The sequence below is a fragment of the Heloderma suspectum genome, chromosome 7 (assembly GCF_057233095.1).
Source record: "Heloderma suspectum isolate Gila_16-S chromosome 7, 16-S_ref, whole genome shotgun sequence".
Lineage (NCBI taxonomy): Eukaryota > Metazoa > Chordata > Lepidosauria > Squamata > Helodermatidae > Heloderma > Heloderma suspectum.
Window position 1 is genome coordinate 71,403,783 of NC_139464.1, and position 121,896 is coordinate 71,525,678.

The 121,896-nt window shown below is 42.7% G+C and overlaps 4 protein-coding genes, 1 long non-coding RNA gene and 1 other non-coding gene across 9 annotated transcripts; 3 read left to right on the top strand and 3 right to left on the bottom strand.

The window, feature by feature from the left end:
- Positions 1-7,312: 7,312 nt before the first annotated feature.
- On the bottom strand, positions 7,313-47,631 carry TBK1 (TANK binding kinase 1). 4 transcript variants are annotated; one of them, XR_014784409.1, is made up of 21 exons: positions 47,014-47,144; positions 39,030-39,148; positions 38,048-38,188; positions 36,577-36,706; positions 31,702-31,883; positions 30,493-30,653; positions 28,196-28,306; positions 26,209-26,388; positions 25,661-25,857; positions 24,078-24,136; positions 23,404-23,495; positions 18,287-18,388; positions 17,276-17,354; positions 16,480-16,601; positions 16,297-16,373; positions 16,021-16,060; positions 14,440-14,626; positions 14,248-14,344; positions 12,119-12,225; positions 10,869-10,940; positions 7,313-9,505 (listed from the first exon to the last, which is right to left on the bottom strand). XR_014784409.1 is itself a non-coding variant. In XM_084810595.1 (21 exons), the coding sequence occupies exons 2-21, from the start codon at positions 39,114-39,116 to the stop codon at positions 9,454-9,456; spliced, it is 2,190 nt and encodes a 729-aa protein (XP_084666721.1). In that variant the 5' UTR covers positions 39,117-39,148; positions 47,503-47,631; the 3' UTR covers positions 7,313-9,453. The 4 variants fall into 4 exon arrangements, 3 of the variants coding, with proteins under 3 accessions (XP_084666721.1, XP_084666720.1, XP_084666722.1); XM_084810595.1 differs by lacking the exon at positions 47,014-47,144 and adding an exon at positions 47,503-47,631 and having other exon boundaries at positions 14,440-14,541; XM_084810594.1 differs by having other exon boundaries at positions 14,440-14,541.
- Positions 47,632-54,415: 6,784 nt separating this feature from the next.
- Positions 54,416-96,951, bottom strand: XPOT (exportin for tRNA). The gene is made up of 25 exons (XM_084810592.1): positions 96,593-96,951; positions 84,723-84,856; positions 83,808-83,890; positions 81,567-81,623; positions 80,450-80,519; positions 80,051-80,269; positions 78,749-78,933; positions 78,005-78,173; positions 71,090-71,326; positions 70,834-70,872; positions 69,781-69,843; positions 67,858-67,982; positions 66,628-66,769; positions 66,418-66,537; positions 66,107-66,201; positions 65,291-65,360; positions 63,612-63,850; positions 62,690-62,975; positions 60,757-60,946; positions 60,238-60,354; positions 59,905-60,020; positions 58,836-58,883; positions 57,433-57,504; positions 56,488-56,544; positions 54,416-55,026 (listed from the first exon to the last, which is right to left on the bottom strand). Exons 2-25 carry the CDS (start codon positions 84,780-84,782, stop codon positions 55,000-55,002), a joined length of 2,886 nt encoding a protein of 961 aa, XP_084666718.1. The 5' UTR covers positions 84,783-84,856; positions 96,593-96,951; the 3' UTR covers positions 54,416-54,999.
- A 5,561-nt stretch (positions 96,952-102,512) lies between these two features.
- On the top strand, positions 102,513-109,805 carry RPL18A (ribosomal protein L18a). Its single transcript, XM_084810599.1, has 5 exons — positions 102,513-102,563; positions 103,895-104,074; positions 106,010-106,139; positions 108,064-108,173; positions 109,597-109,805. The coding sequence occupies exons 1-5, from the start codon at positions 102,546-102,548 to the stop codon at positions 109,687-109,689; spliced, it is 531 nt and encodes a 176-aa protein (XP_084666725.1). The 5' UTR covers positions 102,513-102,545; the 3' UTR covers positions 109,690-109,805.
- On the bottom strand, positions 105,840-112,523 carry LOC146339941 (uncharacterized). The gene is made up of 3 exons (XR_014784410.1): positions 112,080-112,523; positions 110,516-110,618; positions 105,840-108,208 (listed from the first exon to the last, which is right to left on the bottom strand). It is a non-coding gene; the product is annotated as an uncharacterized LOC146339941 (long non-coding RNA).
- LOC146339942 (small nucleolar RNA SNORA68) lies at positions 107,826-107,954 on the top strand. Its single transcript, XR_014784595.1, has one exon. It is a non-coding gene; the product is annotated as a small nucleolar RNA SNORA68 (small nucleolar RNA).
- A 95-nt stretch (positions 112,524-112,618) lies between the features above and the next one.
- KICS2 (KICSTOR subunit 2) lies at positions 112,619-121,541 on the top strand. Its single transcript, XM_084810598.1, has 3 exons — positions 112,619-112,918; positions 115,259-115,547; positions 120,248-121,541. Exons 1-3 carry the CDS (start codon positions 112,684-112,686, stop codon positions 121,062-121,064), a joined length of 1,341 nt encoding a protein of 446 aa, XP_084666724.1. The 5' UTR covers positions 112,619-112,683; the 3' UTR covers positions 121,065-121,541.
- The last annotated feature ends 355 nt before the right edge of the window (positions 121,542-121,896 follow it).

Below are 121,896 nucleotides of genomic sequence, written 5' to 3' on the forward strand. Positions count from 1 at the left end.
ATTAAACATAGCCCTAAAACAAAGAGCTTCTACAAGAGAAAGGCAGAAGCAGAATAAATAGTAGAATACATAGAATGAAGAAGAACGAAGAAAGAAAAGAGTAATGGTAGTCAAGCTAGAAAAGAACTGGGGGGAGGGGAAGAGGAATATGGTTGCACTTTGCAGATCACTCAGTACAAAGTAGGTGCCCCGTTACAGCATTTCAGACACACGATAAAGATGGCTAAAAAGTGGAGATAAGATAGATTCCCCCCGTCCCCATCTTGCTTAGGGTAGATTCCCCCCCTCCCCAGGTTCCTTATGCTGGTGGATTTAGAGATCCCAATACTTACTTCGGCTGCAACCCTACACCTACTTACTTGGAAGGAAGTCCCATTGAACTGAATGGGACTTAGAGGCTCGCAGTTACTTGATTTATGGACATCCTGCTCTATCCCATCATAGGCTTAGAGTTTACAAAAGTTTGTCTAAAAGTTAATATATGGTGGATTCGTTCATACGCCACGCATGTAGCAGAGGGCCAGGAAAAGCGCAAAGGGCGGCGGTGGGCAGAGCTAAGGGGAACAGAGGCAGGCCTGGAGGAAAAAAAGGGGGCGGGCGAGAGGGCTGGATGGCTCACCCAGGCAGCGTTGGCTCGCCGAGAAGATGTAATGGCAGCAGAGGTCGCACCACGTCCTCGCCCCTTCTGCAGGCCTGAAACGGTGCGGCTTCCTCAGCTGGGGCGGCTGCACTTGCGGCTGGGTTTCGAAGATGGTCCTAACATGGCGCGGCCGCTGCAGTCCCTGCCGCCGCCGACCGAGCACGGGGCAGGCCGCCGCCGCCGCCGGCTCTCCATCCTTTCCCTCAGGCAGCGGCGGCGACTCCTTATGCTGAGGCGGGAAGAGCTCCCTCGCCTGGGGCGCGGGAGCCCGGGTGGCCCGCGGCGCCTTCACCGCCGGCACCCGCCTCCTCCTGTCTTTGAGGCTCGGGGACCCTCTCAGGACAGGGGAGGTCTTCAGCGAGGCAGTCTCAGCCATGCCGGATGCCGGCCGAGCGTTTTCGGGAGCTGCCTCAGAAGGGACAGGCTCGCCCTTGCCCCCCCTCCCGGGGCAGCAAGCGACGCCGCTTGGAGCCGCGCGGGAGGGCTCCCGCCATCTGCCAGCCGACGAGCCGCCTCACGGCGCCCTGCGGCAGCAGCGCCTGCCTGCCTCCCCGGGGCGGCCGCCCGCCGAGGACGCCTTGCCCGCGAGGGCGGGTCAGGCAAGAGACGGAGCCCTGGCCACGGCCCCGCTCGGGAAGAAATCTCAGGCTGGGGAGGGCGGCTCAGATGGCATCACCTCTGAGCACATACCATTTAAATGACGTTCCTCAGGTTGCTGCTTGCTTCCCGAATGCGCGGCAAGGTCTCGGCGCACTTAAATGTGCATCTAAAAATGTAGCCTGGCAGTGCAGGGTCATCACCTATTCAGAGTGCTCCTGGCTCAGTCAGAATTTCATCCTCAGAGAATGTAATTTGACAACTTCAGCCTCGACTGGCAGGATGGGCACAGAGGACCAGCCCCTTTACCCTTAGCAACTGGTTGTCGAAGTCTACAGTGGGCATGATTTGGCTAAAATTGGTGTGTGTGTGTGTGTGTGTGTGTGTGTGTGGGCGGGCGGGGGGGCACTACTGCTTCTCTTACCATTCAAATTCTGTATGGGGAGGAGTGAAAGTATTTTTAAAGGTATTTGCTACATTCGATATGCATGCCATTAAATATTGCCTTTCCGCTCAGCATTAATTGATTTTAAGCACACATGCCGAAATCCCACGTTTTCAATTGTATGTTTCACAGTCACCCAAACCACAAGGACTCTTAGTGGATTGCCATGTGGTTATAGGTTAGGGCACCTGGCATACCTCTGTGGCTGAAGTAGAAATGTTAATTTCTGGAAATTTTGAGGCCATGGAAATAAAGCATTTTTTCCTGAAAAAAAAAATGGAAAAATTGGGAAAAATTTAAAAATAAGCAATACTTTTTTAGCACTCTTTACAGATCTAGTCACTTTGCTGCTTTAATACAGTCTTCTCCATCCTGGTGCCCTCCAGATATTTTGGACTTCTGCTCCCATTAGCCTCAGGCAACATGGCCAATGGTCAAGAATGCTGGACACTGTAGTCCACAACATCCAGAGGGCACCAGGTGGGGGGAGGCTGCTTTAGGAACATAAAGCAGCCTTTCTGTTCCTAAACTTATTTTATGTATAACTTAGTTTGCTTATAACATTGTCATTATATTTTAAAACTTTTAAAAGTAAGCTCAGTAAATTTGTAATTATTGTTTGAATAGGCTAGAATTACATTAAATGACTACTTGTTATTTATTCGGTCAGTCGCTTCCGACTTTTCGTGACTTCATGGACCAGCCCACGCCAGAGCTTCCTGTCAGCCGTCGCCACCCCCAGCTCCCCCAAGGTCGAGCCCATCACCTCCAGAATATCATCCATCCACCTTGCCCTTGGTCGGCCCCTCTTCCTTTTGCCTTCCACTTTCCCTAGCATCAGCATCTTCTCCAGGGTATCCTGTCTTCTCATTATGTGGCCAAAGTACTTCAGTTTTGCCTTTAATATCCTTCCCTCAAGTGAGCAGTCTGGCTTTATTTCCTGGAGGATGGACTGGTTTGATCTTCTTGCAGTCCAAGGCACTCTCAGAATTTTCCTCCAGCACCACAGTTCAAAAGCGTCTATCTTCCTTCGTTCAGCCTTCCTTATGGTCCAGCTTTCGCAGCCATAGGTTACTACGTAGAATACCATTGCTTTAACTATGCAGACCTTTGTTGTCAGTGTGATGTCTCTGCTCTTCACTATTTTATCAAGATTTGTCATTGCTGTCCTCCCAAGAAGTAAACGTCTTCTGATTTCCTGGCTGCAGTCAGCGTCTGCAGTAATCTTTGCGCCTAGAAAGACAAAGTCTGTCACTGCCTCCACGTTCTCTCCCTCTAGTTGCCAGTTATCAATCAAGCTGGTTGCCATAATCTTGGTTTTTTTGAGGTTTAACTGCAACCCAGCTTTTGCACTTTCTTCTTTCACCTTCGTCATGAGGTTCCTCAGCTCCTCCTCGCTTTCAGCCATCAAAGTGGTATCATCTGCATATCTGAGACTGTTAATGTTTCTTCCAGCGATTTTAACTCCAGCCTTGGCTTCATCAGGCCCAGCATGTCACATGATGTGTTCTGCGTACAGGTTGAATAGGTAAGGTGAGAATATACAACCCTGCCGTACTCCTTTCCCAATCTTAAACCAGTCCGTTGTTCCATGGTCTGTTCTTACCGTTGCTACTTGGTCGTTATACAGATTCCTCAGGAGGCAGACAAGATGACTTGGTATCCCCATACGCCCAAGAACTTGCCACAATTTGTGATGATCCACACAGTCAAAGGCTTTAGAATAGTCAATAAAACAGAAATAGATGTTTTTCTGAAACTCCCTGGCTTTCTCCATTATCCAGCAGATATTGGCAATTTGGTCTCTAGTTCCTCTGCCTTTTCTAAACCCAGCTTGTACATCTGGCAATTCTCATTCCATGAATTGCTGGAGTCTACCTTGCAAGATATTGAGCATTACCTTACTGGCATGTGAAATAAGTGCCACTGTTCGATAGTTTGAACATTCTTTGGTGCTTCCCTTTTTTGGTATGGGGATACAAGTTGATTTTTTCCAATCTGTTGGCCATTCTTGTGTTTTCCAAATTTGCTGGCATATGGCATGCATCACCTTGACAGCATCATCTTGCAAGAGTTTAAACAGTTCAGCTGCGATACCGTCATCTCCTGCTACCTTGTTATTAGCAATGCTTCTTAAGGCCCATTCAACCTCACTCTTCAGGATGTCTGGCTCTAGCTCACTGACCACACCGTCAAATCTATCCGCGATATTATCCTTCCTATACAGATCTTCCGTATATTCTTGCCACCTTTTCTTGATCTCTTCTGCTTCTGTTAGGTCCTTGCCATCGTTGTTTTTGATCATACCCATTTTGCCTGGAATTTACCTCTGATGTTTCTAATTTTCTGGAAGAGGTCTCTTGTCCTTCCTATTCTATTATCTTCTTCCGCTTCTGCGCATTGCTTGTTGAAAAATAATTCCTTATCTCTTCTGGCTAACCTCTGGAATTTTGCATTTAATTGGGCATATCTCCCCCTATCACTGTTGCCCTTTGCTTTCCTTCTTTCTTGGGCTGCTTCCAGTGTCTCAGCAGACAGCCATCTTGCCTTCTTGGTTTTCTTTTTCTTTGGGACGTTTTTTGTTGCCGCCTCCTGAACAATGCTGCAAACTTCTGTCCATAGTTCTTCCAGGACCCTATCTACTAAATCTAGTCCCTTAAATCTATTCTTCACCTCCACTGCATATTCATTAGGAATATTAGTGAGCTCATATCTAACTGATCTGTGGGTCTTCCCTACTCTCTTTAGTCTGATTCTAAATTGTGCGATAAGAAGTTCGTGATCTGAACTACAATCAGCTCCAGGTCTTGTTTTTACCGACTGCATAGATGTCCGCCACCTTTGGCTACAAAGGATGTAGTCAATCTGATTTCGGTGTCAACCGTCTGGTGAAGTCCATGTATAAAGTCGTCTTTTAGGTTGTTGGAAGAGAGTGTTTGTTATGCACAGTGAGTTGTCTTGGCAAAATTCTACTAGCCTATGCCCTGCTTCATTTTGTTCTCCCAGACCATGCTTGCCTGTAATTCCAGGTGTCGTTTAACTACCCACCTTAGCATTCCAGTCTCCTGTAATGAAAATAACATTTTTTTGGCGTACTATCCAGTAGGTGCTGCAGATCCTCATAGAATCTGATCTGATCTACTTCTGCTTCTTCAGCATCTGTGGTTGGGGCGTATATTTGGATCACTGTGATGTTAAACGGCTTACCCTGAATTCAAATTGAGATCATTCTGTCATTTTTTGGATTGTATCCAAGCACTGCTTTAGCCACTTTATTATTAATTATGAAGGCTACTCTAGTTCTTCCGTGGTCCTCTTGTCCACAGTAGTAGATCTGGTGGTCATTTGATGTGAAGTGGCCCATTCCAGTCCATTTCAGTTCACTGACACCCAAAATATCTATATCTTGACATCTCCCCAATAGCCACATCCAATTTGCCCTGGCTCATAGATCTTACATTCCAGGTTAGTGTGTTGATCTTTAGAACATCGGATTTGTTGTTCACCACCAACACCATCGGCTGCTAGCCGTCCTTTCGGCTTTGAGCTAGCTGCGTCATCACATCTGGGGCTAGTTGAACTTATCCTCTGTTCTTCCCCAGTAGCTTTTTGACCATCTTCCGACCTAGGAATCCCATCTTCCGATGGTATACCGACATATCTCTGGTTATACTGATCCATTTAGTTTTCATGGCAAGAATACTGGGGTGGGTTGCCGTTTCCTTCCCCAGGGATCGTATTTAGTCTGACCTCTCTGCCATGACCTTCCCGTATTGGGTGTCCCTTCACGGTTTAGCTCACGACGTCATTGAGGTGCTCAAGCTCCAGCACCACGACAAGATAACAATCTCCTTTGCTGAAGAATTTTTAAGAAACGACTACTACAGCATCAGAAATGCAGGACTCTATAGAACAAAACCCAAACTGTCAAGAATGCACAATGGTGACTCTACTCACATGGTACACTGTGCATAAATGTCTATCAGTAAAATATACTTTAGATCAATAATTTTAATAAGGAATAAAAGAAATAACTATGCTGGGAATCTTACGGAGAAGATTAAAAAGATTTCCCTCCATTGTGTCATTATTTCCAGACATTTTACATCTCTATTCTTTGTAGAAATCATTTTGGGGGAGTAAAGACTAGGTAACAATATATAAGTGCTTTGTCTTAAATTCTAAAGAAAATATTTCATAATCCAAAACTGTTCAATTTTTCCAGTTTTTTAGGGAAAAAACAAAAGCAGTCCTTGGGAAAAAGGACTTCTTTCCCCCAAGTTTTTTTCTGATCCTTCATATCTCTAGGCTGAAGCAGATCTGAATCCCACAATCCTATGCATGTTTACTTAGAAGCAGGTCCCACCTTGTTCAACGGGGCATACACCCAGCCAGTTATCTGTAGGTCAAGATTGCAGCCTATGGGTTAGATCCAATGGTGTCATTCCACCAGTGGAAGGGAAAGCACTGGCAGAACAAATTTCCCCTTCCCTTGAAGCCCCCCAAATCTGCTCCTGAGGGTTGGGGGACCCTCCAGAACACATTTGCAGGGCTGCAGGGGGAGAGAAGACGACACTGAATCCAACCCTAAGTCTTGGGAGGGGGAGGATGAAATTGCCTCACTACTAAACATTGTTTAACACAAAGCAGAATATTCATAAATGTATGAAAACATTCTATGAGCACTGCAAAATCACCATATATGGTGAGATCTGTGAACACAAGCACTTTATAAAAAGCTTTGGGGAGTAGTGGTGTAGCAGGTACTCATCATGACAGTTCCCATAGGTACACCCCAAAGGAGAGTCCAAAATTGCAGGTGTTGATCCATATCAACAAACCATTTCTAGCAGTTTTCATCTCCATCAGGAACAGTTCTGTTATAAAGCTAAAGGGTCTTTATTCCCCATTCAAGACCAAGCTGGCCAAATAATATTTTACTTTGCAACAAGGAACAACATATTATTGCTGGAGAAATTAACCCCCACCCCCAGCCACTGTGATGATTGCTGCTAATCTCAGAGCAAAGAATTCTGGGGTGGGTGTTGGGTGGCAGATGGCATCAGTGTCCTTGCTAATTAAAAAGTGCTGTGTTCCTGCTAGTCCTGACTCCACACAACTGGTTGGGAATCAACTGCAAGTGGTGTTCAACAGCAAAACTAAGAAGAATTTTAAAAGCACTTGTGGGGGTGGAGGAATTGGGATTTCTAACCACAGGAACTGCTGAACAAAATGTTGACCCATCCACAGATCTGGCATATGTGCTTTTCTGTGCTGCAGTGTGTGTCTACAAAAATTGCTACTGCAGTGTAATTGTACACATGCAGTGTCTATTCTTTGTATTTTATGACAAATGTTAATTTAATGTTGATGAGTTCATTAAAGTGCCTTTTGTAGGAATATCTTTAAAAATTCACACCACAGATTAAGCTGTATATACTGTATTTGTGCAAAGAAACCATTCGCTCGTGCTTTTCTACATATACTAAGTGGTTAGGTTTGTTAAATGTTAGTACTGCAATGTACTACTTTATCAGAATTCAGCTCCCATTTTAAAATTACATTTCAACCCCATCATCTTACATAGCAAGACCACCAATTCATCTTTTTCAATGAAAAGGAATCAGAAATATGAAGAGAGATTTATTTTTGACCCTGCTGCCTAATTTGTAGTACACTCAAATGATTTTAACGAGCTCCATAGCCACAGCTGATGGAATTAACTAAGAACAGTGGGGTTCCCCCTACAAATCCATTAAAGTACAAAACAAAACATTATACATTATATAAGCAGCAAGCTGTTATGCATTATTGTATGCCAATTATGTTAAAGAATAATTTATACTATTCATTGAGACTAGTTCAGTATAAAGACAATAAAACCCATCATCTCATTTCCCTCCAGCCCCTCAACAATCATGTTACTGAGAAAAAGCAGTTATGCAAAATGATAATTATGTAAAATAAAGAGTACAAAATGATTCTTTAAAATAAGTACATTGCAGAAATATAATCTCAACATTTCTAAGTAGGAATTTATATACAATAAGGCAGCAAGATTCCACACAGATTTACTACCTATGATTTGAGTGATTCTTCTAAGCCAAGATCTGATCTTTCCCCTACCCCCTTCTAAGTTCAATGTATTAATAAATGGGATTTAAGCACTACTGTGCAGGACTGTAGCCTTGCCCATTATAGATTGCCTGTTATTTGTCTGTGCTCTTCACAATGGGTGGGTTTTAGAAAAAAAAAAAGCAGCAACAAGACAGGGAACCCTTACTGCATCTCTATTCTTTGCATTCCACTCAAAATGGAAGAACTAGAATCAGACATGTCATTATTGGCTATAAAAGTGATGAACACTGAGCTATAATAGTCAAATAAGGATATTTATTTTTTCCATGGCAAAATGGAGACGACAGTAGCAGTAGTCCATTGGAAATTTGACCTACACAGCCCCTTTGAAAGGAATTGGGGCATGTGGATGAAGGCCTCAGGTCCCTTACTGCTAGAATAGTCTCAGATCAACTGGTCTCTCCCAGGACTGATCCAGAATAGGACAGCTGAGAACTGCAGTCTTACTTCCCTTACATATAGGAAAACAGGTTCAACTGAAGTCAATAGGACGAGATTAGTTTGTTCTGTATGTACATATCAAAGCACTGGAAATAAAGAATAAAATATTTACTATGGCTTAGATACAGATGGGTCATATTTATAGTAGACCCATTAAATGAATGTGTCTACTCAAATTAGTCATGACTAACTTATGTTTTATTGATCTCAATGGATCTCTATGTCTGGAGCCAACGCTGGTTGTCCAGGAATTGCATAAACACATTTGTGCAAATTTCTGTAGTTATGTTTTACTTAACATGGTCAAATATTTTAATTGCTTTAATAAAAAAAGGAAACAGTTTTTCTAGTACTTTATTAGAATTTATGGAAGATGAAATTAAGTATATGGTCCATGCCAACCTTATTCTCTAAGATGGATATGCATGTCTCAGTGAAAGATAATACTACTTTTTAAATTATATTAAAAACATTTTTACAAAAAGAATAACAAGATTCACTGAATGTGGGACACACTGTGTACTATTAAAGAAAATCCTTTAAAAATATTTCAGCTTTGTATTTTACCTATGATTTAGCAAATGGAAGGCTGAATTTCTACTTATTTCTAAGTCCCAAATCATAGTTTTGGTAAAATATAGACACACCTAAAATGGACATGATTAAAAATCCAAGAGTATTTCTTTCACGCTCAGAGTTTAAGAGATACCTTTAAAGATATTATAGGGACCAAGTATCTCTTTTTGACGTTTGGCAGCAGACAACTATTCAGATAAAGAAACAAAGCAGGGACAATTCCAGATTATAATAACTGAGATATTTCAGCATTCAGATTGCTTAACAGGAAGCCTAACTGCCCTTTAAACAGCAGGGAGTTGAAGACCACAAGTTCTTCAGCAACGTTCACAAGAGAATAAACAAGGACAGCATTTTAAGTAAATGCATTATATCAGTGTGCTCACCACAATATGCAGCCATAATAGTTTTTACAGGGAAAATTGTCATAGTTACTTAAAATGCTAAGACCACGTTTAACATTACCAAAAGAGAAAGACTTTCTATATTTACAATATATACATATTTACATGCTCTTGTTAAATACTGGGGGGAAAGCCAAGTGCAGAATATTCTATCTGCATATAAACACTCTATCTGTGCAAAGTCAACAAACTATGTCATGGCAAATATACAACTAGATACAATCTACATTCCGTGGGCCAGCATCCATAGTCAAAGCACCAAACCTAAACAAAAAAGATAATCCAGTTTAGTCATAGCATTTAAAAAGATTTGCAATATTTAGTGTTGATAATGCAATGCAATAGTATTTCTGAGGGATGATTTACACAGTACTTTTCATCCACAAATAGTTTGACTTCTACCTATGTGAGGAAACACTGGGTTGGATCCAATGAGCCTCTACTCCCCACCACAAGCCACTTCCACTCGGATCTCTGCCAATTCTTTCCTCGGCTATTGCTCCCTTTTGCTGCTTTGCATCATATCAAAAAAACTCAGAATTCAATAACCCAAACCATGGGTTAGCATTATGTGCGAACCAGGTCTGTGTGTTGAGGTGGCAGGATAGTGCCATTGTTCAACTTGCAATTCTCTGGATGCAAGCCATAGTGTGGACTGGCTAACTGCAGATATAGCTAGTAATAACGTCCACAATTGTGGCAGCAATTTTTCCATCAGTTGTATTCACAGAAATCACTGCTGGCTTTACATTTCTCCATGTGAATGTGTTTCCAGGGATGGTTGGGGCTGCTCATGTCTAGAAAAAAAACACTCTGTGAAACAGCCCTGACTTTATTAATAATATGGAAAACACCACATCAATTCCTATACACTGCAAGTTCCACAAGCTATATCTAAAAAAGAGAGAACGTTAACAAGCCAACGGTAGCTATCTTAAAAAACCAAGTTTATATGGAGATGTGGGAATGAAACCTTATCTTTGCTTTGAATCCATCTGGCATTTTAGTCCTTCAAACTGTGACCAGTACCCTTTGCTGGGAGCCCAGTAACAACCAGAAGGCTTCTTTGTCCCACTAGTTAAGGTTTTGGATTTTTTTGCCATTCTAAAGATCCACAGAAAATAGCTCCAGTCAGGTATTTATCACCAATCATGAAATTAATTTCTACAGAGTGATTTTTTAAAAATCTGTATCACAATCGGATTTCTAAAAAGTAATCTAAGGACTGGCACCCTTTCCAAATAATAAATCAAAGCAGGCCCCCTGACACGTGCAGCCAGCAGCATGGGAACCACTTCCATGTGGTGTGATCCCATCCTGGAAAAGTATGCATGTAAGTGACAGGACTATCTTGGAAGGACCCACTATGTAGGACTTTTCTACCTGACTGGCACCCTCCTTCCTGTTGGGGTGCAAATTACATCAGCCCAGTAGTTGCAAACATTCACAACCATGCCCATGCAGTGTGGGACTACACCATGTGGAAATGGTTCCCACACTGTTGGTTGTGCATGAGAAACACTGCACATACACATGAAATTCTTAAAAGCTGTTGCACAGCTACTTCCTCACTGAATCTATTTTATATGCCAGATTCCAAATAAAGTTCATTAAAATGCCCACTTACCTTTCTAAAAGGTGATTATTCTCAGCTAATTCTTTAACAACACCCTCCATTTCTTCTTTTAGTTTCTTCATACTGTAAGTAAAAAATGGAAGGAATCATTTCATGCTAGCTTTGAGTTAAAACCCTTTATGAAACTTCGGAGGCTCTTCTCTGCGTGCTTTTCTTTCCATCTGTGGAATGCCCTTCACAGGGACATCCACCTGATGTCTTCATTGTATATATATGTTTAGATGCCAGTTAAGATCTTTCTTTTTAAAAAGGTATTTAATCTTTAACCGGTTGCTTGATTATTAATTTTACTGCTGGGCCCTTCATGTATTTAATATTTTAAAATGTTTAATGCTGTATTATTTTGATACTTTTATTGTACCTTTTTTGGTTACTTTGTTATTGTTGTTTGGTTTAATGCTTGTAAACCTCCCCAACAGCATTTACCAGTTGGGTGGTATACAAATCTAATGAATGAATGAATAACATAACATAACATAACATAATGAAACTGGAAGGGAAACAGATTTCTAAAAGATGCCCAAATAAGAGAATATCTTCTTATGATGACTATTCAAAGAGCGAGTCCAGTTCCACTAGCACAGCAATTTCTTCTGCTAACGCTACATTGGATTTAGGCCCATGATATGAACAGCTGATGTGAGAGTAAAGATCGACATATGGCATGATGATGCCTTTTCTGGCACCATACAAGCCTGGGCCATCGTCCTCATTCAGCTGAATGGAACGGTTAAAAAAAATAAAGCTTGATGTTGCTACTCATTAAATGTGGCTGTGGTCTAGTGCTATGTAGTCATTCAGAAACCCTGTTCTCCTGCAAGATGGCAGAACTGAACATGGAGGGTATTCAACCCCTCTATTGATTAGACACAACTATTTCATTGGTCCTGGCATTTGGCCAAGATTAATTAGTTCTTTCCTGCCTGTAGAAAGTAACAGAACTTCAAAGTCCAACTTCCCCATCAGCAATACAAGTTGATATAATAAATTATTTCAGTGTGCTACTTTGTTTCTCACTATTAGGCTGTTTCTGCAAGAAAAGATAACAGGTCACAAATTAGGTTGGTGAACACCCTGTCTCCTGATACACAGGAATACCTCCCCCATTTGTTTTCTTAACAGCCAAAATAAGCCTTCAGCTTAACTGAAAAGCAACACCAACCAATTAAAGTTTGAACACAACAGCAATGATGTGGAAAGCAAGTAAAGGTATCATGTTCACTCAGGTGAAAAACTCTTACCCAAGGGTCATTTCCACTAAAGTGTTTGAACTTGGATAAACTGGATTGATTGTATGTTTGATCCCACTGGATGCTGCAATCATCTTATGGGGCAATGTTTCTTGTAGCTGCAATAAATACATGAAGTCATGTAAATTACAAAATCAGAGACACAGCCATCATGAATTTCCAATTAATACATCCATTCTCACTAGATTTAAGGGATAAAACTTGGTACCCAAGAGTTTAAAGAGAGTGATGACATCACTGGACCCTCATTAGGCAATTCCTGAAGTCCTTAGATGCATAATGATATTTAGGGAGCAATCCTATGGCCAGTAGATGCTGTCTAGAGGGCCCCAGGATTTTTCGGTTCCCAACAATGGCACTCACCACCCATCATAGCCGCTGCATTTCTTTCTGCACCAGCTACGTCTCCACGCTTGGAAACAGAGTGTGGAGATGGGGAAAAGGGGCAAACCTGCGGGAGGGGAGGGGAGGAGACCGCGGAAGCTGTGTTATGCCTCCAGCTCCAAGGCTTCCTGCAACGGATAGTCATCAGCCTCCGAGTTCAGAGCCTGATGACTATCTCCATAGGATTGTGCCCCTAGTCAATGTTAACAAATAATTTATGCAGTTTTGAAGACTGAAGTAAAATATGTTATAACTCAGCAATGTATTCAGGCATGTATCTAACACTATTTAATGTGGACAATCCAGACAATGTTAACTTTCATCTTCTTCTTAATGTCAATTATCACAGAATCACAGAATGAGCAAGCCTTGGGTATGTTTGTTCTCAAAGTGAATGTCTTCCCAGGATCTTGTTTTATGACCGGAAATGTATTAATTCTGATTTCGTTGGCAATCAATCCTGTCTAGCTTTTTATGGCTGGAGGTGCTCAGCCAAATGCAGATGCTCCCCCCCGCCCCCAATTTGGTGGATTTATCTGAACACAATTACTTTTCTTGAAAACTATATTGTATTTTATCAAGATTATAACTGGATATGCTGTGTCTTTTTTATTGGGTTATATGGATGGTTTTTTGCCTGTGAAGAATCATGAATTGATCTGGTTTTTATTAACAGCCTCCAAGATTCTTGTAATTAATAACTGGCTAAGTAAGGGGATTTCTGAAATAACCAACCAATGTTTTAAAATTCGGAAAACTGGGAAGATGACTAAAATAATGGAATATACACATTTAGAGTAAAGAAAGAAGTTGAAACTTTAATAGATGCTTGCATTCCCTGTACTGAAATCATTAGAGAAGAATATATAACATGGATTAAAAATATATATAAATAATTTATTCTAACTTAAGTTAACAAGTTGTGTGTCAAGTATATTGTATTTTATCTTGCTTTTATGGTAGTTAGTATTGTCATATTGCAATTTTTAATGTTTTGTTATTAGTATTGTATTGTGTTCTGTATGTTTGTAAACTAAATGAAGAGTATTCACTATATTAAGCACAGAAATTTCCTAGCTGAATTCTCAGGATGGTGCAACAGATTTCTGCTTTTTGTTATTATATCATTTTGGGTTTTTTTTTAATAGTGTATGCAAATTCAGCTGGTAATTGAGGCTATTTTTAAAACAAACCGGAGTAAGTTGTATGTTAAATTGCAGTACTAAACATCTGACAGTCTGCTAAGGAAAAACCATGGCCCTGATTCAACAAGGGCAATCAATCAATCAATCAATCAATCAATCAAGGGCTGTGCAAAAAAATAGTAACTAGTGATGCACTGCACTTGCCAAAGAGGTGATCAGCATTGTCAGCTTTATTATTTATATAGTACCATCAATGTGAGTGATGGGCTCAATCACCTGTCAAGGGAAGGAGGGACCAACTCCAAGCAACCTTTTCCCAAGACAGATAATGAAAATGGACTGCAGTAATTGCTTGGTACGTCTGGAATGGGGCCCATCTTTTCTGAATTAAAATGTTTCAAGTTGATTGTTCCTTTGCTTAAACATCTCTCACAACAGTAAGATGACCCCTGAGCTTCAATAATGGTAATGGAGCAGTGTTGGAGCCTCCTATGTATACAATAAACTTCAAGATGCACTGGAGAGGCATGAGACAGCAATGAATTGCTACCAAATTTTGGAAAACCTGGACAGGCTAGGGAGAACTTTTACCTCATTTACGTAGTCCTGGTATTTGGACACCTCTTCTTCGATATCAAAGCAGAGTTTTCTGAGAGCCAGTAGCTGTTTTCTTAAATGGAGCATCTTCCTGGAAAGAAATAAAATCTATTTTTAAAACACTGTTTTTGTTAATATATGCTGCTCCTATTGTGTTAAATGCTGCATAAAAGAAAAGACTCTTGCCTCATCCAATCCTCTGCCTTGTCTAAGAAAGTTTCATACTTGCTGACACATTCTTCCTTGAACTGAGTCATGGCTTTTGTGGCATGCATAAAAAGCTTCTGCCTGTAGCACAGAAATAAGAATCAGTGTATTGTCATATCACTTCCAGATAGTCTATTCCCCAAACATACCTGGAATTGGATACTTTCTGTAAAATACAGAGAAAGAGAGACAAGACAGACAGTGGGAGAATCAGTGGACTGTAGCCAAGTCACATATTTTAGTACATTATACCAGTGCTCCTTTATTTTGAACTGGCTCCCTATTATTTATTTGTTGAGATTATAAGGTACTGGATTATAAGGTACTGTGATCTTCTTGAAAGATCAGCTGAGGGCACCCTACTGATGGTACATGGATATAAAGCTAAACACCAAATACAAAGAAAGGAGGTCTCGGTGGCTGCTCCGGAATTTTTATTTACATAAGCGATTCCCCCCCAAAAGTGCCTCATAGCCTAGGAATCTACAGAAATCCATGCCTGATTATTTCTGAAAACAAAACACCTTCTTGCTTGGGTTAGTGTCTAATGATTGGGACTATGGTAGAATGGGATGATAGTAATTTATTTTCCTATACAGAGCTTTATATATTTTATATAGTATTTTCATTTTCCAGGATTATTGGGTGTTTTCAGTGTTAGGCACCCATAGCCCACAGGTTAGAAACCTAATGAATAGAACATTATACTATTCTTCAAATAGTGTTCTCAAGTTCTTAAACCTAATTCAGCATTTGAAAAGTCTTGGTGTATGTGGAGATTTAGAGAGCTTGAGAGTTGCAAACAATGAATTTGGGCTTCAAGTATTATCTTGTAGCAATTTTTGCCATTGCTTTTTCTAAAAGTCTCTGCAGAGATGAGACTGGGCAAAATCCATTCCATGCTCTGCACGCAGCAATCCATATGCACGATACTTAGAAGAGCACAGTTCTCTGCACACTGGAGGGGGCCAAAGAGTCCACAGTAGAGGAATCCCACAGTAGCACATGCGAGATGGAAGGATGTGGTAAGGCATGGGCAAAGCAATCTTGTGAAGGGAGCTGTCAGGAGCGGCAAGGTGGATCTACCAATCCGCAGCTCTTCCAGCTCGTGCCAGCCAGGGCAGAATGTGGGGAGATGGTTTCACCAGGCTGTTTAGCCTGGCAGATCTGTCTATTCACAGTTCATGTTGTACAACTGATGTGCTAGATTCTTTTCAGCTTGTACATCTTGAGGATGTGGACAGGGTACTGGCAGAGGTGAGGGCCACCACCTGTGTACTTGACCTTTGCCCTTATTAGCTGATTAAATTGGCCAATGAGGGACTGTTGCCATGGCTAAGGGAAGGGATTAATGCCTTCTTTGCAGGAGGTTCCCCCTGCCCCCTCTTGCTTAAAAGAGGCTATAATGAGACCTTTACTAAAGAAATCTTCCCTTGACCCAAGCTGCACAAAAACCCTTGGAATGTATGTACCCCACTTATGTTGCAGAAGGTTTGAAACAAAGAAAGATCAGAACTGCGCACAGCAGTTATAAACATTTATAAAATGTTTAAATCTTACTTGTCAAATTTGTGAATCTGTTCCTCATTATAAGGAAGTCCTAAAGGAAAAAGAAATCAAATGAAATTGGATAACAAAGTAATGGCTTACTATTTCTCATGCTATAAACATTCTCCTGGTTGATACATTAGAACTGCTTCCTCTCTTTTCACTATTTGAAAAACACATACTAGTTGTTTTTATAAGTCATGCCCATAGATTCAAACACACACAGATTTAACAATGCTTTCTTCATGATAATTTGAGGCTAATCCAGAAATAGATTAAAATACTTACTTCGTTCTGCTTTGTCTTTTTTGAACTGATAATAAATTTCTGTTATAGAATTCAGTAGTACTTGTAACCTTTCTGGGCTAGAAGGGAGAGAGAACAGTAAATATATCAACACCAAGACATGCATACAGGATATATGAGCTTTACTAAAAGCACAATAAACACTCATCATGAAATGTCACTTACTTTCTGTCTTTTGGATGGGTGCCTTCCTGGCTGCTCCAGCCATCAGATAGCAGGCCACTAGGAGAGAGTTTGTTTTTGATATCCTGAAGACTGGTCTCTATGGTTCCCCGTGAACTGGAAAGCTGTAGGAATGTGACAAATTCAGCTTTACACAGCAAAAATGACAGTCAGTTTCACTATGAACAATCCATCCAAAAAAGGAATATCAAATATGTTATGGCACTTCTGTGACATAATTTCAGAAAGCTGAAATTTGGAACATACAAGAAATCCTGATCAAAAGAAAAAGCTGAAAATGGGACACTGTACATAATTTGCCAGAAACCAGCAATATTAAGACCCGCTTTGGATGATTAAACAACCCACAGTTACTTAGCTGTGGGTTGTTTGTGAGAGGTGAGAAGTGAATGAACTTGCTGGCTCCAGACCACTTGCCCAGTTTTGCTTTGCAAAGCAACCTACGAAAGCCCTGTTCTTGGTTTGTTTGCTCTGATGTTTGGACCCGTTGTTGAGGGAGAAACAAACCATGGTCTGTTGATGGGTTAAAACTCTTGAGTTGTTTCTCCCTCAACAACCCAGAATTCTGGGTTCAGATGTCATGGCGAACCACTCAGGAATGGGGAACAGTACACTTTCCTCCATATACATATAGGAGAGCTACCATGTGAAATGAACAGGCTTAAACCTGCTAAAAAGATAATGTTCTTTTACAGGAAAACACTAAGTACATCTGGAATTTGGAAGAAAGGCCTTTATTATTCTGTGTGCTACAATGTTGTAATGTTAAGGTATTTACCCGTAACAGCTTTGAGTGTATGTCTGAGATTTCATCCACTTCTGATGGTGCCAGGTTGATTTGCAGCAAATTTTGATATCTGCTCATAAGAAAATAAGACAAACTCAAAGTAAACTAACAATGGCCAGAGTTCTTTTTACTATGATAATTTTTTTTTTTAAGTTTGGTGATATTCTTGAGTAATTAAAACTCAGAATAAAAATATTACTCGGGACATAATGGGACACTTACTATTATCTATAGTGCATTCGTGAACCCTGGAAGGCAAGGGCATACAAAGTACGTCTCCCCCAAAGCCTTAATTGCATGAGTACTCCAATGCCCGCCCCTCAGTACCTAACTCTGTCCCACAGTGAGCTTGATACAGATTACTCTTTTCCTACCACTGCTATCGGCAAGGAAAGAGCAATATGTATCAGGGCCACTCTGTGTGTGTGTGTGTGTGTGTGTGTGTGTGTGTGTGTTCATGTCTGTGTGCATATGCATATGGGTACCATACCCAAGGGCATCATGGCGATGTCAAAACTGAAAAAAATCCTTCTCCACTGCCATTTTATATTCAAAAACACCATCTAGCAGAGCTGCTTCAGATTATCTGGGCTGCAACTAACAGCAGAGCAAGACAGATCTGCCAAGCAGGGATTATTGCAGTAATTTGCCTCATCACAGCTATGCATACACTCTACAAGCCCTTGGGTAGAGATGTGTTTGCTTTTAGTACAGTGCCAAATATTATGGAATTGTGGCCTGCGGCTTCAACTGCCAAGCATCATCACAATAAATAGCAATAATATTCACTAATAATATCTGAACAGCAGAGTTCACAAGCAATATATCCTGATTTTTCAGGAATACTATGTCCAAGCTTCTATTTACAATGTTCGTTAAACAATCATTTAATTATCCTTAACCAGTGAAATTTTATTTTTAAAACTACAGGTGTCATTGCCTTGAAAAGCACAGACCTTCCTACAGTACAGACTTTATTCTAAAAAGAACACTCATACTCACATTTCCCCAGCTTTTTCTATATTTTTATTGCAAAAATCCAGTTTGATAACAACCTCTGTCTTTTTGTGAAATGTTTCACTGTAATCTTCCTTGATGATTTCACTAGAATATACACCAAATGAATTAGTACACATATTTAACATACTACATACACACTACAGCTGAAAACTTCTTGAAGGCTTTGTATAGCCTTATGCAAAAACTGGCACATTTATAGCAGTTCTCACCAGTCTACTCAAAATGAGCATGGATCGTTCAAACCATTACTGAGGTGTAAAAGCCATTAACTTGTTCCTGAAAAGGCAACAGTTCTAAAACAAACAAAGGCTGCAATTCTAAGCACTTTTAACTTTTAAAAATTACTGTTTAATTTTTTTTAACTCTTGAATTTAGTAAGACTTACTTCTGAGAAAACATGCTTTGGATTGCACCATCCTACATGCAAGCATCGTAAGTGTAGATGGGATTTGACTACACTGGGTTGTATCCAGACTTAATCATACTTAGAATAGACCCACTGAAATCAATGGGACTTAAATCAGTCATGACTAACATGGATTTCAACATGTCTATTCCAGGAATGGGCAACTTGTGGTCCTCCAGATGTTTTGGCCTACAACTCCCATCAGCCCTAGCCAGCATAAGGGCCGTAGCTCAGTGGGAGAGGGACATACTTTGCATGCAGAAGGTCCTAGGTTTGATCCCTGGTATCTCAAGACAGGGCTAGAAAAGTCCTGCCTGAAACCCTGGAGAGTGGTTTCTAGTCAGTGCCTACAATACTGAGCTAGATGGACCCATGGTCTGACTCAGCATAAGGCATCTTCCTCTGTTTCCCACCCCAGTCTATTCCAAATATAGTTAAATCTGGATCCAACCTATATTTAAAAAAGACTTGGTTCTATAGTTTCCTTTGATGAATAGGAAAATGTTGATACATTGTAAACACCACCTATATTGTGTGAACTGGTATCTATTTATTGCATAGGTTTGTCTACATCTGGATGGGTATGCCTACTCACTGGATCGTCACCTTGCTGTGGTGAGTGGGCTTGTATGTTCCAATGAACCCTGTGAGCGAAGCCCTCAGGAGTTATGTACTCCCAGCAGGGTCACCCATGGCAGCAAGGTCAAGGGGGAGGAACCAGACAAAGAACGATCCAAGAAAGTCCTCAACGGCAGAACAGGCAGATGATAACAAGGGATATGTTACAACGGCTGAGAAGGCGGATGAAGGCTGCAGCAGATAAAGGACCACCAATTGTCGTGATATTCATGCCATTGGATTAGAGCCTTTTCTGCGAAGACTGTGTGTTGATCACTGTGCACTGATCTCCACACATAAAACAAATTCACGCACAGGCATCTTCCAATCTAAACCCAACCACCCAAAAGTCCCATGGCGATCGGTGAATGGCAATGGAGGCAGGATGTGAAATCCGGAAGCCCCTAGTCATGGACCGGCACATAGGCAGTGGATACAGAGTCAGTCATCCTGACTCAAAGACTGAGGCAGTTGAGTAGTTCGGCAGCTGTATCCACGACTGAGCAGTCCTATTCAGGATCCACTCTGCTCACCCCATATGGGGAGGGGGCTAGAAAAGGTGCCCTAAACATAGTCTGCCCCATCTTCTCCCTGACTGGATTACCGCGTCCAGTGGGGTCACCATTTAGCAGTCGCAAAAGACAAATGAACTTTGGAACATGGAACATATGGACACTGCTGGACAATACAGATAGTGAACGCCCTGAACGCAGGACTGCCATCATTGCAAGGGAGCTGAGACATTTTAACATGGACATAGCAGCACTCCAAGAAACTTGAAAAGCAGGAGAGGGACAACTGAAGGAAGAAAAAGGAGGTTACACCTTCTTCTGGAAAGGACTGCCTGAACGAGAATGACGAATACATGGAGTAGGCTTTGCTATTAAAAATGATCTTATGAAGCTCTTGTCAGAAGTTCCTACTGGCATTAACAAACGACTCTCAACCCTCCAAATAAAACTCGCCAAAAACCAGCAGGCAACTATTCTAAGTGCCTATGCACCAACATTAGATGCTGATGAAGACATCAAAGAAATTTTTTACTCCCAACTGGACACCATCTTATCAGAGATACCTAAGGAGGATAAAATCATCCTCCTGGGCGATTTCAATGCAAGAGTTAGGCGTGATTTTGATTTGTGGCCAGGGACCACTGGGAAAGAAGGAGTCGGCAACAGCAACCAGAATGGAATTCAACTTCTGACTAAATGTGTAGAGCATAATCTTGTCATTACCAACACACTTTTTCTTCAGAAAAATAAATTTAAAACATCATGGAAGCACCCTTGGTCGAAGCACTGGCATTTTCTAGATTAGGTAATTGTCCATGCCAGATATCGCTGCAATGTACTCCTCTCTAGAGCCATGATGAGTGCTGATGACTGCTGGACAGACCACCGATTAATGCGTTTCATAATGGCCATTAAGATTGTCCCTCAACGTAGGCTCCAAGGAAGAAAACCAAGGCGTAAAATGAAAACCCAAGCCCTTCAAGACCCTATTAAGCAAGCCTGCTTTCAAACAGCCCTCAAGGAACATCTATGTTCCTATGGAAACCCCTGAAAATGTCGAGGAACACTGGAATAAACTGAAGACTTCCATTATCGCAGCCTGTGAACAAACTATTGGATACCAATCCAAGAAACATCAGGACTGGTTTGATAAGAATGATAGGGAGATTGAACATATTATTGATAAGAAAAAGAAGGCTTTCCAAATATGGCAAAAAGACATCAATTGTGCTGCTAAGAAAAAATCTACACCAGCGCAAAGGCTGAGGTCCAAAGAAGAACTAGAGAACTTAAGAACACCTGGTGGATAAAGAAAGCTCAAGAAATCTAGCATTTTGCAGATGCCCATGACGCACGGGGCTTTTTTAATGCCACAAAGGCCATCTACGGACCAACAAACCATGGTACAAACCCCTTACGCTCAATAGATGGTGCCGAACTTCTAAAGGACAAAGAGTCTATTGCACTGCATTGGAAAGAGCATTACCACAACCTCCTTAACCGTAGCTCTATTGTGGCTGATGAGGTTTTCTCGCAAATCCCACAAAAACAAACCAGAGATGAGTTTGCAGTATCCCCTAGTTTGGAGGAAGTCAGTAAAGCCATTAACCAAATGAAAAATAATAAAGCTAGTGGACCCAATGGGATCCCTGTTGAAGTCTTAAAAGAAGGTGGGCCTGAAGCTACACAACAGCTTCACAAGCTCATCGAAAAATCTGGATGAAAGAGGAGATCCAAGCAGACTTCAGGGATGCCATAATTATTACTCTCTTTAAAAAGGATGATATAACAGATTGTGGAAACTATCAAGGCATCTCCCTTCTAGCTACGGCAGGCAAAATCCTGGCAAGGATCCTCGCAAACTGCCTTCTACCTATCTCAGAAGACATCCTCCCTGAATCCCAAAATGGCTTCCACCCTTCCAGGGGGACAGTGGATATGATCTTCACCACACGACAGCTCCAAGAAAAATGCAGAGAGCAAAACCAACCCCTGTACATGGTGTTTATTGATCTGACTAAGGCCTTCGACACTGTAAATCATACTGCTCTCTGGACCATCCTTCTGAAAACCGGATGCCCTAATAAATTTGTGAACGTCTTGCGGCTCCTCCATGACGACAACAACCTTGGATAACAATGGCTCTCAAAGTGATCCATTCAAAGTGGGATCAGGCGTTAAACAGGGATGCGTCATTGCTCCAACCTTATTCGCTATCTTCATCGCTATGATTCTACACGTTGTTGAAGGGGAACTTCCCACTGGTGTAGAAATCATATATCGAACAGATGGAAAACTTTTTAATCTCAGTAGGGTAAAAGCAAAAACTAAGGTAATTACATCCTCTGTCATAGAACTTCAATATGCTGATGATAATGTAATCTGCGCACATTCAGAGGAAAATCTCCAAACTATCCTAAACATCTTTGCAGAAGCATATGAAAAGCTCGGCCTCTCGCTTGATATCAAAAAAAACCAAAGTGCTTTACCAGTAAGCACAAACCAATCCCTCTGTAGCGCCATCAATCCAGCTTAACGGTGTGATGCTGGAAAACGTCAATCACTTTTCTTATCTTGGCAGCCATCTCTCCACAAAAGCCGACATTGACGCTGAAATTCAGCATCGCCTGAGCTCTGCGACTGTAGCATTCTCCTAAATGAAGCGCAGAGTGTTCGAGGATCGGGACATTTGCAGGGAGACCAAAATGCTTGTTTACAAAGCCATTGTACTACCAGCCTTACTGTACACCTGTGAAACATGGGCCATCTATAAACGCCACTCCCAACTTCTTGAAAAATTCCACCAACGCTGCCTCCGAAAAATTCTGCAAATTTCTTGGGAAGACAGACAGACTAATGTGAGCGTACTGGAAGAAGCAAAGACCACCAGCATTGAAACAATGATTCTCCAACATCAACTTTGCTGGATCGGCCATGTTGTTCGAATGCCTGATTATCGTCTTCCAAAGCAGTTACTCTATTCCCAACTTATGAATGGAAAACGGAATATTGGTGGACAGCAAAAGAGATTTAAAAATGTTCTTAAAGCTAATCTAAAAAAAATGTAACATAAGCATTGAGAACTGGGAAGCTCTAACTCATCAGCGTTCCAACTGGAGGTCAGCCTATATTAAAGGCGCTATGGACTTTGAAGAAGCATGAGCACAGAGCGAAAGGGAGAAACGAGCTCAGCGGAAGGCACGTCAAGCAAACCCTCACTGTGACCGCCTTCCACCTGGAAACCTATGTCTTCGCTGTGGGAGGCTGTGTAGATCCAGAATCGGCCTTTACGGCCACCTGCAGACCCACTGCTAGAGATTAATGTGTTGATTGACCTATCTTCTATGAATCTGTCTAATCCTTTTAAAGAGTTATCTATACAGACTCTATCTTTGGAAGACAATCTTACTCGGTCACGAGTGATCGCCATGATGATGATGGGAATGGTACATATGGGGTAAATAACTCTTTAGGGCTTTTTAATTGACACTTTGATTATCCAGGGTCAGTACTCATGCCTGAGAAATGACATTCAGCAGGATTCAAGCAATGGAACCACTCACATTAGCCATCTGATTCCCTTTCGCATTAGTTCTTGGTAAAGCAGTAACGCACGGGCAACTCTACAGGCATAACATACAACCCCTGTCACTGCCTGAAAGACAAGTAAAAGGCATCAGTACCATACGTTACAGTTTGCTACAAGCAAATAGATAGCAATAAAGGTCTTTGTAACAGAAGATGAACATTTTAGATTACGACAACAACATGAAAACGTAATTTGTCGAAGCAGGTGGGAATAACGGCCAACACATCAAGGCAAAATTAAAGAACTGCGTTTTCTAAACTTTAGATAAGAGTTTTACAATGTGGGCTCCCACCATCTGTGAGGCAAAAAGGAGCAGACACACACTGGAGATGTTAATCCCAGCTATATAATGCAACAACACAGGAGGCAAGGAACTCAAATCCTAGCTGGTGACCACAGTACATTGACGCTTAACTCATGGTTTGTTGTTGGGTTATTTCTCTGGCTTGTCAGGAGAGAGACAAGGCAGATTTCCTGGTTTGCACCTAACACTAACCCAAACATGGACGGAAGGTCTGTGGTTTGTTTAACCACAGCATGCATGAGCACACTGCTAAGTCTACTGTGACGTGTGAACCGGGTAAATACCACACATGCATTTCACTTCTAGACAATAGCTCCATTACACAGTTATAATTAAATACTCACTTTAGCCATACTTGCATCAGTATCCAAATCATAGCGTTGATGGACCTTAGGAAGCAGAACTGGAACAGATTTTTAAAAAACATAAACAAAGTTATCCACATTCAGAATATAATGACAAATTAAAACAAAGTATAATATAAGAAACCAATGCTTTCCTCTCAAGAAGCCAAAAATAAAGACAAAAGGTCAATGTGCACTTGATAAGATGTCAGGAAACATACACAGAAAAGGTATCACGGGCATCACTTTCAAGTATGTACATTAAATGAAAAGAGTTTTATAGATTGAGAGGCAATTTCATGGGATCTTTTTGTGAACTGGCTAGAAGGGTCAAGTAAGAAGGAATTTATTATAAGCAGAATTTGCTTTTCCAGCCAATATTATTTAAGCTGATGTATACTTTTTCAGTGTTAGGAATGCTTAGGATTCCTATGCCATAACACTGAATACCCTTTTTTCATGATCCATTTCTTTGCTAGAAGATTTTTAGCTGCACCCACCAAGGAAAACATTACTGCCCTTAGAATGGAATAATTTTTATTTTACTTTCATAATAAGTAACAAAACTTGTAGTGCTATTGAAATAACTGTTCTCTGTTTAAAACTAAATCACCTCAAAGAAGAAAGAAATACAATTCTGAAGGGATTTCTAATGCACAAAACCTGCAACGCAATCCTTCATGAGCTACTCAGAAGTTCTATAGAGTTCAATGGGACTTACTCTCAGGTAAGCATGTACAGCATACCAGTGTAATCCTATACATGTCTACTCAGAAACCTGTTCCACTGAGGCCAATGGAGGTTACTCTTGTGAAAGTGGGAATGGGATTGCAATTTAAATCACACATCCAGGTTCTACCTTAAATGAGAATATTAGGTGCATTCTATCAGGCAATACTGTTGCAGGTACCTTTCTGAAACAAATGGATATTTCACAACAGTGCATGGCAAATTGCACCAACACCTTTCAGAAGTAAACGTGGACTGAAACAATTGTTAAGCAGAAATAAGAAGGCAAGCTAATCAATAGCTATTTATAAAATAACATTCTGTCTAAAACTCTCCTTCCCCATCAAGTTTTAGTTATGAATAGAATACTATTTTTAAAATAAACCTTTTGAGTCAAGTATGCACTCGAAAAAGAGTTTAACGTTTCAAAATGTGCACAACTAAAATGCTGTGAATGGTATCCCCCCGCCCGCTCCCCATTACATCTATTTAAAAGCACTATTTGTTTCAATAGGACATGCATAAACCATAATTGCACCTAGGGTTACAGCAAATTTCCCTAGGGGAAACCACTTATTTGGTGGTCAGATGAGATGGGGGATAACATCTGAAAAAACACCACCAAGTTTCGAAGGTTGATCGTTACATGAGAATGTAACAAAAAATTAATATCATTTAAAATAATAATAATAATTACTCTATCACTAATAATTACTAGTAATAGTACTACTACTAACTTGAAGAAGTTAGCATTGTACTATAACGTTTGAAGAAAATATAAACTAAATGCCATTTTAAAATATATTTATAACACTTAAGATTTAAGTGGGAAAACAGAAGTGACTCCACCATACTTTCTTCATAGAGCAATCCCACGATGTTTACAGCCTCCCTGCTTACTACAATTATGGGACACTCTTCAGTGGTTCTGGGGAAAGCTTGTGCCAATCTGCTAGGCTCTAGTACTAAACGCCGGCCTTCATATATCAGTTCTTGGTTGTGTGACGGTATTTTTGTCTGTTTGTAGACCAGTTCATGAAATACAGCAGCACTGTTGGAACAAAACACTACACATTTAGGAAATGACTCATAATGCAGTTAACTATCAAGTGATCACAGGAAAAAAAAAGACAGAATTACTGAGGAAAGCTATTCTTCATGACCTCCCTCATGAAGGGAGGCTGTACAGAGGGAGATGAGAGGGAGAGCAGAGCCATTCCTCCAGCCCTGCCAAAACATATATACTGATTATATGTATGCTGGTTTGGGAGCTTTTTTGGCTAAGGAGCGAGATAAAAATGCTTAAATAAATAAATATTCTGTTCATAGGCACCCTGATCCTATCAGAGATCATAGTTCTAGTGGTCAGGTGATTAAGATGTGAAACTACAGGAACACTTACTTATTATGGTTGTGAATATAAATTTTGTGTGCTGTCATTTGTTGCAAAGAGAAGACATGAATAATTATTCGGTGGAGTATATCACTTGTCTCCCCAAAAAACTGATCAAATCCCCAGCATTTCTCTTGATCTGCTTCAAGAATATTTGCAAGGACAGGTGTGAGTAGTACCTGCAGGCCCCTAAAAGATACATGGAAAACAAATATATATTAAATTTAAGTATGACATTGTTTCTTTTCCCTCAGCCCAAATTTGAAGATACCAATTTTTATGTGTAACAGCACTGTCAACAGCATAAAGATATTGGAGCTGCCTTCCAGTTAGAAAAAAAGTGAAGGATCCAACTCATCAAAGGTTACACATATCTACATATTGAGGCTGCCTTCTCCTAGTAGCAGGACAGCTGTTGGCAGTGACACAGAGATGAATTCTAAAGACATTGCTACTTTTTGCAACAGGATTAGTTTAGGAAGTGCTCTTGAGTAAGTACTGCTACAAAGTACTCTCCACAGCAGTTTACATGATTGCTGGACTTTCCCACAGTAGTTTAGAAACTCCAGGAGAATTATATATTGCAGAACATGTGCTGACATCCCAAAGAAGGCAAAAGGAAAGAAAATCCTGTAGTGGGTTTGAATGTGAACACACCATATAATTAATTCTAGGGTTGCAAACTTAAGGGAATTTACCTGAGAGTAAATTCTACTTACATCCATAGGACTAGTCTTCAAATAATAGTAACTTGTGGTAGCCACAAATGGTAACTCTATGTGGATACCATGGTTTGCTTTCCTGGTTAAGTATTACATCTGAACACCTAAACCATGGTTTAAGATTGAATGGAAGCCAGGATGTGCAACTATGGGTTGTGTTGATTAAGTACTGTACTATGCTGTACCATACAATCCAGAGTTGGTAGTTTCCCAGTTCTCCAACCTCTCTGCTTGTCTCCCAACAGATACTCTCCAAGGGCAGATCTGAGCTCTACAAGCTGAACCACGGTTTCATTGTTAGAGAACTTACCCAGGATCAAGGCAATAAACCATGGTTCATGTGAACCATATATAGATCAGGTTTAAATATGCTTCAAATTCAGCTATACCCTGTTACTGATATATTACTGTCAACTGAAGCATAATTGCCAGGTTCTCACGTAAATGTAAGCCAGAATTCTGGAGAATCCTGGCTCGTTAATCACAAGCAGCATGCTACTGCATGCTGCCCAATCGCTCCCATATAGCTCCTCCTGCCAGCAAGAGCAGACAAAGTAACCAGAAACTAGTAAGGAAGCAAAAGCCTAGCACTGCATCTGAACCAAGACTTCTGGTTTATTGCTCCACTAACAAGCCAGAATCTGAAGCCAGGGTTTGTAGATGGTTTCCAATTCCTGGCTTGTTTGGGAGCAATAAGACAGGAGTCTTGGTTCAGACACAACACTAAGCTTTTGTCTCCTATTTTGTTTCTGGTTACTTTAACCACTGATTCTGGTGGGAGAAGCCAAGTGGGAACAGTAAGGTGCAAATGCGCACAAGCACTCTGCTCATGAACAATAAACCAGGAATCTCCAGAATTCTAGCTTATCGTTATGTGTGAACATGACTGAGATGTAAAAACCCACATTAAAAAACCCTGGGTTCTCAAGGAGAAATTCTTCACGTTGACATTCTAGCAGCTACAATCCAGATGGACTGGGTTATATAAACCAGCATAGTCCTCTTTTCTACTCAGTAGTTACCTACACAGATTAGAAATAATATTCAAATTCTGGTAGTACCACTCTTCATAGAAACAACCTTTATATTTCTGGATAAATTAATATTAAAAGTATGACTGGGCAAAAGAAACATTAAGCACAAAGCAAATCACCAATACAAAACACAAATGGAGCTAAAAATGATTGATCCCTGTAAACCTCCAACTAAGGAGAGCAGTAACATTCACTCAGAACCAAGTTATTTGAACAAATCAACACTTCAACAGAGCTTACTTAGAAAGACTGCAGGAAACAGGCATATCACGACTCCATTCAATGGGGCCATTTTCTGCTTTTTGTACTCCAGATATCGCACCAGAAGGCTTTCCAGTTATAATTTTATACCTTTGAGATAAAAACAAGTAAGTGCACAATCATCTGAAAACACAAGACTCAGTGAAACCTCCACTAGCTGCCTTGAGTGCCATTTTTGGGTAGAAAGTCAGTATACAAATATAATAAATAAAGATTTGTAATGTTAATATGAATTCCCTGAGACAGTTGACCAGAATGTTGCTCAGGGAAAAAGCAACGTTTTGTTAATAAGCAGCTTTCCAGTAGGCTCACTAGTCTTAAATTACATAACAGTGTGTTCTCAGGAATATGAAATGTCTTTCTGATGTTGTATAAAGAGCCTAATTCCAGCGAAATCAATATTTAAATACACATTACAGTATGCCTTCAAAACCACAGAATATTCAGCTATCTTAGAATCAATTACCAATAGTTAATTTAAAAGATACTATGGCTACTGGGTCCAGAATTATAGGGTTCCACCCTTAAAGATGGCCTAAACGTAGTTTTAAATAAATAATACATTATAGTATCTGGGTAAATAAACAGCATGAGATCAAAACTGTGAATGAAGAAAGCTTATTTCTTGAAAAATATACAATTCATTTTCAGCAGATTTCACCAAAATGTGAAATACGTACATATATTAAAATAAGTTCTATACAGAATATTGAACCAGAAGGCTCTCTTTCCAGTTATAATTTGATACCTTTATACCTTGACTTAGTGGCAAAACTGCTTTCGTTTGAAATATGATACATCAGTAATAATGCTTATATTGGGGTGGATCCAGAGTGCTCCTTCTGTTCACAGAACGGACTTGTGATCCAGCGGAGGTGCCCGGTGGATTAGAGGATTGCGATTTTCATTGATTCCTCCTCCAGCTCCCCATGTCACTTCCCACACTGCTCCAGAGGAACCCCCACCCCACACACAACCCTCTGGAGCAGCTTTCCGGTGGGCACAGAGGGCTGCAGAAGGAAAGAGAAATGGGTGAAAATTAACTCCCCATCCCCACCCATGCTAGTGCCTGGTGAGTAGATTTCTGCTCATGGGAACTCCAGATCCAACTCAGTGATCTACTCTGTTCAACTTGTTAAAGCAAACCATTTTATAAACACTGTTACTGTTGTATCATATCCTGTCTCAAATTAAAGGACATGTTTGCTGGCATGAAGATGGTGCTTGTGTTCAGGACTTTCAGTTATTATGCTTGCCACATGAAATGTTGCCACATACAACACATTTTGGCTGTTTCCATCCAGAATCTGTGATTTATGGGTTGGATCCAGAAGTGACGTTCTACGACGGGGAAGTTTTTTCCCAAATTAGTGCTCGATCCTTTTGTGAGAAAAGAGAACTGAAATCCAGAAGCGTGCTTACGTTAGCATTGCTCAGTCTCTTGCACGACATCTCAACAAGTCCATGCTGCACAGTCTTCTGCAACCTGTTCTGCAACAATCTGAACAACAGTGTCACCACCAGAATTTATTCCACTCACATATTTCTGGATCCAACCCATTCAAAGTGCCTCATCATTGCAAAGAAGTTCTATACTCTTTGGAAGCCATGTATTTCCTACACAGTGACTGGGTTTGCGCAATTGTTGCAGCTTGTCATGGCTTATTTAAACTACAACTGCAGTGCCCGCAGGTGCCATCCTGAATATTCAACTCGCAGCTTGTCATGTTGTCTGAACTCGGAGACCATGGGTAATGTGAGAATTAAACAACCCTTGCCAAACCCATGGCCTGTTTTACGGTTATGAGGGTTGTTTAACCCTCACATAACCCATGGTCCCTGGGTTTCGATGACATGACAAGCCATGGCTTGCATATTCAAAATGGCCGCCCACCTGCACTATAAGCCATGGTAGGCTGTTTGATTGTGCAAACCGACCCATTGTCAAGATTTTAATATTTCAGGCACCACAGTTTTCATTGCTTTGGTAAATATACCAAATCAAATCTGCCCTAAGCACAGCTAGAAACCTTCAGTTCTTCATGTTTGTAAAAACAATGTTTTCCAGTCTTTAATAATGTAACAAACATTATTACAGCTGGTAAAGAATGAGTAAATGGCAGTACATGTAACAAGATATTAGGTATTCAAGAGTGTACTTGAATCACCCCCCCGCCCAATTTAGGTTCTTTGTATTGTTTCCTCAACTCTTAATTCAGCTATTTTTATTTGCTAGTACAATTTAAGGATAGACTATTTCCTCTAAAATGACATACATCACTTCCTTGTTTCTGCGAGGCCCTTCGAAAGGTCGAAAGGGTAAACTTCCAGTTGCAGCATGGTAAAATGTCACCCCTATGCTCCACAAATCAACTGTTGCACCATACTTCTTTTGATGTTCTTTCCTCAATACTGCTCGTTCGTACATATCAGGGTGCTAGAGGGTAGGAAAAAGGAAAGTAGTAAGAATGAATTGCTTTATGAACAAATGGCGTAAAGTGTCATATGCCCTAACTTTCTGTACATTACTTTCAATAAAGGGTGAAGTTACCTTAGAATGCATTGATGAAGTTATATAGGCTTGAAGAATTAATATTTTCTTCCACAAGAATGCTTTAGCGACAGAACACACTTTAAATAAGCCAACCAAACAAGCATGAAATGGACTTCTTTGCCTCAAGCAGGAATTGTTGGCTTTACATGTCACAAACCATTGCTGAGGTGGCTTGTAGTGGAGGACAAACCTAATACCATCTGCTCATTGGAACAAGTCAAACAATGCACTTGCTACTAGAGGCAGTTACTGTGGAATGAAGGGGGGAAAACACACAACACAAAACATGGCCACATATACCTACCTGAACCTTGACTTCCTCTTCAGACACCCTTCTCCAGATGTCCCTGCCATTTTAAGTGAGGTGGCTGACTACTATCAAAAGGGTCTTTTCAATTGTGGTCCCCCAGCTGTGAAATGCCTTCCCAGAGAGGCTCACCTGGAGCATTCTTCATGGTCATTTTGACACCAGGTGAAGACATTTTTATTCTTTTAAAACTGTGATCTTAAAACTGTGAATTTTAATACACAGTTTTTACCTCTTGTGATTTCTTTTACACTGATGCTGTATAATTTGGTTTTATGTTTTCTGTTGCCAACAAAACATTTTATACTGTCCTTTGTTGACGTTGGTTATGCTTATTTTATTACTGTATTGTAATATTTTAATATGGAGCAGTCCAGAGAACACTGTTATTGGGCCGCTCATATAAATATCGCTAAATAGCGTAAATAAAAAAATAAAGAGGTTTGCAGTCACTGTACTGACCTAGCTTACCATATGCAATATATAATCTCAAGATGTTGCTGGGCAAAGAATTAACAACTGGGGCTCTCCTAAGAGCCATGTAAGCTGTTGCCAAGATAATTTCTCCAAGTATCAAAAAGTCCCACAAATAAGGAAAAGAAGAAATAAGATTAATGGGTTTACCAAGTATTCTTCTGTACCATAAAGGGAGACAAACTGTTCATCATCATCCAATTCTCTAGCAGCCCCGAAATCTGTCAATTTATAAACAGACTGGCCATCTTCACCTATAACACGCATTATATTGCCTGGTTTGATGTCACGATGGACTATTCCATTCTCTCGAAGATGGTTCATCCCAGCGACTTAAGACATAATAGACAAAATGAAGATAAATACATGAATATTTAAAATTTACATACATTTGAGAAGAGACACACTGTTACAATTACAGAGAAACAGGACCATTTTCAATTACTTAATTTTTTTTTTTCAATCAGTGAGTGCCAAGAAGGAACAAACAACTGATTTTGGCCAAAGTCAGAACAGGAGTTTGCTATGCTGTTCCCCTTAGTGGACATATCTGAATTTCCTGCCATGTCAAGGGAAAGATGCAGATAAGCATGATTTCCTCTATGCATTGCTCTGATTATGTGGTAAAGCAGCCTTCTCCAACCTGATGGCCTTCAGATGTTTTGGACTACAACTCCCAACATTCCTTACCATTGACTATGCTGGCTGAGGCTGATGGGAGTTGCAGTCCAAAGCATCTGGAGAGGACCAGGTTGGGGAAAACTATGGTACAGTATGGCAAGCCAGTGTATGCCAACGAAACTTAATTTTTTTAAAAGCAGAAAACAAATTTCTTTAGAAAAAACTCATATATTAAGATGTAGCACTGCTTACAAAGCCCCAGGATGTTCATAATGTAATTATTGGCAACAGCTATATCAAGAATGTGATATATAGAAGGGAATTCACATGTACAAGTACTCAGAAAGCACTACTGGCAAGGGAACAACAGTATTTACAGTGCAATCCTATGCATGTCTACTCAGAAGTAAGTCCCACTGAGTTCAGTGGTACTTATTCTCATGCAAGATCAGTATCACATACTGCCACTGTGTTCTCACTGGTTTTGTTGTGCCTGCAGGACCCACCACTTCACAACAAGAACAAGTGCTTCCGATAGCAGTCCCGGAAACGTTTGTTTCTGGATCGGTGCAGATCAGCAGAGCTCCCTTCTGCAAGCTCCACTGAGCTGCTCTGATGTGGAACATGCGTTTTGCTCATTTCTGACTGCTGCAGGATCCGCTAGCTTCCCGTTGCACTAGTGATGGGCTCTGCTAGCATGCGGGCAGCACTGGACGCTGCCTTCAGCATGTATAAGATTGCAGCTTATACTGGACTTCTGGACCTATCACCATATAGCAAGTCTCAGTTACAGACAAATCTATATGCTTCTGGTTTCAACAGTGGAAGAAAAAGCAGTTCACCTAGGTGAAGCCAAGAATAAAACGCAAACCTACATGATTTTATTCTGGACATAACAGTCTGAGCAGTAAGCTGCCTCTGTATATCTCAGTATGTACAGCCTGCTCATTTTCCTAAATTAATCTATTAACAGAAGTTATATTTGAACAGAGACATTTACTGTGGGATGTGACCCTCGCCACATGTCGTACAGTAAACTACTACCTACACGAATTTTAAAAAAATATTCAGTAATTTATAGTCAGCCACGTGTTTGCCTGCTTACTGCACTAAATCCTGCTGGGACAGGTGACAGTGTGGAGCTCAAGGGAGTGAGGAGGGTGGTCTGTTTCTGGGTACCAGTGAGTTCTCCCAATGTTAGAGGGACAAGACTGGCAGGAGCAGGAGAAAAAAGTCCAGGTTCACACAACTTTGTGAAGAACAGCATGAGACCAAGCAGGGTGTGGGCTCTCAATGGCCATAATGGCAGGGGAGGTTGGCCGGGGAGGGGAGAGAAGAGTAAGAAGCCATTCCTCTACTTCACTCCACCTTAAAAAGAAGAAGTAGAGCCAGTGTAGTGTAGTGGTGAGAGTGACGGACTGGGAGCCGGGAGATCCGGGTTCTAGTCCCCACTTGGCCATGGAAGCTCACTGGGTGACTTTGGGCCAGTCACAGACTCTCAGCCCAGCCTACCTCACAGGGTTGTTGTTGTGAGGATACAACGGTGAGGAGGAGGAGAATGTAAGCCGCCTTGAGTTCCTTGCGAGAGAAAGGCGGGGTATAAATGCAATAAATAAATAAATAAGTATTTATTTGTTTGGGTAGTCTACACCTCACACTTTCTATCTCAAGAGGGACACTCAACGCAGCTTACATCCTTGATCAAAACCTACACTAAGAAACCTACCAGACAGAAACGCTGATTAAAAATGGAATAAAAATGGGGAACAGACACAACAGGAAAAAAGCCAACAAAGTTTTACAAAAGCCAAAAAAACAACAGCAGGCTGGAAGGTTAAATGCCTGCCAGAATAGAAAGGCCTTCACAACACAGTGAAAAACCATGAAGAAGGACCCACCAACTGGACCCTCCAAGGCAGCGAATTCCAAATCTGAGTGTGACCACTGACCAGGCTCTCCCCTTGTCCCAGTCAGATGTATCACTGTTGCTGGGACATGTAGCAGAGCCTCCCTCACACAACGTAAGGCATGGTCATGTTCATATGGGCAGAGGCAGTGTTTAAGGTACCCTGGGGCTAGGACAGTTAGGGCTTTAAATGCACCTTGTATTGGACCCAGAATCAGATCAGCAGCCAACAAAGTTGTTGCAACAATGGATTCACAGGATCCTGAAAACTGGCTTCGGTCAACTTTCTAGTTGCCATATTTTGAACCAGCTGAAGTTACTGAATACTCTTCAAAGTCAGGTCTATGTAGAGCATGCAGCAGTATTCCAATCATGATGTAACTGAGGTACAGTCAGGACCAGAAATATTGGAGCAAGGATAACTGTTTTGGCAGTTGGCCTCTGCACACCACGACACTGAAGTTGAAAGGAAACACACCCAGATGGGAGCGAAGTCAGGACTTTCAGCTGTAATTCAAGGGGTTTGACAAAAGTGGGGCACTAACCATTCAGGAAGGACAGCCAGTGGCATACCCCCCCCCCCATCGTTGGTGGCTCATAAGTAATGGAACAAACCAACATCACTTCAAACTTAAGGATCGCCTTTAATACCTGGATGAAAATCCTTTGCAGTCAATGACTGCTTGAAGTCTGGAACCCACAGACATGACCAAATGCTGAGTTTCCTCCCTCAAGATGCTTTGCCAGGCCTTTACTGCAGCTGCCTTCAGCTGCTGCTTGTTTGTGGGTCTTTCTGCCCAGTCTTGTCTTCAGGAAGTGAAAAGCATGCTCTATTGGGTTGAGATCAGGTGAAGAACATCCCACTGCTTTGCCTGGAGAAATGCTTGGGTAGCTTTTGCTGTATGTTTTGGGTCATTATCCATCTGCAAAATGAAGTAGCGTCCTATCAGTTTGGCGGCATTCGGCTGAATCTGAGCAGAAAGTATAGCCCTCTACACTTCAGAATTCATCCTGCTGCTTTGATCAGCAGTCAGGTCATCAATAAACACCAGTGACCCGGTTCCATTGGCAGCCATACATGTCCATGCCATAACACTGCCTCCACCATGTTTGACAGATGATGTGGTATGCTTTGGGTCATGAGCTGTTCCTTTCCTTCTCCATACTTTTCTCTTCCCATCATTCTGGTACAAGTTAATCTTGGTTTCATCAGTCCAAAGAATCTTATTCCAGAACTGGGCAGGCTTTTTTAGGTGTTTGCTGGCAAAGGCTAATCTGGCCTGTTTGTTCTTGAGCGTTACCAGTGGTTTGCGCCTTGTTGTGAAGCCTCTGTATTTACATTCATAAAGCCATCTCTTGACTATAGATGTTGACAATGACATGCCTACCTCCTCAAGAGCGTTCTTGACCTGGCTAGATGTTGTGAAAGGGTTCCTCTTCACCATGAGCAGAATTCTGCAGTCATCCACTTCAGTTGTCTTCCGTGGTCTTCCAGGCCTTTTGCTGTTGCTGTGCTTGCCAGTTAATTCCTTCTTTTTCAGGATGTTCCAAACTGTTGTATTGGCCACTCCCACTGTTTTTGCTATCTCTCTGATGGGTTTATTTTGTTTCCTCAGCCTAATGATGGCCTCCTTCACTCACGTGGACACCTCTTTGGACCTCATGCTGGGAGTTCCAGTGAACAGCTACCAAATGCAAATGTAACACTCAGAACCACCTCCAGGCCTTTTATCTGCTTGATTGGTCATGGGGTACCCAGGAAACAGGCCACACCTGGCCATGCAGCTGCTTGTCAGCCATTCATTCCATTACTTATGAGCCACCAACAATGGGGGTGTGCGTATGCCACTGGCTGTCCTTCCTGAAGGGTTAGTGCCCCACTGTTGTCAAACCCCTTGAATTACAGCTGAAAGTCCTGACTTTGCTCCCATCTGGGTGTGTTTCCTTTCAAATTCAATGTGGTGGTGTACAGACACCAACTGCCAAAACAGTTATCCTTGTTCCAATATTTCTGGCCCTGACTGTATGTATCACCACGACTGGGTCTGCTTTCTCTAAGCAACTAGCACACTAGCTTCAGCTAGGCAAAAATGCTCCTAGCTGCTGCAGGAATGTATATTTGTTGCTTACTTGTTCCATTGGATAAACACAGGGAAGCAATATGCTTTTGCTGTTAGGAGTAAGCTACTGCTGCATGGCTTGGTATAGGTGAATGTATTGCAGACAGAGTTAAATGAAACCATGCGAAGTCATGACTCTATGATACAAACAAATTCTCATTAGGTTATGCATTTGAATACAGTACCATAACAAACTAAGCTGAACACTGGCCAGTAGTTCCCAACTTTGGGTCCCCAGATGTTGAACTCCCATCACCCTTGGTCATCAGGCATGCTGGCTGGGGATGATGAGAGTTGTAGTTCAGCATCATCTAGGGACCCAAGGTTGGGAATTACTGTACTAGACATTAAAATACATAAGAAATAACTTCCACATACCGACATCTTTCAACACAATTAAGAATTCTGCTTCTGGCAACCCGTAGGCATTAGATGGCTCTTCTAAAACTGTATATAAACTGCCACATGGACAAAATTCCATAACAAGGACTTTGTGTCTAGAGGCTGTCTAGAAAAGAAAAATAAAAAATTTGCAAGCTATATGAGACAAGTCACAATGCCAGAAATATAGAGGAGTTGATTTCTTCATTGACAAAAGGATTTGTAGACCACTGTTAGTCAAACAGAAAGATTCAAAGGATTTGCATTTAAATCCCTTTCCAGTGGATTTCAAAGTTCAAATAAAATTATCTTGAGCTACAAGAAAATACAACAGAAGATTCCTAGCCACTTTGAGGATATCACCCTTCAAATCGAACAGATAGGAAAGGGAAAACCGCTATGAAGCAGAATATACTTGTTTTTTTCCTCTCTCAATTCCCTTAGGGAACAAGTAACATTATGCACGCTACTTGGAAGTTTTGCTGAAATCGATGGCAGTTTCTTCCAAACAGATTATGCTTAGGATTGGTGAGCCGATTTGAGGACAAAAACTTCAAAGAAATATTCATTTGTGCCTGTTTCATTATTTGAACTGATAGTAACTTTTCATCTGGCAGTCATAAAGAACAGTCTCTTAAAAAAAGAGAGGTTATGACTAAAAAAAAATCAGCTAATCAACATTTCATAATTGTATACATCATAATGCAATTCAACCATTCTATGTCATGTTTATACATTTACACTGGACATATCAGAAGAAGTCACACATTGGGCTGGCTCGGATGTAATGCTAAACCATAGTTTAGCATTACAAGAATAAGCCTAGCCTCCCCTCATACTTCCACACACCTCTCTTCCTCTTGGGTGTGACTGCAGGGAGTTCAGAAACTTTCAGTTTTATTTTAGTTTACCTACAACTTGTGGTGTTGACTGAACCAAAACAAACTGTAGTTAATCTTAACTATGGTTAATGGAAACAATGCAACTTCAATACATAGTGTTATGAAGTTGGCTTGTTTTCACTAACCAAAGCTAAGAATGTCCACATTTTAGGATTCAAACGATACACTACGGATGCAATCCTGTGCATGTTTATAGAGAAAAAAAGTCTTACAGCTCCCAGCATGTCCCAGCCAACTAATGCTAGCTGGGACATGCTGGGAATTGCAGGACTTTTCCTGTCTAAGCATGCATAGGATTGCACCCTAAACTGCGCTTGATCAAAAACCTAAGTGGAAGCATCTGATTTCCTCCTCACAGCCATGTCAGAGGAGGAAAGGGCAGAGGACAGTGGATGAGCATGGGGTGAAACTAGGCTTGTCCTCATAACACTAAACCATGGTTACATCCAAGCATAGCTGTGAACTTCCCCACATAATTAAAGAAAAAGCATACTGATCCTTGGTACACAAAATGCAAAACATAAAATAATCCTCATTAAGCTACAGGAACAAGAGATAATATTTACCTCTTCTTCAATGGCAAATAATTTGACGATGTTCTTGTGATTCAGTTTCTTTAACACTTCAAACTCTCTCATCTGAACATCCACAGGACGAAGGAAGCTGAAGTTATTAAATACTTTAACAGCATATAGGTCTCCAGTTTTCTGTAAAACAAGTATTGACAACATTTTAAACAATAGAAGCATTTTACACAACCAGTTTTGGAACAATAATGCTTCTTCCTATATGTTATTAATTTTATATTACAAAATTATAAAAACAAATAAAGCTGCAACATTATACACCTGGGAGTACGTCACATTGAATACAGTGGGACTTACTTCTGAGTAAACATGTACAGCTGAGGTGGGGGAACTATATTCCCTATGGGGGAACTATATTCCCTATGGGGGCTGGATTTTCCTCCTGCCCAGGACCTGGATTGGGCCCATGGACCACAGATTCCCCATCCCTGATGTATAGGATTGTGCTGTAAAAATAATAACAAGGGGGACTTTGTTTTTTAATAGCTGATAATGAAGGATCATAGACCTCTTAAAAATATACACATATGATCTTCTTATCATTACTCCATATATAATTTGGAGGGCAGGGGGAAAATAGGGAATTATGTTTTCTAAAGGTTTCAATGTGAATAACCAAGATAATTAATAATGGTAAATATGGGGTCTGGGGTGGGAGAGAAGTAACATAATTTGTTATTTTTGATAACATTGGATTTGCAGAGCTATTGCAGTAAGATAAATCTTATTTTTATCTTTCATAAGCCAAGTATTTGTATTTAGCAAAAACTCTAATTAAGACTAAGTCACGTCTGGTCTATATCCGACAGTTTGCACCACACATGGTATATTCATTTCTTAAAATGCAAGGGGTAAAACCCCGCATGCTAGATAATTTTACAAGAAGTACAGAGAGCACCTAGTTTGAGATCATGCAAAAGCATTTTCAGCTGACAGCTAAGATTTCTGTTGCTATACAAACCTTGTGCCGTCCACGGAAAACATTTGCAGTAGCTCCTTGTCCAAGGATGTCTGATAGAAGCCAGAGATAGTTTGATGTGCTCTGCATGATTGCTCCCTGTTAGGCAATTCTTGTTTGCGCTGAAAAAGGAAATAGATTTTCTTGGATTAAGCTGGCAAAATGCATATGACAGAATGCAAACTTTTCTCTTCTTATTTGGGACCCAAAGGAAGTACCCCGGTAAGCTCAACTAGATTGATTTCTGAAACACTTTTTCATTTATTTATTAGAAATCAGAGACAAGGAATAACAGTAGCTCGAATTTATAATTGGAGATGGGAGTTCAATATGTTTTATTTAAAACTGAAGAGATGTGAAAAGCTTATACTTTATACATATCAGATTGTGAAGACATAAGAAAACATCTAATTAAGCAGCAAGACCCCTGAAACTATGTGCAAATCCTTTCTCCTCCACAAGCATGAATAATAGCCCTACTTTTCCTCTTCCTTTCCCATCTTTTTTTTTCCTTGTGTCTCATATATTTTTAGATTGTAAGTCCCTGGACAGGGGCTGTCTCATCTTATGGCTTGAATTTAAGCTGCTCCAGGAGCCTTTTTGAATGAAGAGAGAGAGGGATGGATGGATGAATAAACAAACAAACATATCCTCCTAAAATTAACACATGGAGGCAGGATCCCCCCCAACTTCTACTCATTCATCATAACTTCTGAAGAAAGCCTATAGTTTACAGCTATGTTCCCAGAAGTAATGTAGAATCAAGGAACATGTAGAATCAAGGATGGGCACAGCAGGCATGATCCCAACTATCCCTCAATGTATTCATTCTACACTGATGTGTTGTCTGAATAGGGCAAGAGTAGTGCTCAGAAGAGGTAGCTTTGCACAAGTCCATTTCACTCCTTTGCACATGCAGAAGCTCTGATGCCCACACTTAGGGCTCTCATGTGTGTTAGGACTTCACCACTTGCTTCTGTTGGAGGGACAACTCAATGTACATAATAGGATGTACATGTTGACTTTGCAGTAGATGAAAAACCCCATAAGTCAGGATCTCTGTATGAGCACTGGCATGCTTGTAGAGTGCCCATCTGTAACACCTCTACTATGCAATATAAATGTCAAGAGTATGGGTAACCCCCCCCCCCCCGAATCTATGGTCTTGAATTTTTTCCAGAGGTGACATTCTAGAGAAACATAGCTTGCTACTGAGTGCTGGCGCTTCTCCTTTAATCACAAAAGAAATCTCTACAAGATTAAGCAGTTCTACTAGAAAAAGTCTTGCACAAGATTAATACAAGAATGGACAAGAATCCCCCCCCCACCCCCGATGAAAAGTCATGTTGTAGATGCAGTAAACTACACAGATACAGGGCAGACAAAAACAATAATCTAGCAGCTCGGACAATACTTTTTCACCACTTTGTATGTGCTAATTGATATAGGTACAGTGGAGGTTGGGTTACTGCTCTTAGAGCACTTATGGAACCGTCTCCTAGTGCAAAACGTCCTTTTGAGTGGCTGTGGCAGTGATGGGCAACATTTCGTCTGAAGGCCTTCTCAACCAAGGCACTTCTATCCAGGCCATTAAATTTGGTAAGAAATCCCAGTTTTGTTTCTTTTTACAAAAACAACAAGTATTTCATCCTTATTACGGTCTCAAAAAGTAGTTTTCAAATTAGATGGTGGAAATGACTCCAGTTGGAATCCTATGCATACTTGAGTGTAACCACACCTAGCCCTGCGTAGGCCTTATTTCCAAATATGAATGTATAGGACCCAACTGCAAAGGATGGAAAAGATGGAGACAAGTCACACAAAGTCAAATGCGTTCTTCATTGGGTTTTAGTAGACATAGCAACATTTTTATTTTTTACATTTCTTTTCCAAAGATGAGTCAAGTTTCTCCATATTTAAGGGCACAGTTTGCAAAAAGACTATGCAAATTCACAAGCGATTGTTGGACTTGAATTTCCTGTGAGACCTACAATCCAGGTCAAAGTTGTCCATCTGCTTCACAATATCAAATTGTAGAGTAACATTCAAAGCAAGGCTACATTCACATCAACTCCTTTTTGATACTCTCTCGCTGCTTCTCATTTTCTCAGATATATTTACAACTAGTCTTCTCTGCCAGCACTCGCACTTTTCTCTTTAGCCCTCTTATCCTGCTTTCTGCTTATTTCAGCCCATATATACCAAGAACAGTGCACCTATTATTGTTTGGAAGTTACCAAGAAGAAGGCTGAGATGCTTATCGACCAGCGTTCCCCAACCTGGCGCTTTCCAGATGTGTTAGACTGCAACTCCCATTGGCCATGATGGCTAGGAATGATGGGAGTTGCAGTCCAACGCAACTGGAGGATATAAAGTAGGGGAAGGATGTTACAGACCCTCCAAGAGGAAGGGCTCTAGCCTGTCATTTGAAATGACTGACTGGTGCACTAAGCACCCTCGCCTCCTTGCTACACTCAGGTCAGACAGATTTCTCCCTACCACCCAATTCTAAAAATATATATTTGCTGGCTGGGGAATGCTGGGAGTTGTAGGCCTTTTCTCTGTCAAGACTGCACCCTAAATTATTCATTCCCTAGTCAGCATGCCCTTGTACAACGGAGGGCAAATCTCCTATCTATAGGGCTTGTTCATAGGATACTCTGGTTACTGTAAGGACAGGCTGACTCTGGAAAGCAGCAGTCAGTGTATGCAAACTTACTTCCCTATGTCTTGGGAAAATAATGATTTGAAATGCATGCCAGACATCCAATATCTAAAACCTAAAAATTTAAAGGCAAAACTAATGATGTCCAGAGGAGGCGTTACAATGCAAGTGCTGAAATCCAGTCATGACCTCACCCCTGTTTGAATCATCCTTATTTTCAGCCCTTTCAGAGAAACATTTGAGGCTTGTCCAAGGCTATCAAAAACAGGAAAGGGAATAAGAGAATTCCTGCATTTCTTACTCTCCCTGGGTTAAGAGGCACATGGTGGAATTAGCAGCAGTTTTTGCTTGCTGCACCAAGCTATTCTGTCAGTGATGCCCTATAGCCAACCTATGTCTGAATATCTTGAGTGCCGCTACAGTTAAATTCAGTGCTAAACTCAGTTGGGGTGGGGGACAATAAAAATAGAAACTAAAGAAAAGCTGAGAATACAGATGGGGTGCATAGACTTGTGGGGTAAGGAAAGAGGCTATAGCTCTTTTTTATTTGTAAAAGCGTTCCAATAAAATTATAGTTTGGAAGGTGGGGGAGTGGGGAGAAAAGAAGATGAAGCAGAGAAACAGGTGCCGAGAGACCTGTGAGGTAGGAAAAGAAGAGATAGTTAAGATATAGTGGGATGTTATCAGGGAAGGGAAACAGAAAGAGAGGAACAGCAGATGAGTGCAAGAAGAGAATGTCCTGGAGTTAGGAAAACAAAGATGAGGGTGCAGGCATAGTGGTAAAGCCAGAGAAGAGATGGGAAAGGTGAAGAGAAGTTTAACAGAAACCTGTAGCGGTGAAGCGACAGAAGAGAACATACACTATGCTTTGCAAAAAGCAAAGAGGACTTAACAGAGAATTTGTTAAAAGGAAAACACTGCATTAAACAGATAACAAAAATGTTTTCTCACATTTAATATAGCAATATAGCCATCTTAAATTGGTAAAAATAAGAATGTGGTTCTGAGAGTGATTTGTGTAGGGCAGCCCCAGTCTAAAAGCAAGGTGCTCACTAAGAAATTAAGGTCCCTTTAAAACAGCGAAATGGGTAAGCTGCCTGGATTCCCTTGAAGACACTTTGCTTGGCGACTTCAAAGCACAAGGGAGGGAACGTTCTTATTTAGCATTTATTCGTGTGTCATTGTCATCTCTAAATTCTGCCTCCACAGCATTTCCCAGCACTTCAGCATGCTTAGTGCTGTAAAGACATTTTCAATATCCCAAGATTTTATAACCCAGAGAGAATAACTCCCATGCCCATAGCTTGATACAATCTAATTCCAGCTACCCTTTGTTTGGGTATTTTTAAAGCATTTATAAATCCTTACGCGGGCAAGGAGCAGGGCCTCCAGTGGTGTGGCTCTGAAAATAGTCCTGACATTACGACTGCCTCCACCACTGAGGGAGCAGAGCCTCTCAGGCAAGTGAGGATGGCTGTCAGCCACATGGGGACAAGGAGAGGATTAAATGCAGCGGGCGCCAGCACTACGTGGCGCTCTTACTTCCCCTCTTTTTAAGAGAGGGCTTTAAATCACCAGGAGGCTGTAGGAGCAAAGGGGTTTTCGTTAATTTTCTTGTACCTTGTAAATGCCTCCATGACATGAGCCTGGGTGCTTTGAAGATTCAAATAAGCTTTTTTCTTTTAATGGAGGAGATGCGGGTAACATAGCCTGCCCAGTCCCTGATGTGGGGAGGGCTGAGGAGGAGCAACAGAAAGCGTCACCTTGGCTGATACCTCCCTGTCTCTGTGAATGTGTGGCCACAGACTTTACAGCCCTAAAGCTTTACATACAGCTCTGACTGCTGGAGGTGGGTGAGCCTCAACATTGCATTCTTCCTTCTTCAATAAAAAAGCCTGCAGGTTTGTAAAAGAAAAAAGGAGTTCCTCAAGTATACATACTGAACAAGTAAAAAAAGAGTTCTCTTATATAGCTGCTATTTCAGATTGCTTAGAAGTGTGTGGTTTGTTAAGATGCACTTCCTTTTTCAACAGCTAAAAAGGCCGAAGTGCAAATTCCCACAAGCAGAAATGTAAAGACTGAACTACTCACCACTATACCACTGCTAATTTGAAAAGTCCTTTACAATCCATATAGTGCAATCCTATGCAAGCTTACTCAAAAACAAGTCCCACTGACTTCAATAAGACTTACTCCCAAGTAAGAGCCAGTGTGGCTTAGTGGTTAGTGCTGCAAAATGCAGCACCCATGGATACCACAGTGCCCACAGGCACTTCCCTGGATGCCTGAAAGTTCCCCTTGCTCTACTTTTTTTTTTTTTTAACTGGGAGCAGCCAGGTATACTTCAAGGCAGAACTTTCTTTTTATTTTCTTGTCTTCGGAAATGAAAACTACGGGCAGCTGGAAGCTGGCACATCACTTTGCACGTTAGTACTTGGATGGAAACCGCCTGGGAATCAGGCTTCCTGCACTGAGCAGGGGGTTGGACTCGATGGTCTTGTAGGCCCCTTCCAACCCCATGAGTCTGTGTCTATGCCTGCCCAACTGACTCACCAAAAATGCTAAAAGAAAACAAAAAGTGACTCCCAGCTCCACCATCTGGTAAGCTTGGGGAAAGCAGCAGTGGTGGTATACCTCCTCCTCTTCCAGCAGGAAACAAACGGAGTGGGTGGGAAAGTCAGTGGGGAATGTCGGTGTGTGTGTGTGGGGAGCTGGGGAGGGCAGCGGGGAGCAAATGGGGGTTGTTTTAGCTCTGTTCTCTCTGTCTCTCTCTCTCTCTCACACATACACACACACACACACACACACAGAGTGGGGGCACTCGCAACATTTTGTGTCTAGCCATACAGTCCATGGCAGCCATCTTGTGACCATACTCATAACACTTTTTAAAAATTCCAAATACGCCCATGGGACTAAAAGGCTGGAGACCTGAGACTAGTGTGTTAGACTAGAACTGGGGAGACCCAGGTTCAAATTCCCCCTCAGCCATGGAACTTATAATTATTGGCCAAAGTCACCAAATACCTCTCAGACTAACCTATTTCACAGGGTTGTTGTGAGGATAAACAGGGGAAGGGGGAGGGACAGGACAAAGAACATATCTGCTGCCTTGAGGTCCTTACAGCCAAGAGAGGATATAAGAAAGCTAGAGTGGTGCAGTGGCTAGAGTGTTGAAGTGGCCTCAGGTGTTCTGGGTTCTAGTCTCCACTTGGTCATGAAGCTTACTTGGATGACGGAGTTGGTCACTCACTCTCAGCCTGACCTACCACACAGAGTTATGAGGGTAAAATGGGAAGGAGGAGGACCATGTAAGCCACCTTGGTTTCCTTGCAAGAGGAAAAAAGACAGGATAGAAATTTAATAATAAACACTGTAAATAAAATACATAAAATAAATGTGCACAGGATTGCAGTCCTAGTCTTCTCCCACTTTTTCTATAACCACTTTATGACACAAGTCATTATAGAATTATTTTATAGAGCAGAGTCTTAAGGTAGTGACTAGCCCAAGACTACCAAATGAGCCTATCGTCAGCACAATCCTCTGCATATTTACTTAGAACTCCCAGAGTTCAAGTGGGGGCTGGTTTACAAATAAGGTCGCACAAGATTTCTTTCCATGACTGATCTGGAACTTGAGCCCAAGTCTCCCAAATCCAAGACCCAACCCTAGCAACACATAAATTCATGGTAAATACACTATGACACATAGAAGAAAAATAAAACTACGGATTTCCAGAGGGGTAGCCCAGGTTAGGGGTGGGTGGGAGAGGCTGAATCACAAAGTTACTCAGAGTAAGACTCTATGGCAGGCTTCCCCAACCTGGTGCTCCCCAGATGTTGAAGACTTCAATCGCCATCAGTACCAGCCAGCATAGTGAATGGGAAGGAATGCTGGCAGTTGTGGTACAAATCATCTGGAAGTCCCAGGAGAAGGCTGATCTATGGGAACAGACAGCCATGGAACTATATAAGGCTCGTAAATAAGCCCACAAAAGTTACTATCCTGCCAAAACAAAAAACAATTACTAGCCACCTAGAAGGTGGAAGGACAGAGACCTGCCCCTCTTCCTGAAGTGCTTGAGGTTTCTATGCTGCCAGCCCCACTGACATAAGGGCCTACATAAAAAATCACTCAGTGCCTCACAGGTGAGCCTACAAATTATCTCTATTGGCAAACTATTAGGTTTGCACTCAAGCAACATGCACTCTGTTTTGGGGCTTGATCTGGGATGGCTGCTTAGAAACCCTCTAATAAGTGCAAGACCATAAGCGGCCAGAGTTAAATCAGTCAGTCCTAAAGGAAATCAACCCTGACTGCTCATTGGAAGGACAGATACTGAAACTGAAGCTCAAATATTTTGGCCGCCTAATGCGAAGAGAAAAATCACTGGAAAAGACACTGATGCTGGGAAGGATTGAGGGCAAAAGGAGAAGAGGACGGCAGAGGATGAGATGCTAGATAGCATCACTGATGCAATGAATATGGACTTGAGCACACTCTGGGAGAGAGTGGAGGGCAGGAAGGCCTGGCGTGCTAAGGTCCATGGGGTCACGAAGAGTCGGACACGACTGAACGACTGAACAACAACGAGCACCGACTTGGAACTGGAGGAAGGCACAGGGCGACAGTTATCTGTATGTAAAGAAATCACAGCACAGAGCTCCAAATAACCAGAAAGGAGAAAAACAGTGGGGTTGGCAGCAAGCTGTGAATAGGCAGGAAGTGCTGGATAGGTTGACTAGAGAAGGCTTCCCCAATCTGGTGTCGTCTAGACGTGACAGACTGCAACTCCCATCATTCCCGACCAGCATGGATGATGGGACCTGCAGTCACACCGCACTAGAGGCACACTATAGCCCCCTGGACCTTTTAGGCTGCAATCCTACACTCACCTAGGGAGTAAGCTCCACTGATCCCAATGGGGCTTGCTTGCTTACTTCTGAGTAGACAGCTACGGGATCGCACCGTCAGATTCGCAGCTTGCTAAGGAAGTACCGGCCCTGTATTCCCAGACAACTACAGAAGACGCCAGAGCCCCGCTCCTCTGTGCATCGGTTAGTCTTAATTTTTTTGGGGGGGGGGAACCTCGCTTCCTCCCCCCCGCCTCCAGGCGGGTGACATCGGTGCTTCGGAGCAGGGCAGTGCCGGGAATTCCCCCCACGTCGGGCCTAGAAGCCTGACCAAGTCGCCTCCCCTCCTCCTCCAAAAGAGATTCGTCATGCGCTGGCTTGCCATCGACAGCAAACCCCGCCACACGTTTCCCGTCGGCTGCTCCGCCCCACCCCGGACCTCTCCGCCGGCGGCGCCTCGCCTGACCTGATCCGCGCCCTCCGGCGACGAGCGCGGGGAGGACCCTTCCCCGCGGCCGAAGCCCCGCTCCGCGCTCCCTCGCCGCGGCCCGCCGAGCGCTCTCCTCCGCTCGTCGCTCGTCACCCGGCGCCCCGTCTGCTTCCGGCTTCCTGGCGCGCGAAGGAGGCGGGGCAGCTCCGCGCACAGGCGAGGCGGGTCGGCCCTGGGCCGCAGCCTCCTCCTCGCCGGCCTCCCGACGCCGCCAGGCGCGGCTCAGCAAATCCCGGGCATTTTTACTCCGAAGCAAGCCGCACGGGATCCAGTGCTCACGCCCGGCGGAGCACGCAAAGGACTGCTGCCTTCCCGGAATAGAAACAGCCTCAGGAAACCGAGGGAGGGAGGCAGGCGCGCGGCTGACAGCTTTTGCGAACCTGCGCTTAACAGCTTCGTAATAATCCCGTGCCCATCTACTCAGAACAGAAGTAACTTCCACCGGATTCAATGGGGCTTACTCGCCTGTAAGTGGATATGTTAGGATGACAAGCCGAGACGCTGAGCGATGAAACTCTCTCGGTGACATCAAGCCAGTCTCTCAGCCTAGCCGACCTCATAAGCTTGTTGCGAGGGCCTTCCAACCTGAGCTCCATGGAGAAAGGGCGGGGTAAAAGTCAGACACAGAGAGGGCGAGGCTTCTTATCAAAGCAGTACTGGGCACATATAAACCGAATGGCGTGGAAAAATGGAAGGCAATGGTCAGGGTAGAACTGGGGTGGGCAGCCCCTGGCCCTCCAGATGTGTTGGGAGTAAAGCTTCCATTATCCCTTCCCATTAGCCATACGGGCTAGGGCTGATGGGAGTTGGAGTTCAACATCTGGAAGACCACACAGTCAACCTCCAGCCCTGGGACATAAGGTCATCAAGAGCAGGTCAGCCTAATAGCTGTTATGGGCAAGCATCGCAAACACTCGATACAAACTTTGTTGTTCAGTCATTCAGTCGTGTCCGACTCTTCGTGACCCCATGGACCATAGCACGCCAGGCCTTCCTGTCCTGCGCTCTCTCCCGGAGCGTGCTCAAGTCCATATTCATTGCATCGGTGATGCTATCTAGCCATCGCATCCTCTGCCGTCCCCTTCTCCTTTTGCCTTCCGTCTTTCCCAGCATCAGGGTCTTTTTCAGACAGTTTTCTCTTCGCATTAGGTGGCCAAAATATTGGAGCTTCAGCTTCAGTATCTGTCCTTCCAATGAGCACTCAGGGTTGATTTCCTTTAGGATGGACTGATTTGACCTCCTTGCAGTCCAGGGGACTCGTAAGAGTCTTCTCCAGCACCACAGTTCGAAAGCATCAATTCTTCGGCGCTCAGCCTTTTTTATAGTCCAGCTCTCACAGCCATAAGTGAGGGTAAACCATAGCTTTGATTAGACGGACCTTTGTCAGCAAGGTGATGTCTCTGCTTCTTACTATGCTGTCTAGGTTTGCCATAGCTTTCTTCCCAAGGAGCAAGCGCCTTTTAATTTCATGGCTACCGTCTGCGGTGATCTTGGAGCCCAAGAAAATAAAATCTGTCACTGCTTCCATTTCTTCCCCTTCTATATGCCAGGAAGTGATGGGGCCAGATGCCATGATCTTAGTTTTTTTTAATGTTGAGTTTCAAACCAGCTTTTGCACTCTCCTCTTTCACCCTCAACAAGAGGCTCTTTAGATCCTCTTCGCTTTCTGCCATTAGGGTGGTATCGTCTGCGTATCTGAGGTTGTTGATAATTCTCCCGGCAATCGTAATTCCGACCTGTGATTCATCCAACCCGGTGTTTCTCATGATGTACTCTGCATATAAATTAAATAAGCAGGGCGACAATATGCAGCCTTGTCGTACTCCTTTCCCGATTTTGAACCACTCGGTTGTTCCATGTCTGGTTCTTACTGTTGCTTCTTGACCCTCGTACAGGTTTCTCAGGAGACAGGTAAGGTGGTCTGGTACTCCCATCTCTTCAAGAATTTGCCACAGTTTGTTGTGATCCACACAATCAACGGCTTTAGCGTAGTCAATGAAGCAGAAATAGACATTTTTCTGGAATTCTCTTGCTTTCTCCATGATCCAGTGAATGTTGGCGATTTGATCTCTAGTTCCTCTGCCTCTTCGAAACCCCGCTTGTACTTCTGGTAGTTCTCGGTTCGCATACTGCTGAAGCCTAGCTTGTAGGATTTTGAGCATCACCTTGCTGGCATGTGAAATGAGCGCAATTGTACAGTAGTTTGAACACTCTTTGGCATTGCCCTTCTTTGGGATTGGAATGTAAACTGACCTTTTCCAGTCTTGTGGCCACTGTTGAGTGTTCCAAATGTGTTGGCATATTGAGTGCAGCACTTTACCAGCATCATCTTTTAGGATTTTAAATAGCTCAGCTGGAATGCTGTCATCTCTGCTAGCTTTGTTGTTGGTAATGCTTCCTAAGGCCCACTTGACTTCACTCTCTAGGATGTCTGGCTCAAGTTCAGTGACTGCACTATTATGGCTGTCAGGGACATTAAGATCTTTCCTGTATAGTCCTTCTGTGTATTCTTTCCACCTCTTCTTCATCTCATCTGCTTCTGTTAGGTTCCTGCCTTCTTTGTCCTTTATCATGCCCGTCTTTGCACAAAACGTTCCCTTGAGATCTCCGATTTTCTTAAAAAGATCTCTAGTCTTTTCCATTCTATTGTTTTCCTCGATTTCTTTGCATTGTTCATTTAAGAAGGCCTTCTTGTATCTCTTTGCTATTCTCTGGAAATCTGCATTCAGTTGGGTATATCTTCCCCTTTCTCCCTTGCTTTTCGCTTCCCTTCTTTCCTCAGCTACTTGTAAAGCCTCATCAGACAGCCACTTGGCTTTCTTGCATTTCTTTTTCTTTGGGATGAATTTAGTTGATGCCTCCTGAACAATGTTACAGACCTCCGTCCATAGTTCCTCAGGCACTCTGTCTATCAGGTCTAATCCCTTAAAACTATTCCTCACCTCCACTGTATATTCATAAGGGATATGATTTAGGTCATACCTGAATGGTTTAGTGGTTTTCCCGACGTTCTTCAATTTAAGCCGAAATGTTGCAAGAAGCAGCTCATGATATGAGCCACAGTCAGCTCCAGGTCTTGTTTTTACTGACTGTATAGAGCTTCTCCATCTCTGGCTGCAAAGTACATAATCAATCTGATTTTGATATTGACCATCTGGTGATGTCCGTGTGTAGAGTCGCCTCTTGTGCTGTTGGAAAAGCGTGTTTGCTATGATCAGCATGTTCTCTTGGCAAAACTCTAGCCTTTGTCCTGCTTCATTTTGTACACCAAGGCCATGCTTGCCTGTTATCCCAGTGATTTCTTGACTTCCTACTTTAGCATTCCAATCTCCTATGATGAAGAGGACATCTTTTTTTGGTGTTAGTTCTAGAAGGTGTTGTAGGTCTTCATAGAACCGATCAACCTCAGCTTCTTCGGCCTCAGTAGTTGGGGCATAGACTTGAATTACTGTGATGTTGAATGGTTTGCCTTGGATTCGTACTGAGATCATTCTGTTGTTTTTGAGATTGTACCCCAGTACTGCTTTTGCCACCCTTTTATTGACGATGAGTGCTACTCCATTTCTTCTAAGGGATTCTTGCCCACAGTAGTAGATATGATGGTCACCTGAATTAAATTTGCCCATGCTTGTCCATTTGAGTTCGCTGATTCCTAAGATGTCAATGTTCAATCTTGCCATCTCATGTTTGACCACCTCCAGCTTACCTTGATTCATTGACCTTACATTCCAGGTTCCGAAACAATATTGTTCTTTACAGCATCAGGTTTTCTTTTCACCACCAGACACATCCACAGCTGAGTGTCCTTTCAGCTTTGGCCCAGCCGCTTCACTCTTTCTGGCGCTACTTGGAAATTCCCTCTGCTCTTCCCCAGTAGTATATTGGACACCTTCCGACCTGAGGGGCTCATCTTCCGGTGTCATATCTTTTAGCCTTGTGACATGTTCCATGGGGTTTTCTTGGCAAGAATACAGGAGTGGGTTGCCATTTCCTTCTCCAGTGGACCACATTTTGTCAGAACTCTCTGCCATGACCTGTCAGAGTGGCCCTGCATGGCATAGCTTATGGCTTCACTGAGTTACGCAAGCCCCTTCGCCACAACAAGGCAATGATCCATGAGATCTGACATTACCAATGTGTCAATCTTGTAATCTTTTAATTGACTTAGGGCGCAATCCTATCCAGATAGGTGGCCACCTCCAAACTTGAAGGCGACCACCTATCCAATGCAGAGCAGGAGAAGCATGGAGGAGTTCGTTACCTCTTCGCTTCTCCTGCCCAGCATTTTTGGCTAGACAGCTGATTGCAGTGGTCTAGCTGCGGGAGGGCGGAGTGGTGGAGGATGCTGCTGTACATTGGATGTGTCGTACAGGCATTTCCGCCCTCCCCACCCCAGAACGCCCCCAGACACACCCCGTTTTGGCCACTCCGTGCTCCTCTTGTGAGCGCAGATGGGGCTGTTCCATGCTGCCTCTGAGGCAGTGTGGAAGTGGGGGGAGGTTGGTTCCCAGAAAAGAAGATATCCTATGGCTGTCTAGCCACTGTCTAGCAGCCGTAGGATTGCCCTCTCCCTAAAATTGTAGAAATAAAAAAATAGTCTAATCTAAAGCAGCTATGGTGAACTGGTGAAATAGAAGTGTACTCTCTATCAGCAGAATGTAAAATTCTCGAAGCATCAGTTAAACCATATTCCATCATATAAGCCTGGAGTGCCAATCTCACAGCAGATGGAGTCTTAGAGCAGACTGAGTCTTAGGAGAAGGTGTACTCCTATCTAACAAAGGATCTAAGACCTCATTAAAACCCCCACCCACAATCAAATAATCATAGGTAGTATCAACCAATTGTTTAGCAAAACAATCATGAAACATAGCAGGAGAATCAATATTTGGCCCATATACACTGATCATAGCAATTAATTTACCCATACACTTTCCTACCAAGATCAAAAAACGCCCCTCAAGATCAAAAAATCACCTGTTGAACTGAAAAAGGAAGTTGCTTATGAATTAAAATGGCAACCCCTTTACACCATGTTGAAGTATCTGTGACATAGGCCTCACCAACCCAGTCCTTTTGCAACATCTGTCGATCTGCAGCCATCAAATGGGTTTCTTGTAAAAAAAAGCTGTGTCAGCATTAAGCTCTTTTAACTTTGTAAGCACTCTTTTCTGTTTATTAACATTTTGCAGCCCCTTGACATTCCATGAAGTCACATTAAACATTGAAAAAACAAAAACAAATTATTTGCCCCTCTGCCCAAACGCATCTTTCCAAATGTGCAAACATTAACTAAGTTTATATACCATAAATGAGACAACAAAAACATCCTTGGTTTGCATTTAAAACTAACCATTTCAGACATCATCAAAGTAGTTCTTATTATGTAGAAACTGAGAAGAAATTTAAAATTATTCAGAAATATAAACAATAGTTGAAAATAAAAATAAGCCAAAATAAAAATAAAACTCAAATAATCGTGTACACATACCATAAAAAGTGCCAAAACAACCCCTCAAAGCCCAAAACAAAACAAAACCTTAAAAACAAAATAAAAACTTTTGTCTTCAGTTAAGAATAACGTGCAACTGCGATGCTCAGCTAGGCCCCTCCCACAATTAGTAAATCCTACGCATATTTAGACAGAAAAGTCTTACAACTCCTAGCAATCCCCAGCCAGCATGGGGTGGCTTGGGAATGCAGGGAATTGTAGGACTTTTTCTGTCCAAACACACATAGGATTGCACCCTATGAGTAATATTTCCCTTCCTCAAAAGGGGTGGAGGCATACAAGAAATAGTAATGATAGTAGGTGTAAGGAAGTAGTTCTGCGGAAGACCAGTAGTAGAATTAAGACTAAGGAAGCAGTCATTGCTTAGAATTGCAGGGTGTTAATGAAAGGTTTGTTTATTCTACACTTCAGTGTCCTGTTGGCATTATTATAGTTTGCAGGAAGAAATATTACACTTATAATCCAAAATAGCTAAGTGAAAGCAGCTCTGAATACTTGAATAGCAGATAATGTGGATGGGTGTTTTGGCATCTACATGATGGTTGAAGCAAAGCCTGTGCATCTGCCCTGTGATAAAAGGGATGACATATGCTTCATCATAAAAAGGGGTAACATAGGTTCATTTATGTTCCCCATTTACATCCCCCACACATACTTTTTAAGCATCCTAAACTACTCAGAGTGGTAGGTAGCTTTTGTATAATCAACAATGGACCTACACTGAGGTACTGGCAATATCAAACTTATTTGAAGAATTTGTGAACTGACCAAATATCTTTAATGAATGCTCAGTCTCCTCCTTGAGATTGGTTTTAATTAGTGCTGTTTATAATTGGGTTTGTACCGGATCTTAGTCCTACTTAGTGTAGACCCATTGAGATGAACAGGACAAGTTAGACGGAACTCTTTGATTATTTTATTGTTTTATCTGAATTTGTTTAAATGTTTGTGATTTTATTGGGGAATACATTTGCCCTAGTCTGGAAACAGGATAGGTAGCTTAGAAATAGTTTATTTTTTTGTAGTAATTCCTCAGAACTGCGGGCTGTTCTCAGAGAATTGCAGGAGGCGATAGACCGAGCAGTGGTTTTTGAGGGCTCTTGGGCAAGACATTCCCCCTCCCTCAGGGAGTCTGTCTCAATATTATTGTTACCAGTTGCTGTTGTTCCTCATCCTCTTTTTCATCATTGCCGCCACTTGCTTGTTTGACAGGCAGAGTGCCAGAGAGCAAGTAGGCAGTGGCATCTACTGCTCCTCCTTACCATGACTGTTGTGTGGGCCAGACCAAGAAGCAAGTGAACAAGCAGATTGCAAACGTGAAGAGGAGCAGCAAGTCCAGGAGGTACTTGTCAGTGGGCCCCTGCTGGGGTGTGGGCCCTCAGCAGGTGCCCAACTATGCCTACTGGTGACGCCAGGCCTGAGACCACATGTTCAACAGTGTCCTCTCTTTTGCCTCCCACACGCCATTGATATATAGGTGTGCAGCACACTGCAGTTTACTAGGTGTTGCTTAAAATTATCATATACCCATCCAGCTAAACCCGTCCTCTCCATGGCCCTGGCCTGCAAGTTACTGCGGCACCTATTCCTGCCTGTGGCCAAGAGACAGCCAGGAATAGAAGGAAGCTCCACTGAGTCCTATGCTGATCCTGCCTTGTGAGTATAGCTGTACGTATGACGGGATAGATGGTTCCTGGATTAATTTGCATACAGAGCTCTTGAAATCTATATGCAATCCTCTTCAAACACATTAAAAAAAAGTTAAGCAAGAGTCAATAATTCTATGTCATACATGTGCAAGTGCCCACAGTATTGTGGAATTTAAACGCTGACACCAAGAAGACGACCAATGACTCAAGACAACTTGTGGATTTCATTGAATAAAATTTATTTTTCTCTATAAAAATGTAGAGCCAGATCCTATTTTTAATCAGATCTATTAATAACTGTTTTGTTGTATACACTTCAGCATTTAGACCCCTCCAATGAAACAGCTATCTACAAAACAGGGATTTAATTGTTTTATTTTATATTGACATACATGAACAAATGAATTTCATTTCTAATATGCACATATTTTACTCAGTATTTAAAAATGTACACAATTTATAGCCATTCCTATGGATTTGGAAGGAATTTATACATTGGTTTAATTTCAAAATTAAAAAGGTATTTTATTTTTGCTGTACTAATTACAGCATACAATTATCCTATACAGAGTGTTCTGAGTAGGCACACAGACATGCCTTATGGACATCAACCAACACAATGTGGGGCATTTCATTTGCACTTTTACAGAAAAAGGCTAATACACATACTGAATTAAGCACAGAGCAACATCTTTCAAAAGGGAAAAAAGTACATTTGAATGTGACAGAAGTTAGCATTCGTATAAATTAATATCTGGAGTTCCTGATTAAAGAAAATAGGCAAAGGTTCCAGCAGACGTCTTAGGGTTTTGCTCTTTGAAAGAATACCTGTTTTAAAGAAAATATATGTGTTAAGGGTTTAAGAAAACACAGATGAACAGTACTGCTAAGGGGAGGATCGAAAAAGCACGTTGCAAGTGGCAGAAAGAAAATTTTAATGGGCCATCTGGAACTACCAATAAGATTCTAGACATTGTGAAGGGCAGTACATTGACAATTTAGTCTCCCAGCTGGGCAGGGCAAAGTATTGCCAGTTACTAAAAGCTGCTAGCAACCCTAGATATAAGGCTTAAAATGCTACCTGCATCTGCAGAGGCTTCAACCCTCAAAGTTAGCTGACAAAATGCTTTGACAATAACTTTTAACATACTATTTTAGGCGCGTGGTCCTTTCTCAGAAATTCAAAGCAATATAAAACATGTTACCCAACTACAAATAACCCAGCAATTTGATAAATGCCATTTAAAACTGAAAGAGGTAAATGTTAAAATTTATACATCACCTAGAATTATCTCCTCAGCCCAGTTTTATCAGAAACACAATTTAAGTAATGTGTAAGGGATTCCAATGGTATTTAGGTATGACCACAAAAGACTTAAAATATGACTATCTGAACTCAGTCTATTGACTGAGGCAGAGAAAGATTCCAACAGGGATGGTGAAGACACAATGATATAAAATTGCCTTGAGTGGTTCTGGTGCTCTATTTATTTAAAAACATATATTTATACCACCCTTCCTCTTACGATACCAGGGCACTATACAAAATGTAATAAAAATGCTAATACAATATACAGTGAAAACAATTTAAAATATGTGAAGGAGCTCGATGTGAGTAAAGGAAAGCAGGTACATATCTCCAGGCCCCATCCCCAATATCACATGCTGGCTTAACCCCATCCCCAGACCTTCACACCATCAACATGAATGTTTGCAGGGGGGCATCTATGTACGAGTACGTGCTCCATGCAACTAGGACCCTTGCATGATTGTGGGTCTCAAACATGCGTAGATGCCCTTTTACAGATGTTCACACTCAACACATGGGTTTAGAGGACAGAGCACGTGGCACTGGGTGCAAGGCCTTGAGATGTGGTCCCACTTTCCTTTACTCTCATGGAACCCTTTCATGGAATTAACACATGAAGGTAGCTTCTGTATTGGCATGAGCATCTTCCGTCAATACTGTTAATTACAGGAAAAGTTTGCTTAACAGTTTGAAACTACAGTAACCTGCATCAAGTTGTCATGAAGCACGCGTTTCTTCCCTAATCATCTCCCCGCTCCCTCTATCCCACACACATTAGTGATATAGCACAGGGACTTTCAACAGCAGTACAAAGGCAACAAGAAAGTAAGTACCCGCAAGCAGAACATGCATGATCAAACTGTTGGAATACAACATGCTGGAGAGACTACAGTTCAATCAGATACATGCAGGATCTACTTAACCCAAGACAAAATGCATTCACTCATTAAAGATGAAATCTAGACACAAGCTTAACCTACCTTTAAATAGTTCTTAAAAACTTTAGCATCAGGCTGCTGAAGTGCTTGACAGAACTCCTATAAAAACACCAAAGTTGAACATTTGCTTACACCACAATAATGAACAATTAGTCTGCACTATAGCCCTAAAGTAGTATTTGTATTTTTAGTAACTGGATTTGTTCCTTCCAAGAATGAGTAATGATAAAAAAACAGTGTACCTGGAAATGATTACCAATATGCTAAAATGTCACCATTTAGAAATGGGGTCTGATCTGTGTACGCAAAAGTAGGTGTGTTCATGCTGTTACATGCAAGAATCTCTGTGTGCCCAGCTAAAACAGATATTAAAAATATTGGAACCAATCATCTGTTCAGATGGGAGGCAGAGGGGAAGGGATGTGCATTCAGCCACAATAACTAGACAATACCATTGACCATTTGTTAGGGCATGTGTGCACCGATCCTAGCCAGCAGGGACCACTGGGTATAAAACTCTAAATTCTTGAGGTGTTTTTCCTCTCTCCCTGCGCAGAACCATTTATGAACACTACTCTCATCTAGCAAGGCAATCTATGTGCAGAAGCAAGTTTTAGTGCATGTACAAAACACTTTGCGTCACACAATTCAGATTTCAGTCATGTTTTAGAAAATCATTTTTTCACTGAAAGTTATGTTTACTAATGACCAGAACAGTTATGTATTGTTACGTTCTACTGTTTGAAGTACTGTGCATTGTACATTATGAGGAACAATACTAATTTTTCTTTAAAATGTAATAAAGACATTATCTACTCTGGCAAAGTCTGCCCTCTTGCAAAATCAGTATTAATCCTCTTTCAATCACACTAAAGTATGTTTTGGTTGAAGATGACAAACATCCTTACACTCAGGAAACCCTAAGATGGGTTAGTTTCAGGGTTTGCTCAGGAAATACTCCATGTATCAGCTAGAAAGAATTCTTACCTGAATTATTTCAGGAGCTATCTGCAGCGAAGGTAGATACTCTTGTTGAAGATACTGAATACATTCAAGGCCCTAGAAAAGGGAAATATATAGTGTTTTGACAATGCATAGATATTCTCTTATTCTAAACCTGCTCCACATTATAATCTTACCCATTGTTTGTAAGATTATAGATTAGAAACCACACCAGCCAAAGCCAAACATCAGAAGACTTGCTTCCTTATCCCAAGGCCTGGAACCATCACCTCCTATTCATTCTGCCACTTCTCCCTTGCTTCATGGCCCCCTCTAGAAATCACTTCAGCAAAGCCTTTGTAGACTACAATAGCCTCATCTTGACTGCACACCCTCCTCTTGCCTCTGATAGTCCATCTAATACACAATATAAGCTCTCTAGGCAGAGAGACCGGTCTGTCTCAGACAATCATATCTCCGCTAGAGAAGCTGAGATATGAACAATCATTTTGACTATGTGCACAGCCCTTTTATTCATAATATTTATATACTGCCTTTGCACAAATGTCACAAAGGTGGTGACAACAATTCAAATAAAAATAATGCATAAAAGCAGTAAAACCATATTAAAACATTGAAACTACATTTGTGCAAGCCACAATTAAACCAGGAAGTCTGACTGTGGTTTCTCATTTTGTCCAAACAGGGAAACTATGGTTACCAGGTTTGGAACAAGCCAGGATCTTTAACCAACTTCAAACTGTAGTTTAACATCTTGGCTTGTTCTAAAACTGGTACCCATAACTTCCCAGCCAGGACAAAATGGGAAACCATGTTCAAGTAGAACCTTCCTGGTTTAATCGCAGCTTGCACAAAGGGAGACGCAAGGGAAAAACGCACATTCATCTCTCAGCTTCTTGAGCCATCATTGTCCAAAGTAGGCCAGACAACCTTGGATTTCAGTCAAGCTAGAGAAAAATGTTAAACATTAATAAGACAGGACATAATTCCGTATATGTCCCTTATGTTAGCTAGTATCTCTTGCAACTATATAGGCTATCAATCTCTGGCACACCAGTCTTCTTTCACAGACTAGTGTGATGACAAAGAATTTTAATTATGCAGGAAGGTCACTATTTTTCACCAGCAAGAATGCAAATTTAGCGGCAATATACACGTGCCTACTTCATGTGATTTATTTCATAAGGCTACATTGAGGAAGTTTAGTTGCAGAGTTTTCTTTCTGCATTCCTGACAACAGTACCACCAAGCCAAAACTTGGGAGGGAGAGGGGGGATGAGAAACCAAACAGAAAATGCATCCACATGAAAATCAACCATTATAGGCTGCAAAGGTGAACCAAACCAAAAATAGATAAGCAGAAGCCACCCTGAGTGCTGGGGATAAGGTAAGAAAGGTTTTAAATTATCAACTATATAAAGCCTTACCCTTTTGAGATGAATTGTTTTTAATGTCACTGCACATTCAGATAAAGCCTATAAAAATGAAACAAAAGGACTTGGGGTCAAACACTTGAGCACTAGAATGAAAATGGTTTTAATTAGATAATGCATTTATACTTGTCAAGGCTAATATTCAACAGGCAGAAACATGAATTCCATGAAAATAACTCTTATTAGCAGCAAAACTGTTTCCAACTCCTTCCCTGCAAAACCTAGAGCTTTAAGAACTTAACAAGAGCCCTGCTGGATCAGACCAAGGGTCCATCTAGTCCAACATTCTGTTCACACAGTGGCCAACCAGCTGCCAACAGGAGACGCACAAGCAAGCCATGAGTGCAAGAGCACCCTTCCGCCCATTTCCCCCAGCAACTGGTGTACATAGGCATACTGCCTCTGATACTAGAGGTAGCAATCAGGACTAGTAGCCATTGGTAGTCTTATCCTCTATGAATGTGTTTAACCCCTTTTTTAAGCCATCCAAATAGGTGGCCATCACCACATCTTGTGGTAGCGAATTCCATAGTTTATGCGCTGTGAAGACGTACTTCCTTTTCTCTGTCCTGAATCTCCCACCAGTCAGCTTTATGGGATGACCCGGGGTTCTAGCATTATGAGAAAGGGAGAAAAATGTCTCCCTATATACATTCTCCACACCATGCACAATTTTGTACACCTCTATCATGTCTCTCCTTACTCACCCTTTTCCCCAAGCTGAACAACACCAACTATTTTAACCTTCCCTCATAGGGGAGTTTGTCGAACCCCTTTACATTTTATTCTACAGAACCGTAAACATTTACTAGAGTGGCTGTTTCCACCGAATGTAGAATTCTAACCAGATGGAATCTGCTGTTGGATTGCAAGATTACAGAATTCTGCTGTGGGTTTATAAGGTCTTCTGGTTTGTAAAGGCCTTTTTAGAACCTGGATGCAGTGTCTGAAGGTTGTCAATGGCCACCTCCATGTATCAGTCTTGTCATTTTGTATATCTAGGCATAAGTTATCCCTTAAAGGTGTGCAATTTCCTAATGTAATCAGGTGTGAGAATACATACCAATACTGTCTGTGCATCTGCTAAGTCAAAGGTTTGCTTTGAAGGTGCTAAGAAGCATGCAGGAACAATGTGTTTGTAGACAAAGTCAGCAAAACCCACAGGCCCATCTTTACCTCCTAAAAAACAAAACAAGAATATTCTCTCTAGCCATGTTCTTATCTTTGAGGGTCTTTTCACACAATGAGGAAAAGGGCTTGCAGCGTATGTGCCACATATACAGGAAGAAGTGAATGCTGCAACATTTGAAAGCAAACACATGTATCTGACAGCGCAGGGTAAAAACACTTGTGCGCACATCGAGCCTAAGCCATCATGGTCGGAATGCAAGCTTACCCCAGAGTTCCACCAGCTTTGAAAGAATAATAAAGCAGGTTTTCTGAGCAATGGGATCGGGGTAGTCAACTGCTCCTTGGATGATTGTGAACAACACATGCTCCACATTCTCTGCACCTAGAGAGAGAGAGAGGGGAGGGGGTTCTATTCACTCTAGTTTGAAGCCAATAAAGGGGCAAAAGGAATGAATTGTTCTGGTTTGTCAAGAGCAAAATGCAAAGCAGGCAGAAATGTTTTCCATGTATAAAGTCTTATCCACCACTATCCCCACCCTAGAAAACACATGTACTAATTCTACAGCAATCAGAAATTCACTAATTGTGGACAGAGCCTAGCAAGATCAAAGGCCATAACCCTAAAGGCTTCAAAAGTAATTTCATTCACATAAGGAAAACTTGCATCTTTGTGGGAAACCTGACTGGGGCAATATTTCTAGTTCTATCATGTAAGAAAACCATGCTTTTACTAGAATATTTATAGCAATATGAAACTAATCTGCCATCATGAGCCATGCCTTACCCTGATTGGCTATGACTTCACTCATTCCACTGCCAGTGACCGTTTGTAGAAAGGCAAAGTAACTCCTTCGTAACATCTGTTTTTCTAAAGCAGCAGATTGGTCATTTTCTTCAGCTGGGCAGTGCAGGACTTCAAAAATCGCACGCAGCAATGGCATAAACATTTGTTGCAGAAATGGGGAGACCTGGGTCTATTGAGATGTGAAAAATATAAGTTGGCCAATTACAAGTATGATCAGTAAGAATATATTAAAACAGGGAAGAAGTTACAATGATTAAGTTTTGTCTTAGCTCCGTAAGTGGAAGAAGAATGAAGTCCAACTGTAGATCTATCTTGGATTCAGACTTGGGGGAGTATCCAACACTATCCGTGCACTAGCAGGGCCCACTGCTAGTGCAACGGGAAACTAGTGGTTACTGAGCAAACTGGAAATGAGCCGAAATGCTTGTTTCTGGAACAGGTCAGGTCAGCAGAGCTTGCAGAAGGGAGTTGCTTTCGGAAGCTCTAGCAGTGGATCCTGCAGGTGCAACAGAACGAGTGAAGGCACAGCAGTAGTACTGGATACGGGCTTTTGCTCCTGCCAGCAGGACCATCACCTGAGTGGAGTTCCAGGGCGTGGGGGAACGTTCCAGAACAGTGTGGGAGCTAGCACCGGGAGCTAGCACTGGGGAAATTCTCCCGCCTTCTGCAAGTGGAATCCCTCTGCTGGATCAAAAGCCTTGCAAGAACATAAGGAGCCATTCCATTCATGGAAGGTGTCTTGCTTTGACTGTAGCGGTGAGGTCAGCAAACCTTCAAGCCTACAGATTGATTATCCAGTGGGGTTCAGGCTACAACAGAGATGGTCTAAATCCAGGCAGAAGTCAGAAAGGCAGTCAGACAAGAGGATCAGGCAACAGCAGGAGTGGTCAACATAAGAAGCAAGAGGTCAAACCCAGTAAATCAGTCAGGTACGTTATGCAGTCCAGAAGCAGGGTCATTAGGTGGTCCAAAAGGTCAGGAAATAGAGCATCAATCACAGGGTATGGTTCAGGAGGCAAGGTACATGGCAGAGGCTGGAGGGACCAAGTTGTTCCAACACTGGCTGGGTTTCTAGTTCAGCCCAAAGCCTGCTGGACCCCACCCAGAGCTCAGCTACAGTAAACAGAACTCTGTTTCCAGAGTCTTAGTCTCACTCCTGAGAAGTCACTCCTGAGGAGACCTTTCCTGGAGGTAAGCACTCCTTCGCACAGGAGCCCCAGCAGCCTGTTGCTTGAGGTGATGAGACTCCTGGGGGTCAGGGGATTGCTCAGCCTCTGCCTCAGAGGCAGAATCCCTTTCTCCTGACAGGGATGGCCCTGCAACCATCTCTCCTGAGGGGCTCAGGCTCCTGTGGCAGTCCCTGGTCTGGGGCGTCCTGGGCTTCGGGGGCCTCTAGCTCTTCCTCTGAGGAGGGCTCCTCCAGTCGAGGCATGACAGAAGGTGGCGTTTGGTGCCCCATCCTGCAGAGCCCCATCTGGCAGTAACATGGCAATGGGCCTCCTCTGTGATGGCACCCTCCCTCTGGAATGACCTCCCCTCTGCGATACGTCAGGCACCAATGATCATGTGCTTTCGATGATTATTAAAAACTTAGTTGCTTACCTTGGCTTTTTCCAGCCATTACCTAGTCTAAATGTTGTTGTGTTGTTATAATGATGTATTGTTTTATAATTTGCTGTAAACCAGGATTTTTAAAATGGGAGTGGTATAATATAAATATTATAAAATAAACAAACAACTGACAACATATTGTTTACTTCTCTCTCAATTCTAACTTAATAAGATCAGATCATGGCAAACTTTCCAAGATAAGGCCACAATTCATAAGACGATGATCTCAGTACATGAGTAGGCTCATGCCCTCTTCAGAAACAGACTAAAGTGTAACTTCTTACTTAAGTTGGCCTCCTACCTTGAACTTAGCTGTGATTTGGTTTATGAGGGGAATGAATTCTTGAAGGTCTTTTGCTTCACAGTCTTTAAGCATATGTTCAGAGGCTGAAGGGATGAATGGGAGAACTTCTTCCTCTAAGCAGATAATCATTCGGTGAAGAAAGGTGCGGACACCACTTCTAAGAACTTCCTTCTGCAAGGGGCAGCTGAGAGCTGGTAGAAATGTTTGTAAGCAGTCCAGATACACTTCTGAGCAGCCACATTGTTTCACCGTCTGCTTGTTGCTGAAAGCTTTGCTAGTACGGCTATGCAAACACAAAAGACACACCATCACATTAAGCTTTCGATTAGGCCATTTACTAGGACGAGTCCCTTTGAACCCTTTAAACTATACTCTTTCCTTCATATCAGCCTGGTTCAAAGAGCAAATGTGCAGCAATTTCCAAGACTTTTTATCAGCTCTGATACATTTTATATGAAAGTCATGTTCTATAACTGCACTTTGAATTTTACTGAGACTGTTCTGAAGAGACTTTCTGCAACAGAAAGTTGCAGAACTTTCCCCAACAGGCTCTCTGGGCTCCTTTCTGCACTACTTGCAGATATTATTGGATATTTATTATGAACTCTTGCAGTGGTATTTCTTCTGAATTTGGGGACAGGAGTTTCCACAAGGCCTTTATACTTTGGTGGCTCTAAATTTTTCTAGACACTGAGGGTTCTTCTGAGGAATTAACTTTTAAGCGAGTTTCTTCCACCCCAAATCAAGATTCCCAAGCTTTATTCTTACAGTAAGGGAAGAGACAAAGCAATCGGCAGCAACACCCCCCCGACACTTCGCTGATAAACAGATTAAGTCCCAGCTCACATCTGCAATCCAAAAACCACTTCTTTAAATGTACAGCTCAGTGTAGATGTTGAATAAGAGTTACTGCTCCCACCTTGCAAAGCCAACAGCATGATTCAGACAGTCAGCTAATGCCATCTGTCTGTCCTCATCTTGTGCCATCACAAGTTTTTCTAGCAGCACTTTAAACTTCTCCATTAGAGGAGTCAAAAGATTTCTCATTAAAGCCTGTTTCCGTTCCGCTGAGTAGTCACTGTTCACTATCAGTACTCCAGCGGTCTCATAAATGAATAGTTGGTCATCACTGCTTAATAAAGTCTGGTAGCCATTTTCCTGAAACCAGAAAACAAAAGGACAGCTTAATGAGGGGGGTTGGACTTGACGGTCTTATAGGCCCCTTCCAACCCTAGTATTCTATGATTGTACTATTCTATGATCAGATGTTTCTATTATTGCTTTGTTACTTGATTTGCAGAATTTTAGAGTAGCCAAAAAACAAAGCATTTAATTTGCACTACAGCACTGTATACCCTAAACCTGCATAAGTCTGGGTTGCCACTGTGGAAATGCTCACTTCTTTGGAAATGCTCACTTCCGGCAGCATATTCAGTCTACTTTGCATGCCACAGCAACATCATCAACTTGATAGAAAAAGTGTCAAACCTCCATAAAGTGTTAGGGGTTGCAGGGTGATACTTGCACTGTGGCCTGCAAAACAGTGACTCAGTGATTCCCAATGCATATATACTAAATGCGACTGGGAACCAATGAATGGTTTGCTTTCTGAAAGGTCTCTCCTTAATTTACACAAATGCAGTAAAGATATCCAAGTCGTTGACCTGGTTCGCATGATCAAACAGCCCACCGTGGCTTATTTAAGCCACGGTGGGCTGTGGCATTTGCCAGTGGCCATTTTAAATATTCAACGCCCACCTGAAGTCTGTCATGTCATGCGAACACGGGGACCGTGGGTTATGCAAGGGTTGTTTAACCCTCACATAATCCACAGTCCTGAGGTTCATATGACACAAAAAGCTGTGGCCGGGCATTCAATATTCAAAATGGCTGCCTGCACCACAGCCCACCGTGGTTTAAATAAGCCATGGTGGGCTGTTTGATCATGCAAAACAGCTCGTTTGTTAACTGGGCAAGTTGGTTGGATCCTACTTTAGGGAACCTGCCTGAAATAACTGGTAGGAAATACTCTGCTATGCTATATGGTAAAAAGGCTATTGGCAAACAAAGGATGGTTGCTGAACTGAAGCAGCTCCAGGCTTCTATGTCTATAATAGTGGATCTGTGGATTGCACCAGACAATTCCAGATCCATCCCACTTTTCTACTGACTTTAAACATTTGGATGACCTATTAATTATGGTTTTATCACACACACCGTTTGCCAAGAAGCTGAAGGCAGAACACATCACACACACTGCTTTATCCTTACACCCTTTGAAGCAGTTTGGCTAAGTGATACTGACTGGCCTAAGGTTACTTCCAGTAGGTCACATTTAAGATGAGAGATGGGACTTGGCCATGTTTTGTAACATGTTAGGGCAGTTTAAAGAATGAACCAAACAAGGCATATACTGCCAATTTAGCACTACAGACTAGGGGCAGTATGTCTGCCTAATAATCATATGAACTGCATATGTGCATGCATCACTTCCTATACTTAGAATGCAACTCAAGAGTTCATAAAGCTGTCCCTCCCTCCCAGCCTCTCTGAACTGCAAGTTCGCACTTTTCATCCAAGATAACACAAAATACTTACAGGTGGAGAAAGTTCTAGCAGATCTTGCATTCTGTTCAGCACATCTTCGATAAAGGGATTCATTTGCTTACTGAAATATAAGAACATAAGCAATGTTACATAGCCTTACAAATATTTTAAATAATTAAAGTGTTGAACAATGAGCCAGCTTGCATGTAGTCAACAATGTCATAACGTCCAAACCTGAAACTCTGTGTTGTTGGGGGATGAACAACCCAGAGTTTGAACCTAACTGTAGGTTGTTTATCGCAGTGGGAGCAGGCAGGCACACGGGAACCAGCACACACACTCGCTCTCGCAGCATTTTCAACAACCCACAGTTAACAAACGATGGGTTGTTGACAATGATTGAACCAAGCAAATATAAAAAGTAATAAACTTCATTGTCGAAGTTATAACATCGATAATACCATCTTGCACTCCAAGGACAGAGCACAAGGGAAAAACCTAGCATCCAAATCTGCTCTATTTATCAGAATGAATTGTGCATCACTTAGCTCCACATTAACTATAATCCTTAGCCAATAATACTTCTGTCTGTTTATTAGAGATATACAATAGGTTACAACGGTAAGTTTCAATGTTGTTCAATATTTCTAACAAAACAGAAAGAAAAATGTTGAATTCATGACTAAGTCTTTGAAGATAAATCAAACCTAGAGATCAAGATAAACCTCATTTCTATTTGTGCTTAGATTAGATTCTTTGGCAGTGTTTTCCCAACTCTACATGAAGGGCCAATTATTGTGCAGTTTTAGCTAGGATTTCTGTTACTGGAAATATTCTCATTAAGTCACTAGGTTTCATGTAACTTACTTGAGAGATTTGACAAATCTGGAGAAAAGATAAGCTATTCTGCTTCGTACTTTGGGATTAGCATGGCGAAGACCTCTGTGATCCAAGAAGGCCATCTGCAATTAAAATTGGAACAGTTCAATTACTTTAAGTCACTGGAGCCCCTTGCAAAATAGAGGAGACTAGTAAATTAAAAAGTATAACATTTTTCCAACTCCTTTTTTAAAAGCTGGGGTGTGTGGGGGGACAGAGAGCAGTGGGGAGGAAAGTAGTAGTATCATGGATAACCAAAAACACCTTAAAAATAAAGTAGGTATTTAGTTTGAACTTACTAATACATTTGGAATGTGCTGAGGTTCAATGGTGAAAAATTTTTCATATCTGACCACAGTCTCAAAGAATTCCAGAGTTACTGATGTGTGCTGATAGGTGCTAACACCCGATGTAACCAACTGCAGCGGAAGGATGAGCACATCTTGGATTAAACAGTGGCTTGTTCAAAGGAGAATTCAGCAACTCACATCACTTTGTTTCATACTTACAGTCCGCATCATATCCTGCAGAGCACTAGCTTTTGTGTCACCCGAAAAGTGCGCACCATGAGATACTGGAAGAGCCTCAGCCAACATATACAGCAGCCTTATTGCTACTTCTACTTCCATAAATGGCTTCGTTTGCCAGTTCCTATGGAACAGAAAAAGTTTACGTAAGGGTACTAATAAAGAACCTAAAATACCTACAACAGTTTTATGGTGAATACTTTATTGGTTCTGTATAGTATAAAGTGTACCTATAGAAACACACGTTTCATCTATAGCCAAGCATCAACAAATGAGTCCTGAATTACTGAGTTAACAAGACTTTATATACTTTACAATTTTTACTACACCATACACCCTAGTCCAGAAGCAATAAAAGGCGCATAGAAACATTCAAGTATTTTTCACATATAGTTTCATGTGGACAATGAAACAGATTTAGCATAGCTATCAAACTGAATAAAGTCTTCCTACAAATGCCTCACTACCTATTTTCCCCAGGTATTGAAATTCTAAACTCTTGGTTCGTATTGCTTTATATACTTCAGTGTTTATAAATGTTTATAATCCACATTCCCTCAACTTAGCAGCAGCAACATATCTTTCTGCCATCCTAGGTGAACAGTGGTGACAAGGCAAAGCGGACTGTCTCCCCATCACCTCCCTCAAAGAAACAGCTTCTGGAAAAGGAGAGGGAAACAGTTGCCTTCACCTATTTGCTCTTTCCCTGGGGCTAATGGAACCATATAGATTTGAAACTTCATTAACTGGCCAGCAAAAGTCACCAAGGGAGTTACAAGGCAGAAAAACGGTGCACTGTCAGGTCAGTATGTTTCTATCAAGTAATCAGACTACTACCACCCATACAACTTTATACTGCTACTGAAAAATGAACCAAATGTGAAGTGTGACCTTGGAATCCTAAGTGTCAACAGAAATCCTTGCCACTAAGTGTTGTATCCAATGGTGTCCTTCTGCAAGCTGAACACTTACTGGTGGATCAAAGTCCCCTTGCCCGTTTATCACCAATATGCTTCCAAAACCTGCTCCAGAGGGGTGGGGGCCATCAGGAGCAGATTGGCTGGTGGGGGGGGCATGCAGAGGGGGAGGGCAAAGGAAACTCCCACTGTATGAGTGGAAATCCACTTGTATATCGTTGGATTTCGCTCTAAAAAAGCAAACGTTTAGTATGATCTAGTGAAAAAATCCAGTAAAGCCAGACATGAAACTTACTGCAATGTAGTGTTAAAAATTCTGCGTACAGAAACCAATAGTAATTCAGGCGAAACCTGCGCAAGTCTGTCCAACAACAGTTTTAGCTGTTTTCGATATTCTACGAACATTGCTTCGTCTTCACCCTGCCATTGACGTGAACAGCATCTAGGGTTATATGTATTCTTTTTATTCCACGAAGAGATAAAATGCAAAGAAACACAAGCCACACCCCATTTTATTATTTTACTGCAGGGATAGAAGCCATTTATTGTTATACAATGAAGTATTAAATAAATTGCTCTTAGATCCTCTGGCCCTGGCAGAGGCCCAATGTGCGGCACAGTGCCACTATTTTGCAAGTAGTAGCTACTGCCAGTGACCATGCTCAAGGGTAGTCCCCTGTGGTGAATTTTAGGTTTTAAGTTCTTTGGGGGAGGGACGTGCCCTTTTGTATCCTGCAAAGTGCCATGCACACCGATGGCGCTATATAAATGGCAGGCGGGGGGAGAGAGAGAAGGGGAAGGTCAAAGTGGAAATAGTGCATACTCCCAAGGGGAGTCATGACACAGAGGGACCAATTGCCATTGTTTGTCTTGGAACAAGAAGCCTCTTCCATGTCCAATTGATGTAGCAGCAGTGACCTGTGGGAAATTACTTATTTAAAGCCCTGTGCTAATAGGTCAAGTAGAAGGTGAAATGAAAGTAGCTCTTACTTAACAAGTCCCCCCTTTCAAGAGAGTCTTACTAGTTGAAGCCTCATTAGCATACATTGTTTTCAAGCTTGTATGATCTCTCAGGAAAGTTTCGAACATGATGATGCATGTGCAAAGCCAACTTCCCATAAGAGATAGCTCCCAGATTATTGCCTCCTCCCTGATATGTCTCCATAAGTGTTAAGTCATACATCAGCCAAGCTTAACAGGACGCTATAGCGCACTTGACAAAATTTCAGACGCAAATCTATTTATTTTTAAGTTCCCCAGCCCTTTCATGTAGAATTGCAAGACGTGACAGTTAATAGCTCTGTCAAACTGCACATATTGCCATCAAGCAGTCAGCTCTGAGAGAGAGAGAGACAGAGAGACAGAGAGAGACAAAGACACAGAGAGAGAGAGAGAGAGAGAGAGAGACAGACAGAGAGAGAGCGCACAAATATATATGAAATCAACCATTAGACCAGGGGTGGGCAACTTGTGGCCCACCAAATGTTTTGGCCTACAACTCTCATGATCTCTCACTATTGATTATTCTGGTTAGGCTTGATGGAAATTGTAGGCCAAAACATTGCCCAGCCCTGCCCTAGACAGTGTCTGAGCCATGCAATTCCAAAGGGCCCTTACTTGGCCTCACTCTTTTTGGTCTTTGTGGGGAATGGCCAACCACAGTAGGCTTCCTAGGCAAAAAGAAGGGGTAAACTGACATGGGCAGGCACTGTTGCCCTTGAGATTCTTCAGGGAGATAGTATCATAATGGGGAAAACATGGCTCCTTAAGTAGGAGTTTCACCTCACCCAAGTCCAACCAAGCTGGCATTTCCTCAAATGTCTTCCCCCCCCCCCCCAAAAGGCGACTACTGAGAGCGTACAAAAGCTCTTCTTCATTTCTTAGGCTGCTTATGCCGGCCCAACATCAGAAGAGGAAGAAAACGTTTATCCGCTACTCCTTTCCATAGTGCTTTAGAAAACTAAGACTTCTGCTTTGCATGCAGATGATGATTATGCAGAGAGATGTATATTTAAGAATACACAACTACATTTGTTGCTTGGCACTGTGGTCCCCAGATCCAAAAATGTCCCCCTCCCTGTCCTGTACAGAATATTGAAAATGGCACATTTTTGCATATAAACTTTCCTCAACAGTTACCAACTCATTCTTGAACCATTTCTCCTACGACTAAAATGGCTACTAAGAGACTACAAAATAGCCAAGCGTGACATCTAACCTCATTTTCAAAGTTGTATTCTTCATCATACGTTAATTTCTTCATAACTGCCAACATAATTGCCTATAAGAAATGGAAAACCATTGATCGGGTTAGCAGCATTATATATATGCTTACAATATACATAGAATAATGGATAAACTAACAACAAAGAAGGGTTGAGTAAGTCATTTTAATTATATTGCTGAAGTGAACAGGTACAAGAACTGATCTGTATTTCAGTAATCTAAACCTAACTGAAAAGATGTCTGTTTAAACTTTTCAAGTACAAAAAGCCTAGCTCAGGGGTAGGCAACTTATGGCCCTCCAGATGTTGATGGACTGTAACTCCCATCAGCCAATGGTAAGGGATAATGGCATTTGCAATCCACCATCTCGAGGGTGACATCTTGCCCACCCACAACCCTAGCTGCACTGATCTGGCCCAGGACAAGTGAAATACAAAGCTGAATTTGGATAGCATCAAATTTGTTGATTTAAAAAAAGGTATGCAATGCATCATTTTAGTGATATATTCATATTGGGCTGCTTCAGAAACAATGCCGAACCATAGTTTACTGTCATGAGAATAAGCCTAGCTTTCACCCAGGTTTGTACACTCTGTGCCCCTCCCCCCATTCCTCTTTCATGGCTGCGAGGAGTTCAAAAGTTTGGGCTTGTTTCTGATTAACCACGTCTGGACCTGGACAAACTATGGTTAATCATAACTATAGTTAATAGAAAGAAGCCAGTTCAGACCATAGTTTATGAAGCTAGCTTGTTTTCAGTCACCATAGTTAAGATCAACCACAGTTTAGTGTTCAAGATGACATATTAAACTACCATTAACCTAAAATGTAACGAGAAGCTTCTGATCTCATCACAGCTGTACTGGAGAAGGAGGGGAAAGCATATGAGCCGTGTTTAGCCGGGGGGCGGGGAGGCTAAGCATGTTCTCTTAACACTAAACCATGGTTGAGCATTACAGCCAAATGAAGCCATTGTGGCAGGGGATAGACAAAGAGAGAACAGTTTTGTCAGTTATAAGCCACTGGGGAAAAAAGTTCTTCTTACCTCTACATTAGCTTTTTGTTGTTCTGAAAGCATAGGAAGCTGCAAAACAAAACAACAAAATCTTATTCTGTAGTGTCTCAAGCAATTTCTGCATATTAATGCTGGCCCAGTAGTTTTAAAATCAAACCATGGATATCATTTTTAAAAATCAGATTTTTCAGAACACAAGATTTCACCAAGGTATATCATTAACACATCTCCTTAGAAACCAAACTTGAAATGAAGCTATAGCCGTAAAGTCAGAAGTTCAATTTACCTGCTTCAGTATATGAAGATAGTCATAACAAAACCCAATAATATTAGAAGATATATCATCATCCTCATGAATCAGAAGTTGCAACATTAGGGTCACTTTTGCTTCAATAGCTTGCAGAGTATCTTGAGCATTCTTCATATCGCCAATCTTAACAAGTTTAGTCCAACTAGCTATTAATGACTGTCCCATGCCATTCACCAGTTTAGAGAACCTGGCTAGGAAGTCCACATCTTCTTCCTGTGAAGATTGATCAACACTTCAACGAATTATTATTCTAAAGCCACTTTAAAATTTTAATTACAGGCCCAACAGCAATCGATTTATTCTAGCTTGGAATTGTACCTCCTTAAAAATGACAGATGCATGGATAGGTTATGATAGATCAAGAGGAACTAAAAAATATCACTTAGGTTGCAATCCTATGCACACTTACTAGAGCAAGGATGGGCAATCTTTTTCCCCCTGAAGTGGTGGTGAGAATAACCACGTGGTGGTGAGAATAACCTAGCATAGCATCAGCAGTCCCCCTGCCCCCTTCTCTGTCTCTGTCTGTCTGTCTGTCTGTCTCTCTCTCTCTCTCACACACACACACACACACACACACTTCCCACCATCTCAGCTCACATAGTTGGGGAGGTTTGAACTTCTCCTCCCTGCGTGCAGAGATTTCACCATGCCTCTTTCCACCCATCCCCACTGCCCAGCTGATTGGTGCAGAAACAGCATACTTCTCAGCTTTTCCCAGTGCAATCAGCTGAGCACACCATCTTCCCTATTTAAACCGTGCTCCTGAGATCCCACCAGACAGCTGCTTGGCACGCTGGGCGGAGCATGATTGTGGGAGGTGGAGGGTGTACGGGGAGAGTCATCCTCACTTGCATTCCTTCCTGTTTAAACTGCACTTCCCATAACCCACTAAACAGCTGTTTGGTGAGCTGGGGGAGCATGGGGTAGCAGTAGTAAAAGCACCCATGAGCCACAGCAGACTCATCTGCAGGCTGCATGAAGCTTGTCTACCTGAGTGCTGGAGAATAAGCCCAATGGCACTGGCTGAGACTTCTTCACAAAGCACATAGTTAAACTGTGGAATTTGCTACCACAGGGTGTAGTGATGGCCACCGACCTGGATGGCTTTAAAAGGGGGTTAGACAAATTCCTGGAGAAGGCTATCAATGGCTACTAGTCATGATGGCTAAATACTACCTCCAGTAACCGAGGCAGTATGCCTCTATATACCAGTTGCTGGGGAACAGGAGTAGGATGGCGCTGTTGCGCTCATGTCCTGCTTGTAGCTTTCCCAGATGCAGCTGGTTGGCCACTGTGTGATGGATCTGGTACGGTTCTTCTTATGTTCATAAACCAACATGCTATGCCACGGTGAGTTGTCATCATGCATGAGTGCAAGCTGGCTTAGAGTGACATCCGAACCCGGCAAAGCTTTTTCATCGTGGGTTGTTTTTCACAAACAAGCCATTCTGAGAACCCGTGGCTTGTAGTAGGGTTATTTAGAATGGTTTGTTTTCAGGAAGGCTTGTCGTGACATCCAAACCCAGCAGAGTTTTCCTCCATAGGGAATACGAGGCTCCAAGATTTTGTGCTTTGCAACTTGTAAATTTGACAGCTATGAAGGGATCGGGGGAGGAGGGGCATTGGAAATATGAGGCGGCAAGAATACAAGGATCCAAGAGGGCTGTGCCGCAAAGACAACTGAGAAGTTTCAGTTTGTTTCCCACCTCCCAGCTGAGCAGAGCAAAGCAGAGGAAGCTGATCCAGCTGGTCTAGGGACTATATAAGCAAGTAAGCTCCCAGAGAGCAATTGACCAGAACGAGTAGACCAAGGAGAGTGAGCAGGGAGAGCAAACAGGAGTTGGCCAGGGGAGCTTAGCAGGGGAGGTCAAGAGGGAGGTCCCTAACATTTAAAAACAACAACAAAGAACAAAAAACGTATTTTTTACTTTATTTTTCTTGTAACACACACTTCATACCAGTGGGACTCTGTTTTTAACCTCCAGTGAGTAGAGGACCAGGCACAGGCTACTCTAGAACAACCAGGATCCTAGACACAAAAAGGGAAAAGAGGCTATGGAAGGACAAGACTCTCCAGTGGTGGTGACCTGCAAGGTGTGTGCAATGTTTGTTTGCTTGCCTGAGAACAACAGGGCCTCCACCTGCAACAACTGCAAGTTGATCACATTGCTGGAAGAAAAAGTAAAAGGACTGGAGCAGTGACTGTCGGCCCTCTGGGGAATAAGAGAACACGAAGAGTCTTGGACAGAATGGAGGAACTACAGCAGCAAAGGGAAGACCAGAAGCTTGAAGAGCAACAGCAAGCTGAGGCAGAAGGGGGAAATGCTGAGGTGAGGAAAAATGCAGTAGAGGATACTCCTTGGAAAAGGGTGACAGTTAGGAGCAGAAGAACTAGAAGCCATTCTACACCAGTGGAAGCACTGGAACCAATTCCAGGTACTTGAGGATGAGACTGGAGGACAGCCTGCAGAGGAAGAACTACAGAACCTGCATGAGAGCGAGCAGGAGGCTGAAGGTCAGTCAACCAGAGGCAATGAAACCAAGACTTACAACAACAAGAAGAGAAGAGTAGTAGTAGTGGGAGACTCCTTGCTGCATGGGATCGAAACCCAAGTATGTTGCAAAGACCCGTGGACTCGCCAGGTATGTTGCCTCCCGGGAGGACAGATGAGAGACGTGACTGAAGGGTTGCCTGCACTCATAAAGCCCACTGACAAGTATCCCTTTCATCTCATCCATGTGGGAACAAATGATACCGCCAAGTGGAGCTATGAAGAAATCACATCAGACTTTGAAGCTTTGGGAAAGAAACTCAAGAACTTTGGGGCCCAGATAGTTTTCTCATCCATCCTTCCAGTAGTTAGAAGAGTGACAGAAAGGGAAAGAAAAATACTCCGCGTGAATGACTGGCTACCAAGGTGGTGCCGGTGCGAGAGATTTGAATTCTGGGACCACGGGCTATACTTCTTGGAAGATGGACTGTTGGCAAGGGACGGGTTGCACCTCACAAAGGATGGGAAGAATGTGTTTGGCCACAGCATGAAGAACTTCATCAGGAGGGCTTTAAACTGAATCCTACGGGAAAGGGAGACGTAAAGTTGGGGGTAACAATGGACAAAGGCTCATGCACTCAAACGGAGAGAACAGCTCTAATAGCGCCCAATAATAGTCTTCACAAACATGTAGGAAGAAAGCCAGACTATGAAGCACATGGTCTTCAATGTCTATATGCTAATGCCCAGAGTATGGGAAACAAACAGAATGAACTTGAACTCTTAATACAGGAGGGAAATTATGACTTGATAGGTATAACTGAGACTTGGTAGGATGACTCTCATGACTGGAATAACTTGTTCAAAAAGAAAAGGAGGAACAGAAAGAGAGGTGGGGTTGCACTGTATGTGAAAAATACATATCTCTGCACAGAAATACAGGAGGATGAGCTTGGTAGCCCCATCGAGAGCACCTGGGTTAAAATAAATGGAGCAAAGAATAAAAGGAACATGGTGGTTGGAGTCTACTACTGGCCACTCAATCAAGGAGAAGACGAGGATGAAACTTTTGAAAAGCAAATAGCCAATGTTTGAAGGAAGCATGGTGTAGTAGTAATGGGGGGCTTCAATTTCCCCAATATTTGTTGGGAGAGAAATTCTGCGAAACATGGCCCCTCCAAGAAATTCCTGACTTGTGTGGCGGATAACTTCCTCCTACAGAAAGTAGAGGAAGGAACTAGAGGATCAGCTATCCTTGACTTAATGCTAAACAACAGAGATGACTCAGTGGATACAGTAGCAGTTACAGGAACTCTGGGGGAAAGCGACCATGTTATACTTGAGTTCTTGGTTCTAAGGGAAGCAAAAGCTGAGTGTAGTCAAACGCGTACCCTGGATTTTAGGAAAGCTGATTTTAATAAACTCAGAACAATTATCAGTCCCATGGCAAGCGACGCTAACGAGAAAAGGAGTCCAAGATGGGTGGGAGCTTTTAAAAAAGGAAATTCTCAAGGCACAATCACAAACCATTCCAACAAGAAGAAAAGGTGGAAGACAACAGAAGAAGCCAATGTGGCTTCAAAAAAAGCTTAGGGATGACCTGAAAACAAAAAAGGACACATACAGGAAGTGGAAAGAAGGCCAAGTAACAAAGGAAGAGTACAGGCAGGTAGCACAGAATTGCGGGGATGGCGTCAGGAAGGCTAAAGCTGAGAACGAGCTGAGGTTAGCAAGGGATGCTAAAAGCAACAAAAAGGCTTTCTTCAGCTATGTGCATAGTAAAAGACAGAGGAAAGAAATGGTGGTTCATCTATTAAATAAGGATGGCAAAACGATAACAGGTGACAAAGAAAAGGCAGAAGTGCTCAATTCCTACTTCGGCTCAGTCTTCTCCCAAAAGAGGGTCTATGACCCCCCTGGCAAAGGCGAAGTACAGGCTGAAAGGGCAGGATTGCAGCTTGAGACTGACAGGCATATGGTCAAGGAACACCTAATTAAATAAAGGAACTGGCAGAAGAACTCTCAGAACCACTGTCTATTAACTTTGAGAAATCATGGAGGATGGGTGACGTGCCAGATGACTGGAAGAGGGTAATGTTGCCCCTATCTTCAAAAAGGGCAAAAAGGAGGAACCTGGGAATGACAGACCAGTCAGTCTGACATCAATCCCTGGCAAAATTCTGGAGCAGATGATAAAGCAATCAGTCTTTAAGCATCTTGAAAACAATGCAGTGATTACTCGAAGCCAACATGGATTTGTCAAGAACAAATCCTGCCAGACTAATCTAATCTAATTTTTTTATCAGGTAACCTCCCTTGTGGGAATGCTGTGGACATAATATACCTCGACTTCAGCAAAGCTTTCGACAAAGTGCCCCATGATATCCTGATGAGCAAACTAGCTCAAAGTGGGCTAGATAAAACAATGATCCGGTGGATCCACAGTTGGCTACAGAATCGGACTCAAAGAGTGCTTATCAATGGGATCTTCTCAAATTGGGGAGAGGTAATGAGTGGGGTATCGCAGGGCTCAGTCCTGGGCCCAGTGCTCTTCAACATTTTTATTAATGACTTGGAGGGGGAGGTGCAGGGAATGCTGATCCAATTTGCAGAAGACACAAAATTGGGCGGGATAGCTAATACTTTGGAAGACAGAAACAAAATTCAAAGTGATCTTGATAGACTGGAGTGCTGGGCAGAAAACAACAGAATGAAATTTAATAGGGATAAATGCCAAGTTCTGCACCTAGGAAAAAGAAACCAAATGTACAGTTACAAGATGGGGGATACGTGGCTCAACAACACTACAAGCGAGAAGGCTCTGTCAGGGTAGAAACTGAGTCGCTAGAACCCCAGAACAGTTCTGATACTGAGGAGGATCAGCAATCCATGGGAGAGGAGCCAGCTCATCCCTCACAGGCACAGCAGCTGGCAGAGATTCCTCCTGCCGGCATTCCTGAGATAGATAGTGATCCTAGCAGTGAGAAAGTGCGGGAACAAGGCTTGCTAGATGCTCAATGCAGACGCAGGGAGTGACGAGCGATGGAGGGCGCGGAAAGGAGGCGTAGCGCCCATTTGGCGTACAAGCAATGGCCGCCTCCCATGGACCCAAGGGAAAGAGGGGGATCTCTCCCTAGCCCATAAGTTCAGGGTCTTCAAGTGACTCTCTTTCAAACGGGGATGAACTGCCTACTCGAAGCAAAGACCACTCTGTGTTTCCTTGCCTAGCGTTTCCTTGCCTAGTCGCTGGTGATTAGCATCTGAAAGAGTCATTAAGTTGTAAAAGGATTAAAGCCTTGAAAAGAATCCTTTCGTCTGTGTCTTGAGTTGGCTATTGGAGTCTACTGAAAGAGGCCGCCAGGGCGCTCCTGACAGGATCTTGGAACTGTTGTCGATCACAAGCTGAATATGAGCCAACAATGTGATGTGGCTGCAAAAAAGGCAAATGCTCTTTTGGGCTGCATTCATAGAAGCATAGCTTCCAAATCCCGGGAAGTACAAGTTCCCCTCTACTCAGCACTGGTTAGGCTTCATCTGGAGTACTGTGTCCAGTTCTGTCCACCGCACTTTAAGAAGCATGCAGACAAGTTGGAGAGGGTTCAGAGGAGGGCAACCAAGATGATCAGGGGACTGGAAACAAAGCCCTATGAAGAGAGACTGAAAGAACTGGGTATGTTTAGCCTTGAGAAGAGAAGACTGAGAGGAGATGTGATAGCGCTCTTCAAGTACTTGAAAGGTTGTTACAGTGAGGAAAGCCAGGATCTCTTCTCCCTCATTCCAGAATACAGGACACGGACTAATGGGCTCAAGTTACAGGAAGCCAGATTCCGGCTGAACATCAGGAAAAACTTCCTGACTGTTAGAGCAATATGACAATGGAACTGATTACCTAGGGAGGTGGTGGACTCTCCCACATTGGAGGCGTTCAAGACGAGGCTGGACAGCCATCTGTCAGGAGGCTCTGACTTGGATTCCTGCATTGAGCAGGGGATTGGACTCAATGGTCTTACAGGCCCCTCCAACCCTACTATTTTATGATTCTATATGCCAGGAGTGGGTGGGAGAACTGAGGGGGAAATAAGCCACACCACACCATCGTGTGTTCGATTATACCATGGGTTGTTCAAAGAACAACCCACCCACGGTTGCTTATTCTCAGCATGGCTTAGTATGACATGCAATTCACCTAATGAAAACTCACTTGCACTAAGAAAATGAGCTAAACTTTCTTAGAGTCATTTAGAGCAGTCATTAAAAGAAGTCGTAAAAATATGTTACCATACATTTTACCCAACTACTAAATATAGGACAGCTGCAGGCACTCCATTCATAAGCCACAGCAGTACAGGTCATATTAATATAACATTTCTCTCCCTCTTTTGGGGGGATAACTAACCTGGTCAACACTGAAGAGGCCAGCAGACTGTAACACTTGACACAAAGTCTCTACCAGTTTTGTTTTATCATTTGGGTCCATTCCTTTATTTACAATTTCAAACAAGCAGTCACATGCTTCCTCCCGTAGAACTTCTACAGACATATGACCTAGCAGCATGTTTATAAACCTAAAAGGGCACACAAAAGCTTTACTCAGAAGCAAACTGAGGTACAGGTATGCATTATGAAGCTGCATTTATCAACGTTTTTGTTTACTTTTAAGAAATAATACGCCAGAGCTATAGATATACTAACGTGCAGTATCCAAAGCTGCCCGCATGCTAGCGGGACCCGCTGCTAGAGCAACAAGAGGCTGGCAGTTCTTCTTGCAATCAGAAAGTGTGGAAACACTTGTTTTCGGAACAGATCAGGTCAGTGGAACTCACAGAAGGCAGCTCCACTGACCTGTCATGTTCTGGAAATGAGCGTTTCTGTTCGTTTCCAGGGTTGCTTTTAGAAGAGCTAATTCTTGTTGTGCTAGCAGTAGGTTCCATGAGCACAACAGAACTAGTGGAGGTGCAGTGGCAGTACTGGATACTGCCCAATGTTTTTGGCATTATAAACATTGACAAATATTTAAGCAAACTGGCTTATCTTTATTTAAACTTTGGAAGGAGATTAATGCAGACTGCCCTAAAATGTCACCACTGTGATCACAGTTAATGTTTTTACAAGTGCATTTCCAATTCAAAAGAAACATTACCTTTCATTGGCGATGAGGCTCAATTCTATCCAAGAGACATACGCTCCAACTACTTCAAGGCACTGACATGTCAACTCTGAATTTGTATACTGATACGTTTGTAAGATTTGGTACCACGATTCTACCAAACTTGGAATGCATTGCTCTCTCATAGTATCTTTTAACAAGGTATTTCTGCGAGCCTCCTGTAAGTATAACAAGGATGTTAAGTCTTTAAAGAAAAAATTCAGGTGCTAGTCTGGGTATGAGACAGTTCTTTGCAAACTGAAAATGCTGCGACAGCAAACAAAATGCTAGTAAGTAGAGCTAACCTTCCTCTTATTCCTGCAAGATATCTGTATGGTTGATATCCCTTCGTCATGACAATATTTCAAATACAAAGAATGTATTAAATTACCTTTTCAGAACACTGTGAATGGTGTCCTGCCCAAATGCTAACATTTAAGTAACTGAACAGTTATATCAAATATCAACTTTGAAAATAATATTCTGAATTGTATTCTGAACGTATATATTTTAGCTAGGTTTAAAAAAAAGCAAAAATGTGGATATAAAATTGATATCAAGACCAACCTGATTCAAAAACTAAGCCTGCGATCCTATAGACTTACCTGGGAGTAAGCCCTAATGAACTCAATAGGACTTACATTTGAGTAGACATGAATAGGATTGCATTGTAAGTTTACTTAGACTTCAGTTTAGAACTACCAACCTGAGAACAGAAATATCATTTTTAGAAGCTTTATTTCACATAAAGACCTAAGAAACCTCAACTTATATATAGGCTCAGTTCACACATGATACTTAAACCCTGGTTTGCTGCTATATGCACAAGCTGGAATAAGCCCAAATGAAGCCTTGGGCTTGTGTGCTCTCCTCTCCTCTTCCTGCACACCTGGGAGAAGGACTTTGCTAGCATTTAGTTTCGTCTTCAAAGACCCCTGCCTTGATGTTACATGTGAACCAGAGATCATGGTTTATCACAAACTCTCGTCAGTTTCTAAACTAGCCAATTTCAAACTGTGGTTTCTGAAGCTGGCTTGTGCAACTAGCCAGAGTTTGTGATAAACCACAAATTCTGATTCGTACACAGTAACGAATGTACGAATTCGTACACAGCCAGGATTCTTGAAAGTGAAACTATACACCGGAAATGTCCTTCTCCCGGCTGCATGATAGGAGGAGAGAGGAAGGGTGAGCAAGTCTGAAGTTTCATTCCTGCATGTAGCACTAAACCCTGGTTTAATGTTCTGCACAAACCAGATCAGGATGTACATTTGCCTTGTAAAGAGGGAACCTCACCTCTGACGTATGAACAACGTCCCTGTCTACCAGTTCAGCATCAACTGCCATAAGGATTCTGAGATACAAGTCCACACCTCGAGGATTGAGGCCTACCACAGATAGAATATCAAAGAAAAACTTGGGCCATTTTGTGAGATATTCGGTAACAAACAGCAAAGCAAAGACTTGTGCGGCTTTGTTTCGTATAAACGTCTTCTCCGATAGAGAATTCACCATCTAAAAAATAACAACAACAAAAAACAGTATAAAAGCATTTGAACTGCAATCTTTCAAAATATAGCATGCGCAGTATATGCAATTATATGTTTACATTGCCAATTAAATCAGAAGCTTTGGTAATAGTTTTAAACAGCTGTTTCATAGTAATATTAATAATTTAGTTGTGAAGAAACCCACCTGTGCCTGTAGCCATGTTATGAGCGTTTCCCTAATTAGCTGGTGTTGTACTTCTGTTAACTGAGAATACCTGAAACGCAGCACAAAATAATACACAAGGATTTGTACATTTTAGTTCAGTGCTTGCTCGAGCTCTCTCTGTCTCTGTCTCTCTCTCCCTCACACACACACACACACACTGCACAAAACTTCAAATTCTGAAATGCTTCTAAGGGAAGTTTTGGCCTTTTTAGTGCAACTGCTAGGCAACTGAGCTTGAAATAAATGTATCGGAGCATAAAAGCAGGACTTTAAGCATAAAGCAGAAATCCAAACACACACAAAATCTAGAAATATAACTTTCTGTACACCAGGAGCAGGCAACCTACTCTGGTCCAGGGGCTTGTCCCCTCCAGGCCAAGCTGCCAGGCTGGATGATGTCACAAGGATGGTGATGGGGACCACCTGAAGCCCCTCCCCTTCCCATGATGTCCTCACCACAACCCCCGCCACCCACATTTCTTTTGTCCATGCAGAGAAAAAAGCAATTCTGCCAGTGCTTGAAGGATCAGGCTTCTGCAAGCACCAACTGGATCTTTCCCACCCTGCTCATGTCCCATTCGGATTACGAGTGGTGTGGGAAAGGACTTCGCTGGAACTTGCAGTACCAAGTCCTGGCAAGTCCCAGCCGAGTGGCCACCACAAGACCCAGCCAAGTTCCTGCCTGCCCTGCTCGGAGGTGGGACATGAGCAATGCGGGAAGGAGGGCTGTGATTCAGCTGGGACTGTCAGGACTGAGTCCTGCAAGCCCTGGCCAAGTTCAGAGCAATCCTTTGTTATCTCCAACCTCTGATTGGAAATAACGAAGTGATTCACCTTCGTGTCCCTTGCCTTCCCACTGGAGGGTGCGCGGTGGAATCCCCTTGTTATCTTCAATCAGAGATAACATAGGGATTCTTCTCCCCAGATGATGGGGTGAGGCCTGGTGATGGGATAGACTCCCCAGAGGGTGCGCAACCCTTCATGAGGCAGTTTGGGCAATCATGCGGGCCAGAGATTGCCCTCCCCTGCTCTACTCATTAGTATTTACTTACTACCCACCCACTAAAATCCTATAAATATAAGAAAGGTGTCTCACTGGTATTTAATCTGATGTTCCAGAACTTGAAAGCAGAAGAATTTGATGTGATCATCACTGAAACAAAAAAAAAACCAGCAATCAATGCACAATGAAACAACATGTATTTAGTAGAAGGCTGCATGCGCCCACTCTGGGCACCAGATCCAAGTGTTGCTATTTGGAAGGTATAGATTCCATTTAATACCTTAGCATAAATGAAACACTCTGAGGCTTTAACTGCAGGGGATTTCCGCTATCCGGTGTGAATTCCATGACCACAATGCGCCAGTCTAGAATCCAGTATTGGATGCAGTATTTCGCATCCCAAGACGGGGAGGAGGTTCGCAAAAAGCCAGCCTCTGGCCTAGGGGTGAGAAATCTTTTTTGGCCCAAGGGACAAATTCTGTTTTGGATAAGCTCTTGGGGGGCACGTTCCAGAGGCAGGCAGGCAGGGCCAAAGTATTTAAACCTCTGGCATATTTTAGCCTAACGCTCTCGCTGCCAGGAACTAAGGCTTCAGAGAGGCAGCTCAAACTTTTAGAACGGGGAAAAACCATGCAAAAGCTGGGAAAGCCTCAAACGATCAGGGATCAGGGGCAAGGGGGCTGGGCACGGCCATCTGGGGAAGCCCAGGGGTGGATTGGGCTCCCAGGCCTGAGGTTGCCCACCCCTGCTCTGGCCCTTCTGGCAGGCACGAGACGGTATTGGCCACACACTTGTCAGCCCGCCTGATAAAATCTTAATCGTCGAGGGTGGGACTTCTCTTCCCCTGCTTCCTCCCGACTCCAGATGCAAAGATAAGCAAATATATGCAGTCTTGCTTATCAACTCATTTCACTCATACTCTGGCTCTTTAGCCAAGGAGCTCAACGTCAACACCTAGGCAATTTCCTATCCAAGCAGTTTGCGCATCCCGCTTTTTCCCCTTCCTCCTTTCCAATCCCTTTCCTTGTGTCTCCTGTCTATCTGACTGTTGATTTTTGATGCCACTCTGGGAGTCTTTTGACTGAAGGGTGGTATAACAATGCTTTGAATTGGATTTAGAGGGCCGGAATCGCATAGCCTTTGCAGCAGAAATTTTGTACAAAAGCCTCTGCCACACTGCCCGCAACTGCATCTCCTCCCCACCCCACCCCACCAGTGCTTCTGCCCCCCTGCCATGTCTCGCACCTACCTCCCCACTGCCACTGCTGTTGTTTCTGTTGCTGCTCTCCAAAGAGCCGTGTTGGATGTAAAAAGTGGCCGGCGTGGCTCTGCAGAGAGACAGCCAGACCCAAATGCCTGGGTCTGGGGGTCCTTCCTCAGCACCAGGCACTGTCAGAGGAGGTGTGCCAGGAGACTGCCTGTGATACAGGAGATCTTCAGGATCACCTGCTCACACCATGCCTGGCATTTGGGCCTGGTCAAGTTGCACCAGCTGCTTTTTACGGCCAATGCAGCTCTTCAGAGAGACTGCCTGCCCACTGGATCGCCCCAAGAGGATCCTCAGTGTGAGGTAGAGGGCGGGTGGCTGCTCTGGAGAGCCCTGCTGGTTGCTCACCTGCTGCGGCATTTGCTTCAGTGGGAGAATGCGGTCATCAGGGCTCTCTGAAGGACCCGCTGTGGTGCTGCCAGGCTGGGCAGCAGCTCTAGAGACCTGTCATCTCTGATCTCCTGCTGTGGCAAAAGCCACAGTGGGAGAGCATCTGTCAGGGCTCTCCAGAGTACCCACCAGCGTGGCAGCAGCTGCCCAGGGGCACTCTTTTGGTGGTGGTGGTGGTGGTGGTGGGAACACATAATTCGCCCCTCCTCCTGCAGCGGGGGTTCATCCCACTTCATGGTGGGCCAGCCCTGGTGCTGAACCCTTCTCCCACCCATGCTTCCCACGTGAAAGTGCTGAGTTCTGTAAATGCCCTCCACAATGCTAGCATGATCTGCACTGGAATACACAGGTTGTATTGCCATAATGTCTACCTTGATCCTCAGTCTTGACTTCTTCTGTTGTGGAAATTAACCATAACAAGGTCTGATTACCTGCTTCAAATGTATGTACAACTTTTGTGTGCATTAAAAAAGCCAACCTTTTCCTGTATTTCCAGTTTCAGCATGACTACAGAAGCTTGCTAAAATAAGTTTATTGCTTAAGGCCATACTACTACCACATATTATTTGGGTTTTAAGAATGGCATTTACATGGCAAAAAATTTATGCCAAGTTGTTGTAACAGCAGAACATTCTCAGATTAAATTTAATAAACACAACTATTTTAAAATCTTTTACCTGTAGATTCTTTGGGCTAAAGCTTCAGCACACACCTGCCAAGCATCTGGAGATATCTTCAGCTGTTCAAAATAGGCCAAGGCCTGAAATTATTCCCAAAAAAGGGTTTCATTTTGAGTATTGCAAAGAAAGTTGCTGAAGTAGCATTTAAGAGACACCTTCCCCAAACCAAAATAAAAGTTAGGTACATGGATTCTCTATGACTCTGAAGCAAGCACAGAAAAAAAAAATCAACAGCAGAGAAAAATGCTTTAGAAGTTGTGTTAGTTTTATGAGGACAGGTTTGCTGAAGGGAGGGGAACAAGGCGAGAGGTGACTGAGAAGGAGGAATTTGAGAGAAGAAGCAGAGGCCTGTGGAATATGGTACAGCAAACAGAGAGCTGAGAACGAAGAGCAGGGAAAACCTCACACAGCGCCAAGAAACCCAACAGCCTAAATATTACTAGCAGAAAGTGGAAAAAAGAGAGGCGTGCTAAGGAGACTAGATCTGTGAACAAAGCCCAGGTTACCAAAATAAGTGGCGGGGCAGGGAGTAATAAGTAAGGGGCAAGAAGGCCTGAAGAGGGTGTATGAGTGAAGGGCAATACTGTATCATAGGTAATGTTCTGAAAATCAGGAAAGGATATATGGAGGTGGTAAAGATTGAGAGAAAGATGCAGAAGTAGAATAACATCGAAAGAATAGGTGAGTAAGAGGGAAAAAAACAAAGGAGTTGGTGAAAATCTTACAGAACTGAACTAGGGAACCATGGACTGAGGCAGAAAAGGCCTCTGTGAATGTCGCATGCTTTCAAACCAGTCAGATCTTTGGCTGCAGGTCTGAACTATTTACTCTCAGCTGAAATCAAAGCCATGTTGGTGTCCAGGAAGCTACCTGTCGACACAAAGATTATGAGAAAAGTGTAATTAAACTTACTCGTTGCCTGAAGTCCAAATCAGCATTTGGGTTTAATCCCAGAAGAGCTTGTTCATCCATTTCTGCTGCTATGCTCCAGCTTCCTTATTTTTAACAGGATTATCCCATTCACCCACAGTGGAAGCTGCATACATCTGCAGATGAAATACAATCAAAACGATAGCAACAAGTCTGAACTCAAGCCAGTCATTATAATTATTTTCTCAAGTAGTCTACAGAACATTGCCTTACCATGTTCACACAGAATGCAACTGCAGTTTTTAAAAAAATGTTAGTACAGAATTTTTGGCTTATATAATCAAATAAAAACTTTAAATACAAAATGTTGCAACTGGGAGAGGTGAAGGCTTCAGCACAAGGTGAGCAACGAGGTGTTGGGAAGGAAAACAGAAGCGGATGCAAGGAGCGGTGGGGATGGGAGGAGGGGTTGGGGGTGCAGTATTGTGTTAAGAGTTGAAATCTAAATCCAGTTTAAAGGATCAGGTGATGAGAGCCTTCTATCTGAGACCCTCCATAGCTGCTGCCAGTCAGAGTTGTCCAACCTGGCTGCGGTTAACAGGAGCTGTAGTCCAGCACATCTAGAGGGCACATGGTTGCGGAAGGCTGGAGTAGACAACACAGGACTAGGTGGAAAAATACTGATCAGGTATGAAGCAACTTCCTGAGAGTACACACTAGATGCTGTCATTCCTGTTTCAGTTGTGTTCGCATTTTTCTTGTTGGTTACAGGCAGGTTATCAAGTGTCTGAAGAAGTTAATCTTTATGGAAGCATCCCTTCAAACTTCATCCAGACAGACAATGTAATGTCCAGCTTCATCTTGCAATTGTACATAACTTACTCTCTGAGTGCAAGAGCAGGCATGTTCTCAATCCAACTGTCAAGTTTAGGAGTAAATTTATCTTTCTGTGTTTCTAACAGGAGTATTTTAGTAACCAACATGGTGAAACTGCCAGGATTCAAGTCCACGATTTGAGTAGGAGTCCCAATATATGTAACCATTTCAAAGATAAGGATGTTTCAAGAATCATATGTAATCTCCTACATACTCTCATTCAAGGCAGTTGTATTACTGACCGGTACCAGGTCATATGAATTATGGGTTCCCACCTCCAACCCATATCTCCAGACAGACAGTTGTTCATGTGCCCTTTTGGTTGCAGCCTAAATAAAATCAAAGGAAGCTCTCCAAAGTACATTTTGCTGAATTAAACGATTGGTTGACAGCTGACAATATAACTTTCCACTTTGGCTTTGATATGGATATTTTTAAATGTTCCAATCTGTCAAGCATTTATTATTAAATGTAGATGCCATCACTTTCTCTTTCTAAACATATAAAGAATGGTTTGGAAAGAATGTACAGAAGCTTACAGCCCAAACAAGAGGAGGAGAATGTGAATTGCCTAAAACATCTTTGTGCAAATTTAAAAGGTAAGGAGGTGTTTAAGTTGGATATATGTCCACACAACAAATGATGAGGTCCAGTTATATGCAGTTAGTACTTGTACTAGTATAAAAAGGCTCGAACATAAATATACAAAATCCTATTAACATAAATACTACAAGCCACCCATTACGATCATCAGTGAAAAGTCTGATTCAGTGGGCTTTTCACTGGTGATCTGTAGTTGGTGTTGAACACTTTATACTAGTACAAGCATGAATTGCATATAATTGGGTAAATCTGACACAGAAACTGTATATAAAAATTCAGAGACACTTCCTGCCTCTCGAACCCTCTGTAGTGATGAAATTCCCTATAAGTTTTAATGAGGTGGGTCCTAGAACCTCATACTCTTCCAATTTTATTCTCCCCCCCCTCCCATGAGCATACAACTTATTTTTTAAAAATCTAATTACAAGAAAAATAGTTGAAAAATTAAAAGAGGCACTTTTAATATAGTGCTCCATATATCAGATCTGAATCTAGTGCAACATAAAGATCTTAGCTTTTATGAGTGCGCTCTGCCCACTCAAAACAGACTATGTAACAGAGGTGCATATCACAGCAGTTAAAGTAGAGCCTGTAAGAAGTTACCATTTTATTTATTTCCCAGTGTTTCTATGCCCTTTCAGAGCCAATGCCCTCCCCCAAAAGCATAAACTTAAAACATAAAATACTGATAAGATCTGTTCCTTAAGATTATCAAACTAAAGCAGCAGCCTCCAAACATTCTATAATCCAGCACAGCAAGTGCAGTAAAACAACTCAAACAATTTAAAATAGCAACAGTATAAATAATAAAAAATTCACCTTTAACTAAAAGCAGAGCAAAACAAAAGGATTTTCAGGGTCCATTTAAAAGCTGATAAAGAAGTGGATAAACACATATGATTCCCATGTTCTTTCATATAACAAAAAATTAAAAGGGCGGGCAGACTAGATCTAGCCATCTTGCCAACAATTCTAACATAAATAATGGTATTATTTAAACAGACAGCGTGACACGGCTTCATGAACAAAAGCAATGCAACACTTACAGTGCAATCCTATACACAAGTGCATTCCAAAGAACATCCTATTGAATTCAATGGGACTTACTCCCAGGTGGCAGGAGTCCCCAACCCTTTGGGGCATGTTTGGAATAGTGAGTGTGCTGTGGGTGCTCTCACAAAGTGGCTGCCATGCAGGGCTTACTCATTTATAAAATGGCTGTCATGATAGGCATGGCCAGCCACAAATGCTCATTTCCCAGAAGGCAAACTAGCGAGACAAAAAGAAAAGCAACTTGACCAAGAACCTTAGTACATGCAGGAATGGGGTCTGAGCTCCAAAACACAAAACTGCTCTTTTGAATCCAAATAAAGATGGCACTGAAGGGCAGCACTTCAATTTGCAGGATTCCAGCCTCCCAGTTATTTTTTCATTTAAAAACCTTAAGTCATAAAATAAAAATAAGAAAGAACAGGGAGCATAGTGGGCAATAAAAGAGGTGTCTGTGAGCGCCACACTGGAGACCCCAAGGTATATGGAGTAATAACCATATAGTGAGTCAAAAAAGGTGCAAGGGGGCAGGGAGTCACAAACATTGCACTTATGGTCACTTTTTAATGAATAAGCAACTGAATCCTCCAGACAGAAGAGGTCTGGCAACAAAGGCCTATTGCATGCCACTGCCACCTTTAAAGGTTACCAAACATCCTTGTACATTTCTCTCTCTGAGCAGAAAATGAAGGGATGGGCTGTCTGCCACATCCAGATTGTTGTTAAGGAGACATGGCTTTTGTGGTTTGCCTTTGAACAGAGAGGTACAGAGACAGAGAAACCTTTTGCATTCTCTGGGGAGTGGTTTGTTTTTCCCACAGGTGCAGGATCTTTGTGGACTCAAGGAATGGAACAGTCTCACCAGGTGTCTCAAAGCAGCCTTCCCCAACCTGGTGCCCTCCAGATGTGCTGGACTACAACTCCTGGAAGCCCCAGCTATTCTTGGAATTGTAGTCCAACAAATCTGGAGGACACCAGTTTGGGGAAGGCTGTGCTAAAGGATCTGTCAGTCCCAGAGCAGCAGGTTCCACCACCACTTTTTCCAGCTCCTTGGTTGGTGTTGGTGTCTGAGACACTGTTGTACCCTAAAATTATTTTTAGAATCAGATGGCATTTAAATGCTCATCTGAAGCATAATAGGGAAACAGGAAATTCCTGTTTCCCGCCTCCCAGCAGAGCAGAGCAGAGGAAGCTGCTCCAGCTGGTCCAGGGACTACAGAAGCAAGCAAGCTCCCAGAGAACGAGCGACCAGAGTGAGCGGATAGGGGGAGCACACAGGAGTTGGCCAGGGGAGTTGCAGTGGTAGAAGAGACAAAGGAGACAGAGACAAAGAGTGGGACTCTGCTTTTAACCTCTAATGAGTAGAGGACTAGGCACAGGCTACTCTAGAACAACCAGGATCCTAGACACAAAAAGGGAAAAGAGGCTATGGAAGGACAAGACTCTCCAGTGGTGGTGACCTGCAAGGTGTGTGCAATGTTTGTTTGCTTGCCTGAGAACAACAGGGCCTATACCTGCAACAAGTGCAAGTTGATCACACTGTTGGAAGAAAAAGTAGGAGGACTGGAGTGGCGACTGTCGACCCTCTGGGGAATAAGAGAACACGAAGAGTTCTTGGACAGAATGGGGGAACTACAGCAGCAAAGGGAAGACCAGAAGCTTGAAAAGCAACAGCAAGCTGAGGCAGAAGTGGGAAATGCTGAGGTGAGGAAAAATGCAGTAGAGGATACTCCTTGGAAAAGGGTGACAGTTAGGAGAAGAACTAGACGGCACTCTGCACCAGTGGAAGCAGTGGAGCTATGGAACCGATTCCAGGTACTTGAGGATGAGACTGAAGGACAGCCTGCAGAGGAAGGATTACAGGGAACCTGCATGAGAGTGAGCAAGAGGCTGAAGGTCAGTCAAGCAGAGGCAATGAAACCTAGGCCTACAACCACAAGAAGAGTAGTAGTAGTGGGAGACTCCTTGCTGCGTGGGACCGAAACCCAAGTATGTCGAAGACCCATGGACTTGCCAGGTACGTTGTCTCCCGGGTGGACAGATTAGAGACATGACTGAAGGGTTGCCTGCAGATGACAAAGAAAAGGCAGAAGTGCCCAATTCCTACTTCGGCTCAGTCTTCTCCCAAAAGAGGGTCTATGACCCCCCTGGCAAAGGCAAAGTACAGGCTGAAGGGGCAGGACTGCAGCTTGAGATTGATAAGCATATGGTCAAGGAACACCTAATGACTTTGAATGAGTTCAAATCTCCAGGGCCAGATGAACTGCATCCTAGAGTCATAAAGGAGCTGGCAGAAGAACTCTCAGAACCGCTGTCTATTATCTTTGAGAAATCATAGAGGATGGGTGAAGTGCCAGATGACTGGAGGAGGGCTAATGTTGTCCCTATCTTCAAAAAGGGCAAAAAGGAGGAACCTGGGAACGACAGACCAGTCAGTCTGACATCAATCCCTGGCAAAATTCTGGAGCAGATTATATAGCAATCCATCTGTAAGCACCTTGAAAACAATGCAGTGATTACTCAAAGCCAACATGGATTTGTCAAGAACAAATCCTGCCAGACGAATCTGATCTCATTTTTTGATCAAGTAACCTCCCTTGTGGACTGTGGGAATGCTGTAGACATCATATACCTCGACTTCAGCAAAGCATTCGACAAAGTGCCCCATGATATCCTGATGAGCAAACTAGCTCAAAGTGGGCTAGATGAAACAACGATCCGGTGGATCCACAGCTGGCTACAGAATCGGACTCAAAGAGTGCTTATCAATGGGACCTTCTCAAACTGGGGAGAGGTAACGAGTGGGGTACCGCAGGGCTCAGTCCTGGGCCCAGTGCTCTTCAACATTTTTATTAATGACTTGGAAGGGGAGGTGCAGGGAATGCTGATCAAATTTGCAGATGACACCAAATTGGGCGGGATAGCTAATACTTTGGAAGACAGAAACAAAATTCAAAGTGATCTGGATGGACTGGAGCGCTGGGCAGAAAACAACATTTTTTCTGCCCAGCAACAACAAACAAAGAATGACATTTCATAGGGATAAATGCCAAGTTCTGCACCTAGGAAAAAGAAACCAAATGCACAGTTACAAGATGGGGGATACGTGGCTCAACAACGCTACAAGCGAGAAGGATCTTGGAATCGTTGTCCGTCACAAGCTGAATATGAGCCAACAATGGGATGTGGCTGCAAAAAAGGCAAATGCTCTTTTGGGCTGCATTAATAGAAGCATAGCTTCCAAATCCCGGGAAGTACTAGTTCCCCTCTATTCAGCACTGGTTTGGCCTCATCTGGAGTACTATGTCCAGTTCTGCGCACCGCACTTTAAGAAGGATGCAGACAAGCTGGATAGGGTTCAGAGGAGGGCAACCAAGATGATCAGGGGACTGGAAACAAAGCCCTATGAAAAGAGACTGAAAGAACTGGACATGTTTAGCCTTGAGAAGAGAAGACTGAGGGGAGATATGATAGTACTCTTCAAGTACTTGGAAGGTTGTCACAGAGCAGAAGGCCAGGATCTCTTCTCTATCATCCCAGAATGCAGGACACGGAATAATGGGCTCAAGTCACAGGAAGTGAGATTCCAGCTGAACATCAGGAGAAACTTCCTGACTGTTAGAGCAATACGACAATGGAACCAATTACCTAGGGAGGTAGTGGGCTCTCCCACACTGGAGGCATTCAAGTCAAGGCTGGAGAGCCATCTGTCAGGGATGCTCTGACTTGGATTCCTGCATTGAGCAGGGGGTTGGACTCGATGGCCCTGTAGGCCCCTTCCAACCCTACTATTCTGTGATTCTATGATTCTACTCCAGGGTGGAAAAAAGGAGGCTAAGGGGAGACATGATAGAGTTGTACAAAACTATGCATGGTGTGGAGAATGTGGATAGGGAGACATTTTTCTCCCTCTCTCAAAATACTAGAACCTGGTGTCATCTCATGTAGCTGATTGGTGGGAGATTCAGGACAGATAAAAGGAAGTACTTCTTCACACAACACATAGTTAAACTATGGAATCTGCTACCACAGGATGTAAGTGATGGCCACCAATTTGGATGGCTTCAAAATGGGGTTAGATAAATTCCTGTTTGCACTCCTGCTTGTGGGTTCCTGGTCAACAACTGGTTGGCCATTGTGTGAACAGAATGCTGGACTAGATGGATCCTTGGTCTGATCCAGCATGGCTCTTCTTATGTTCTTATGATCAAGTGTTTTTTAAAAAAACAACAACTTTCCCATCACTTGTCTGCCTTGTTGTATGCTGGGGCTAGAATCTTGGGAGGCTTAACTGGGGATGGAGGCACGTGCCTCCAATTTAAACAAGCCACCATGGCTTAAATAAGCCACAGCGGTTTGTTGTGATCATGCGAACTGGGTCAGAGATTCATCATAAAGCGTACTTATCTCCTTCATAGAGATTCCACAAAACTATATTATTTTAATTTTACATCCATTCCTTTGGCAGAAATACACTCCCACTATCCTGTGTTAGAGTTAATATATGGCCAGATTTTTTTCCCCTAAGAGCAGCCCAATTACTCCCCCTCCTGCAAAGCTTTCACCATCCCACCCACCACTATTAATGTGCATACATGGCATTGTTCTTTTCTAACTGAAGTATCACACAATGCAAAATGATTGCAGCATACTCCTACATCCAAGTGACTTTGCAGTGAAGCAGAGCAGCTCAACACTTTAAGCACTTCATCATCATGCATCTTATAGAAAGATGACTACTGAAATAAGAAACAAGTTTTCATTTTTGTCCTAGAAATAAGAATAAGCGGGCAACTTCTCCTGATAAGAGAATGTAAGCTTTTACCTTTGCAAAGCACATCTGAATATTTTAGCCTAGAATCAATACCATTTTAAGGTAGTCAAGGGATCAACTGGAGAATAAAGACCAAACGGCACTCTCCCAATGTTCCCATTTCTAGATAAGAACATAAGAGATAATGGTAGATATGCTGAAAGGTAGGATAAAAACACCTTTTAAATTATAACTGCAAGCAAAGAAACCTTATCTAGGCTGCCAGAGTCTGAACAAGCAGCACTCTTTAGTTCAGGAGTGGGGGAACCTATGGCCTTCCAGATGTTGTTGGACTAGAACTTCCATCATCCCTGACCACTAGCCATGCTGTTGAGGTTGATGGGAGTTGTAGTCCCATCATCATCTAGAAAGCCACAGGTACCTCACCCCTACTTTAGGACCTGGATAAGCACACTCAAGTAGTGTGGAGCAAGAACAAAGCCATTGCATCTTACCATAGGAAAGAGTAAATATGGGTCTCTACCTCTGCAAGTACCTCACGCTTGCAAAAGACAACTCAACATTAGACTGAAACTCTTGCAGCATACATGATTTTGTGTAATGTGCAATTTTACTCCATCTACAGACTTGAAAGAAGAAGATCCTCACATGGCAAAGAGTATGAGGCCTTAAAGACTGAATATTATACACATTTATTCAGGAACAGTGTGATTTATCCACTTGACACCAAAAACTTTAAGATCGTTTAGTGAAGTACAAGGATGTTTTACTTTTCTTTCCTAGCCTTACATGTTATGCTCCTTTTTCAAAAACAAAAACATCCATTTTAGACATATTCAGAAACAATCATTTAAATCCAGGAGCGAATCTGCATAAACCAGTCGAATATCCCTGTTGCCACACAGATAAGTAAAGCTGGACATAAGACTTTAATCTTCACACAGTTTTCCAAGCAGCAATTGTTATTTTCCCTTTATTTAAACAGACTTGCAAAGAAACGAAAACAGTGGGCTAAGATTTTAAAGAAGTGCTCACAACCAACCTGACAGCACAATACTCTATACATGCTTACTCAGAAGTAACTCCCACTTTATTCAGTGGGGCATGCTCTCTAGTAAGCGTATTTAGGATTACAGTCTGAAAAACATTATCAGCCTACATCTGGGTGGATCTCTCTCTTTGTCAGGAATATATTAGTCTTATCTGGCTCTTGTTTGCAGTATTAGCCAGACAACCAAACGCCACACACACCACAGCTTTTTACTCTGTATTATAGATTTCCAGTGATATGGACTGGGCTGCCTCTCTACACATCAATGTAGCATTTAAATCAGGGGGGACCTCTTTTAGTCCAGGGACCAGACTGCCCCCCAGACCAAGCCTGGCAGGCTGGATGAGGTCAAAGGGATGGCGGCCCTCCCCAGAGCCCCTCCTGTGACATAACTGCTGCCATGGCACCCACTTTTCCCCCTATGCAGAGGGGCACGGAGCGGTGTGCCTCTGTCTGCACAGAAAGTGACTTGCCCAGGACCTGCAGTAGCCAGCTACCATAAGCACTTACTGAGCACCCCCTTCCCGCCCCGTTCACATCTCCTTCCTGCCTCACTTGCGTCCTGATTGCATGAGCAGGGCAAGAAGGGACTTAGCTGGTGCTTGCAAGCGCTGGCCAAATTGAGCATCTGCCCCGCCTGCATTTTAGTGAGAAAACCTACCTTTTATCACTGTTCAGCTACCCCAATGTAAATCCATCAATGTCATATGTACATCCCTTGACATCACCTGACTATGCAACCCATGATGATTTGCAGCTGTGTGCGCGTGTGGGGGGTGTATGCGTGGACTGCCACCACTGTAGAATACTGTGAGCAAGGAGATACAGATGAACCGTCTGATTAGCATCCTGTATAGTAGCCTTCCTCACTCAACCTGATGTCTTCCAGGTGTTTTGGACTACAACTCCTTGGGTCAGACTACAACTTACCATGCTGGCTGGGGCTGATGGGAGTTGAAGTCCAAAACTTCCAGAGGACACTGGGTTGGAGAAGGCTGCTGAATAGCAAACAGACAGCTTTACTACTGGGATTAAGTTTTTACACAGAGTGCTTCTGCCACCACACCCAAGCTGAGGTAATCAGCAAAAGCAGCGTCTACCACACAGTCTCAGCTGTGCACAATGTGATGCCATCCACAACCTGTTGTAGTCACAAACAAGTTGAACTACATACAGGAGGTTGAGAGGCAACTCTCCAACACAACCCTATAGGGGCCTGTAAAAAGACCCCACTGAGGAATATCAGAAGGAACTACACAACCTGATGATGGAATTTCCCACGGATGTGGAAAACCAAATCTACACAAGACACACTCCAGGAGCTTTGACCAAATGCCTTCTATCTATTATCCCAAATACACAAACCAGGTAACTCTGGGCCCCCCATAGTTTCAGGCATCGGTACTATCAGAGTTGGGGTGTCTGGCTATATGGATTCCATTCTCAGACCATATGCCACCAATACTCCAAGTTACAGATGAAGCTTCACTGACTTTCTGAGGAAACTACAATCAATTGCCAATATCCCAGAAAACGTCATCCCAGCTACCACAGATGTTGAGGATTATTATTATTATATTGATTTCATTTCTATATCAGTCAATAGCCGAAGCTCACTAGGTAGTTCACAAAAATACACCAACATCCCCTACAAAGATGGACTACAAGGCATCAGGAATACACACCTAGCCATTAAAATCTGCCACTTGCTTACAGCACCCGCCCGCTCCCCAAAAACAGCTACTCACTAGGAACAAGTCACATAATGAGGCACAAATATAGGGACTAGTCCCTGCAACAGATGCCAACTCTGTCCCCATATCTATTCATGGCAACACTATTACAGGACCTAATGATGTCACCCATAGCATGCATTCATCCGCTCATCTTCCAATATGATATGCCATCATCTGCCAGCAATACCCTTCTGGATTTTGTACAGGACAAACAGGTCAGACTCTGTGCGAAAGAATGGACAAACCTGACATCAGAAATGGCAATATTCAAAAATCAGTGGGAGAACATATCAGCCTTCCAGAAGACTCTGTCACTGACTTTTAAAGTAGCCATTATTGAGCAAAGAAACTTCAGAGGGAGATTATAGCAAGACACTACAGAGTTACAATTCTTCAAGAGGTTCAATTCCATCTCCTACATCTTGAATGGGGATAACAGTTTTTTAAAAAAAACAAAACACGATCACACTACATGGTGTTAATTGGCTTCTGTGATGCCAGGATGTTATGTTATCAACAAGTGTTTTGTAAATGGGCCGATGCTTTATGCATGTCATTTCCCTCTGATCTCACTGTTTACAATCCCTCTCAACCACATGTGTGCGTGTCTATACACACACACCTGTAACTCAAAAAACACTACATGCATCTTATGAACTGGACCATAATCTACAAAAACGTATGCCAGAATAACTGTGCTAATCTTCAAGGTACCACAAGACTCTTTGTTGTTCTATCTATGGCGATTCTTTCACATAAAGTAGTAGCTACCAGTGAACATATACAGTTTTCAGGCTGCGTTCTTAAAAATACCAACAGCCTGATCCTATGCATCATGGTGCTATTGTACTCTTGTCCTACTGGTAGGCTTCCCACAGGTGGCTGGTTGGCCACTGAATTAACAGAATGCTGGACCAGAAAGGCCTTTAGTCTGACTCAGCATTGCTTTTCTTATGGTCTTCTGCTTGATTTCACTGGGCTTCAGCATGCTTGACTAGCATAAGATACGACAGTTGGCTCCTATTCACACATGCAGATGCATCACTCTGCTGCACCATACATAACACCATGACTTGCATGAAGGAGCTGTAAAATAAATGTTTCATTATCACCTGAAACAACGGAACATCACGCAATGCATTTACCAGTGAGAACCGATCCTTAATGCAAGTTAGTTATCCATTAACACAGGTATGTGAGTCCACACAGTGAGGGCAACTGAAGAGTACCAAACAGTAGCTTCGAGGCTAAGCTGCTAACTAACTAGTGGTCATTCTCAGGCAAGGGGCCAGCCCATGCCCACTCCTTAACATCAGGCAGCTACGCAAGTATAACGGGTTCATGTTCAAGGGGGCTTAACGTGAAGAAGTTACTTTTTAATCATCCTGTCGTCGTCACACTGGGCGCGATAAAAATGGGGCTCACACACGCACCCGCCTTTTCCCTACGCACTGATAGACGTCGTGGGGGCTGTAGCGACTACCGAGATCTGACGGAGGCACTCACCGATGATAGCCAAGGGCAAAGAGCACATCCAAGCGGCGCAGAGTCCGTTCTCATCGGCGGCCACCGGGCAAGCATCGGCCCAGCTTCCGCCCCAAGAAGACCGAGCACGACCCCCGAGCCTGCCGACCGGCACTGGGGATCACGAGGCGGCCACGCCACTGCCCGCTGGGGCCTGCCGAGACGAGCGCGCCGCCTCCCCGCCGCTGCATCCCGAGCAGGGCAGCCTCCCGCCCAGCCTGCAAGCAGCAGGGCCCCGCTGGAGCCCGCACTCAGCCCCGAACACACCCCTCCGCCCGCCCCGGTCCCATTTCATTACCTTCCCAACTATTCCATCGCGGAGCGGTTGCGCCTTCGCGCACTCCCGAGAGGCCGCCACCACCGCTGGGGGACCGGGCAGAGGAAGCCAAGGAAGGCCCCCCGCTGCAGAGTTCGCGGTCCGGCAGGAAACTCGCCGCGAGGCTACTGCGTGTCGGGGGGGTTGGCGGCGACGCCGTTCCCCCACCTCCCTTTCCCCAGTTCCGCCCGGGGAACTGCCACAGCGCACTAAACTACAGCTCCCAGCATACTCCGCAGCAAACCCTTCAAACAGGCATGGGGTTCGCCCTGTAATAACCAGCCGCAAAGAAAGCCAAGGTCCCCGAAGCCGGTTTTTCCGACGCTTACCATAGTCCCTCCAATCAGGGAAGAGAAGCGCGTTGCAGGCCGGGGGAAAAAGGCTCTCTGCGGGCGCAGCGCATGCTGGGACTTGTAGTCCTCTTGCTGCTGCCTAGATCAGAGGAGATGAGCTGTCCCGCAGCTTCTCCGATCTTTTTTTTTGTCTTCATCAGATAAGAGATAGTCGTCCCCACAAATAACCCGGAACTTTAGCTGGGATTAGTAACTATGTTGGCCTTTAATATGGGATCCGCACGTCATTTAAACGGCGATCTTCCCCTTGAACCCGTTTAATTCCATTACTTCCCCTCGACCGCGTGTGGGATGCTCTGAGCATGCCAGCGCTACACACATTTCGGTTTAACTCTCACGGCTTCCCTAAAGGGACGCTGGGAATTGTAGTTCTGTAACAGGAGAACCGGACATGGAACAACCGATTGGTTCAAAATTGGGAAAGGAGTACGACAAGGCTGCATATTGTTGCCCTGCTTATTTAACTTATATGCAGAGTACATCATGAGAAACACCGGGTTGGATGAATCACAGGTTGGAATTAAGATTGCCGGGAGAATTATCAACAACCTCAGATATGCAGACGATACCACCCTAATGGCAGAAAGCGAAGTGGATCTCAAGAGCCTCTTGTTGAGGGTGAAAGAGGAGAGTGCAAAAGCTGGTTTGAAACTCAACATTAAAAAAACTAAGATCATGGCATCTGGCCCCATCACTTCCTGGCATATAGAAGGGGAAGAAATGGAAGCAGTGACAGATTTTATTTTCTTGGGCTCCAAGATCACCGCAGACGGTGACTGTAGCCATGAAATTAAAAGACGCTTGCTCCTTGGGAGGAAAGCTATGGCCAACCTAGACAGCATAGTAAGAAGCAGAGACATCACCTTGCCGACAAAGGTCCGCATAATCAAAGCTATGGTTTTCCCAGCAGTAACGTATGGCTGTGAGAGCTGGACTATAAGGAAGGCTGAGCGCCGAAGAATTGATGCTTTCGAACTGTGGTGCTGGAGAAGACTCTTACGAGTGCCCTGGACTGCAAGGAGGTCCAATCAGTCCATCCTAAAGGAAATCAACCCTGAGTGCTCATTGGAAGGACAGATACTGAAGCTGAAGCTCAAATATTTTGGCCACCTAATGCGAAGAGAAAAGTCACTGGAAAAGACCCTGATGCTGGGAAGGACTGAAGGCAAAAGGAGAAGGGGACGGCAGAGGATGAGATGGCTAGATAGCATCACCGATGCAATGAATATGAACTTGAGCACACTCCAGGAGAGAGCGCAGGACAGGAAGACCTGGCGTGCTATGGTCCATGGGGTCACGAAGAGTCGGACACGACTTAATGACTGAACAACAACAACAACAACAGGACGCATCCAATAAAATTCAAAGTCCCTTGATAAAACAAGCGCATTTACTATCGCCAGGGTTTCCTCAAGGAAAAGTATAACAGTACAGCCCGAGCCTGCTCATGTTTACTTGGAAGAAGTTGCACTGATTTCAATAGGACTTTTCTTCCAAACAAGGGTACACTATTGGCGCTTGAAACTAGTATAAAACTGGTTCATGCCTGGAGTCTAAATGGAAAACAAGGCAAGACTGGGGCAAATATTACTGGAAGAATTTACTGTGGGGCACAGCGGGTTCAAGGATCTGAAAGACATGCTGTCGTTTTGCTAATCCCTGTGTAGTAACCCAAACAGCAGACCGGGATTTAGCGGCAGCATCGTGTGGCACAATCCAAAACACCCACAGTAATCGGTACTTCATAGTGGTACGTTCCAGTCCCTCCAGTCCCGTCCTTCCCAAGCCTAAGCTGTGGGAGAAGCTGTCTTCTCGATATATCTCCCTTTCGCTCGTTCTCCAGCGGTTGTGCTTAAATATTTCACTTATCCGAAGTACATTTAGGCTCTTCTTAATTTTAATTCAGGAGTCTGATCAACTGATGAAAACGTAATGAACACATTATCCACAAGGTTAAGCCTTGAAGTGTAGCAAAGCATAGTCACAGAAATAGTTGCAAGCCTTTATAACAGAAGCTGCAGGCCCTAACACACTTCTGCTGGCAAAATTGCAGAAAAGGATAAATACACACAAATGTAGTTGTGATTACATATATAACTGCATTCCAAACCAACAGTGCAAATTCAACTGAAGTGTATAGATTTAAAGTCAATAGAAGTTAAGTAGATCAAACCAAATGGGACACACACATTTCAACACAAGGTAGGGAGGAGGGAGTTCCTTTGATCCAATCATCTTAAAATGCATTGTAAATTTGTTCATCTTAAAATGCATTGTAAATTGGACTATAGAAACTAATATTATATCCAGATTTCAGTAAGCACTAGATCAAGCACAAGTATATCACTGTATTTTGTTTGGGCAGTGAGGATGCATTTTTTTCAGTAGGCTAAACTTTAATGAAGTGGATGTTGATTCCTGCTGAGTGTAGGATACTTGTCTTCTGCTCTATTGTGTCATGCGGTTTATTCCTCTCAACATCTTTGAGGGCAATTGCTGGTAATGTCACCAGCCTTATGGCATAGCGCCCTGTGATGTGTGTGGCTAAATGGAGTGTAGTGGAATGATGGTCCAGCATGAAAACTGGTGCTTTTCTCACAATGGATGTTGTCTGCTTGATAAAAGGGATCAGTGGTTTAGTGCATAGTTGTTCAAGATGCCTTGCATTAAGGCCCGGGTGAGCAACTTGTGGCCCTTCAGGTGTTTCAATCTACAGCTCCCCTCACCATTGGCTACGCTTACTAGGGCTGATGGGAGTTGTAGCCAAAAACATCTGGAACCCCACATGTTGTCCACCCCTGGACTATAGGATATCAATTAGCTTGCATAATTACAAATAGAAGTTCAATGGCAGTTGTGCTTTCTTGACCATAGTGCTGGTCTGAAAATCTGATGAATATATTAGAATAAACTTCCTCCTTTTAAAGCTAAAGCACCATAATAAGCCCTGCTGGAATTTAGATGACAGGAATTGCATGTACATTCAATTTCAAATATATGTCATTAAAATACATGTGTTATTACAACTGAGCAATTATGTCAATTATATGTTGCACAAATCCCAGCATGCCATTATATACTGGTTTTGTTCTATGATTTTTACTAGAAAAACTTGTTATGCTAGAAAACTGTTCAAAGGCCACAGTCCTACAGTTACATTAAGTGCTTTCCTCTTCCACAAGTAATGAGAAGCCCAGGGCCTGTGCCATGGCATAAGGTTTACTTTCCTTTTCATGAGACAGCACTGGGGTGTTATGGTATCTTTGTAATATTAGTTTTATTTGCAAATGCACAAGCAGAGCACAGTACAAGCTGATACTCCTATAGCACAGGCAGGCATCAGATTCTCAAAGACAGCAACAGTTTAGACATTCCCCGCGCCTGTGCCACCCCACTTCTCCCTATGGAGCTTTGACTCCACTTACTTATAGCTCTCTCTCTCCTCTGCCCATCTCCAAGTTTAATTCTCCAACGGTTTTATTTATTTTCTCAAATGCACATTTCTGCAGAAGGCTGGCCTCAAACTCCACCCTGCAGATGAATTTCCCATTTGGAAAAACAGCACCTAAACATTAGGTCCCTTTGAGGAAATATCAGCTGACCACCCTGATCATCAGCTGGTTAGGGTGGTCCTTAACAAAGGATGGTCACCCAGCCATGCAGTCAACTGTTCCTACTGAATGCTACTTTGAAGTGGTCTATGAACTGTAGCAACAACTCCTACTAGATGTGATCCTAAGGCTGCAATCCTCAATAAATAAAATTGAAATCAATTGGACTTACATAAGTTATTAGAACAAAAATCAGAACTTTTTATATATCGATTTCTTAACTGCAAATGAACACCATTGTTTAGGTTTAAAGATATGTAAACCTTCCCATAGTTTTTTTTACTTTTGCCTTTTTTTAGGGGGTTATATTGATTTTCAAGGAGCACCACCACAGATATACTAGCATTGTTCTATATTGGGCAAACTGGGCTGAAAGGCATGGTATCGTTTTACACGTGAAGCTATGGTTTTCCCAGTAGCAATGTATGGCTGTGAGAGCTGGACTATAAGGAAGGCTGAGTGCTGAAGAATTGATGCTTTCGTACTGTGGTGCTGGAGAAGACTCTTACGAGTCCCCTGGACTGCAAGGAGATCAAATCGGTCCATCCTAAAGGAAATCAACCCTGACTGCTCATTGGAAGGACAGATACTGAAGCTGAAATATTTTGGCTACCTAATGCGACGAGAAAAGTCACTGGAAAAGACCCTGATGCTGGGAAAGATTGAAGGCAAAAGGAGAAGGGGACGGCAGAGGATGAGATGGCTAGATAGCATCACCGATGCAATGAATATGGACTTGAGCACGCTCCGGGAGAGAGCGGAGGACAGGAAGGCCTGGCGTGCTATGGTCCATGGGGTCACGAAGAGTCGGACACAACGACTGAACAACATATGAGAGCCAGTGTAGTGTAGTGGCGAGAGTGACGGACTGGGAGCAGGGAGATCCGGGTTCTAGTCCCCACTTGGCCATGGAAGCTCACTGGGTGACTTTGGGCCAGTCACAGACTCTCAGCCCAACCTACCTCACAGGGTTGTTGTTGTGAGGATACAACGGTGAGGAGGAGGATAATGTAAGCCGCCTTGAGTTCCTTGCGAGAGGGAGAAAGGCGGGGTATAAATGCAATAAATAAAAAATTAAAAAAATAATAAAACTGGGATTATTAAAGTTCTATTAGACTACCAAGGAAGATTGAATATGGTCAAAACACATTTGGCTGTTTTGTTGTTGCCTACATCAAAAGGTTGTTGTGAGAGTAAGCACAACACTTACATAATAACAGTAATAACATTTCTGTTATAAAAGGTAGGTTCCCAGAGGTTTTTCTCCTAAAACAATGGGCCCATTCATGAGGCCTATAACTTCTTGCATTGCTGCAAGAGATGTGAGACTACAATACCTGCCACTGAAGGCCTTTTTAAAAATCTGAGCACTGTGCACAACTGCTCTTAGCATGATGCATAGTTAGGCAACACCATTTTTAGGACCAACCAACATCCCACAACAATGTGCAATCTTTCAGGTTTGAAAGATTGCGCATCCCGAATTCTTCATCAGGCTAACTCAGAAGCTTGCACATTTTTGTGGAATACTGGTTGGTCTTAACAAAAATATTTTCCAGGTTTGAATGTAGATTTTTTTTTTCTCATGGAGCAGGAGGGCATCTTGGTTTATATCTTTCCGATTAGTGCCTGCAATTTCTTCCGGGCCTTTGAGGGACGTTGCCGTACCCCCTTTAGAAAGGCCATGACAAGGTACGCTATTTACGTATCGTTAACGCCGTAAAGCGAACCACAGCCCTGCCCTCCCTTTTAGCCTCTCCCAAAAGTACATTTGAGCGGTCGGAGGACAACCAATAGAAACGTCACTTTCAAGGATGGACGTTTTCTCTAGCCAATAAGAATGTTTTGCTTTAAACCAATGAGCGAGAGCTGCTTTCCGTCAAGGCGGTTCATTGACGTCGGAGGTGGTGACGTGCGGGTGTCGCGCATGCGGATCTTCCTTTTCTGGGTGGCAGCGAGAGAGGCCGCACCATGAAGGCGTCGGGCACTGTAAGCGTCGCTCGCGTGAGCTTGCGGGGGTCTCGTGCGAGGGAGGGGGAGCCTCTAGTCGTGTAGAGGAGGGGAGGGGGCAGAGGATGGCGGCGGCGGCGGCGCGGGGAGGGTCGCTTCTTAGGAGATCCCCCATCTTTCGGCCACGAGCGAGCGCCCAATATGGCCGCCGATGCCGCGCCAGCCCCTCGTAGCGTGGAGCCGGCGCTTTCGCTGTGAAGTCCTGTGCAGGGCGGCAGGTTCGGCCCTCCAAGCCGCGCTTCCCCCCCCCCCCCGCTTTTAAGCCGCGCGCTCTTCTCGAATGGAAGACGGAAGAAAGCCCGAGTTTAGCCACTCACCAGGCCCGCCCATCGTATCCTTCGCTCCCTTCCACCGTAATAATTATTTCCTGCCTCCAAGATTGCTTTCGGGGATGTTTCGACTAGGCAGGCAATGGCTGTTGGAAGTCTGCTGTTCCTGTGGACCAGGGATGGGCAGCGTGTGGACTTCCAGGTGTTTCGGCCTACAACTCCTGTTATCCCTCACCATTGGCTATGCTGGTCGTGGCTGATGGAAGTTACAAGCCACATCGTCTGGAGGGCCGCAAACAGGTTTTAAAACAAAAAAACCTGAAGTGGTTGTGTTCACGTAATCAACATATTACTTAGCATATATATATATACACACCACCACGTTTCCAGTGTGCACTGCGGTTTCCAAGATAAGCTAGTAGTATTACATCCCATGGAAAACTTGGAGAGGTGGGTTGAGACTGGGTTGTAGTGAGGGCTTTGCCTAAGGCCTGCCTAGGAAATGACTTTATGACTGAGGTGCGATTTGACACTGGAGCCACTAGATATGCCCATGGTTGGTTTTTGTTTTTAACCTACCTTGTTCCCCAACTTGCAATAGAACCACACGTCTAATCCCAAAGCATTTATTTTTCCCATTGCTTTTTAGATGCTCTTTTGGGATCTGGATGAGAAAAAAGAAAATCAGATCAGTGGTGTTCATTATGAAGCTAAGTTCTGCATAAGAACAGTGTCAACTTGCTCTTACAGGCTTATATCTGCACAATGTAGATTAGAGGGATCAGTATGGTTACTTCAGTGACACACACTGGGGGTAGGCAACCTTGTGCTCTTCAGATGTTTTGGACTACAGCTGCCATAAGCACCAGAAGTAAGGCCATGGATTGTAGAAGTTATAGTCTAAAAAATCTGGAGGGCACCAGGTTTCCTAGCCCTGACTTAAACAGATACAGTATTGTTCTGTAACAATCAACTTGCAAGTAAAATAATTATGACTGAAAGTAGAGTGGATTTTATCATGTGCTCTCTTTCTCTTTTTAGCTGAGGGAGTACAAAGTTGTTGGGAGATGCCTTCCCACCCCTAAGTGTCCAACACCACCTCTGTATCGTATGCGCATCTTTGCTCCTAATCATGTTGTTGCAAAGTCCCGTTTCTGGTACTTTGTTTCTCAGCTGAAGAAGATGAAGAAATCTTCTGGGGAAATTGTGTACTGTGGACAGGTATGATGATGGCAACATCAATAGTCTTAAATATTGAAAACAGCTTTATTTATTTTGTAGTTGAAGCAATAGATTGAATGCTTCACCACAGCATTTGCAGTTACCTGGACATTATATGTATTTGGACCAAGGCTTCAGAACTTTAAAGATGTCTGACTCACCAAGTTCCCAAAATTGCTGGCTGTGTCAAACTGTTAAATACTGTAGATTAGCTTACACGTTTGTGTGAAGCCTATGCTACTGTTCATGAAATTGGTAAAATGCGTTAAGAAAACACCTAAACAATGATGTCTGTGCTTCTCTGCACCATGATTTTGTTCAATTTGATAACCCTAATTGTATAGTGTGTGGGACTGTCTTAATGTTTAGGCATTTTATGTGGGTTTGGAGGAGGTGGGGCAAGGGCATGGAGAAATATTCCTCATAGATCTCAAACCTAAACATAATTAAACATAGGTAATCCTTTGATTTTGCTGGATTGGCTATAGGATAGTCAAATCCCAAGCAGATTGAAGAGCTCCAAAATGATAGCCCCTTAGAGAACAGTCTAAAGCAGCTTTCCTTAACCTGCTGCCCTCCAGCTGTGTTGAAGTACAACTCCCATCATCCCCATACTGCATGGCTAATTACCATGCCAGCTGAAAGAATGGGAGTTGTAGTCTTAACACATCTAGATCATCAGGTTGGGAATGGCTGGTCTAAACATTGGGTCCTTTAAGCTAGAAACAAAGTTTGGGGTGGGGTTGGGATAGAGTGAGAGCCACTAGCTGGCATAAATAGTTGACAATTGTGATAAATGGAACCTCCACATTCCAAGACAGCATACGTTGAAAAATCTGATGCTAAAAATAGACAACAGGGAATAGCCGTCAACATCATGTCCTTCTTGTGAGCATGTGGAGGCATCTGACTGGCAGCTACTTTGGACAGAATGCTGGGCAGGCCAAACAATCCTGACCCATTCAACAGGAGTTCTGATGATGCAGAAGTACCTCTCTGCTGGTGGTGAAGAGCTTGAGCGGGGTGAAGGGCTGTCCATTGCAGAAGTCCGTGGTATGCAGTAGCCAGCATTAGGCCCTGAACTGGGGCAGGGACAGGACAGAGGCAGCCTTAGATCCACTGTAATCAAAGCCCTTTTGTTCAGTGGAGGGACTCCAGGGTCACTCCCGGCACATACTCCACTCTAGGACTGGCATACCTAATTCCTTCCCTATTGGAAGCAATGCAGGGTGTGGAGAGAAAAACAGACATAACTGTGTGGGTAAGGTTAGGTATGGGGAACTCCCCCTGCCCATATATACACTGGCTGGTGCAAACCAGCAGGGCTCTGGAAGCAGTAGACAATCTGCTGTGTGACCCCGCTTCTGTCTCTCCCCCCCCCCCCATAGGATTACTCTGTAAGGCTGTAATCCTAAACACTTACTAGGAAGTAAGCCCAATTTAATACGTAGGGGTTACTTCTGAGTAAACATTGCTTGGATTGCACTTTAAATGGGCCTTGGTTTACTCCAATGAGGAAATACATTCATATATGCTTGATTAGGTGGTGGTGTTTTGAATCAGTGTATGCTATTTCCATAAATGTCCAGTCTCACTGGATTTGCTGAACAGAAAGATCAAGTTAGTACTATAATTCTAATTAGCGCAGTATGAAAGATTCTAACAAGGCATATTGTATCACTTTGAAAGTTGAGGAGTGTTGGGAAGAGATGGGGAAATGTACCAGTTTTTTATGCTTTGTTAAAAAAAGAGAGATCCACATATAGTAGTTCCAGCAGTTTATTTTTCTAGTAACGAAAACCAGATGTGCCATATAGCATTAATAATTATTAACTCTTTTAATTCTGATTAATTTATTGCTGATTTTACTTGTTACATATAATACTGGTGGTCTGTAACTTGCAATTATTTTGACATTGATATTGCTCTAACTAGGTTTTCGAGAAGTCTCCGCTCAGGGTGAAAAACTTTGGTATCTGGCTGCGTTATGATTCTCGTAGTGGAACTCACAACATGTACAGGGAGTACAGGGATTTGACAACTGCTGGAGCTGTTACACAGTGCTGTAAGTAGAGACCATTTAGAGTGCTGAGTTTCCTTTTTATACCACTATGCAAAGATAAGGAAATAGAAAAACAGTGTTTTTCCCTGTATTGCTTGTTTGTATTACGTATTTTGAATAAATTTGTCAACAACTTGGCAAAGCTTTTATTAATGGTTGCCCACTGTAGTTTGCTGCAGCCCTTACTTATTATGTATCCCTTTTCAGCCTGTGTGAGTGATGAGTTTGAAAACACCTCTGAATGTTAACGTTGCTCCTTTATTAGCTATCTTCTAAATAAATAGTCAATTGTAGCATGTGAAACTCCTTTTGTTGAAGAACAGGAAGATCGGAAGTTCTGAATGTAATTGATGAAAATGTACATGGAAATAGTTTAAATATTGTGAAATTGGTAATTTTGCGTATCTGGTCATGCAAATTCTTTAATCACTTTTTGTGCCCTAATCATAAACAGCCTTGGACTGGAACACATTCTTTTGGTCTTGGTGGCCCTTCTGGGTGTTTTGTCAAGGATAAGCAGTAATCATTTGAAGGGTTACTGTTTTCCACATGGTGTAAAAAAGTATCTGAGGCCGCAATCCTATGGAGAGAGGTGTCAGACTCCGAACTTGGAGGCTAATGACTATCCAATGCAGGGCAGCTGGAGGATGGAGGCACCCCCTTTTCCCGTCTCCGTGTTCCATTTCCGAGCATGGAGGTGTGCAGAGAACCGCGCTGGTTATGAGGGGACAAGGAGTATGGTTTCTGGGAAGCAAGGTCAGAGCCAGGGCTCCGATGTCTGTTCCCAGAAACCAAAAAATCTTATGGCCACTAGACAATGTCTAGTGGCCGTAGGATTACTCCTTGAGGAGAATAAGAAAAATTAGTTAAAATAAGCAAAGCTTACTTCAGGTTTTCCCCAATCTGGTGCTTTCCAGATGTTCTGGACTAGTTTCTATCGTCCCTAACCATTGGCCATATTGGCTGGAGCTAATTGGAACTGAAGTGTAAAATATCTGGAGGGCACCAGGTTGGGGAAGGCATCCTTATTTGATCTGGCCTGGTTCAAAAAAGCCTAGCATGACCCAGATGTTTATATAATATTCAGCCTGGAGCTTATTCTACAAACATATATTGTACTCGGATCATTTCATTACTTGGATTTAGCAAGACCAAGTGGTGTATATATATATAACTTAATAAACCTTGTATCAGTTAAATGTTTTAAGATGCTGCTCAGGGTGCAGTCCTTTACACATTTACCTGGAAATAAGCCCCATTGCCTGAAATGGGATTTCTGAGTAGAAATACTTAGGATTACACTGTTCAGCACAAATTCAACTCCACAAAAGTCTTGCCAGATATCAGCAATGCTATATGAGCTTATGCTTGCCTCAGATAAGTGTAGGTAAATGGGCATGTTGTATGCTTAGTTTTCATTAAGCCCTGAAATGTAGGATGCACCGCACTACAGTTGCACTATCATGCATACCTGGTTCTGAAAGAACTACGGAGTTCAGCATTTTTATAATATAAACTCTGCCACCACATTTGTGTGATAGTCAAAAAAGTTATATGCCATTTACAAATGGGCGAAAATAGGTTTTGTGATTATAGTTTTCATCAACTATTTTGATTGTCATTTAGTATTAACTGCTCTCACAATTTCCATAACAGAAGAGCCATAAATAGTTAATGTTGAAAATTAAAACTGCATACAAACCCAAAGAGCATTGTTCATAATAAAATGTTCTTGTCATGTGTGCAGATATTAAATGTGCCTTGTCGCCTTTCAAGAGCTGAAGTGTTTTTGAAAGTGAAATTGAAGGTCCTACAAGCAGTTCCCTGAAGATTTTTGTGTGTATCTATTGATATCAGTGCTATCAAGTTATAATATTGTCCTGGTTCCTTTCATTAAAATAGTACATAATTCTCTGGCATATTACAGATCGCGACATGGGAGCCCGTCATAGGGCCCGTGCTCACTCAATTCAGATCATGAAGGTTGAAGAGATTGCTGCTAGCAAGTGTCGCAGACCAGCCGTCAAGCAGTTCCATGTAAGTAGAGCAAACCTTTTTGCATCCCCACAAAGCTGAAAATGGAACAGCCTTAATTTCAGTGATGTCAGTAAACATTAATTTTAGTAGATAAAGAACTGTACATTATCCTTGACCTATTAATGTACAAGAAAATCTTTAAGGGTGCAATCTTATGGCCGCTAGACAGCGGCTAGATGGCCATAGGATTGGTCAGTTTCCGGGAACCGACCTTAGAACCCAAGCTCTGAGGTTGGTTCCCGGAGAACCGCCCCCCTCCCCCGCTGCCTAGTAGGTGGTGCGGATTGTCCCCATGTTCATAAGAGCAGAGCAGAGAGAAAGGGGGCGTTCCCCAGGGCAGGGAGTTCGTAAGTGCAGGCACAACTCTTCCTGTGTGTCGTCCAGCCTCCCTGCACTGTAATGTCCTGTGGCTAGACAGCCAAAATCGGTTGTCTAGCCACAAATGCAGGGTGGCTGGAGCATGGAGGAGAGGATCCCTTCCACGCTTCTCCCACACTGCATTGGATAGGTAGTTGCCTCTTGAGTTCGGAGGCCATCTATCTGCATAGGATTGCTCCCTAATACAAATATTCCGAAGTATCCTCTTTTAATGTTTGATGTTTTAGATACTAGTTACAAAACTATACAAAATATATTTCAATGTAAAATATTAATTACTGTAAAAATACTTCTTATTATATTTAATGTACAAATTTAATACCTCATTTTAAAACAGCAGAATACCTCAAAAGGAAGCCTATTGCTCCTAATTTGCAGTTTTATACTTTGTTTCAAAGTATATGTATCATACATAACTTACTTTGTTTTTAAGGTTCATTTGAAAACTTGCTCTCTAAGGATTGCATCTTTTATTTTCACAGATTGAAGTACATTTTTCTCCTTGCTCATACTCAAAAAAGATCTTTAATGTATGCAGTATGAGTGCAGTGGAGAATATATTTTTGGCAACCTGCTTAATATCCTATTTAGTAGCAAGGGTAATGTTGTAAACCATAATACCCTGCAATCCTCCACATGTATCAAAAGCACCATGTTATTGTGAAAATAACTTGAAAATAAAATGAAGCATATTTTAAAGTAATAATTAGGTTTTACATTGCTAAAAAAAAGTTTTATATATTTTTGTAGTTCTGTCAGGAAGGGCCTAAAATACACTGGATATTAAAGGAAGATACCTAAGGTTATTTTGCATTAGTGGCATTTTCTAGCACCTTTCAGAGATTCCCTTTGTGCGTGTGGGTGGGGGGTAAGAAAGGTGTGTCCCCTTTGCTGCTATTAATGAGGCTGTATTACTGCTTTTATTAACTTGAATTATTTTTCTCATGTAATAATATGAATAATTACTGAAAACATAGTGGCCACAACTTAATTTTTCAAGTTAGCTTATAAACAAAATGTACTTTTGCTTGTTCTCTTTCTACAGGATTCCAAAATTAAGTTCCCTCTGCCACACAGAGTTCTGCGTCGCCAGCATAAACCACGCTTCACCACCAAGAGACCAAATACATTCTTCTAAATGCAGACTTACTTCATGTGCTCTGGGTTTCAATAAAGTTCTTAAACATCTGATTGTTTTTGATAAGTTTGAAATAAAATAATCCTAACTTTGCAAATGTTACAGTGGAATTACCACCTCCTGCTGTCCTGTCCAGAGTACCCCTGTACTTCTTCCCACCTCTAGCCCTAGCTACTGTTTATCTGTGGGAGGAATAGGGAAGTGAGAACACTATTCTTTCAGTGGAAGTCTGGATTCAGCGCACAGGCTTATTTCAACATTTCTTTGCTGCCCTTCAGTGCAAAAGCTCTCTCAAGACAACTTTCAGTAACAAAAAAAAGTTGTACACCCATACGCAGGATGCCTTCTCTCAGCTAATCTTAAAAGAGTCAGTAAGCTTTTTAAGGCTGCAAGGAAGAAGTGGAGGAGAGGGAGTTCCTCTGCTCGCTGAAGGGTGGGGCCAATTCTATTGCCAAGGTGACCAGGCAAGTAGTTATTTGCAGCCCTGACTTATCAGGCATGCTTATGTGGCAAACATACCATGTATAATACTGTGGACTCAGAAGGGTGAATCTAATTAGTATATGAGTTACATTTCATACTTATGCCTACTACTTGCCTTCCCATGCAGAGTCCAACCTTTTTTATTTTAAACCCAATAGCCACGGTATTTTAGATTAGCTAAATCTGCTAGACTAGAGGATCAGAAACAAGACATGGACAATTTAGGGCCAATATTCAGCTGTTTTGAATGTGCAACCTTTTTGTGGGGTGATACTGGAGGAAATCTCATGCAATTACTAACAAAAGAAGTTGCTGTGTAGATAGAGATGTACGAATTGTGTACCTTCGGCGCTGCTTGACTTTCACAGTTTGTGGCCGGTGTTCTGTTCTGCTGTTCACAAGCCCCCAGAATTCTTCTTTTTCCGCACCGAAAATTCTTTTTTTCCCTGCACCGCACCAGGAATGGCATGGTCATTTTAAAAGGTTTTTTCTTTTTTTAAAACAGCGTTGCTTTAAACAAATAGTTTTATCACTCAGGCACACCTAACTGGATGAGTTCTTATACACTGCTGAGGAGGAGGTACAGTGCCTGGAGTGTACCAGTTGATTATACAGACTCATAATGGAATGTTGTTCCATACAGGAATATTCTCTGCACATGGAAAACTAGCAGGTTTCTGGAAACTTCCCTGATAGTGGGTTCTTTTGTTGATTTTTTTTTTTAATGGAGTGAGCTTCCACTTGCAGGCTTAGGTGCAATCCAGAAACAGGTTTGCTTCATCAGTGGGTGGGAATGCAGCTTTGTTGTAACACTTGGGAGTTACACTTAAGTCTAGAATACTGTTCTATTGGGAGAGAAATTTCACTTTTATGCCTGCAACCTTAGGGAGATAGTCTCTTTTTACCTAGAGGGTTGTGTGTTTGGATGCTTTTGGCCCTCATCTGCTGGATTGTATGATACAATAGTTCTAACTCAATGTGTAAGGTGAGTTGGGGTATGGTCATAGCTCAAATTATATGCAAGGGGTGTGAAACTTGTAGCTCTCCAGATGTTGATCCACAACTCCCATTGGCTATGCTGGCTGGGGCTGACAGGAATTGTAGTCCAGCAAACATCTGCTTTAAGATTTGAGCTATGGCCCAAAGCCAACACAAACATTCAAATACAGTTGTGTAGAATAATGAGCAGAGGCAGTCTGCTGGTGCCTTTAAATAATTGCAGTCTTATGCATATTTCCACAAGGCTGGCTCCAGATTTGGAGGACTCTGGGCAGGCTGAGCTTACAGTCCCATTGTCACTTATCCCCCTTGGCTGGGGGGCGGTTGGGGCTGCTGACAGCCTCCCCCTTCTGCTTGTAGGTTTGCTCCACTGGTGCTCTAATGGGCTGGACACTGAGTGCATATTTACACCATAGTCTTGAATAATCTGGTACTGAGCCCTGGGTCAAGTCAAACGTTGATTGCTCTTGTCAAAACGCGAAGAATGCTGGGAAAGATTGGGAGTGATGTAATGGCGGTATGCTGACTAGGGAGGGGTGGCCCCGGCTGCATAACACGGACGGATTTCGGAGGTGCACTAAAAACTTTCAGCCTTATTTGTCTCCAGCTTCTAGAAAAAGTCCATTCATCAATGCGCTCTCAGGCAGGAGCGGAGAGCAGAGACAAGACCCTCCAGCTCTTATGCAGTAAGGATTGAGAGAGTGGGGGTGGCGTGATTCCAAGCCAATTTTCCCATCAGGGGAAAGGTGGCCATAATCGCTACGTCCTGCTTTGTTCATCACCGTCAACCTGTATGTCCCTACTTACAGCAGAATCCTATAGATGCCTGCTTAGAAGCAAGTCCTGCTGAGTTCACTGGGGCTTATTCCCAGGTGAAGGAGCGCGACCACAAGCATTTCGCGTCCTACCTTTTTCTCAGGATCTTCATCCCCTCTCGACTCCATTCTGAACTGAATTGATTTCTTGGTACAGGATTAGGCGCGGAAGGGAAATACTGTCTATAGCGGAGTGTGAAAACCTGATAGACGTTCTAGGGCAGCCTTCCCAAACCTGATACACCCCTTTCCCAGGACAGATGTGTCGGACTACATTGTCCAGCACCCCCAGCTAGGGGATGCTGGGATTTGTATCTGGCACATCGGTGGGGGGGGGGGAAGGCTGCGCTAAGGTCTGGGCTCTTCCGGCCCTGCTGCATTTATACGGAAGTAACAAAAAATTATCACCCCACCCCACCCCTGGCACTGCCGGCTGCGGGCACTAACAACACGACACCTCTCAGAGCGGGCAGTTAGTTCGCCGCTCTGCCGCCTCGCCCCCCCCAGTAACGTGGCGCGGAGGCCTCGCCCCGGAGCGGGGAGGGGAGGGGCGGGGCGCCGGGGTGTTTTGGCCCGCTCGCGTCGCCCCCCCTCCTTCCTGGGCACGTGACCGCCGCACGTGCACGTCCGGCGGCGCGTAGAAGACGCCGCCGCCGCGCGAGGCAGCCGAGCGCGTCGCGGTGGCGGCGGCGGGCGAATGGGGGAGTCGATCCCGCTGGGCGCGCCGGTGCCGGTGGAGCAGGCGGTGCTCGAGACCTTCTTCTCCCACTTGGGCATCTTCTCCTACGACAAGGCCAAGGACAATGTGGAGAAGGAGCGCGAGGCCAACAAGAGCGCCGGGGCCAGCTGGCTCTCGCTGCTGGCCGGGCTGGCCCACCTGGCCGCGGCCGAGAAGGCCTATCACAGCATGACCTTCCTGGGCCAGAAACTAGGTACCCGGCCGCCGCCGCTCTCGGCCGCCTTCCTTCTCTCCTTTCTCCCCTTCCGCTCCGCCGCCGTTGGCCTCCGCGCCGCGCTCGTCTCCCCTATAAAACGGCTGCTCTGGGGCTTCTTCCGTGGGAAGGGGCTCGCCCACCTGAAGTACTGAGTCATCGGCTCCTCCCACCCCAGGCGTGGGCGACTTGAGGCCCTCCAGATGTTGTTGGACTGCCGTTCTCAGCAGCCCTAGCCAGCATAGCCTCTGGTAAGGGGTGATGGGAGTTGTAGTCCAAGAAATAACTGAAGGGCCTTGAGTGGCCCACCGCTGGCTCGCGTGCACCTTCCCAGCGTTGGAGGGGCAAGGGCAGGCACGAGGAAGAGCTCTTCCTTGACGTGCAAAAACTTCTGGTGAATGGCTGTCCTAGGCCCGCAAACAGCTAATGCTCAGGCCCACGACCCTTTTTTTTTCTTTCAGAGCTAGGTTCAGTATTCCAACAGACAGAGTAGTGGGTTTCTGCCCACATACAGAGTGCCTTTCTGTATCTCTCCCCTTCTCCCTGCCTCCCCACACATTTGAGGTTGAGGTCTTAGGAGGTGTGCCTCACAGCCTTGGGATTCAGCAGATAGCTTTCTGTCTCTGTCACTTTAAAAAAGTAATAGAAAAGTAATAGTAGGGTTCCATTGTTGATCACAAGCAGTACATTCTTTGAAGTGTTCTGATAATCTTACAATTCCTGTATCTGTCTGATGAAAATGAATACATTCGAGCAGAACAGTAGGAGTGATTAATTACTCTTTTCTAATACAATATAAAGCCATTTGTTTTGAAGTAGTCTTAAGAGTGAAAATTGTTATATTCTACAGCAGGGTGTGGTGAGGTCTAGATCTTAAACTCTAGGCCTATGGGCTGTGTGTGGCCCATCCTTACTCTAGAGGAAACTAACAGGCAAAAACTGCTTCGAGTGCTAGAATGGCAATCTCAAGTATGATAGAGCAGGAGCACCAAGTGAATGGCTTCGAAATGAGATGGTAGGGTGGGCCCTCTGTGACGTGATGGAAAAGCAGCAAGTATACGTTGCTGACTAGCTTTGAGTATGTTGATCTAATTAAATTTTTATTTAAGTTTGTAAGGCTACTGTAATAGCATTCTGAAGAGAGGCACTGGAAGTCTGGGTAATGTGTTAATCTCACTAGTATCTTGGGGCTTTCTACTTGTAATGCTCATGCTGACAGAATGTGGTTGCAGCATGGAAGAGTTTCATCACCATCCTTATCATTTATTTATAAAATTGCTTGATATGCACTAGGTGCTGTACAAAACTAGAAAAACATAAGTCCTTGCCTGGATGCTCACAGTCAAAAAGGGCATGAGACAAAAGGAGGGAGGAGTCAGAGGGAGAGGTGAAAACTTTGTGCTAGCAGGGAGTAAAAGAATGAAAAAGAGTCAAAGAATAATGTGGTAGGAGAGGAGAAATAAAATAGAAAAGAATGCAAGAGAAAATATGAGATATTAATACTTTTTAAAAGTGAGACAGAGAGGAAGAGTAAAGAAGCAGGTACTGCTGTTCTTGACTAGCAGTTGCTTCTAAAACTACAGCTGTCTAGAAATAGGAATTACTGCATAGTTATACTACCTTCATGCACTGTGTTCTTCACATCTGATTACTGAATACTGCTGCCTCCCCTTAATAGTTTCTGCCAGTCCCTTGAGGTGTGATGATGTGGCTGTTGGGAAAATGTGTACTTAATGCTTTCTATATTTTAAATAATTTAAAACATCCTTGTTTGTATGCTTTTATGGACTAATGGGAAGGTCTTTGAATGTATATGGCTATTCTCTTTGGATTTTGATTTGCAATCAGAATGTGGGTATATGCATGCCTGTCTACTTCATGTTTCAGTGTTGCTTTAGAAAGTTAAATGTTTCATGTTCTGCATAGTCAAAAGGCAAGGTTTAAAAGTCTACTGTTATTAATAGCAACTTGAGTTATTAACATTCCATAGTTGCGTAGTTGTCTCATATAGCTAGGGAAGAGGATGCTTTTAGGTTATGGATGTTCTTACTGGCAAAGGTAGAATTAATATTGAGACCTCTCTGAAAACAAAGGATGGACAGTAGAGTGATGTGAAAGAAGGCTCTTGATGAAATATTAATTTGGGACATGTATAAGTTAATCTACTAAAATGTAAAGGGCTGGTACGCAATAATGAAATCTGCTCTTAAAATCTGCTCCTGGATATGTAATTGCTGATGAACTAAATAGAATTTGGATTAATATTATCATATGCTGTTTACCCTACATGTTTTCCATCCATGGGTTTGAGTAATGTATACTTTTCTTTTTAAAAAATAGGTGGGCAGTCATTCTTCAGCCGAAAGGACTCTATACGAACCATATACACTTCTCTGCACAATGAACTGAAGAAGGTGGTGGCAACAGGTCGCAATGCTGTGGGAGGAACAGCCCCTCATCTAGAAGAACTGCTTTCTCACCTGTCTGAACAGCTCTGTTTTTTTGTTCAGGCGCGAATGGAAATTGCTGACTTCTATGAAAAAATGTACAGCCTCAGTAGCCAAAAGTTTATTAACTCTGAGGAACTGATAAACATCTTGGAATCCATCCTAAAGAAATATAGCTCAAGGTCAGTTTATGTACTCTGTATATTATGGTTGCCTTTCATATAAGCAGAAGGATTGAAAATTTACATAGGATTTTTGTCAGAGCAATAGGCACATATGTCCAGATTCCATATGTTAAGAGAATTTTTAGTTTACATAGTTGCAGGCACGTCATAACATGTCTGAACAGTGTCAACAAAGTCTCAGCAATTAGATTATTGTGGAAGTGTGTGTCTTCTATGACCAGATGTTGGACCTGAATCTGGTGCAGTTGCCTGTTCTGTTTACTGACAAGTGCATTGTCTCTTTCATAATCGCTTCTCTTGTCCTTAACTTGTTTTTTAAAGGAACCAAAATGCCAGCAAATGTGTATCTCCTTCAATGCAGAACATAATCACAGTTTTTGAGTCGGCACAACATTAAATAGCATACATATTTCCCTGTAAATATACAGAAAATAAGCACTTCTTACTAATATGCATAGAAAGCATGCGTTTTCATTAAGCAACATACTGGGATGTGTCCGTGACTATGTTTATATAAAGAGTATTTTTAGGATATACAAAACTGAGTGGGCTATCATGGACATTGCTGTAACTACAGATCTAGGCCTGTTTCTTGTTCTCAACAGATATATTTCTTCTAAGAGGTGATACTTTTATTGCACCAGCATGTTTGAGTAGGTCTGTTAAATTCAAAATGAACACCAGCTTGGTGGGATCAGCATGGTTTACTATAAAAACTGAACATTTCCTATGTTGAGCATTTTTTGCCTGCAGCTCAGGACAGTTTTAGTCTTTTATAAATTCTTTTTACAGAACAAGGACAGTGTGGAAATAAACTGCTTTTGAAACACAGTATAACCTTTTTAAAAAAACTGTACAGATCCAAACCATATTTGCCTCTATTGGTTGCTTAAAAGCAAAGTATTCTGCAAACTGTACCTTTTGTAAAATCGTTTCTTCATTTGAGCTTTCCTCAGCTTCATACTTCATTTAGGTTAGATATAACAAATGATCCCTATCTAGATAGTGCACAGCTCAGCAGGATTAAGTATGCCCTACTGCTACAAATGTAATAAACATGTCAGTAGACTTGTTTTTTATGCTGAGGATTTTGCATGAAGGGCAGGGCACAGATTGAAATGTTGCAATACAAGGCATTTCTGTTCTGCACCTAAAGAGCTTCAGAAGACAGAATCTTTTTGCCAGTGGTTCAGAAATTGTGGAGAAACACATTGAGTTATCACTGCTGTGTCCTCCAAGGATATTGTAAAAACCTGTTGGTCTCAGCAGTATTCTGCTGTACTCCCTCCAGATATGCTTGATGCAAAGTATCTTTACCACAGATGTTCTCAGCTCCTTTTGTAGCCACTGTTCTTTTAGATACCTGTTTTTTTATTTTAAAAAATTAACAAATCCTGTCGTGTAGGAAGACAAGAAATAACATCCTTGAGATGATACGTAAGGTGAAAATATGACCCATAAGATATGGCATATGCACCTTCTCTGATACCACCTATGAGTTAATTTTTTAAAATATTTACATCCTACCTTTCTGGCCAGCTAGCAAATGCAAAAGCAGCTTATAGTAGACCAGTACAGTGTGTTTAAATAATACAGTGGCTGTTGTTGTTGTTCAGTCGTTAAGTCATGTCCAACTCTTCGTGACCCCATAGACCATATCATGCCAGGCCTTCCTGCCCTCCGCTCTCTCCCAGAGCGTGCTCAAGTTCATATACAATGGCTAGAAATATATTAAACCATTAATTATTCCTAATAAAAATATCCATCTTTAGACCAAAAAGTCTTGATTTGGTTTTGGAAGGATTATTTATTTATATTTACTAGTTGCCTTATAGCTCATTCTCTAGGTGAAGTACAATCACTTAAATATAAAACAGTATTAAAAACATAACCGTAATACAGTCAATGTGAACATTAAAATCCAAAGTGGGCGCACAAGAATAAAATAATTGCCAAGACAGAGTTCATTTAAGATATGGGTAGGCAACTTGTGGTCCCCCTGATGTTTTGGAAAAGCAAATGGAGAAAAGAAAATGGAGAAATCCCAGGTGCCTATAGAAAAAGGTTTATTGTAGTTCTTTTATATTGGCTCGACATATTTTGGAAATACTGATTTCCTTCTTCAGGTGATTATCTTGTAGCCAATATATGAAGATGGACAAACCTCATCCATTTGTATACATTCATCATTGGCTGTGCTGGCTAGGACCCATGGGAATTGTAGGCCAAAACATCTGGAGGGCAACAACTCACGCAGGGGTAAAACCACCTTAAATGTACAACCAACCAGCCTCCATCAGTCAGCAAAGACCAATTTCCTAATACCATTTTTAAAGATATTAAAACAATCTTTAAATGATACTTATTTGATATAAAAACTTATGTTAAAAGACATAGAATAAAAAAGAATTAAAAAGTCTTTGGCGCCCAAAGGATGAAACTGTTTGGGCCAATGAACCTTCGGTTTCTTTTTCTTGCTAACAGCTGGTTACAAAGAATGATACATACATATGCCTATATAAGGCTGCTGGCATCATTGTTCACTTGATCATGACGAAGAAGCAGAACCCAGGGCAGGGCTCTGTAGGTAGCTGACTTCATGCTGAGTGCAGGTTGCATTCTGAGACAGAGTTGATAAGGGGCAAAATCTGCTTCTTGCTCCAGATGCTGGGGTCACTAGTGTTCCAACCCCAATGAGGTGTCTGAGTGAATACCTTTATTTTCTCATATGTGAATGGGTGGCTGCCATTCCACTGTTATGTAGAAAAATAACGGGATATACTTTGAAATAACACTGCGGCGTGCCCAAAATTTGCCCATCTCCATTGCCGCTGCAAGACTTGGCCTGTATTGACAGGGATCCATGCAGTGCAGCAGTTCATTGGAGGTACATTATCATATCCTTCTTCATTGTGAAGGCAGTGAAGCATCTCAGGGAAGGAGGTGATGTGTTTTCACTGCTGCTTTCCTTCATCTCAAGGGCAGCTTCTGATTTGAGAGGCAGTCGAAGGATTCCATAGGAGGATGTTGTCTTGGGGGTGTAAAGGGCAGAGCTGGGGGTGTAAAGGGCAGAGCTGGACCTGAAAACTAGGCCTGGCTCCATCATGCCTTACAGCATAGGAATACAGGATGCTGCCTTATACTAAGTTTGACCATTGCTCCATCTACCTCAGTATTGTCTACATTGACTAGCAGCAGGTCTCCAAGGTTTCAGATGGGGGAGTCTTTCCTTGCCCTACCTGGAAATGCCAGGGATTGAACTGGGACCTTTTACATGCAAAGCATGTACTTTGCTATTGAGCTATACCTTGATTACAGTAAAGACGGTGACTATCACTGAAGTTATTGTCTTTATGGTTAGAGCAAAGGAGAATGCTTAGCCTGTTGATTCAAGTTTTTCATTTCTTCCCTGTCGGTCAGACTAGGTTTTACAATAAATGTACAATAATATATCAGTTTTGTAGCTTCAGTTAAATTCATGAAAAACCCTTTCGGCCTTCTTATAGTTCTTTTGAACTACAACAGATGCATCTGCTAATTTAAATAGTTCCCTAAAACTTGGGACTATTGACAAGAAATATGATTTCATGTTTATAGTTTTTAACTGTCAGTGTCAGGAGTAGTGCATTTCTTGTAGAACAGAGGAGCCATGGAAATACATTTTTAATGATGTCTGTGATGAGGCTTTTAATTAGAACGCTTGTTTCTGTGCCAGTTGGGTGAGCTTGACCATTCAACTGGCAATTTTCTGGAATTACCTTTTTTTTTCACAGGGATTCCCAAACAAGCATGTGTTCAGTTGAAATTCTACTTCATTTAAACTGGGTTGGCTGAGTGTTTGATATGGTTCACTGAAGGCACATTGTCTCCAAATAGGCAACATTATTTCAGGATCCATAGCAATAATGTTCCTTTTATTAGGAAAGAATTTGAGCGCTGATCTGTGTTTTTTTCTTTCCTTGTCTAGTTTGCAGTAACAATAAAATGACTGGTTGGAACCAACCTGGGCTAAAATTTTGTAGTAGTGGAAAGCAGGCAGGTGAAAATCAAGGCCTCATTTACTTTTTGCAAGAAGTCCTACTTTGGCATAAAGTGATGTCTTATAATTTAATTAGAATAATTTATGCTGACTATAATTCTTCCACTTTATGCAGGTATAGGATATTTTATCCCCAGAACTAGGGATTCCGTAGGTATATGATGCGTGGGATAGGATGAATATTGGTTGCTGTCCCCATAAAATAGGGATGGGAACCTCTTCCACTCAGACTTCAGGTGTGGACACACTTCAAGCTTGTAGGATCTGCGTGTTTTTTTTAGTAGAAATCTGAGGTGCACCAAGCAGAGCCTGGTGCAAAATAGCGACACGGGCAGACATATGCATAGATTCTCAGCTCAGGAGTTTCTGATAAGTACTAGAATCAAGAGCACACAAGTCCTTTCACGCAAAAATCTGCCCCTGGCTTCTCCCCAAGCATTCTTTTTTTCAGAGACCTAATTTAGAGGGGAAAAGCTTTATAGGCGTTTCTGTTGTTAGACAATTGAGTGTCAGAAACCATTGACAATCCACCACAAGAGCCCGATCTTCTGCCCACCTCTGTTCCAGAACTTTATACTCCCTAGACTCTCAGCTAGTTGAGAGAATAGTCTTTTCCATGCAATGTCTCATGTGTATTGAAATATGTTTCATTTTCTAGATTTCATCATCCAATCCTTAGTCCTCTTGAAAGCAGTTTCCAGTTAGAAGCAGATGTCCTTACTCATCTTTTGAAAGCTCAGGCACAGATTTCTGAGTGGAAGTTCCTCCCGTCCTTGGTCCACTTGCACAATGCTCACACAAAGCTGCAAACATGGGGGCAGATTTTTGAGAAGCAACGAGAAACGAAGAAGCACCTGTTCGGTGGTCAGTCTCAAAAGGCTGTACAGCCTCCACACCTCTTCCTGTGGCTAATGAAACTCAAAAATATCCTTCTTGCCAAATTTAGCTTTTACTTTCATGAGGCGCTTAGTCGACAAACAACACCATCTGAAATGAAAACCTTGACTGCAAAAGCCAATACTGATTATTTTGGGAGAATTTCCAGCTTCATCAGGAAATATGATGCTGTTAATGTTTCTTTAATCTTTGACAACCGTGGGTCTGAGAGCTTTCAGGGGCATGGTTATCATCATCCCCATTCCTACAGAGAGGCCCCAAAGGGTGTAGACCAATATCCAGCAGTGGTCTCTCTGCCCAATGACAGGCCTGTTATGCACTGGCCCAATGTCATTATGATTATGACTGACAGAGCTTCTGACCTCAACAGTTTGGAAAAGGTGGTCCATTTCTATGATGACAAAGTTCAAAGCACATACTTTTTGACTCGTCCTGAACCTCATTTTACCATCGTAGTTATTTTTGAATCCAAGAAGTCTGAGAAAGACTCTCATTTTACCTCTTTTCTCAATGAAACTTCATATTCCCTTAAGAACTCTAAAGCTTTTGCAACCCTGAAGCCTGGATCCAAAGGATAGTACTGGCTATTTAAAAATATATTAGGCTGCAACAAAACAAGCTCTAGGCTTCCAGAAATATCCATGTTGACATTAAAAAAAAACTATTTTAATATTAAGTATTTAATGTTGAATATTAATATTTAATATTAAGCATTTTGAGAATGAATAATCTAATGATATAAAGTTGAATGGGAGGGTCACATAAAAGCTACACCAATGTGCACTATAAATATCAGGATGGTGTTTTGCTCAACTGCTGTATTATTTTTTTAAGTCTATGACACTTTGTTGCCCTTACCTAAACTGAATATATGCACTTTATATTTTGCTGGTCATTCATGTAGCATCTGCTGGAAACGTGGTTTGAAAGGAATATGGAGTGGATTTTTTTTCCAGAACCTATTTCTTCTATTAAAGTACTCCTCAGTCATATTCACTGGAAAGTGTTAGAACTTGGAAGCAAATAATTGCAATAAATTAAATGCATCTTGGAAAGTGTACCTTTATTTTTCAGGTCTAATTTAGCTTTAAAATGACAGTAAAACCTTGGTCTGGAATTCTATATTTCCTCAATAAGATCCTGAATATACTGATTTTCTGAAATGCTCTATCTACCCTTGCATATTGGGTGTGTTTTAAAAAGAGGATATATTTTGAGTATTTTAAAACTAAAGCCTTACTGAACTAGGGTTGGAAGGGCAATAACTTTCACGTCTAGCGTAGCCATTGGTAGAAAGCTACACTGAGGAACTAACAATTAGGGAATGTATATTTTATCAACATAAATGCAAACAAGCATGGAAATAAATGCATAGAATTGAAGATTCTAAATACTAATTTAGACATGCTT

Coding starts and splice junctions, on each gene's coding strand:
- TBK1 (XM_084810595.1), bottom strand. CDS start 39,116: ATGCAGAGCACATCAAACTATCTCTGGCTTCTATCAGACATCCTTGGA. Junction 26,389..28,195: donor GTTTCCTGCAGTCTTTCTAA/GTAAGCTCTGTT, acceptor TGTATCTTTTAG/GGGCCTGCAGGTACTACTCA. Junction 24,137..25,660: donor GGGATTGCTCTATGAAGAAA/GTATGGTGGAGT, acceptor AATCTGTTCCAG/TTCTGCTTCCTAAGGTCCAT.
- XPOT (XM_084810592.1), bottom strand. CDS start 84,782: ATGGATGAACAAGCTCTTCTGGGATTAAACCCAAATGCTGATTTGGAC. Junction 80,520..81,566: donor GAACATCAGATTAAATACCA/GTGAGACACCTT, acceptor GCTGCGTTTCAG/GTATTCTCAGTTAACAGAAG. Junction 65,361..66,106: donor AGATTTGTCAAATCTCTCAA/GTAAGTTACATG, acceptor CTTATATTTCAG/TAAGCAAATGAATCCCTTTA.
- KICS2 (XM_084810598.1), top strand. CDS start 112,684: ATGGGGGAGTCGATCCCGCTGGGCGCGCCGGTGCCGGTGGAGCAGGCG. Junction 112,919..115,258: donor CTTCCTGGGCCAGAAACTAG/GTACCCGGCCGC, acceptor TTTAAAAAATAG/GTGGGCAGTCATTCTTCAGC. Junction 115,548..120,247: donor CTAAAGAAATATAGCTCAAG/GTCAGTTTATGT, acceptor TTCATTTTCTAG/ATTTCATCATCCAATCCTTA.
- RPL18A (XM_084810599.1), top strand. Junction 104,075..106,009: donor AAATTGTGTACTGTGGACAG/GTATGATGATGG, acceptor TGCTCTAACTAG/GTTTTCGAGAAGTCTCCGCT. Junction 108,174..109,596: donor CAGCCGTCAAGCAGTTCCAT/GTAAGTAGAGCA, acceptor CTCTTTCTACAG/GATTCCAAAATTAAGTTCCC.